This window comes from Helianthus annuus, chromosome 17, assembly GCF_002127325.2.
Source record: "Helianthus annuus cultivar XRQ/B chromosome 17, HanXRQr2.0-SUNRISE, whole genome shotgun sequence".
NCBI lineage: Eukaryota > Viridiplantae > Streptophyta > Magnoliopsida > Asterales > Asteraceae > Helianthus > Helianthus annuus.
Window position 1 is genome coordinate 166534168 of NC_035449.2, and position 121896 is coordinate 166656063.

The window sequence follows — 121896 nt, forward strand, 5'->3', positions numbered from 1 at the left end:
ATTAATAAAACTTTGGTTTGCACCAGAGTTAAATAATACTTTAGCAAAAATATCATTAACTAAAGACGTACCAGCAATCACATCCGGGATCATCTTGGCTTCTTCAGCAATCAGAACAAATGCTTTGGCATTCTTAGTAGTTTTGTTGTTTGTTGTTGGAGCTAATTTCTGACAGTTCGGTTTGATATGCCGAGTCTCTCCACAGTTGAAGCATATCTTATTACTGGGTTTCTTCCTGCAGTCTTCTTCCTTGTGTCCAGACATTTTGCAGAAGTTGTAGTATATTGAACATTTTCCTAAGTGCTTCTTCTTGCAGTACTTACAGTAAGGTGCAGAAGTAGAACTTGTACCTTTCCCACGGTTGGAATTATCGTGGCGAAATTCCTGGGTAAGTTTTTGGGCTAGGTTATTTCTCTGGTTCTCTTCTTGCGTACGTACCAATTCATCAGTCAAGGTATTGGCTAGTTCTACTGCTTCTTCTATGGTTTGTGGTCTAGCTACCTTGATTACATGTCTGATTTCACTAATTAATCCCCAGATGTAACAGGAGATTAATACTGGTTTTGGTGAGGCTAAGGTTGGTACTATTCTAGCATATTCAAAGAATATGGTAGTGTAACCCTTGTAGTCTGTTCCAGTCATTTTATGATTTAAGAACTTATTTGCGATTTGTTCTTTTTCATGAGGAGGACAAAATTTCCTTTCAACTATGTTCTTAAAGTCAGTCCATTCCATATTATAAATTTTATCACTTCCCTTAGACTGCAGAATAGTATTCCATCATTCTAAGGCTGCATTCTTAAAAAGATTAGAAGCAAACATAATCTTATCTTCCTCTACACATTTGCTTATTTTTAAGACAACTTCTGTCTTTTCTATCCAACGCAGAGCTGCAATGGCTCCTTCATTGCCAGAGAATTATATTGGTTTGCAAGATCAGAATTCTTTGTAAAAACAACCATATGACATGGTTCTTCTTCTTTTTGGAATAGGTAATTGGAGTAGCGGTCCATTATTCACGCTATGACTGGGTTCAGTAGTTGGTCGTTTACTTCCACTTTTAGTTTTATTGTTTTCTGCTTCTTTAACAGTCTTGATGATATATGGCATAGCATCTAGAATTCCTTGTGCTACTATATGTTGAATGGCACTGTTATCTATTTGGTTTCTATTATTATCATTATTCTGGTTTTTCTGATTTACTTCGTTGTCCATCTGGATTATAAACATTTATCAGGTATCACTATCACATAATAAGATTAAATGTAAACAATCACTCAAACAAATTGATCAAAAAACGTCGAGCATTGCGACTTTTACTCTTTTCATATATATATATATATATATATATATATATATATATATATATATATATATATATATATATATATATATATATATATATATATATATTACAATCGACAACAGAAATTGAAACACAGTATTAGTTATGCACCGCTAGATATTAAGTTATCTATTTTAGTTGATTTTTTTTCTTTTTTTTTTCAAACTACACACATTTGTATATATATATATATATAGATATTATTATTATTATTATTATTATTATTATTATTATTATTATTATTATTATTACTACTACTAGGGGTTGTTCATCTAGAATTGCATTTCTCATTCGTCGTATTTCCACATGAGCTTTTCTCCTATCTGCTTTATCCTCTCTCCTTCCTCCACTAATTCCTCACCATATGTGTGGAGTTCCTGCACATTCTCTTCACTCATGGATGGCAGTGGTGCGGGTATTGGGTTAGGGTATTGAGGTATAGGCTCTCCATATGGGTACGGGTTGCCTAACACACTCTGAAAATACGGGTCGTTATTCAAAAACGGATCTAATGGTTTAAGGTTGGTATACTGTGCTATGGGATTTGGCATCGGTTCTCCCTATGGATAGAGTTCCTGATATTCCCTATGGTCATCTTCCCATGGATCATACACTAGAGGATTAGGTGCTGGGATTCTAGGTATTTCGTTCTGGTCAAATGCTGGTATGGGTTATTGGTTTCATTGGTTAAGTTCTATCTCCATTGGTCGGGTTGGGAATAGTGGCAATGGTTGTGGTGCAATTATCTGGTCTAGGTTTGGATTTGCTGAAGTGGTGGCTAGTACATGAAAGTTTGCCAACCGTCTATTAACTATTTCTTGGGTTTGGGCATTTATTTCCCTATTGGCTACTGCTAACGCTCATTGCTATTGTAACTTTCTCATTCGCTTTCTCCTCTAATGTGCTCCCCGACTAAACCATACTCGCTTTTTCGAAGGGAATGGTTCCTCGGATTGCGCCTTAAAGATGAAGATTCCTTCTTCAGTGTCAGCAGAATACCCCGAAGGAGTAGGCTGTGAGGAAGTTCCTTCACTCTTGGGAGAACTAGCTAGGTGACGATATATGTCAGACATACCTTCCTCACTCATACTGTAAACTAACAGATTGTCAAATAACACAAAACAATAATATACATATAGACACATAATCACATAGATTATTTCCTAACACAACTCATAAAATCTTGGTGTCAGCTGAACATTTTTGTGGCTTAAACCAATGGCTGTAGCTCTGATACCACTTTCTGTCGCAACCCCCGTCCCCTACCCGGAAGCGGGCGCCGTGAGGGCAGGATCATTGGTATCGGTGTTTATTAATTTAGCAACGGAAGTTTACATCAGGACCGTAGTTAGGAAATAGTTTATCAGAGTTAAAACACCCTACTTTTATAAATAACAAATACATGGGAAAAACTCAAGTTTCCATTACAATACGTTTATAGGGATAAACCCTAATTTTTTTGAAATAAAACTTCGTTTGTGTTTAGGTAGCTTTTATAGCCGCTTTTCCAAGCCTTCAGTGCTCTCCAACTGGCTTCTATTTGGCTTCACATTTTGTTACCTGGAACGCGTTTTAAAAAGTTTTATCAGCAAGAAATACTGACGAGTGTATCCCAGTTTAATCAAAACAGGATTTTATATCTTTACAGTATTGAGAGCGATTACAATGTTTTTATCTACCCAATTACCACCCACGGTAATGTCAATCCTGACTTATGGTCATGCTACTACTCACAGTGTAGTAACAAGAAATGTATACAAAACCCCCAACATACTGACAGTAATTGTAGAATACATAGACTCAATCATTGTTAAATATACTTTAAAATAATTGAGGTTTTGTAAAAACAATTTATAAAAATAAGATGTACTAACAAATAGTGATAAAAAGTGAATGTACTTACATTGTTGTTTTAGATAATATTACTGCTTTCTGGTGACTTCGTGGTTATAATCTATTAAAATTAAACAATGCACACGTGTTCGTAAGATAACCCAATTTACATTAGCCATACCCCCAAGACAGAACTCCAACGACTGAGTTGGGCAGAGCCTTGACATGCATTACGGAGCCCTAGATCAATCGGGTATAGTAACTAATACGTAACCAGGGGTTTTAATACTTACAACGAGGCAGAGCTTCACTTTTTAGGGGGTATTATATCGAGCAACACTATTTCTATTATAGGGACAGAGGAAAGAAAAGAAATGAGCAACTGAAGACTGAGGCATAGGCCTCCTTATATAAGCTGAACATAGGGCAGCTCGCGCCCCGCGAGAGATACAGGGCTAGGCTTCGCGGCCCGCGAGGCCACTAGGGTAGGCCCTACCTTAGTCGAGTCAGAACACTAGCCTTCACACGCGTATGGCCACGAGGCGCAACCGGGTGCGGCTTGGTGTCCAGCTGTCGCGCCCCGCGACGGCCTGGCCGAACTGGGTTGCGCCCCACGAGCGGCCATAAATATTTGTTTTATTTGATTTTTATAAATATAAAGGTATATTGGGTCCGTTTTTCGTATACGGGTTGTATTTTAGGACGTGTAGGAGTATGTTAAGGGTTCTGGGAGAGTTGTTATACACAGGGATCTGCCTCCTCCCGTGCCAGGCTGCTTCGCTGCTCCTCTTGACATTCAGCTGTCTTCTGGAACACCTGCACATTCAACTAACTCAATCATTTGATTAATGAAACCCATGCCTGTTTGACCTTGGGTATTGTGACACAATATGAGTTGTTCAGCTTCGGAAAATCTTTGTCATTTTTAACAAAAACTTTTTTCGTTCTTCTTTTCGACCTTCTTGGTTGAATCGATTTTCCGTTTGTCATCCACAGTAGCATTTTGTTTCTGGATTACCCAAATTTGTCATGTTGAAACATTCCTTTTATAAAATCTTGAATTATCTTGAACGTTTTTTTTTTTGACAAATCATACTTAGGTTTCCAGATTTGTTTTGGTTCAAATTTGGAAGTTTATGGTTTCCAAGTTTGTTTTAATTTTGGTAAATCAACCTTTTGTTTCCGAAACTGTTTAGTCTCAAATTTGGGTATCTTTGGCTTTGGTTTCCAAATTTGTTTTGATTCAAACTTGGTTGACTTCTGTTTCACAGCCTCAACTTTTTTTTTCTCAACATCAACAGGCTTTAGATTTGGACATTTACGACCAACATGTCCACTTTGTTCACATTTACAGCATGTTATCACTGAAACATCTTTGGCCTGTTGTTGTTGTTGTTGTTTCTTTTGATCATAGAACTCCTCATTAGTCTGTCGACTAAATCGAAGCTCTTTCTCTTCTTCTAAACTTGTTCCGTAAACAAAGTTCATTTTCTTCTAAAAATTTGTCTTTTCAGCCCGTTTCCTTTGATTTTGTTTCTTTTTATAACCCAGCCCAACCTTTGTGTTTTTCTTTTTGTAACTAGGTTTGTTATAAAAAGTTTTCATGCTCGCTTTTCCGGCAAATTTTGCAATTTCAGACTTTTCGATTTCTACCAGTTTAAAAACTTTGTCGATCTTATCCACAATCACATTTTGAATCGGAACTTCAATATCTGAGAATAATTTGTCCGATCCAATCATGTAATATGCCAATTCTATTGAATCATCATTCGCATTTTTCTCGGCTTTTGGATTTTAAAGATAACTTTCATGAAAACTTTCCTTATTTTCATCCTGTGATTCAGACTTATCTGTTTTGGTATAACCCTCCTTCAAAACACTTTCAACGACCTTACCTACCACCTCTGAATCACTAATATCATCAGATTTGGAGTAAGTGACATCAATGTTATCTGGCAATTGATCAACCATGTCGAAAGCTTTTGCCACCTTCTCATTATCATAGAATGTAAACCTTTTCTCAAACGGTGGTAGAACCTGATGATATTCTGAACCAATTCCTTTCTTGTTTTTCTCAGAATCAAATTCGGTTTAATATTAAAATGCGTTCAAGAATGTATGAAGAAGCATGATAACTATGAAGTTTATTATTTTCTTGTTCTAAATCAGCCATTTTACGTTTAAGCTCGTCAACTTCAGCAATATATTGATTTATAACATGTCTTTTTATATCATATTTGTTTTTAAGCGTTTGTGACGTTTCTGAATATAGTTCAAGTCTGGCTTGAATATGTTTCATTTGACTTTTCACATCTTCATATGCATCTTTTGTAGTATGATATGAAATTTTCATTACATCATATTCCTTTTTCATTTCTTGAACAACATTTTCTTTTTGTAAACATTCTTCGCTACTTGCTAAACACTTTTGTTTCAAAATCTCATTTTCTGTTTCAAAAATCTTACATTTTCATCAGCTCTTCATCTTTTTATTTCAAAAAGTTTTCATTTTCTGTCATTTCTTTACATTTTTCTTTGAAAACTCTTTCGATTTTAGTAAATTCAGCATTTCGAATTCTTAACTTTCATGTTTTTCAGTACAGGTGTTGCATGTTTTCATCCATTTCCTGCACTGCTTATCAGTTTTATTATCAGATTGTTCATTGATTTTATCATTATTTGACAACTCAGAAGATTCAGTTTGGGTTTTTACCTCAGTTTGTTCTGGCACCTCAGCTTCTTCTGTTGTCTGCTTTTGTTTCTCATCAATCTTCTGTTGGTTTTCATCATCGGTTTCTCCTGCCGTTTTCTTCAGCTTCTCATCACTCTTCTATTGAATTTCATCCCTAACCTCTTCAGTTGTCTTCTTCAACTCATCAACCACTTTTTCAACCTTTTTTCTCAATCTTTTCTTCTTCTTCTTTCTTTTTCAAACTCGCCAGCATCACTTCTCTTATCCTTTTCTCCATGTTTGGAACATAATATTTATCCATAAATTTCTTCGAGTAAAATTCTCCAAAAGTAGGAATGACTTCAAGTAGATCTTTAAAAGCCCCATTCTTTGAATCTACTAATGGATTTCCTTGAGGATCAGTGTAACATTCTCTCTTCCCCATCTGCCTGCTATTCTAGCTTCATCGAAAGCTGCTTGTATTTCATCCAATCTGTTACATGCTATCATTCTTTCTCTCATAGTTTTCTCTTGAACAGGTTTCACCTTAGTAACCAACGCATTTTCATTTGGAATGTATTTATTCCAATTGAAACCTTTATCATCTTGAATCGTCACCAAAGCTTGTTTCTTTTCTTTCAATGAACCTTCACCAATCTGTTTTTGATTCGTCTTTGGTGGCTGCTCATTGTTGCAATGATAGATCGCTTTCTAGTAGTAATCGTCATGAAATGGATTGATATTTTCATTCACCTCTCGGTTTACGTACTCTCTCTTAAAGTGTCCTTTCTGCTTGCATCTGAAGCATGTAACCTTGGATTTATCAAATCCCAGCTTTGTGTTTTGACCTTCAAGAGACTGTCTCCCGGTAATTTCCATAAATCTCTGTGCTCTCCTGATAACACTAGCTATGCACCAACTTATATCAATAAGCTGCATCTCTTCTGGATCAATCTGGTCGTAGTCTTCTGTTGTCATTTCCCGATTTCCAATTCTACTCGCCACCAGACTTTCATACGATTCCAGAATTAATCCTAGAAAACTCATATGTTGCTTGGCTGCATCAGCATTCATTCTTGGAGAATTTTTCAGATTCAGGGCAATGTTGCATTGAATCACATCGGGATTTTCTTGCTTTGATGCAGAGGATGCATGATAACCTGGATCATAACTCGAAGATCCGCCTTTCGATGCTTCATCAGAGTTCTTTGTGCTAAAGGAGGTGCCAATCTTTGGTGCTTGATTGTTCATCAAGCTTCCACGATAGTATAGATTGACATTTTGCTGATAATTCGAGCTACTCAGTTTATTCTGCTTTTGAAGCTCCAGCTCATGTCCCTCAAGCTTCTCTATCAACGTGTCCAATGTGATTTTATCAAACTTAGCGTCATTTTTCATAATCATGACAAATGTTTGCCAATCATCTACACGCGGTAATGCCTCGATCAGTTTGTCGATGATTTCTTCTATGTTCTTTGTAATGCCGAATCTTTCAAGTTCAATTTTCAAATGACAGAATCTTTCAATCACTTGTCAGACATTGTCACCATTTAGACAGTCGAATAGATCGAATTCTTTCTTCAGCAATGATATTTTGTTTTTCTTGATTTGCTTTCCACCTTCAGCTTTTACTCTTAGTGCCTCCCACAAAGATTTTGATGATCCATCATGTTGAAGCAATGAAAAGATATCATCCCTAATTGACTGTTGTATTAAGGAAATCATTCTTTGTTCATCAGAAAATGTCTTTTTATCATCCTTATCTGAATTTGCAAGTGGAATTTCTTCATTTTTATTATTTAACGGTCGTTTATATCCAAATTCCAACAAGAACCAACATTCATAAGCATATGCTTTCACTTAATTAATAAATCTGTCCATTCACCAATTATAATCTTCTATATTCGTAAGTCTTGGTGGTTTTGTATTAGTTCCGAACAAACTATCATGTTTTAAACTTTCCGAAATAGCCTTGGAAATGTTTTTTGGTGTAGATGTTGTTTCGGATGTGAACGCGTAATAGAACTCACTGTAAATTCCTCTCCCATGATCTTAGAATGTTTGTAAATCACCTGCAAACAATCAATAAATGTATCAAACAACTTGAAAACACAAACAACTTTGAAAAACCTCTTGATTCGTGAATGTAGATTCACGCGGATCGACAAAACTAGTTTCGTGCGGACGGACCTTGTGTTGGTCCATGCGAACTTAGTCTGATTTTGTGTAACTTTTTTTAACTTAGTTCGTGCGGATCAAGATAGACCTTGATCCGTGATAATGTTCTAAACTTTAAATCAGGGTGGATCCGTGCGAATGAAGGATCTTGGATCCGTGCGTACACAACTGATAACATGTTTATCAAAATTTTGTTGCTTTTTCAAGAATTTTCAAGGTTTTAGGTTGAATTCAGATCTGAAACTTTGTAGGATTGTTTAAAAACGATTTTCACACAATATGTTTGAAAATCAGACGTTTTTGACTGTGGAAACGTCGTGAATCTGAGTTTGAAAGATGAAAAGTATGAGTAGAAGAAGAATATGAAGAAATGATGAAATCCAGAAGAAATCAGCTCTAATTTGCTTGAAATTGCTTAAATATTGTGTCTTCAATCCTTGCAATCAATCTCCTTCTCTAATACCACTTGTGAATTCGTGTTAGGATCGATTCTGTTACACCGTTGACTGCGTAGATCTCGTGTCTTGTGCGGAATCCAAGTACGAGAGTAGATTGAACACAAGCAAACTAAGAAATAATGATTTCTATTAATGATTGACAGTTACAGAACCGTGAAATCAAACGACAAGAGTTTCACCTCTCTGTCAACAAAATATTACAAATGAAATGAACAAGACTACTATTTATAGAGTATGTTCGTTTGCACTAATCATACGCACGTATGAACTCTAATCACGGATGCACTATAAGGGAGGATCAACCCCATATCTGCGGACCAAGTCATTAGTGCGGATGGACTTGTGAATCACGAATGCGCATTACAACCCAGTGGCGGAGCTAGTCCAAAAATTCAGGGGTATCCTAATTTTTTTTTTTTTTGGGGGGGGGGGGGGTGATTAGAGGTATCATTTGTATAAAAAAGATAAAAATTTTACACTACGTATACGAAGTTGAAGGGTATTTTTACACTACGAAAAGGGAGTTAAGGGGTAGCCCGGGCTACCCCTCCTTGTACATTGGTTCCGCCACTGTTACAAGCTAACTCTAATCCCACATATAACCTTCATTCGTGCGGATGGACTTGTGAGTCCATCCGTGCGGATCTACGCTTCACACATGAACTTTATATTTCCACACTTTGTAACCTTGTCTTGTCTTATTTTTCAGCTATGATACGTGATTGACGTAAACAATAGACATATGAACTCACAAAATGTAAGATGTGCAAGAACAATATGGAACAAATCAAAAATTTTCTTTGTAGTTTTTATTTAATTATATCCCAAAGGTATAATAGTAACAAGCAAGAATACATTAAATGATTCAACTTCACCTTTTAAGCGATAACTTAAATAATAACCCTTTCATTTTTCTTACAAAAAAAAAAAAAATACATTTCAAATAAGATTTTTATTGTAACCATAAATTAAAAAAATAAAAAAATTCATTAATTACATTAACAAATTAAAAATACATTTTGTATTGATGTAGATGGTCAACGATTCTATGAATGATTAACATTAGTCTTTTTATAGGCTTGGTTTGATTTTTTTTTTTTTTTTGAATAAAATAAGTTAGTGATAAGTACTTGATAACAAAACCATACGATCAATGCTTTTTTTTCCTTTCTGAATGAGATAAAGTATGGAGAGCTCTCAGTTGGATCACCAAGAAAACAATTAGCTTATTTTTCTAAATAGCTTCATATATGTCACACCATTAAAATAACTTAACTTTCATATGTGTGTTGTGCGGTGGGGGTGGGGGTGGGGCATAGGCCTATACGATGCATATTACTTTAACCCCATAAAACAGTGTCAGCCTTTGACTGATACAGAATTAATTACCAATTCAATACGCATCGTATAGACCTATACGATGCGTATTGAGGGTGTCGATTTAATAAGGCAAGATGTGCCAATAATACGACCCTTCATTTATATGTATGGTTGTAGATGGTCAACGTTTGTTTTTTTTTTTTTTTAATAAATAAGTTAGTGATATGTACTTGATAACAAAACCATACAGTCAATTTTTTTTTTTTTTTTTTTTTTTTCTGAAATGATATAAAGTATGGAGAGCTCTCAACTGGATCAACAAGAAAACAATTAACTTATTTTTCTAAACAAATTCATATATGTCACACCATTAAACTAAACTCAACTTTTATATAGCTAAAACCCGGCCAGGCTCCTCATTAGGTATTCTTAAAATGATTTTTAATTACAACTAAAATGATGAAAAATATACAATTAAGTTGCATAGTGACATTAATAAAAACGCGAATACCTATGTTTTGCTAAATTAAACTCGTATAGTTATAATTTAAAGTTAGATTATAGGATCTTAAACACCACTGAATCTAGGTCTTAAACACCACCACTGAATCTAGGTCAGTTACATCATAACGCAAGATGATTAGCAACAAGTCTACTATTTTACACCACATTAAAGCTTAAAATTAAAAAGGACTTGCTTAAGCAATCACAAGTGTTCCTTTAGAATTCCTCTTGGTGATCTCTTCTTTATTGGATCCTAAAATATAAAGTACAATTTTTTTTTCTTTACATTGCTCCAGTTTACTACATTCCCTATTTCCCTTCACAATCAACTCACTAAGATGTTCGAGGGTCAGTAATACCATGATATGCGTATAGAGATATTAGGCCATGGGGTATGGGGCTTGGGTTAGGGCGTGGGTTGGGGGAAAACACCCAAGCCACCATCCCCGGGGCTTGGTTTGGGCATGGCCCCCTTTGGCGTGAGTTTGAAGCCGGGCGTGGGGCGGGCTAGCAAGTTGACATGGCAGGCTCTCAATGGCCATGTGTCAACTCATGCCCCTAACCCAAGCCTCACCATACCCCATGAGCGTGGGTTTTTTTTCCCATTCCACGTATCAACCAATGCCCAACCCAAGCCCCAACCCAAGCCCCACCATGCCACACTTCTTATATTTACAAATACTTGTGAGAAAGCATTCAATATCTAATGTAATGGGCCATATGTAAATTTGTGTCGTGATGCCATTTGGGGACAATGAATTACCAAAAGACTAAAATATGTACGAGTTAAAAGGTATGGAATGCATACTCAATCAGATCATTATTATGATTTCAGGATCCATAAAACCTCGTTGATTTTAAGGGGCGAAGCCCCACCCCATGGAGGGTTTCAAGAGGAACTAATAAGAAAAAAAAAATCATGTTTTCAAACATGTTTTTTATGCAAATTTACATTTGTAAAAAAAGTCTCTAACTTCCTACTCAACAATAGATTTGAAAGTACATAATATCTCAAGCACATATTTACATTAACATAAATCTTCAATAAAATGTGAAAAAAATAAATAAACCCACTCGTTCTTCGTTTTTTTTGTTCGTTATCCTTATCTTTGAGCATAAAGCACCAACACCTACGAAAGCAAAAGAAAAACGAATTTCATAAAAAGTAACCGATGTGTGTAAAATGCAACATATAAATTACATCAATTGTGTCATAATTAGTACTAATATTGAAAAAGTGTACTTTTATCTTCTTTTTGTATTTTCAGAATTAAATGAGCTCAAATGAATAAAATGAGCAAAAAGACAGCTAAATCTAACATAAATACAAGAAAAGGAATAAACGTGGCATGCCCGACCCTTCGACAACATCCTCACAAACAAGAACAAGAGAACAGAAGGCTAAACAAGTCCCGTGCTCAATGAGCACGGGGGCGTGCCCAAGTGTCTGCAGAAAAGACAAAGCTGTAGAAGCTTCTCTCACCCACCACAAGGGGCGTGCCCAGCGGACACGGAGCCGTGGTCAACTCTAAAATTCGCAGAATCTAAGGAAATCTTGATAGTACATATACGCTTCTGCACACGGGGTCGTGCCTAGCGAAAACGGGGGCGTTGTCAACTAATGCAGACAAACTGCATTTAATGAAGAAAGAGAAGAGCGTGGACACGGGGCCGTGTCCGGGCTTCTGTGCAGGCTATAAATAGGGGTGCTTGGCTCACTTGCAAATCATCCCTTGGCAAACCACCTTTCTCACACTTCACCCGCACTCCACCACCACCACCACCACCACCACAACACCATCATCCACCACCATCATCCATCATCCATCATAGAGTGTGTATAGTAGTCTCGGGATCCAAGATTGATCGTAAGGGTACTTGACAATCAAAGGCCATGTTTGCCTAAGTCTCTTACATCACTTGGTGAAGACAAGCATTTAGTGTAATACGTTTTATTTTTAATCTTTTCGCACTTTTTTCTTTGGTTATGTATTACTGACTTTAATAACTAGTTTCTTATGTTGAAAGTGAGTCTTTCTTATCATTTGTCTGTGGTGTCTTGGCATTATTTTACTGTCTATATAAAAATAAAAATTTACACCATTCATATCTCCACGGTCTATATGGAGATATGTTGGCTAACTGGTCGGGGGTTAAGGGAATGGTTTGGTAAGAGTCATGCCTTGTTCAGTGTATAAATCTTGTAAGGACCTGGGTCAAATTTAGTAGGACCTTCTTTAATACCCAATGGTATTGTATGGCGGGGGTCCAAACTCTTTGATCCCCTCATATGTAAGCTACTATTAAAACTTTAACCTGGCTACTTAGGACTGTATCCTTGCTGACTCAGACTACTTAGCCGAGGGTAACGTCACCTTCAAAAGAGGGGCCTACCACATTACGCATTAATAACTTAATTAATTATTTTTCAATAATCCGACCCTTTAGGATTGTATCCTTGCTGACTCAAAGTACTGGGTTGAGGGTAACGTCACCTTCAAAAGAGGGGCCTACAGCGATAACTAAGATAATCTTTTAAAAAGTGCAAAAGTGTGGAAATAATCAAAGGTTACACTAAAGGAGTCGGATCCAAGTGATTAATCTTGTCTATCTGTTTTTATTTTTATTTTATTTTATTTTTATTTTTAGCATTTTAGTTTTTATTTTCTAGTTTAAAACCTTTTTCTAAATTTTTGATTTGATTAGACGTTGAGGATTGTCACACCCCAATTTTACCACGTGTCACCGGTGGGCCCGGTGGGGGATTCCGTGACGTAGTTGATATTATCATAGTCAACAATACAAAATATAAATGCATAGCGGAAGCAAAAGATAGATTTATTTCAACCGAAAATAATTGTAATGTCGAATATCACAAACAGTTGAAATAGGTCCACAGGCGGATTAAAAAAAAAGAGGAAACTTTTATTCAACAGACTTAATGCATCCTAAGCTTGCGAGACTTAAACTGATGCTAAGGAGTGGCCAGCCTATTACGCGTAGTACCTGCACTTAGCCTTTTTGCAAAATACGTCAGTTTACACTGGTAAATACAATTAAACTGACTCATTTTGAAAAGGTTTTAAAAATTGATTTGAATGCCCGCGGCACAAAACTTTTTATAACTTGGGATAAATATTCTCTTATAATCTTGTAAAAGAATTACATGTTTGTATGCGTTCAGTTTTCCAGGTCGTGCCGGGTTAAAGATTAATAGACACACCACATAGTATAGTTCCGCCGCGAGATTTCCTCTCGTACCGACTGTTATACTTTATTTATTTAATGCACTACAGGTGTACGCCTACACCCGTATGCTAAGGTCGTGGCCATTCTTTGAATGATGCCAAGGATATCCGGGACATGGTCATTAAGCCCCCAAAGGCGTTAAACAAATAAAACAACATTTTCAAACGGGTTATTTGACTACTCTTAACCATCGACCGGTTAAGGTCAATTACCCGACCAAGCGGTATTTTATATACCGTACCCCAAGCCCGTATAGGGAAAATAAGTTAAACGTATTTACCTGAGCAAGTATAATTCAATACAGCAAGTACACGTAGCTTATACTGGGCTCCTATATCTGGAAATGAAGGTTTTAATAACCTATTAGAATCTAACGGGTCTGTTAATTTGGCCTAAGCCTAGACCGGTTATTCTTAAATGAAGATTACGGTTTTAAACGCACGATACGGCGAAGACCGTTTTAGAATGTGGTTTTGACCTAACAAGCTTCCTAAGTTAATATGCCTAGTTACATAAGCCGATCCGAACGCGTAAAGTGCGTAACGAGCAACCATAAGAGTCATAAACAAATTTCCTAAGTTAATATGCCTTAAACATGTTGTGATATCATTAAGATACCTTCCATTATGCCCCAAATGGTTTTAATCCCAAACTATGCCTCATAAGGGCATTTTGGTCATTGTAAAGGGTGAAAAAGAGTTTAAGTGGCATTCTGAGTTACATGTCTGAATAAATCAGTAAACCTACTCATTTTACCAAGTTATAACAGTAGGGTATTAATCCTATGTGAAATTTATCAATCTTAATCATTCTAGACACCGGAGGGGCGTTTTGGTAATTTCACATATGCCTAAAAGGTCAAAACTGGAATTCTGATCTTAAGATATCCTCCTACTGATTAAATATAAAATTTTACTGAATACATCAGTAGGTTTCAACCCTATATGCTTAAAAAGGTTCTAGCACATACTTATACGTTAAAAACGCTTAAAAAGGCGATTTGGAGCAATTTACGGGTTTTATAAAGAAAGTTGATATTTTTAAAATTCCAGAAGGCTCAAAATAATTTATTTAATATATTAGATCAGTAGAAAAAGGTTTGGGGTCAATCGGATTTATAAAATGTTACACCCAGTTTGTAATATCAGATTTAACACATGCAAGCCTTACAATTTATGCCAAAAGTAGACTTTACAAAAACTTTCAAGATTTGAGAACCAACTAGATACGACATTCACAAGTTTAACCTACCAAACCATGTTCAAAGTAAAACTACAAGTGTTTATTTTAAAACAAAACAAAAGATCAAGTGCGGAAGCGTAGTATTGTGTGTTCGGTTCGACTCGATTGCTTGATCATCATCCTTTACCTGAGTACCTGAAAACTAATATTTTAAACAGGCGTTAGCATTATGATTCTAAAATTTCACGTAATTAACCAGATTCGAACGCGTATTCAAGAAATTAAAAACAGAATCGCATCAAACTGGGTTCCACCGTAACTTACGGTGACACCGTAAGTTACGGTGGCTTCTGGACAAAATGGAGCCTACCGTAAACCAGTAGGATCCCACCGTAACAGATTTGCAGGCCACCGTAAATTACGGTACCACCGTAATTTACGGTGAGCCCTGCACAAAACCCCCTTGTTTCAAATGCAGTTTTGCTGATTCTTTTATACGTCGAAACAGCTAAATTTTCACATAATTTGTTAAGCGACTGGTCTAATTTCTCCATACTTGTATTTTACTTATGATAATACTCAACTATTCTTATGCGGGCATGTCTACGGAATTAACTTACAAACCAAATTACAAGGCTTTTTAGTTAGTCGTTTGTACTATTGTCATGCATCAAATCTAAACCTTAACTCCTATATTAGGAGCAAAGTTTCTTAATTTGCTTATGGTGTTCGCTACACGGCTTACACATCATGAAATTCACGCATTATATAATAGTGTCTTGCTTCGTGCTTATTACCAAAACTTGTTTGACCCGTTTGGGTGCTAAATCTACACACCGTTAAGGATATGCAAGATTTCATGCTTTTCACTTGTTTTGACCCGTTTACTTGTTTAAGAGCACAATCACTATCGTGACACAATGTTCTATCCTATTTACCATGCTTTTCACTATAACATAAGAACGATAGTTAGCCTTAATGTAACGAAGCAATATTTTCATACCTTTAGAGCACACCTTTTTCCCGTGGATTCCTTTCGGCTTGTCCGCTTGACGATCCGGACTCTTTGCCTAAAAATTTCAGTTTACAACATGTTTAGAACTCTTTTTATGACCACAATCACATCATTATGGACCATTATCAAATCTGCGTTTTTATCCAAATTTTACATTTAAATCCTCACTTAGGCATTTCAACAAACACCTAACGGGGCAGATTTTCCTACAATAATTACCAAGTTCGTGACGTGAAATTTAACATCTAATTTCACTTTATTTTCATAAAAGTTTATATTATCTTGACATCAATATTTCTGAATTACTTCACTAATTCAGATTTTGCTAAATTAAGAGTCAAAATCTCTAGTATTCACCAAGTTTCTTTTAGTTCTTTGTTCCCCACATGTAAACCCCAACTCTTACAAACATGATGTAAGGTTTTGACAAGGAATCACCTAGTGTTTAACCATAGACATCAAATTACTTCAATATTCATTCATGCATTGCATATCTAGGCTAAATTTCAGTTTATCCTAGTTAACCCAAGATTCAAGATGGAGCAAAATATCAAGATTTTACATACCTTTATGATCCTCACTACGAGGGGATCACTAATTCGTGTTTAGGACTTGATTTGAGACAGATTTGGGGCTTCAATTTAAGGATTTTGGTGTGAAGCTAGGGTTTGGAGAACCCCTTGTCGCCCCTCCCCTCTTGATCGACCAGACACACCAATTTTGGTGTGTTTGGTTTGGTTTTGTTACTATTAGTAACCAATTTTTCTAATTTGTCAAGTTTAGTCCCCCAACTTTGTTTTGTTCTTAAGTTAATGTGTTTTAGCCAATTCATGCATTATTTCAAGACTTGAACTTAACTAGGTTATGTTCCTAGTTAGTAATTTCTTGTTTATTAATTCTTTAAAATTTCAAGGTAAGGGTTTTTATTTTCGGGGTGTTACAAGTCCACCCCACTTAAAAAGGGTTTCGTCCCCGAAACCGAATTACGTACCGAATAAAAAAGGGTATAGCCGTTGCATCTCCTCTTCGGATTCCCATGTGGTATCCGCTCCTTTCTTGTGTTCCCATTTGACCCTCACTTGGTTGATCTCTTTGTTCCTTAGGGTTTTCACCTTACGATCTAAAATCGCAATAGGTCTTACCACATAGTTGAGGTTGTTATCCACCTCGATATCATCGTAGTGGATATGAGCGGTCTCATCAGCCAAACACTTTCGAAGATGTGACACGTGGAATATCTTATGTATTCCACTCAACTCTTCGGGTAATTCAAGACGATATGCTACTTTACCGACCCGTTCAGTGACTCTAAATGGCCCAATAAATCTTGGGCTTAGTTTTCCCCTTTTTCTGAATCTAATAATACCCTTCCATGGGGAAACTTTTAGCATAACCATATCGCCAACCTGAAATTCAATTGGCCTATTTCTTTTATCTGCATATGCCTTTTGCCGGTCTTGAGCCGCTTTCAAGTGTGCCCGAACTATGTCGATTTTCGCATTTGTAGTTCGGATTATATCAGCAGGTGCTAGCCTTTGCGGACCCACTTCTCCCCAACATACCGGAGTCCGACATTTTCTGCCATATAATAGCTCATACGGAGCCATTTTAATACTCGTGTGATAGCTATTGTTATATGCAAATTCGACCAAAGGTAAATGGACGTCCCAACTACCTCCAAAGTCAATAATGCAAGCCCGTAGCATATCTCCCAACGTTTGTATTGTTCTTTCGCTCTGCCCATCAGTTTGTGGATGGTAAGCAGTGCTAAGGAACAATTTAGTTCCCATTTGTTCTTGGAATTCACGCCAGAATTTCGAAGTAAACCGAGTATCTCTGTCTGACACAATGGATATCGGTACCCCATGCCTTGCTATGTTTTCATTGGTGTATACTTCTGACATTTTCTCAGACGTATAAGTCTCACGAATCGGAATAAAGTGAGCACTTTTAGTTAGCCTATCCACGACTACCCATATAGCATCAAAACCACGACTTGTTCTAGGCAGTTTGGTCAATAGGTCCATTGTAATTTGCTCCCATTTCCAAACCGGGATTTCTAACGGTTGGAGTTTGCCATATGGTTTTTGGTGTTCCGCCTTAACTTGTAGGCAAGTTAAACACTTTTCCACGTATTTCACGGTGTCCCGCTTCATTCCGGGCCACCAATAGTTTTGCTTCAAGTCATTATACATCTTGGTCGCTCCTGGATGAATGGAATAACGGGATTTATGAGCTTCGTCAAGTAGAAGCTTCTTAACCTCACATGTGTTAGGGACCCAGATTCTATTAAAACGAGTCTTTAGGCCGTGACTGCCTATCTCTAGGTCTTTAACTTGGCCGATAATTCTTTCCTTTTTCCAGTTTTCCGTCTTTACAGCCTCATCCTGTGCTTCTCGAATTCGTTCTAGTAAGCTTGAAGTCACAACAAGTTGCATTGATCGTACCCGTATCGGGGTATAATCTGTTTTGCGACTCAGCGCATCGGCCACTACATTGGCCTTACCGGGGTGGTAATGTATTTCGCAATCGAAATCTTTGACTGTTTCCAACCATCGCCTTTGCCGCATGTTTAATTCCTTCTGATCGAAGAAATATTTCAAGCTTTTATGGTCGGTAAAGATTGTAAATTTTACCCCGTACAAGTAATGCCTCCATATCTTTAAGGCAAACACCACCGCCGCTAATTCTAAGTCGTGAACCGGATATTTATTTTCATGAATCTTCAATTGCCTCGAGGCATAGGCAATGACCTTACCTCGTTGCATTAACACACACCCGAGCCCCAATTGAGAAGCGTCCGAGTAAATCACCATGTCGTCAGTCCCTTCCGGTAATGCTAGCACCGGAGCGTGGGTCAACTTTTCCTTGAGCGTTTGGAAAGCTTCCTCTTGCTTAACGCCCCACACGAACTTTTTCTCCTTACGAGTTAATTTGGTCAATGGCAAGGCAATTTTGGAGAAATCCTGTATGAATCTCCGATAATATCCCGCAAGTCCTAAAAAGCTTCGGATTTCCGAGGGATTTCTTGGAGGGCTCCATTTCGACACAGCTTCTATCTTTGACGGATCTACTAGTACTCCATCAGCACTAATGAGATGCCCAAGAAACTGCACCTCTCGTAACCAGAAAGCACACTTCGTGAATTTTGCATACAGCTTTTCTCGTCTGAGCGTGTCTAATACTTCCCGCAAATGACACATGTGCTCGGCTTCACTTTTCGAATATACTAAAATGTCGTCGATAAACACAATTACCGACTTATCTAGCATGGATTTGCAAACCCGGTTCATGAGGTCCATGAAAGCCGCGGGTGCATTGGTCAATCCGAAGGGCATTACAAGGAATTCATAATGCCCGTACCTCGTACGAAAAGCCGTCTTTGGTACATCCTCCTCCTTGACTTTCCATTGGTGATAACCGGATCAGAGATCAATTTTGGAGAACCAACTTGCTCCTTGTAGTTGGTCAAACAAATCATCAATTCTTGGGAGCGGGTATCAATTCTTCACCGTGAGTTTGTTTAACTCTCGGTAATCGATACACATGCACATACTGCCATCCTTCTTCTTCACGAATAAGACTGGTGCGCCCCACGGTGACACACTCGGTCGGATAAACACCTTGTCAAGAAATTCCTGAATTTGAGACGTCAATTCTTGTAACTCCGACGGCGCAAGTCGGTATGGCGCCTTGGCCACGGGTTTCGCGCCCGGAATCAACTCGATTCCGAACTCTACCTCCCGTTCTGGCGGTATCCCCGGTAGTTCTTCCGGGAACACATCTTCATAATCTCGCACGACCGGTACATCCCCAGTTTTGAGGAGTTCTTTTTTCGTTTCGCTTGCATATACCATAAAGGCCTTGCATCCATGTTTCATGAGTTTATGAGCTTCTAGCATTGTGCATATCACCGGGTTACCTCCCTTTTCTCCATATATCGTAACTTGTTTTCCGCTAGGAGACGTTAGTTTTATTTCCTTTCGGAAACAAACCACTTTCGCGTGGTAACGGGATAGCCAATCCATTCCTACTACCACTTGAAATTCTCCCATCGACATCGGAATCAAGTCTATTGCGTATTCCTCGTCATCAATGTTCATTGTACAGTTTTCACATACATCACAAACAATAAAGCTTTTGTTATTACCTATCTCTACTTCTAAGGGCATAGGTAATTTTGTTAAAACAAATGAAGGGTGCCGAATAAAACCATATGAAACAAAGGATTTATTCGCACCAGTATCAAATAATACACGTGCGGGAATTGAGTTTACAATGAATATACCTGAGACCACGTCAGGTTCGACCTTTGCTTCAGCAGCGGTCAGTTGGAAAGATCTTGCTTTGGCTTTCGAGGCTTCACCTTTCGAGTCTTACCAACTTGTTACACCCAGTTTGTAATATCAGATTTAACACATGCAAGCCTTACAATTTATGCCAAAAGTAGACTTTACAAAAACTTTCAAGATTTGAGAACCAACTAGATACGACATTCACAAGTTTAACCTACCAAACCATGTTCAAAGTAAAACTACAAGTGTTTATTTTAAAACAAAACAAAAGATCAAGTACGGAAGCGTAGTATTGTGTGTTCGGTTCGACTCGATTGCTTGATCATCATCCTTTACCTGAGTACCTGAAAACTAATATTTTAAACAGGCGTTAGCATTATGATTCTAAAATTTCACGTAATTAACCAGATTCGAACGCGTATTCAAGAAATTAAAAACAGAATCGCATCAAACTGGGTTCCACCGTAACTTACGGTGATACCGTAAGTTACGGTGGCTTCTGGACAAAATGGAGCCTACCGTAAACCAGTAGGATCCCACCGTAACAGATTTGCAGGCCACCGTAAATTACGGTACCACCGTAATTTACGGTGAGCCCTGCACAAAACTCCCTTGTTTCAAATGCAGTTTTGCTGATTCATTTATACGTCGAAACAGCTAAATTTTCACATAATTTGTTAAGCGACTGGTCTAATTTATCCATACTTGTATTTTACTTATGATAATACTCAACTATTCTTATGCGGGCATGTCTACGGAATTAACTTACAAACCAAATTACAAGGCTTTTTAGTTAGTCGTTTGTACTATTGTCATGCATCAAATCTAAACCTTAACTCCTATATTAGGAGCAAAGTTTCTTAATTTGCTTATGGTGTTCGCTACACGGCTTACACATCATGAAATTCACGCATTATATAATAGTGTCTTGCTTCGTGCTTATTACCAAAACTTGTTTGACCCGTTTGGGTGCTAAATCTACACACCGTTAAGGATATGCAAGATTTCATGCTTTTCACTTGTTTTGACCCGTTTACTTGTTTAAGAGCACAATCACTATCATGACACAATGTTCTATCCTATTTACCATGCTTTTCACTATAACATAAGAACGATAGTTAGCCTTAATGTAACGAAGCAATAGTTTCATACCTTTAGAGCACACCTTTTTCCCGTGGATTCCTTTCGGCTTGTCCGCTTGACGATCCGGACTCTTTGCCTAAAAATTTCAGTTTACAACATGTTTAGAACTCTTTTTATGACCACAATCACATCATTATGGACCATTATCAAATCTGCGTTTTTATCCAAATTTTACATTTAAATCCTCACTTAGGCATTTCAACAAACACCTAACGGGGCAGATTTTCCTACAATAATTACCAAGTTCGTGACATGAAATTTAACATCTAATTTCACTTTATTTTCATAAAAGTTTATATTATCTTGACATCAATATTTCTGAATTACTTCACTAATTCAGATTTTGCTAAATTAAGAGTCAAAATCTCTAGTATTCACCAAGTTTCTTTTAGTTCTTTGTTCCCCACATGTAAACCCCAACTCTTACAAACATGATGTAAGGTTTTGACAAGGAATCACCTAGTGTTTAACCATAGACATCAAATTACTTCAATATTCATTCATGCATTGCATATCTAGGCTAAATTTCAGTTTATCCTAGTTAACCCAAGATTCAAGATGGAGCAAAATATCAAGATTTTACATACCTTTATGATCCTCACTACGAGGGGATCACTAATTCGTGTTTAGGACTTGATTTGAGACAGATTTGGGGCTTCAATTTAAGGATTTTGGTGTGAAGCTAGGGTTTGGAGAACCCCCTTGTCGCCCCTCCTCTCTTGATCGACCAGACACACCAATTTTGGTGTGTTTGGTTTGGTTTTGTTACTATTAGTAACCAATTTTTCTAATTTGTCAAGTTTAGTCCCCCAACTTTGTTTTGTTCTTAAGTTAATGTGTTTTAGCCAATTCATGCATTATTTCAAGACTTGAACTTAACTAGGTTATGTTCCTAGTTAGTAATTTCTTGTTTATTAATTCTTTAAATTTCAAGGTAAGGGTTTTTATTTTCGGGGTGTTACATAAAACTCATTTTATAGCTTAAAAGGGCAAAACCGACATTAGCCGAATTAAGCTTAGAACACTAAGTTATGCTCAGCCTAAAATTAAATAAAAATTTCTAAAAATCCCAAAATATTATTTTAATACAGTAGGTATAAAGTTTTGTATAAAAATTTGGGTTTAGATAGGCTATATGCAATTTACGCTATTTAATTACTAAAGAAGCTTCTAATTACGCTAATGAGCATAACTCTTAATCTACACCTCCAACTGATCTCAAATTTTAGGTGCAAGCTTATAAATCAGTAGCTAAGGTGTCTACCCTTTTACATTTCCAAAAATCATATTTTAAGGTCATTTGGGCATAATGGTCAACATATAGGCATTTAACGGAAACATGCATGTGAATAGGATATCTAATGAACCAAGTTGCATAAATCTCAGGGAGTTATACTAACATGAATATAGGTCCAAAAGAAGCTCTAAGGCAATCCTAAACTTGGCTTAAATGGGTCAGAACTAAAAGTCAAAGCAGAAGTCAAACTATGCGACTTTCGGTTCTGAACCAAGCCTAAACTGAAAATTGTCGAGTTGAACATGTTGGGACATGTTCTTACATTAGTTACCAAGTTATATTAATGATCAAACAGGTTGCATGTATCCTACATTGCTAATTTTGCATTAATTTGAAAATAAGCATTATGTTGACTTTTTAAAGTAAGCTTTGACTCGACAATTAACATAGTTAGAGTGGGAATCTGGAAATACCCTTTTAAGGGTTTGTTACCCACATAATTACCTACTTATAGGTATTTTTAATTCGATATATTACTGAGTAATTATTGACTAATCTCGAAGTCAAACCTTAATTACGACGGTTTGACTTTTAGCTAATTAACTAAGCTAAAACGAATTTAGAAGGTTAAGGACACTTACAAAGGTCCTAATTATGCTTAGGGGTCACGAGGAAGGTTGCTTGATGTCCAGGAAGCTCCAGAAAGCAAGTTGTAAACTTTGCAAAATGAATGCACCAAATGTTCACAACTTAGAGCCCCTTATATATTAATTTTAATCTCCTAACATGATGCCACCATGGTCTATAATTGTTACCCGATGAAGACAAGTGCCCCTACTGCATGAAAAACCATTGGAGAGGCCTCTGGTATAAGAAAACAAGAGTTTTAAGTCGGTTACAGACCTGAACTGGCAGCTGCAGGTTAATTCTGTCGCTGGCACTCTAACGCGGGCCACGTAAGCCCATATGGGGCTCTTACGCGGGCCGCCTGGCCTGTCAGAACCAGCCAAACAAGTTTTATTCTTTGCACTTTTGGTCCTTGGTCCTTGTAACGTGGTTTTAAGTCCCTAATTGCAGTTTCAGCCCTTGAACCTTATTTTTAAGGGTCTTGGGACTCTTACTAACTTAGTTAAGTCCTTGACCAACTTTGTAACCACTCATAAGGCCTTAAAATTCAACGTTGACGCTTTTACCCCCTCGTACACGAATTTGATCATAACTTTCTCATACGATAACGAAACTTTATGAAATTTTTACAACATATTCTAGTGAGTATAATTTATCGTTACAAAGCTTCGGGTCTGCCAAAAGGTCACTCAGAGGTATACTTCGCACATGTTGACACATTTAGCCCCTGTAGTTTGTAATTTCTCACTTTCTTTCATATTTAGCTTCGTATGATCCATGATTTATTCGTTTGAAGGTATAAACATCTTGTAGGACTATTTTTAAATATAATTATCCATCGATGCATAGTGACCACGTTAGGGTCCTCGCGTGCATCCCTTGCTCCAATCACAAATGCTCGAGCCTGGGCATTGTTTCTCTTCGAGCAGTCTTTCATGAAGTGTTCATTGCTTCCACAACCGAAGCATCGTTGGTTTCTCCCGGCTTCATTCCCAATCTAATCACCATTGCCATTACCATTCCCACCGTTGTTTTCCAGCACCAGTGCGGTTTCCATTTCCGTTTCGGTTTCCCTTAGCCCAACAGTCTTTAGTGCGGTGACCCAATTTTTCACACTTGTCGCACTTTGGAACGCGGCAAGCTCCTTCGTGATGACGCTTGCACCGATTGCATTTGGGCAGGGTGCCCAGGTATCCCTTAGCTGGAGCGTCATTGATGGCTGCAAGAGATTTCGCTCCTTGAGGTGGGTTAGTGTCACGCTTCTTGTTGGAACCTTTGTTGTTACGAGTTGCTTGATTCAGGTTCACATGCTTCCTTTTCTTGTCACTGGACGACTCAGCATGCGTCACGGTATCTTCTATTGGGTTTAGTGATAGCTTCTTCATACGAACACAATGTTCAGTAAGGCTGACAGCCAGAGTTACAGCCTCGGTGATTGTTTGGGGTTTGGCTGAAGTCACCATGCCGCGAAACTCTGGGGCTAGTCCCCAAATATAGCGTTCAACACGCTTAAATTCCGGAGTCACCATGTAGGGAATCACCCTAGACAAATCATGGAACCTTCGAGTATACCTAGTGATGTAAGCACCTACCATAGTCAAGTGCCAGAACTCCGTCTCCAGCCTTTGGAGTTCGGCACGAGAGCAGTACTTCTCTCTTATCTTCTCTTTCAGTTCATCCCAAGTCATGCCATACGCGGCATCATCACCCAGCGTTTGAACTTGCAAATTCCACCATGTCAGTGCTTCATCGACAAACAGCCTAGTAGCAAAGGTGACTTGCTGATCCGCGGTACACTTGCTCATGCAGATAGTGGCTTCAGTCTTTTCCGTCCAGCGTATAAACACCACTGCTCCTCCAGTGCCATCGTAGTTCAGTGGTTTGCAGTCGAGGAACTGCTTGAAGGTGCAGCCTGTAATTGACCCAACCAATTTACTTGTGAGCAATCGAAGAAATAATGAAACAAAGACCGATCATGAATTTCTCCATGCTTAGAAAGTTGTCTTAAGGTTACCTTGAGCCGCGTTCCCTCCAGACGAGTCTCCATGTCTGTTACGCCTAGCATTGCTTGGTCCTCCACTATCTTAAGTACAGTTCGCCTCATACTGGGCGATAGCAGCAGAGATCCTTTCTTCCAGTAGAGCGTTCAACTCTTCAGCAATGGGGGAGTAACACCCCAACCCGAGGCAGGTCGGAGCGTCACTATTACGAATACCATAACCAAAACACATCCACTTAATATAAGATAAGATTCAAGGTGACATACACGTCTAAAAATACCCTAAGTCTTAAGTTCATTTAAAAGTACATGATTTAACAAAATAAAGAGTCTTTAAATACTCTTGAACATCCATTAATCTCTCATTACTGATTCCCCATTTTATCCCTGATTACCTGTAAACAAGACAAGAAAAACACAGAAAAGAAAACTACGGCTGAGCCAAAGAATTGCTCAGTAACGGAAAGAACAATAGTACAAGTAAGGATGGACCAAAAGAAAGAAACACGAAACGATATTGAAATAACAAATCAATACGGGTATAGAAATTAAACTGAAGTAGATGTTGAACTAAATTAGAAATATGCGTCTAAAGTATAATTGGCACATGTAACACCTCGAATTTTTGTGTCCAATGATGTGTTAACACGTGTCATTTGTTTACACGTGGCATCTATAATAAATAAAGGACTAATTTTGACAAACCTTAAAAGTATATAAATTCGAGGGTTATAAATGTCAACAAGGGTAATATACTGTATAGTAACCCTAAATAAATGCTTGTACCTTCAAACGAATAAATCATAAAACGTACGGAAGCGAAACGCGGAAGAAAGTGAGAGATTACGAACTACAGGGGTTAACTGTGTCAACATGTTTAATATTACCTCTGAGTGACCCTTTAACGTTCCCAAGACTTCGTAACAGTATTATACGCTCACTAGAATATACTGTATAAATTCCGCGAAGTTCCGTCTTAAAACGAATAGAGTTATACTCAAATTCGTATAAGAAGGGTTAAAAGCGTCAATAATGAAAGTTAAGGCTTTCTGAACAATTAATAAAATAAACGGGGACTTAATAGCGCGGGTAAATAACACGAGGCCCCTATCGGTAAATAACCGAGGGCCAAACCGCAAAGTTACCCCTTCAAAACCGAAAGGTCAGGTAAATCATTACGAAAGATTTCGTTATTAATTACCAGATTCTGTAATCATGACAAAAGATTTAAAATTTCTGAATTATAAACCTCAGGCGGCCCGCGTGAGGTTTAGACTTAAGTTGAGGCGGGCCGCGAGCCACCTCAATTACGCGTCTGAGTTCTTAAACTCAGGCGGCCCGCATTATAATGGCATGGAACTCCCATGCGGGCCGCATTGGACGCCCAGATGCAGAAAATTGGTGTTTTCTTGACTTTTGAGCATTGTGAACGATCAACCTCCAATAAATGAGGCATGGGTGCCCCCTACTCGACCCATACACCTCTGGGACACCTACCCATCATCTCTGGACTATTGTGGTGGTTGTAATGATCATAGAGGCTTGGCATTTGCTATAAATAGCCACATTCTTGCACATAACATACACACAACTTAAACATACACCTCTGGTCATTCTAAGGAGCTCCCAAGCACTTTTCTCTGCTCCATAAGCAAGAACACAACTTCTGTAAGTGATCTACCCCTTTGTGGTTTCACATTTCCTTAATAAATGGCTAAGAACCAAACCGTCGTAACTACGGTTTGACTTTACGATAAATCAGTAATGGTTCAGTCTTATGACGAATCAAAAGTGGTTATGAGTTGGTATTTATGTGGGTAATAAACCTCTAAAATGGTTCCCCCTGATCACCACTCTAACTATGTCAAATGTCGAGTCAAACGTGCGGTTAAAAAGTCAACAGAAAGCTATTTTAGCGATTTATGCATAATCTGTAATGTATATGTTATGGAACATGTTTTGACAATCATAAAACATGATAATAAGTATATAAACCTGTTTGCGCTCGTTTGAATCGATCATTTACTATATTGAACCGGTTCGGAGCCGAAAGTCGCAAAAGTTTGACTTTTGCTTTGACTTCAGTTCTGACCCGTTTTAGTGAGGTATAAATATACCTTAGGACCCTCTTAGGACCAGGTCACATGTTGGAATAAACCTCTGTGATCGGTTCATGAGTTATCCAAGTCTTTTACGTATTTCCGTCATTCGCCTAAAAGTTGACCGTAACGGCCTTTTAAAAATTAAAACGAGTATTTCGGACACGTGAACGGACCAAAACCTTGCTTATTAAATTATAAGCATGTCCTTAAAATTTCACGTCAATCCGAGGTCTAGAAGGAGAGTTATGCTAAAAGGCGCACTTTTAAGAAAGTTTTGTAATTAACGGCGCAATTAGCATAACGCCTATCTAAACCAAGATTTCGTCACCAAATCTTTTACCCACTGTATTAAAATAATATTTTGGGAATTTTAAAGATTTTTAATAATTTTTACCTCGCTCATAACCTGCGGTTATGGCGACGGTTCGGTAAATACCGAATATGCCCTTTTTGGCCAAAACGGGAGTTCTACAAGGTCTTTTGACCCGATTCCAATTGCTACTGGTTTTAAATAATAAATAAAGTATTTTAAGCTTTATAAGCTGTTCGGGAGACTCAGATTTCCTGTAGAACTCGAAAAGCCCTTTTAAAGTCTTTAAAATGACCGAAAAGCCCCTACGGGGCATATTACTAACTTAAACTCGTTACGGGCATCACGGAAGGTATCCTACTGATACCACAACCCATTTAAGGCATATTGACTTAGGAAATAAGCGTACGACTCTCATGGTTAACCGTTTCGCCTATTGCGCGCACGGTTCGGCTTATGAAACTAGTTTTCATAATTTAGCCGATACGGGTCAAACATTATCATTTGAACCCCAAAGTCCAGAGTGTGAACCATTAACCCATATAAAACAAGTCTCTGAACTTGTTGGGTCAGAATCACACTCCATTCTCGGTTTTCGCCTTTTCGCGCGATTAAACCATATCTATATATATCGGAACCAACCGGTCTAGGCTACGGCCATTATAACGACTCGTTAGGATTCCAAGAGGTTAATTAAAACCTTCGTTCCAGATTAGGAGCCCCAGTAAAAGCTATCGGTGATTTAATCTAACTAAGGATTAATACTTGCAAAGGTAAATACTTTAACTTATTTCCCCTATATGGGCTTGGGTTACGGTATATTAATACCGCTTGATTGAGCATTATATAATTCCATCGCTTAGGTGGTTAATTGATTAAATATGATCGGCTCATTTAAACAGTTTTGTTGCTTATAAGCCTTTGGGGGGTTTAATGACCGTTGTCCCGGATATCCTTGGCATCATTTTACGAAATGGCCACGACCATCGACATCCCGGTGTAGGCGTACACCCGGTATAAAGTGTCGACATTAAATTTAAAAGACGTAGCCGTTGGTTTTTATACTACGGTTTTACGCAAACGTGGTGTGTCTATAAATCTTTAACCCGGCACGACCCGGGCTACTGAACGCATAAAAGAACATGTAAAACGTTCACAAGATTTTGTTATAATTTTCCCAAGTTATAAAAGAGTTTGTGCCTTGTGCATTCAAATCAATTTTAATAAACATTTTCAAATGTGTCAGTTGAATGTATTTACCAGTGTAAACTGACGTATTTTCCCCAAAAGATTAAGTGCAGGTACCTAAACGTAAATTGGCTGGTATTAGCTCCCTAGCGTCGTGATAAGTCTCGCAAGCTTGATTGCAGTATCTGATGGAACAATACTTATGTTTATTTACGATCCACTGTGGATATTCAACTTCTGTAATACATTGATATTATCACCAGAGGTTGAAATATATATTTATCTTATGCTTCCGCTGTGCATTATATAATTGTGTGGTTTGACTATATTGTTGCCAACATCGTCACGGTAATCCCCCACCGGGCCCACCGGTGAGACACGTGGAAATCGGGGTGTGACAGGTTGGTATCAGAGCCAACATTGAGTGAATTAAACACTATCCTATTGTGTTTAATCTCAATGACACAATTGCACATACTTGAGTCTAGACAAGAACTTAGGACAAATTCGGATTAATACTCCTTTTTGTCTTTATTTTCGATTCAATTTTTAATAAGTTTTGGAGCAGGAAAATGCCACCCGTTATATTCCGAGGAAGAGGAAGGGGAAGAAGAGGCCGAGGAGAAATCGTGACACATCACGATAAAGAAGCTGGACCATCTGGTACAAGACATCCTTCGATGACACGAAGCGAAGAGCCACAACGACGAAGAGATCTTTACGAACCCGCGAGGCATTCCACTTCGCACAGCTCGACGCCATCCTACCGGCACTCCTTTGGGCCAGACTCAGAAAATGATCCCAACAACCCACAACCTTCCTTCATACCTCTACAACGTTCAGTATCGACCCGGAATTATGACGACCCTACTCCATACTACATAGGTCAGTTTAATCCGGCTGACTACATACAGGAACCTTCAGGATTTGTTCCGCTTGGTCCACAAGACCACTTTTCTGAAGATACCATGGAGGAAGATGAGGATCCTACTGAACCAGCTCGTGGTACGCCCACGCATCCGATAGAAGTTTCTGATGGGTCATCCTTCCATGGAACGCCCTATCAAGGACCTGACAGTTTCCAAGCGATGTTTGACCGACATGAGTGGTACTACACGCCACCTCAACAGACATCTCAACAAACGAGACATCCACAGGATCCCTCTGAGGATTCACGCTTTGAGGCAGTTACGCCACCACCTCCGCCACCGGCACAACCAGTAATACCTGATCCGCCGAGGCGTAGGAGGACAAATGCTCGTATGTCTACACGAGGAGGAGGGGGTATCCACTTCAGCACTCCTCGACATTCTAGTAGTAGCCACTATCCGCCGCTACAAGAAGAAGGACCTTCAAGTCCTATACAGGAGGCGAACTCCGCACCAGCTGCACGAAATTCGCCACCATTTGGGTATGACCAACCCATACCTGCTTATACGGGTCCAACGGCTTACAACCCGTTCGAACCGTCACAAGCACAATACAACTATGGCTATGAGCGCGACCCATATGTGGTGTCGGCAAGATATAATGCGCGCTACCCTGACGGAGCACATGGAAACATGGGACCACCGGACTACTCAGCTCATGGGTATCCAATACCTCCCAGACCTCCAGTTCCGCATCAAGCGCCACAACCACGTTTCTCTCCTCCCGAACAGGAAGAAATACTCCATCGACTAGATCGTGTGGAGAGAGAGTTCGAGGAAGAGAAGAAAAGCCACCGAGGATTTCTCAAAGGCTTGGCGAATCTACTAAAGGGCAAAAAGAAGAAACGTGACCATTAGCCCTTAATAGTTGTACGAATGTAATTTCTACTTTAAAATAAGTCCCTGTGTGGACAACTTATCGTATTTCAGCCCCTACGTGGACTTATCTTTAGTCTTTGCATGGACACCTATCTTGTATTAGTCCCTGCGTGGACTTGTCACTTATTTTAAAACCTCTATGGAGGTATGTACTATTTGAAAGACCCGTTTAGGGCAATATGTAATTGTATTTGAGATTTTGGAATGTATGTTATGAGTTTTGTTTTAATATATATAAAATAAATCAAAACCAATCCTTTTAATTGATCTGCCTAAATAAAGAATCTTAAAAGGTGAAACCTAGCTTGGTGTCTTTTAAGATCCAGCCAAGATGGTACGACCTAATTGAAAAGATTCTGATTCCCTGTTAACCTCTGTACGCATGTTAACATTCATGGCAGATGTGATTCGTTAAAATCACGCACGTCATTCTTATACAATAATCCTTTAAGGATTTCAAACCCCACTGAATGAGTTATAAATCGTGGGTTAAATCACCAATGAAGGTGATCAATATTATAAAGACATCCATTAGTGATGCAATGCCTACGGGCCAACATATTAAAACATCCATTAGTGATGTAGTGCCTACGGGCCAGTATTATAAAGACATCCATTAGTGATGCATTGCCTACGGGCCAACATATTAAAACATCCATTAGTGATGTAGTGCCTACGGGCCAGTATTATAAAAACATCCATTAGTAATGTAGTGCCTACGGGCCAACCATATTAAAACATCCATTAGTGATGTAGTGCCTACGGGCCAACCTTATTAAAAACATCCATTTGAGATGTAGTGCCTACGGGCCAACCATATTAAAACATCCATTAGAGGTGTAGTGCCTATGGGCCATAATAATTGTCTTATAAAGACAAAAGACAGTGGTAGTCTATGACTCTCTATCAGAAAGAGATAAAGGAACTACGGTTCAATTCTCTATGCCTTTGATTCTACGAAATCTCGGCTAATATTATAAAACATCATCGTGATTAGGCTTTATGCCGCCAATACTATTTATATAGCCGAAATAGGATATATTCAAATCCTAATATTTAATGAAATAACAAGTTAACCAAATATGGTCTCTGTACCATGGTTGACAAATTGTCATAACAGACAATTATATAATAATCTCCTGAATAAAAATTTTGTTATCTTCTGTAACAGATTCAAGTTACAATGGCGGATCCCAATGGAGAGAACAGCCACACAAAGGAAGATGACTATGACAATGCGTCAGTGCATTTGACAGGCGCACAACTGAAGGCTCTGATTGACAATGCTGTTCAGGCAGCCATTGATCGTCAACATACTGAGTCCCAAGGCAGAACCGTGTCAAAGCCACCCTCTAAACCAAAGACACACTCCAAACCACCCTCTGACCCCAAGAAAGATGACGACAAACACTCGTCTACTGAGCACAGCGTTCATCGCGATAGAGAATATACTGATGCGTCGAGTGCTAAGGGTTGCACCTACAAATACTTTGTATCATGTAAGCCCCGTGAGTTTACAGGGGAGAAAGGTGCGGTTGACTGTATCACCTGGCTAGACGAGATGGACACGATGGTGGACATCAGCGGGTGCGCTGAGAGGGACGTGGTTAAGTTTGTGTCCCAGTCATTCAAGGGCGAGGCCCTGGCGTGGTGGAGAGCTCTGGTGCAGGCTTCAGGTAAGTCTGCCTTATACAAAATGTCATGGGGGGAGTTTATTGCCCTCATAAAAGAAAACTACTGCCCTCAGCACGAGGTTGAGAAGATCGAGGCGGATTTTGTCTCACTAGTGATGACAAACCTGGATTGTCAAGCATATCTGACAAGTTTTAACACTATGTCACGCCTGGTGCCATATCTTGTGACACCAGAACCTAGAAGGATTGCCCGTTTCATTGGGGGCTTAGAGCCGGCGATCAAGGCCAGTGTGAAGGCCTCTAGGCCAACGACCTTCAGGTCAGTTACTGACCTCTCCTTGTCTCTTACACTTGATGCTGTCCGTCTGAGGGCACAAAGGAGCAAGGAGGCTGAAAAGCGAAAACGTGAGGATGATACCTCACGAAAGTCTGGGAAAAAGCACCGTGGAAACGGTGAGGGCAAGAGAGGGTCGGAGGCAAAGAAGGAGGGGCAAGCTGATGGAAGACCTCACTGCAAGGTCTGCAAGAAACCTCACTCCGGGAAGTGTAGGTTTGCGTCTGGTTCACAGTCGCAACAAAAGACTTCATCCTGTGGGCTATGCAAGTCCAAGGATCATAAGACCGTGGAGTGCAAAAAGATAAAGGATGCAACCTGCTATGGTTGTAACGAAAAGGGGCACATAAAGAGTAATTGCCCTAAGTATGCCAAGAAGGCGGAGGAGACTAAGAAGTCAAATGCGAGAGTTTTTCGCTTGGATGCAAAGGAAGCGGTTAAGGACGACAATGTGCTTACAGGTACTTTTCTCGTAAATAATATATTTGCAAGAGTACTATTCGATTCTGGCGCTGATAAATCCTTTGTAGACCAGAAATTTTGCCAACTACTAAATATGCCAATCAAAATCCTTGACGTGAAATACGAAGTAGAATTAGCAGACAGCACGATAGAAACCGTCTCTACTGTTCTAGAAGGATGTGAAATGTCCATTAGGAACCATTCTTTTCCTTTATCTCTACTTCCTTTCAAACTTGCGGGTTTTGACATTGTGCTAGGCATGGACTGGTTATCCCGTAATCAGGCCCAAATCATTTGCGGCAAAAGGCAGATAGTTTTAAAAACTCCGAGTGGTGAATCTCTTACCATTCGAGGGGATACGCATTACGGATTGCCCGAAGACGTATCTATGCTGAAAGCTTCAAGGTGTTTGAACAGAGGCTGTGTAATTTACATGGCTCAGGTGATAATTGAAGAACCAAAGCCGAAGATCGGGGATCTTCCTGTCATTTCTGAATACCCCGAAGTTTTTCCTGAAGAACTACCTGGTTTGCCACCAGATAGACAAGTGGAGTTCAGAATCGACATCATTCCTGGAGCAGCTCCGATAGCAAGAGCACCTTACAGGTTAGCTCCGACGGAAATGAAAGAACTGAGGACCCAGTTGGATGAACTGTTGGCGAAAGGTTTTATCAGACCTAGTTCATCTCCCTGGGGAGCACCTGTCCTATTTGTAAAGAAGAAGGACGGATCGATGCGGTTGTGCATCGACTATAGAGAACTGAATAAAGTTACCATAAAGAATAGGTATCCTTTACCAAGGATCGATGATCTATTCGATCAGCTGCAAGGAGCAAGCTACTTCTCCAAAATCGACTTAAGGTCGGGTTATCATCAGCTAAGGGTCAGAGATGAAGATGTACATAAGACAGCATTTAGGACTCGCTATGGTCATTACGAGTTCCTAGTGATGCCTTTTGGGCTCACAAATGCACCGGCTGCGTTCATGGATCTCATGAATCGCGTTTGCAAGCCATGCTTGGACAAATTCGTCATAGTCTTCATCGACGATATCCTTATCTATTCCAAGAACCAAGCAGACCACGAGAAGCACCTCCGTTGCATTCTCGAATTACTACAGCGTGAGAAACTCTACGCCAAATTCTCGAAATGTGAATTCTGGCTACGAGAAGTTCAGTTTTTAGGACACGTTGTGAGCGAGCGTGGTATCCAAATGGATCCCGCTAAGGTAGAGGCAGTCATGAACTGGCAAGAGCCAAAGACGCCTACCGAAATCCGTAGCTTCCTGGGGTTAGCAGGATACTACCGGAGATTTATTGAAAATTTTTCGAGGATTGCTGCGCCCTTGACTTCCTTGACCAAGAAGAAAGAAAAGTACATTTGGGGCCCAAAGCAGCAAGAGTCCTTTGAAATACTGAAGCAGAAGCTAAGTAACGCACCTGTGTTGACCTTACCTGAGGGTACAGATGAATTCGTAGTTTACTGCGATGCATCACACACAGGCATGGGGTGTGTGCTTGTGCAGAAGGGCAAGGTGATTGCCTATGCTTCAAGGCAATTAAAGGTGCATGAAAAGAATTACACCACCCATGATTTGGAGTTGGGTGCCGTTGTATTTGCACTTAAGTTGTGGAGGCACTATCTTTATGGTATTAAATTTGTGATTTATTCAGATCACAAAAGCCTCCAGCACCTGTTCAACCAGAAGGAGTTGAACATGAGACAGCGCCGTTGGATGGAAACCCTGAATGATTATGACTGTGAAATCAGGTACCATCCCGGCAAGGCGAATGTGTTCGCCGATGCCTTGAGCAGGAAGGAAAGGGTAAAACCCATTCGAATCAATGCCAAGAGCATTGAGGTTAAGAATAATTTGATGGAAAGGATATTAGCTGCGCAGCGTGAGGCTGTGTTGGAAGCTAATTATCCTAATGAAAAGCTGGGAGTAACTGAGGAGCAGTTGAGTCTTAGCAAGGATGGAATTCTTAGGCTGAACGGACGCATATGGGTTCCGATTTATGGAGGACTACGAGATGTTGTTCTCCAGGAAGCCCATAGTTCCAAATACTCAGTCCATCCTGGTGCTGACAAAATGTACCAAGACTTAAAGGCAAATTATTGGTGGATAGGCTTGAAAAAGTCTGTAGCCGCCCATATAGCAAAGTGCTTGACTTGTGCTCAAGTCAAGGCCGAGCACCAAAAGCCGTCTGGCTTACTACAACAGCCTGAGCTTCCCGAGTGGAAGTGGGAATGTGTAACTATGGACTTCATAACCAAGTTACCCAAAACCAGGAAAGGAAACGATACAATATGGGTTATAGTCGATAGGCTGACCAAATCAGCTCATTTTCTACCCATCAAGGAGACGTATAGCTCCGATATGTTAGCCCAACTTTATGTTGATAAGATTGTAGCCTTACACGGCATACCTGTGTCTATTATCTCCGACAGGGATACTAGATACACATCTCATTTCTGGAAAAGTTTCCAGCAATCTTTGGGCACGCGTTTAAACTTTAGTACGGCTTACCATCCACAGACGGACGGTCAAAGCGAGCGTACAATCCAAACGCTAGAAGACATGCTTCGTGCATGTGCGATCGATTTAGGTGGTAACTGGGATAAAAACCTACCCCTGATCGAATTCTCCTACAATAATAGCTACCACACCAGCATAAAGGCTGCGCCTTTTGAGGCATTATATGGTAGGAAATGTAGATCGCCTGTTTGTTGGGCGGAAGTAGGAGAGGTCCAATTATCGGGACCAGAGATTGTTTTCCAGACGACGGACAAGATTGTCCAGATCAGGGAACGTCTCAAGGCTGCCCGCGATAGGCAGAAGAGCTACGCTGATCCAAAGCGTAAGGATTTTCACTTCGAAGTGGGTGAAAAGGTATTACTTAAGGTATCACCCTGGAAGGGGGTGATGCGTTTCGGCAAGAAAGGCAAACTGAGTCCGAGGTACATAGGACCTTTTGAGGTCATTGAACGGGTCGGATCAGTTGCCTATAAGTTGAACTTGCCTGAAGAGCTCAATGGAATTCACAATGTGTTCCACATCTGCAATCTCAAAAAGTGCTTCGCCGACGAATCGTTGGTGATTCCACACACAGATGTGCATATAGATGAGAGCTTAAAGTTCATAGAAAAACCTTTGTCGATTGAAGATCGACAGGTGAAGAAGCTTCGCAGAAAGCACGTACCGATTGTAAAAGTCAAATGGGATGCTCGTAGAGGTCCTGAATATACGTGGGAAGTCGAAGCTACAATGAAAGAAAAGTACCCCTATTTATTTGAGTAAATCTCGGGTCGAGATTTATTTTAAGGGGGTGAGGATGTAACACCTCGAATTTTTGTGTCCAATGATGTGTTAACACGTGTCATTTGTTTACACGTGGCATCTATAATAAATAAAGGACTAATTTTGACAAACCTTAAAAGTATATAAATTCGAGGGTTATAAATGTCAACAAGGGTAATATACTGTATAGTAACCCTAAATAAATGCTTGTACCTTCAAACGAATAAATCATAAAACGTACGGAAGCGAAACGCGGAAGAAAGTGAGAGATTACGAACTACAGGGGTTAACTGTGTCAACATGTTTAATATTACCTCTGAGTGACCCTTTAACGTTCCCAAGACTTCGTAACAGTATTATACGCTCACTAGAATATACTGTATAAATTCCGCGAAGTTCCGTCTTAAAACGAATAGAGTTATACTCAAATTCGTATAAGAAGGGTTAAAAGCGTCAATAATGAAAGTTAAGGCTTTCTGAACAATTAATAAAATAAACGGGGACTTAATAGCGCGGGTAAATAACACGAGGCCCCTATCGGTAAATAACCGAGGGCCAAACCGCAAAGTTACCCCTTCAAAACCGAAAGGTCAGGTAAATCATTACGAAAGATTTCGTTATTAATTACCAGATTCTGTAATCATGACAAAAGATTTAAAATTTCTGAATTATAAACCTCAGGCGGCCCGCGTGAGGTTTAGACTTAAGTTGAGGCGGGCCGCGAGCCACCTCAATTACGCGTCTGAGTTCTTAAACTCAGGCGGCCCGCATTATAATGGCATGGAACTCCCATGCGGGCCGCATTGGACGCCCAGATGCAGAAAATTGGTGTTTTCTTGACTTTTGAGCATTGTGAACGATCAACCTCCAATAAATGAGGCATGGGTGCCCCCTACTCGACCCATACACCTCTGGGACACCTACCCATCATCTCTGGACTATTGTGGTGGTTGTAATGATCATAGAGGCTTGGCATTTGCTATAAATAGCCACATTCTTGCACATAACATACACACAACTTAAACATACACCTCTGGTCATTCTAAGGAGCTCCCAAGCACTTTTCTCTGCTCCATAAGCAAGAACACAACTTCTGTAAGTGATCTAACCCTTTGTGGTTTCACATTTCCTTAATAAATGGCTAAGAACCAAACCGTCGTAACTACGGTTTGACTTTACGATAAATCAGTAATGGTTCAGTCTTATGACGAATCAAAAGTGGTTATGAGTTGGTATTTATGTGGGTAATAAACCTCTAAAATGGTTCCCCCTGATCACCACTCTAACTATGTCAAATGTCGAGTCAAACGTGCGGTTAAAAAGTCAACAGAAAGCTATTTTAGCGATTTATGCATAATCTGTAATGTATATGTTATGGAACATGTTTTGACAATCATAAAACATGATAATAAGTATATAAACCTGTTTGCGCTCGTTTGAATCGATCATTTACTATATTGAACCGGTTCGGAGCCGAAAGTCGCAAAAGTTTGACTTTTGCTTTGACTTCAGTTCTGACCCGTTTTAGTGAGGTATAAATATACCTTAGGACCCTCTTAGGACCAGGTCACATGTTGGAATAAACCTCTGTGATCGGTTCATGAGTTATCCAAGTCTTTTACGTATTTCCGTCATTCGCCTAAAAGTTGACCGTAACGGCCTTTTAAAAATTAAAACGAGTATTTCGGACACGTGAACGGACCAAAACCTTGCTTATTAAATTATAAGCATGTCCTTAAAATTTCACGTCAATCCGAGGTCTAGAAGGAGAGTTATGCTAAAAGGCGCACTTTTAAGAAAGTTTTGTAATTAACGGCGCAATTAGCATAACGCCTATCTAAACCAAGATTTCGTCACCAAATCTTTTACCCACTGTATTAAAATAATATTTTGGGAATTTTAAAGATTTTTAATAATTTTTACCTCGCTCATAACCTGCGGTTATGGCGACGGTTCGGTAAATACCGAATATGCCCTTTTTGGCCAAAACGGGAGTTCTACAAGGTCTTTTGACCCGATTCCAATTGCTACTGGTTTTAAATAATAAATAAAGTATTTTAAGCTTTATAAGCTGTTCGGGAGACTCAGATTTCCTGTAGAACTCGAAAAGCCCTTTTAAAGTCTTTAAAATGACCGAAAAGCCCCTACGGGGCATATTACTAACTTAAACTCGTTACGGGCATCACGGAAGGTATCCTACTGATACCACAACCCATTTAAGGCATATTGACTTAGGAAATAAGCGTACGACTCTCATGGTTAACCGTTTCGCCTATTGCGCGCACGGTTCGGCTTATGAAACTAGTTTTCATAATTTAGCCGATACGGGTCAAACATTATCATTTGAACCCCAAAGTCCAGAGTGTGAACCATTAACCCATATAAAACAAGTCTCTGAACTTGTTGGGTCAGAATCACACTCCATTCTCGGTTTTCGCCTTTTCGCGCGATTAAACCATATCTATATATATCGGAACCAACCGGTCTAGGCTACGGCCATTATAACGACTCGTTAGGATTCCAAGAGGTTAATTAAAACCTTCGTTCCAGATTAGGAGCCCCAGTAAAAGCTATCGGTGATTTAATCTAACTAAGGATTAATACTTGCAAAGGTAAATACTTTAACTTATTTCCCCTATATGGGCTTGGGTTACGGTATATTAATACCGCTTGATTGAGCATTATATAATTCCATCGCTTAGGTGGTTAATTGATTAAATATGATCGGCTCATTTAAACAGTTTTGTTGCTTATAAGCCTTTGGGGGGTTTAATGACCGTTGTCCCGGATATCCTTGGCATCATTTTACGAAATGGCCACGACCATCGACATCCCGGTGTAGGCGTACACCCGGTATAAAGTGTCGACATTAAATTTAAAAGACGTAGCCGTTGGTTTTTATACTACGGTTTTACGCAAACGTGGTGTGTCTATAAATCTTTAACCCGGCACGACCCGGGCTACTGAACGCATAAAAGAACATGTAAAACGTTCACAAGATTTTGTTATAATTTTCCCAAGTTATAAAAGAGTTTGTGCCTTGTGCATTCAAATCAATTTTAATAAACATTTTCAAATGTGTCAGTTGAATGTATTTACCAGTGTAAACTGACGTATTTTCCCCAAAAGATTAAGTGCAGGTACCTAAACGTAAATTGGCTGGTATTAGCTCCCTAGCGTCGTGATAAGTCTCGCAAGCTTGATTGCAGTATCTGATGGAACAATACTTATGTTTATTTACGATCCACTGTGGATATTCAACTTCTGTAATACATTGATATTATCACCAGAGGTTGAAATATATATTTATCTTATGCTTCCGCTGTGCATTATATAATTGTGTGGTTTGACTATATTGTTGCCAACATCGTCACGGTAATCCCCCACCGGGCCCACCGGTGAGACACGTGGAAATCGGGGTGTGACAGCACAGTAGCGGACGGATCATATCATATCACAAACGTATCAAATGCATATACTAATTAGGTGACCTTGAATGTCACAACAATAAGTCATGTAATAACGAAGCACCCAGAGCCAAAAACAGACTGGTACACAGCTAGCTAGTCCATGTACCTATGAGATGGTGAGTGTGGCGTTCACTCATTATTCCATCTCCACACAACAAACTCAAAATCGGAACTAAGATCGATCTATACGCCTCTAGGGGCCAAGGCGCTACACGAGCACAAACTAGAGACGCCGTGAACTTTTATTACGCACTGTCACGATAAGTGCCATGCCGTTGACGCCCAAACGGCAAGCCAGACGCACGGGTGACTGGTTCGCATCACATATCAAACGGCTAACAGGAACACACAAAAATCCGTACTACAAAGTGACGGATAGGATAAAAATACTATGATGTCAGAAATGGGAATACGTACCTTAGCTCAGCGAAGCAAGACTAACAAATCGAGTCGTCCTCAAAAATTATGTAAACCTAAATCCCGTATATTCGACTTTAGTTTTATTATACGTTAAATAAAAACTGTTCTTTAGGTTTTTCCCGGCAACCGCGAACTAATATATCCGTGAAAAAATAACCAATTACACTCCCGAATTAACACACACGAAGGAATTAATAGCCTTAATTTGTATATAAAAAAATAAAGATATTTAAAGTCTGAGTTGTTTTGGCTTTTGTTTTGGCTTTTGTGATATGAGTTTATGAATGAAGATGTTTATATTCTTAATTTTTTTTTTATAAATACCAAGTATTTAAAGTCCCACTAATCATTATTTGGTAAGTATAGTTTTAGTGTTAAAACTAAGAAGTGTACCACTTACATAATTTGACATTATTATGTGTTATTAAAAAAAATGACACGAAAATAATTAAACTATTAAGATTCATATATGGTTCTAAACAACCCCCATGTTTAGTTTAACTAGCCTATATTTAAAATCCACACACCCAACAAATTTACACATACCAGTGTTATCAAAATAAATAATATGTGATATCAATAAATAAAAATAATAAACAATTTGCTTAAATGTTTCTAGATAACCCTGCACATTTATTCTCCTTTTTCCTTCCCAGATTCTTTTTGTTACACAACAAACACACACACAACGCACACTTCACACACACAAATGCACACACTTTATATATTCAAACACCACAATACACACACTTAATGTATTCATCACAAGCTCCTCTCTCACTCTCTTGTCGACCCTGGCCGACAAAACTGTTCGGAAAGGACGACCCGTCTTGGGTCGTCGGAAAATACCAACCGAGACGCAAGCCTAAAGTTGCCGGAAAACAACCCACCCTAACCCGACTCGGAGTTTTAGCCGTAAGAGCTAAACAAAAAGGATCAGTTGATACCTCACAAATCGGATTGAGATCGGGAGTGGTGCTGAAAGAAAGTGGCGGCAACGGCGGAGGTGGATACGACCGGAGGCAATGGCTAGGAGTGGCGGTAGTTCATGGTGGTGGTTGTTCAAGGTGAGTTATGATCTTAGAGGTGGGTATAGAGTATATGGAGGTTGTGTATGGATATATATTCTAATTCTTAATAACCCATGTTATTCATGATTTCTAACCATACCTGTTTGTGATATTTTGGCAAGAAAGTCAAAAGTTTAGTATTGAAAAGAAAGTCATAATCTTCCCTTGAATTTTCGTATGACAGGAGGCATAAAAGTATGGCTTCTTTGGTTGTTTATTATTATTGTTGTTTTTTTTAACTTAAAGATTTGGTTGCAAGTACACACTTGGTTTTGTATCTAAACATTTTTTTTAACTAGCAAACTATACATATATATAATTTACAAGGTTTTAAATACCAACCATATTTGTATTTAGGCACAATGTGTATACACATATATTCACGTTAAGGTTATTATTATTATTATTATTATTATTATTATTATTATTATTATTATTATTATTATTATTATTATTATTATTATTATTATTATTAATGTTGTTGTTGTTGTTGTTTTCGCACAAACTTGGTTTTAGAAAAAAAAATATCGAAAATAATTGAATCGACGCTTCATTCTATTAACCAATTAAAATATACCCGACTGACTTCAACGAAAAGAAAAAAAATTTATTAGTATCACGATTAGAAAATTTTCGAGCGTTACAACTCTTCCCCTCTAAAAAAAAATTTCGTCCTCGAAATTGCAAGGTGTGGATAACAAATACGGACATAATTTAGATCAATTATAAGCATAAGCGAAACATTACACATTAGCGCAAACACTGAGTTACAAAAAGGGCGGTAAACGGAGACTGAAACAAATCTAAAGTCATACATGATTAAAACATATCGAAGTTCGGGATACTAAGGCAAAAACAAATTTGGATAATGAGAGCGGATCGTGTCTTCTAATTCCCATGTAGCTTCACGTTCAGACTGGTTCTTCCAAAGGACTTTAACAAAAGGAATAGTCTTCCTACGCATAACTCGTTCTTGGCGGTCGATAATAGTTTCGGGTTCCTCTTCGAAAGATAAGTCCTCATGAATAAGATGATAAGGATAGTTCACAACGTGTAACGGATGATAGTTATATCCCCTAAGAAGGGATATATGAAAGACATTATGCACGTGCGATAGTTGAGGTGGCAATGCCAAACGGTAAGAAACTTCACCAACTCTTTCAAGAATCTCGAATGGACCGATGAATATAGGGCTAAGCTTTCCTTTGATTCCAAAACGACGAACGCCTTTGCAAGGCGAAACTCGTAAGAAAACACGCTCACCAACATTAAATTCCAAAGCTCGACGATGTCGGTCTGCATAGCTTTTCTGTCAACTTTTCCCTAGCGATAGCAACTTTCTCATTGGTAATTTGCACTAGTTCGGGTCCTTCAATTATTTTCTCACCGACCTCCTCCCAACAGATAGGTGCTCTACACTTCCGTCTGTAAAGAAGTTCGAATGGTGCCATACCAATGCTAGCTTGCCAACTATTATTGTAGGCAAACTCGACAAGAAAAAGATATTCATCCCAATTTCCTGTCCACTCCAGAGCACAAGCTCGAAGCATATCCTCGAGTGTCTGAATAGTACGCTCTGACTGACCGTCTGTCTGAGGATGAAATGCCGTGCTGAATCTCAATTTGGTGCCCCAAGCGGCTTGAAATCCCTTCCAAAAGCGTGAAGTGAACCGCGGGTCTCGATCAGACACGATAGAGACTGGGGTACCATGAAGTCTAATGATTTCTTGAGTAAAGACTTCAGATAATCTACTGACTGAGAATCCCTGCTGAATCGGAAGAAAGTGAGCTGACTTTGACAACCAGTCGACTACAACCCAGATAGTGTCATTCTTCTTGAATGTCCTCGGTAAACCAGTTACAAAATCCATTGAAATGTCATCCCACTTCCATTTTGGAATATCTAGTGGTTGAAGCAAACCACCGGCTCTCTGATGTTCTACCTTCACTTGTTGACAAGTAAGACATCTGCTAACATATCTGGCTACATCTTCTTTCATAGCGTTCCACCAAAAGTGCTGACGAAGATCTCGATACATCTTTGTAGATCCAGGGTGGATAGAGAATGGTGAACTATGAGCTTCAGCTAATAATGATTCGCGTAGGGTGGAATCATTAGGAACACATAACCGTTTTCCACACCAAACTACTCCATTTTCATCAATTCGAAACTCTGATTGCTTACCAACCTCCAAATTCTGTATAATAGCCCAAAGTTCTCCGTCATCTTGTTGAGCACTCTTGATACGTGAGATCAAGTCAGGCTCAATCTGAAATCTGGCTAGATAACCGTCAGCATCACCAAGATGGATACCAATACCTAGCTTTTCAAGATCAGTTAGAATATGAGGTTGCAATTGGAGAGATGAAATTGCCCCAAAGTTCTTTCGGCTAAGAGCATCGGCCACAACATTAGCCTTTCCCGGATGATACTGGATGTTTGCATCGTAATCTTTCAAAAGCTCTAACCAACGTCGCTGTCTCATGTTCAACTCCTTTTGTGTAAAGATGTACTTCAAGCTCTTATGATCAGTGAAAATATCACAAGTCTCTCCGTACAAATAATGTCGCCAAATCTTTAGAGCAAAGATAACGGCGGCAAGCTCAAGGTCATGTGTCGGATAATTAACCTCATACGGCTTCAACTGGCGTGAGGCATAAACAGTAACCTTATTGTGTTGCATCAAAACACATCCGAGTCCCTTCTTTGAAGCATCGCTATAAATCTGAAATCCACCTGTACCTGATGGAAGTGTGAGAATCGGGGCAGACACTAACCTTTTCTTCAACTCCTGAAAACTTTTCTCTCTATCATCGTTCCAAGCGTACTTAACCCCTTTTCTTAGAAGTTGGGTTAGAGGTAAGGCAATGGTTGAAAATCCTTCGACAAATCTGCGATAATATCCGGTGAGGCCAAGAAAACTGCGAACCTCGGTGACTGAGGTAGGTGTAGGCCATTTAGTGATTGCTTCCACCTTAGTAGGATCCATTGAAATACCTTCAGCGGAAACCACATGACCAAGAAAAGCTACTTGGTCTAACCAGAACTCGCACTTCGAAAATTTTGCATAAAGCTTCTTCTGTCGCAAAATTTCAAGTACGGTACGAAGATGGTACTCATGTTCTTCCTTGCTCTTAGAATAGACCAAAATATCATCGATGAAGACTATGACGAATTTATCGAGAAACTCGTGAAAGACTCGATTCATTAGGTCCATGAAAACAGCTGGAGCATTGGTTAACCCGAATGGCATAACCAAAAACTCATAATGACCATACCGAGTGCGGAAAGCTGATTTAGGAATTTCTGAATCTTTGATCTTCAGCTGGTGATACCCAGACCTTAGATCGATCTTAGAAAAACATTTAGCACCCTGAAGTTGATCAAACAGATCATCTATGCGAGGTAGCGGATATCGATTCCGAATGGTGATTTTGTTCAACTCTCGATAGTCAATACAAAGTCCCATAGAACCATCCTTCTTTTTCACGAACAAGACCGGTGCGCCCCAAGGCGAGACACTAGGTCTAATAAAACCAAGTTCCAACAACTCTTGTAACTGCTCTTTGAGCTCCTTGAGCTCTAGAGGCTCCATGCGGTACGGTGCTTTAGAAAGTGGTTCAGCACCAGGAATCAGATCAATAGTGAACTCCACTTCGCGATCTGGTGGGAGTCCATGCAGCTTTTCAGGAAATACATCCAGAAACTCATGGACAATTGGATAATCGAAGATGTTGGGCTCATTCGACGACGTAGCTTTTATCGAAGCCAAGAATGCTACACACCCGTGTGAAAGAAACTTTTGGGCCTTAAATGCAGAGATTATTTTCAATGGCTTACGAGGTTGAGTCCCTTGATAAATGAATTTCAGACGTTGAGGATTTCCAAAAAGAATGCGGCGAGTCTGACATTCAATCGAGACGTTATGCCGAGAGAGCCAGTCCATGCCAAGAATAACATCGAAGTCATTATCTGAATGGGATACAAATTTGCGGGACGAAAAATGGACGCGATTTGGATCGGACAATCTCGATAAACATGAGAGATGATAGTAGAATTTCTTAAGGGAGTAGATATCACTAAAGGATACTCTAGAGTAGTAGGCCTAGTCATCAAGTGCATAGCAAATAAGAGAGATACCACAGAATGTGTTGCACCAGTATCAAACAAGGCATAGATATCACGTTCACCAATGCGTAAATAACCAGAAACCGTACCTGGGGCATTTGCTACGTCATCAGCTGTCAGCACGAACACACGTCCTCCCACAGCAGGTCTAGCATTACCCCCGGTATTGGCTTTAGGGGCAAGCTGAGGGAAAGCTTTAATCATGTGTCCTGCATCTCCACATTTGAAACTAAGGCCTTCAGCTCGGCGACAAATACCTTTTGAGGTTTCCCGCAAGTGGCGCAAGGAGGATCACGATTCGGTTGTGGGTTTTGTTGATTCAGTGGTTGTGCTCTAATGGGGGCCTGATTCTGTTGTGTCTGGTTCTGTGCAGGCTTATGATTTTGATTTCGATTCCCCCCATTTCGTGAATGATTGTTGAAATTCTTATCAGAACAATGTTTACGGTCTCGGGGTGCTAAGGACTGATCGTTTCCAGCGCGAAAAGAAGAGTGATCCTGATTATTTTCCCTTGGGCGTTTGCGGTTATCATCAAACGCCTTCTGACGATGCTTCTTATCGTTATCCAAGTTCTTAACCGCGTCAACAATCTCATTAATGTCATTGAAACGAAGATTCAGGATAAACTTCCTATCCCGGTCACATATAGCCCACTTGAAAGAGTTTGTCTGCAGCTCTATCGTGCCAGCGGCGGGGCCTAGAAAACTAACCAAGCGACAGAAACGGTTCTTAAATTCCATGATAGGCTCATCATTTCTCTGCATGATGGATAAATACTCTCTCAGATATTCACTACGATCAGCATCAGTGAAATACTGCTGATAAAACAATGAGCAAAACTCATCCCATGAGAGTGTAGCTGCGTAATTATCTCCTCCATGAGAACTTTTCAAAATCTTCCACCACCTATGAGCATCATCCTCCAATTTGTAAGTAGCAAGCCTGACTTTGAACACATCATCAACGCCCAACACTTCAAACAATTTCTCGATATGAGCGATCCAGTTTTCCGCCTCAACTGGTGTAGTAGCAGTACTAAATTATTTTGGCTTTTGTTTTTGGAAGTGTGCAAGCCATTGAGGGATGCTAACAGGAGGGTTAACATTATTTCCGAGAGGTGGCCTGTCGTGGTTACCTCCTGGTGGTGGTCCGTTATGGTTACCTCCTGGTGGTGGTCCATTGTGGTTACCTCCTGGTGGTGGTCCATTATGGTTACCTCCATGATTCATTTGTTGTAACTGCTGTAATAAGTTAGGAACTAAACCCGCAATAGCTGTATTGACGGCGTTAGCAACAAGAGCCTCGAGAGGAGTGTCATCTGAGGTATTAGTCCCACTATGACGAGTATTCACACGTCTTTTAGGAGCCATCTGAAAAGAAGACCTTCAGATGAGCATTGAGATTTTACATTAAGCGGAAAAATGGCAAAGAGGAATCCTAACCCGATGTCTACCCATTACCTCACGTGTTTTGTTATTAAGGTTTAAGTTTTCTACAGGAAAGAGCCTTGGCTCTGATACCATAACTGTAACACCCCAACCCGAGGCAGGTCGGAGCGTCACTATTACGAATACCATAACCAAAACACATCCACTTAATATAAGACAGGATTCAAGGTGACATACACGTCTCAAAATACCCTAAGTCTTAAGTTCATTTAAAAGTACATGATTTAACAAAATAAAGAGTCTTTAAATACTCTTGAACATCCATTAATCTCTCATTACTGATTCCCCATTTTATCCCTGATTACCTGTAAACAAGACAAGAAAAACACAGAAAAGAAAACTACGGCTGAGCCAAAGAATTGCTCAGTAACGGAAAGAACAATAGTACAAGTAAGGATGGACCAAAAGAAAGAAACACGAAATGATACTGAAATAACAAATCAATACGGGTACAGAAATTAAACTGAAGTAGATGTTGAACCAAATTAGAAATATGCGTCTAAATTATAATTGGCACAGTAGCGGACGTATCATATCATATCACAAACGTATCAAATGCATATACTAATTAGGTGACCTTGAATGTCACAACAATAAGTCATGTAATAACGAAGCACCCAGAGCCAAAAACAGACTGGTACACAGCTAGCTAGTCCATGTACGTATGAGATGGTGAGTGTGGCGTTCACTCATTATTCCATCTCCACACAACAAACTCAAACTCGGAACTAAGATCGATCTATACGCCTCTAGGGGCCAAGGCGCTACACGAGCACAAACTAGAGACGCCGTGAACTTTTATTACGCACTGTCACGATAAGTGCCATGCCGTTGACGCCCAAACGGCAAGCCAGATGCTCGGGTGACAGAGTACAAAAACTAAGGCCATGTAAATAGTTTACAATCAACTGAAAATGATACTAATAGGAACATGCGACCATGAGTACAAGTCTAAGGTATGGCATGCTACATCACCCTATAATCATACAAACAATACCAGACTGGTTCGCATCACATATCAAACGGCTAACAGGAACACACAAAAATCTGTACTGCAAAGTGACGGATAGGATAAAAATACTATGATGTCAGAAATGGGAATCCGTACCTTAGCTCAGCGAAGCAAGACCAACAAATCGAGTCGTCCTCAAAAATTATGTAAACCTAAATCCCGTATATTCGAGTTTAGTTTTATTATACGTTAAATAAAAATTGTTCTTTAGGTTTTTCCCGGCAACCGCGAACTAATATATCCGTGAAAAAAATAACCAATTACACTCCCGAATTAACACACACGAAGGAATTAATAGCCTTAATTTGTATATAAAAAAATAAAGATATTTAAAGTCTGAGTTGTTTTGGCTTTTGTTTTGGCTTTTGTGATATGAGTTTATGAATGAAGATGTTTATATTCTTAATTTCTTTTTTTTTTTTTATAAATACCAAGTATTTAAAGTCCCACTAATCATTATTTGGTAAGTATAGTTTTAGTGTTAAAACTAAGAAGTGTACCACTTACATAATTTGACATTATTATGTGTTATTAAAAAAATGACACGAAAATAATTAAACTATTAAGATTCATGTATGGTTCTAAACAACCCCCATGTTTAGTTTAACTAGCCTATATTTAAAATCCACACACCCAACAAATTTACACATACCAGTGTTATCAAAATAAATAATATGTGATATCAATAAATAAAAGTAATAAACAATTTGCTTAAATGTTTCTAGATAACCCTGCACATTTATTCTCCTTTTTCCTTTCCAGATTCTTTTTGTTACACAACAAACACACACACAACGCACACTTCACACACACAAATGCACACACTTTATATATTCAAACACCACAATACACACACTTAATGTATTCATCACAAGCTCCTCTCTCACTCTCTTGTCGACCCTGGCCGACAAAACTGTTCGGAAAGGACGACCCGTCTTGGGTCGTCGGAAAATACCAACCGAGACGCAAGCCTAAAGTTGCCGGAAAACAACCCACCCTAACCCGACTCGGAGTTTTAGCCGTAAGAGCTAAACAAAAAGGACCAGTTGATACCTCACAAATCGGATTGAGATCGGGAGTGGTGCTCAAAGAAAGAGGCGGCAACGGCGGAGGTGGATACGACCGGAGGCAATGGCTAGGAGTGGCGGTAGTTCATGGTGGTGGTTGTTCAAGGTGAGTTATGATCTTAGAGGTGGGTATAGAGTATATGGAGGTTGTGTATGGATATATATTCTAATTCTTAATAACCCATGTTATTCATGATTTCTAACCATACCTGTTTGTGATATTTTGGCAAGAAAGTCAAAAGTTCAGTATTGAAAAGAAAGTCATAATCTTCCCTTGAATTTTCGTATGACAGGAGGCATAAAAGTATGGCTTCTTTGGTTGTTTATTATTATTGTTGTTTTTTTTTTAACTTAAAGATTTGGTTGCAAGTACACACTTGGTTTTGTATCTAAAAAACTAGCAAACTATACATATATATAATTTACAAGGTTTTAAATACCAACCATATTTGTATTTAGGCACAATGTGTATACACATATATTCACGTTAAGGTTATTATTATTATTATTATTATTATTATTATTATTATTATTATTATTATTATAATTATTATTATTATTATTATTATTATTATTATTATTATTATTATTATTATTGTTATTGTTGTTCTTGTTGTTGTTGTTTTCGTACAAACTTGGTTTTAGAAAAAAAAAAGAGTTAATTGTCATTTTCGTCCCTGAGGTTTGGGCACTTTTGCCATTTTCGTCCAAAATGACAGTTTGGTATTATTTAGCCCCCCACGTTTGGCCATTTTTGCCATTTTCATCCAAATCGCTAACTGAGTTTGTTTTTTCTGTTCAGTTGAGGATATTTGGATGAAAATGGCAAATATAAAACCACATGGACGATTTTGGCAATGTACTCAAACTCTTTTTAATTTCTTTTATTTAATTAATTAATTTTGTTACATATATAATAAAAAAGAATATATATGCAATTTTTATATAAAAAAATAATAGCTTTGTCGTATAATTTTTATAAATTTTCATCCAACCACTAACTAAGTTAATTTTTCAATTAAGGCGAAGGGTGTTTTAAAATTTATAAACTAAGACATAAATTAATTTCTAATTTTTTATATAGATCAGTTTTATAAAAATAAAATCTACTTAAACCTCTAAATTTTAAAATTTATAAACTCAAACTCTTTTTAATTTCTTTTATTTAATTAATTAGATTTTATTTGGCAATGTACTCAAATTTAGAGGTTCGTGTTCGTTCGGTTCGTTTGAAGCCCTACCGATGAATGCTTAGTTTAGTAAATTTCAAACCGAAATGTATTTCTAAAATAACACATATCTACATGATAAAAATAAATAAATTACTAATTCTGTGTATATTAATCATAGAAAACAAGAATACTAGATAGGTAAAACTCTAAACTATTAAGTGATAAACAAATAAAGTAAAAGGCTTAATAATATAACATAAAGTTTATACTAATACAAATAAAATTAACTTACTATATATATAACTCTTATAAAGTTCTTAAAATTTCCAATGGTTTGGTTAAATCGTTTCCATACAATACGAATGAATGAGTTTACCGTATGGTGATTACTCCTCTGCAAATGCCAAAACTGCAAAGATGTCACCAGTACCACTTGATTAAATGCTATATACCTTTAAACCTCATGAGGTGTTCAAATGTTTAAGTGTTGGTCCAAATTGAGTTTAAAATTTAGAGATTTAAGTAGATTTTATTTTTGTAAAACTGATCTATATAAAAAATTAGAAATTAATTTATGTCTTAGATTATAAATTTTAAAACATCCTTTGCCTTAATTGAAAAATTAACTTAGTTAGTGGTTGGATGAAAAATTATAAAAATTATGCGACAAAGCTATTATTTTTTTATATAAAAATTGCACGTATATTCTTTTTTATTATATATGTAACAAAATTAATTAATTAAATAAAAGAAATTAAAAAGAGTTTGAGTACATTGCCAAAATCGTCCCTGTGGTTTTATATTTGCCAGTTTCATCCAAATATCCTCAACTTAACAGAAAAAATAAACTCAGTTAGCGATTTGGATGAAAATGGTAAAAATGGCCAAACGTGAGGGGCTAAATAATACCAAACTGTCATTTTGGACGAAAATGGCAAAAGTGCCCAAACCTCAGGGACGAAAATGGCAATTAACTCAAAAAAAATATCGAAAATAATTGAATCGACGCTTCATTCTATTAACCAATTAAAATATACCCGACTGACTTCAACGAAATGAAAAAAAAATTATTAGTATCACGATTAGAAAATTTTCGAGCGTTACAGGGGGAGGAGGAGGTTGATCTTGAGCGTTCATAGCTCTGCTTGGTGCCATGTTCTAACAGAACATAACACAATAGGGTTAGACATTTGTTTGATATCGTCATACGAGACAGTAGCAGTATATATATATATGCAGGCATATACCACATAAGTGACATCAAACAATCCGCGCAATGCATAAATCAATTCATACAGCAACAAGCATGTATAATTAGGTAGACACCTTATTTCACATTGGCGGTTCTCGTCTTTATACCCTAAGTCGTTACTCCAAAGAGTATACGTTTGACCCTCTTCTTGTACTGAGGGAATCTATACGTGACAAGACTTGCTGTGGTTTCTGTGCACTGAATTCCATAATTATGTATGCATCCATAATTACGTAACTCCTTGCACAGTCTACACAGTTCGTTTTGTCCTCGTATCACTTCCTTCAGATAGGCCATTGTTTTCAGGTAAAGTTATGTATACTAGTGGTATTCTACATCTAGTACATGTACGTGCTAATTACCACACATAATTGCAAGTAATTTCTCAGTTAAAGGCAAGTGCTACTCCTGTGCACCCTAAGTCTCGTAGTGTCTTTTCTAGACTCATGTAAACAGTTTCAGGCAGTGGATGTCGCGGGAAGTTTTATGCAATGAAAACTCTTTGAAAAATCATTTTCGTGAAAGGATCCTAGAGATTGTAGACTAGACTCGAGAAGGAATCCTGGTTCACTACAATCGCAGCTCTGATACCAATCTGTCACACCCCTTTCTTCGGCGGAAGCACGAGGTGTGATCATGAAAGGTTCTCATTGCATACGAAAGTTAAACATACTACATGCTCGTAAAAATAACTTCAAATACCAAACATTTCGTAGTTTGAAAGCATAGTTTAGCGTTTACATCGCGAAATAGCATGAAACATTGTCTAAAAAGTTTACAACTTTATTTAAACATAAACATAGACGACATCCACCAGCATGAGTAAGACCACGCGCACATCCACTTCTAGTTACCTGAAATACATGTGAGTTTTGGAAAAACGTCAACATAATGTTGGTGTGAATTCATGCAGTTTATGTATTGAACGTTTGTATACTTTGTATGAAAAACATGGTATGTATTTTGTTTCAAATCACGTATTCATGTATGAGTCAAGTATCTCTATATGTAAAAGTGTTAATGGGTTGCAAAGCCATTAACATGTGACACGACATAGGAAGTCACCAAACCATAGGCATTTTTCTGTAGTCGATTCACGACTGAGACACAGAAACACTGCTTGGTTCTAGTTGTCACCAAGAGTGGGGCTGCCCTGGAACCCATTAGATCTAACCTTTTGTTCTGCGGTCTTAGTATGTACACGATTAATGGTGCTTATGGTACCCTATTCGTGACACGATTTCTCGTATCAATTCTTGGCACTAGTTTTCGCCAAGAGTACTTCTCGTTTTTGTACACAACATACCAATTTGTAACTATTGAAGTATTTGTAACATGTATTTCACCCCCGAGTTATAAAACTGAAAACAGTTAAAAGAAAAGGGGGAGCATGAAATCACAACTTTGCGTTCCTTGCGTCGTAAACTTCAACGGATTTGCTTAATTAACGTCGTGACCTATACGTGTTTCCTTAACGTTAGTCACTAGACTTGTATCGTACAAGTACAAGTCACTGTCTTTTATGTATATGTTTTCTTGTGTTAAAAATAATTCGTATTTTTAACTAAGTGTCTTACTTATATTATTTTCTCAAAAATAAATATAAGTTCCTTGTATTTTGCACTTTGCACCCGAGTTATGTATCTTGTATGTTGTATGTGTGTTTTTGTTACAAAAATTATGGCGAGGTTTATATTCGAAAAGCATAGTTTAGAACACACTAGCAACATTTTTCTAGAAAATATTTACTAAGTGTTAGGATTTTTAGGAAATTTCGCCATAGTCTCCTTTGTAAATGGAGGTGTCCATGCTAAGTAGCACATCATTTTCTTTAGCATATAACACTTTAGATCGTTCTCAAATAATCAACCCGACATCCTGACATGCAAGATACTACTTTTGTCGTTTCGGTTTTAATATATAAAACTGGACTGTTTTCAGACATTTTAATAAAATGGTTATCTTATTCCGATAATTCCCAAATTTTTACAGAATGTCTTATACGAATCAAATATTATTGTGTAAAAATTTCGGGGTCCAGTTCATCATCAATATTTTATAGAAAATCATTTACCGAACTGTGATCAGATTTGTTATTTTCTGACCGCAGCCTACGGAATAATTTGTTTAAAATTCATCATCAGTCCGTTTTACGAAATTCCAGTTGGGGGGTCACACTGATATCAGTGACCATCTACTGTATATATTTCAGGGACTGGTTCTACTCAGGTTTCAAGTTATGATGAAAAATATAACACATATTTTCAGCAGAAAAATGCAGCTTGAGCTGCAGTTACGAAACGACCCTTTAAAAATAGTAAACGACTTCAAAAAATTACGATTCCAGTGCTATTTGATCTGTTTTTCAAGAATACATAATTTAGGCTTCAGAATTCTGTTTTTCGATTTATTATGGTCGGTTTACAGCCCTTTTGAAGTTGGTTGAAAATGTAGTCCAGCATGTTTCTTTAGCGTTTCAACGCTACTAGATCGTATCAACCAATGTCCGAATAACGGGTTAATCAAGAAACCAACGATCAAATATCATGTATGATTTAGCCCAACCCTCATCCAACGAGATTTCATCTTCAAGTAAACTTTTATGTTCAGGTTTCATGTAAAGTTTTATATTTATTATCTTAATGTTCTTGTTCTTGTGATTTAATTATGAACATCAAACTACAATTTTTGATCACCAAAAACAAGACAAGATGAACAAGGGTGGACAAGTAACTTACTACTAGCACAAGGCTAGGGTAGGATCTAGTGATGAAGGTGATGAGAAAAAGATGAAGAATAAGCAAGAAACAAAGCTCCTTTGAAAGCCCTTCAAGATGCAACCTCCATGGATCAACTTTGAAGCTTGAATGGAGTTTGTTATTGAAGAAGATGAAGATGTAAAGTGGTGGTGGTTGGTTCGGTTTGGGGGTGACCGAAATGAGAGAGAGAGAGAGAGTGAGGTGAGAGAGGTGAAATGATGAAGTGATGGTTGTGATCTTTGGTTCATACTTTATAGATCTTTCCATCATATTTTGTCTAGATTGGGAAGCAACAAATCAACTATAATCTAACCAAAATATATAAAGCATGGTGTAGACATATGGTGGGGTCCATGGGGGCTAATTTTCGGTGGGGGGGGGGGGGGGCTTGTTTGTAAAATTTGCAACTAATATGTAAATGGTAGTTACACCTCAACTGTGAATCATATATACTAGTTTGTTGGTTTTTAATGGGTGTTATGATAAACGGGGATCAAGACTAGCCAAGAAATAAATAACAATGTGTTTGGCAAAAATTTGGTGTCCCGGGTAATGTCCGGTTGTTCGGTTAAATACCGGTTCGTTAAAGTATTTAATTATTCCGCAAAGTGTCCTTTCGTACCCCTTTTAATTCCCAACACTTAAGGAAATATTCTGGACGATAAAACGTAAATTTGGCATAATATTTATACGTTTAAAAGCTGGTTATAGCTGAATTTAGAAAATTTTTGCACTTAAAGTACGTTTCGGGTGCTTTTTAGTGCGTATTTTAGCTTTCGGAGCGTCTATATGTTAACCCTTGTATGTACTCTTGGATTTTAATGCATTCTTGTCGTTGGACCTACACCTAGGTCTCAATTCTAATGTCTGGCTGCTTTCTGCAGTTCTGTTGACACAATGTGTCTTACCGGTGAGTTTACTAGTATTTCTGACACAACGCTCTTGTCAATGCATAAAGCAATATTTTGTAGTATAAAACGTGCATGAATTCACTTGTATAGTATGAAATCAGATAATGTTGACATTAAAGCACATGATTGCAGTCATTAAGTAATAATTAAAGTGTACGGAAGTTACCGGTTTCGTGCCACTTGTCACAACTACGGTAACATTTGATGTTCAGCACTTTCAGATCATTGAACTGATCAAAATAAATTCCACCGGTATCAGAGTTTCGATGATGATTGTAATTAAAGTAGTCATCACACAAAACCTTATACTGCCTAATAGTGGGATTCCAAAGAATCAACTGACAGCAAATCCCTTCATTGGAAACTAACAACAACCCATTAAATGAAGATAGAATACGTAAGAAGCTAGAGTGGACATTGTTAGGAAAACTTAAGGTTTTACTACTAACAACATCCAACTTACCACCAACTACGTCGTCAATGACAATTGACGTGTCTTTAAAGGATAATAGTTTCTTTTCTACTGAATCTCCACTTCGGAGAGCATACATCATCTGGAATGCATGACTTGACAATTCCGTATAAAAATTCTTGGAAAGACATTTGAAACGGCACTGCAGAGAGCCTTGAGAAAACCTCGTCAACAATCACTTGAAACCCAAATTTTTCCATCCTGCAGAGAGCCTTGTGAAAATCTCGTCAACAAAATTTTTGAAGATGATTTAGTAGATAGATGAAAATAGTAATGATCAAAACCTCTGCCAAATGTATTTTATCTACCCAATGAAGAAGGCTATGACTAAATACATCGTCAGATGAAAGAATATCATGCGACACTCATTAGGCTTTTAATGCATTTACATGGGAAAAATATAAAATTAAACACGTTATTATAATTACAATTAACCTATTCATTTACCTATAACACGCCTTTAGCATAAGACAGAAGTGATTGCTTAACGTGCATTAATTGCAAAGTATATATCCCAAGGAATTTTGAATTTGAAATTACCGGCAATTTCAAAACCACTGCTATGGTATATGTTTGCCAAAGGAAATATCTGCTAAGTTATACTTTCTTGGCTATGGGCAGTAGTTTGCTGATCTAATTTGAAAGCAATTATCATGATGAGTTTTCTAATAGCATTAATTATTGATTTAATTTGCAACAAATAGTCATCAAGAATTTTTTTTTTATTTTGTAATCTAACTTTAAATTTTATCATTAAAACGGTGTTTTAAATTAAATACTGTTAAACATCTAATCTGGACATAAACAAATGTTTGAACTTAAATAAACATTTGACCTCAAACATCTGTTTGAACATAAACAGATGTTTGAAATTAAATACTGTTAACATAAACAGAGATATAATATCTACAGTTTGGACATATAAATACTGTTAACAAAAACAAAGATAGAATATCTACTGTTGATGATGAACCACTTTTGTTGTTGGGCAGTGGTTCATCTTTGAGTTTGTATAGGTTTGTCTCGGGAGATAAAGTATAGAGAACCACTGCTACACTTAACACTGTTACATAAGAAGGACTGATACATAAATACTAAAGTTGAATCCGCTGTAGAAGCTGTTATAACTACACCATAAGTGCTAGTCTTTAATAGGACTTTGCCTTCAACAGTGCATAGGCCTCATGAGACAATAAGCCCATCAGTCTTTATATGAAACAGGAGTTAATTATAACAGTCCTTAGCATGATCAGCTGTTATAACCACACTATAACCCTTTGAGAGGTTGACCATTAAACAAATCCTTGACACTATTAATCCTCTGTTGACTTACCAAACAGACCTTCAGACACAAATCAACATCAACATAATCTAAATATTACTGAAACAATAAATAATAAATAAAAATAAAGCACAACAAAGATTCATAAAATTAAATTTATTCAGGACCTTAAAACTAAAAGTCCAATAATTACATGACATACTGAACAATATTAAAGTTCAAATCTAAGAATACATCAAGAATTAATAAACTTTAGTTTCCACTACATCGATTGCTGAACCTCTTGATGTATGTCCTTCAGCATCGCCATAAACTGCACGTCTCTATCACCACACTCCATATTACTGACAACACAAATAAGAATAAGAAACTAACCTAAAATGCAAACGTCTCTTTTTCATTTTTATTGCACATCTGAGTTTTCACGATATTGGACGAATCTATACTTTCTTTAAAAGAAGAAAATCTTCCTGGCGCAAGAAAAGGTGACTTTGGATTTAACGGAAAGCAAAAAAAAAATGGCACATGTAACTTTAAAGTTGCATCTCTGCCATCAAAAAAGGTAACACATGCAACTTTTCACGATGTTGCAACAATGATACTGCAACATCGATATTGAAAGGTTGATGTGGGATGCGAATTTACATTGAAACAACGATGTTGGAACAATGATACAGGAACGATAACATGTAAACATTATCAACAAACATTCAAACAAAGAAGTGTAATGGGAAATTAGCTGCTAAATCACAAGAAAGATGCATTTGAGAGAGAAAGATACGCTCACATATATGAGCGAGCGAGATTTGAATGTGAAATCAGATAATTGTATCTTATTTATAGGATAAAAATATATATGGTTTGAAATTTGAATTTCAAAAATACTGATATTAATTAGTAATTACTGATTTGATTTGAAAGCAATTGTGATGATGTTTTTTTGGGAACTGATATGCAAAGTAGGAAAAAAAAAAGAGAACGTCAATTTTAAATTACCATCTTACATATTTTTTATTTCAAAATTTCACAATTACTGATATTATCAGTAATCTGATTTGAAAGCAATTGTCATGATGACTTTTCTAATTTTTATTTTAACTTTAACTATTAACTAAGAGATAATAACCGTCAGTTTGAAATTCATATTTTGCATATTTTAAAGTCCAAAGCTCAAAAAATTACCATTAATTATTGATTAGATTTGCAACAAATAGTCAAAAAGTATCTTTTTTATTTTTTAATTTAACATTAAATTTCATCACGAAAATAATGTTGGAGGAACTCTTATCACATTGCAATATAACAATTAGGTAAAATGGTAATTTCATTTTAATTCTAGGAAAACCGTTGATGGTCAACATCAATGGATGTCAACACTAAAAAAGTGACCAGTGGCTATTTTATCCTATCAGTGGATACCGAACAGTTTTTTAAACACTGACATTTGGTAAGTCAGTGGTCAACACGAAGATTGAAGAAACAGAGGTTATATTTCATCAGTAGATAAGTTTTAACAATCAACTGTTTCAACCAAAACAGCGGTTGTAACAGGCTTTTAAACAGATGTTGTTGCTTAAACAGATGTTTCGCCTTATATATCAGTTGTCTGGACTCAAAACAAAACTTTGAACTTAAACAGATGATTGGCAATAAACAGAAATTAGGCCATAAACAGATTTTTGACCTTAAACAAAGCTTCGAGCTAAAACAAATGTTTGCCCATAAACATCTGTTTGCAAAAAAAAAGACCAATTTCAAGAATACTATACCCAAACAATCAAAATGAGGAGCTTAATAATCATACAAGTATACTTTATTTTTATATATTAGTATAAAAATGAAACAACTGTTCAGTTTATATTAAAGATCAAATCAATGAAGGGATTTGATAAATACTGTTACATATAAAGACTGTTGAAAGAGAAAAATACACTCACATATATGAGCGAGCGAGATTTGAATGTGAAACCAGATAATTATATCTTATTTATAGGATAAAAATATATATGGTTTAAATTTTGAATTTGAAAATTACTGATATTATTAGTAATTACTGATTTGATTTGAAAGCAATTGTGATGATGTTTATTGGGAACTGAAAGGTAAGTAGTGTATATCTTTATATCCCTCCTTATTAAAGTAAATAAATATTAGTAATGATATGCAAAGTAGGAAAAAAAAGAGAACGTCAATTCTAAATTACCATCTTGCATAATTTTAATTTCAAAATTACTGATATTATCAGTGATCTGATTTGAAAGCAATTGTGATGATGACTTTTCTAATTTTTATTTTAACTTTAATTAAGAGATAATAACCGTCAGTTTGAAATTCATATTTTGCGTATTTTAAAAGTCCAAAGCTCAAGAAATTACCATTAATTAGTGATTTGATTTGCAACAAATAGTCATCAAGTATTTTTTTTATTTTTTAATTTAACATAAAATTTCATCAGGAAAACAATATTGGAGGAACTCTTATCTCATTGCAATGTAAAGATTGGGTAAAATGGTAATTTCATTTTAATTCTAGTTTTTATTTGATAATTTCAATATATCACTAATTAACACCATCAAGGCATCAATTATAAAAATGTGAGCAGTGGCTGTTTTTTAGGAATACCGTTGACGGTCAATATCAATGGATGTCAAGAATAAAAAAGTGACCATTGGCTATTTTTTCCTATCAGTAGATACCGAACAATTTTTTAAACGTCTGATATTTGGTAAGTCAGTGGTCAACACGAAGATTAAAGAAACCGAGGTTGTATTTCAGCAGTGGATAAGAATTAACAATCAACTGTTTCAACCAACACAGCGGTTGTAACAGGCTTTTAAACACTTGTTGGGGCTAAAACAGATGTTTCACCTTATATATCAGTTGTATGGACTTAAACAAAAGTGTGAACTTAAACAGATGATTGCCAATAAACAGAAATTTAGCCATAAACAGATTTTTGGCCTTAAACAAATCTTCGAGCATAAACAAATGTTTGCACATAAACATCGGTTTGCAAAAAAAAGTCCAAATTCAAGAATAGTATACCTAAACAATCAAAATCGGGAGCTTAATAATCATCCAAGTATACTTTAATTTTATTTATTAGTATAAAAATGAAACAACTGTTCAGTTTATATTACAAATCAAATCAATGTAGGGATTTGATATATACTGTTACATATAAACACTGTTGGGATATACACTGTTACATATAAACATTGTTGTGACTAAATTGTTACATATAAAACACTGAGGTGATAACATTTATCAACCAAACAGACTATAAAACTCTAATGTGAAAAACACTGTTACATATAAACAGACATATAAACCAACTGGGGTAGCCCAGTTGGCCTGTCCCACCTTTTCTCTTCCAAGAGACTCGGGTTCGACTCCAGTGATGGTCACAAGCCACACACCTCTTCCCAGAGGAAACGGAATCAACTCAGGGCCAAGGGTATTCACCGCCAGGCAGTATTGGGATGGTACTAGCTTGTGGAGTGGAATCACTCCAGCGGCCGGGAGGTCCGTGCAATACCCCCTGTTAACATAAACAAAGGTCTGAGCATAAACAGATGATTGCTCATAAACAGAAGTTTGGCCATAAACAGATGTTTGCCCATAAACAGATGTTAAAGGCCAAACATCTGTTTAACACTTAAAAGATGTTTAACTTAAAAACAGTGTTCAACCTAACATGGGTTTCCATTATCTATTGACCAAAATGCAAACAGATGTTAAACCACTGTTTGTTATTGTACTTTACAAAATTACATACAATTTAAAATATAAGAACAACACCAATAAATTTAGGAACCTAACAGCAAAAATTTAATGCTTTTAGCTTTAAACTCCATCAAAGTATATCTTCGACAATCGCCATGAACTCCGTGGAAGTATTCAATGCATTTCCAGCAAGATTTATAGAAACCTGATCTCTCGTGAACAAACCAACATGCAATATACGAAAACACTTCTTCAGCTGTGGAAGAGTAGCCCTGTCCTCATATACTTGATACTTAACTTTGTTCATAAAAAGCTGCGATAAAACAAACTTTATGATTTTTTAAATACAAAGAAGGCAGGAAAGACCAAATACTTTAGAAGGAAGTACTGCAGCTTCTACATCATCATCATCATTATCATCATTTGCAGCAGATCATTCACAATCATCATTTAGTCACAACTCATATAACAAAACTTTAGTAAAAAAAAAAAAAAAAAAAAAAAAAAAAAAACACATACCATTATCAAAGGAAACCACAACTCTCCCATCAAAAAAGGTAGCACATACAACCTTTAACGATGTTGCACCAATTATATTGCAACGTCGATATTGAAAGATTGATGTGTGATGGGAAGCTTGATTGAAACAACGATGTTGGAACAATGATACTGGAACGATGATTATATAAGGAGTAGTGATTAGTTATAACAGTCCTTAGCACATGGAACTTTAACAGAGATTTATCTACATCAGTGGATAGGCCTCATCAGTATTTAAGTCCATCAGTCTTTATAAGGAGCAGTGGTTAATTATAACAGTCCTTAGCATGATCAGCTGTTATAACCATCAGTCTTTATAATTGTATTACATCCTGTTGAAAAATAGAATTGATAAATTTAGGGAAAGTGAGGTTGAAAGATGACAACCCAACGGTGGAGCATCTCATTCTACAGGTTTGATAAATTAAAGGTATTCTCATATAATGGTTCATGGCTGCTTCCAAAGAATCCGCACTTTGGAAATCTGTTGTTCTTCAAACATCTATTATCTAAGAAGTTTGAAGTTTGAAGACAAAAGATGTCCAAAGTGCCACTTCATTGGATCAATCGAGGAAGAATTATATGAGAATACCCTTAATTTATCGAACCTGTAGAATGAAATGCTCCATTGTTGGGTTATCATCTTTCAACCACACTTTCCCTAAATTTATCAATTCTATTTTTCAACAGGATGTAATACAATTATTACCTTAATTAAGATATCTTCAACTGCATCTTCTGATAAATCAACATTGATTTCACTCAAATGATCCCTTCAACTGCATCAAAAAATACCAAAAATAAAACTAATAAAACCATCCAATATTCCCGAGTACTCACCAATAATGTGATGATCAATATAAAATCAAACCGTAATAGCATACAAATCATAAGGAAATACGAAAGAAACAAACCAAAAAAACTTATTGCGCGATTAAAATTAAAAGGATATCATACACAATATTCAGGTAATTAGAATGGCCATTTTTACCTTACTTGACAACAATAGCAAACAACATCAAACAATAATAGCAAACAACATCAAACAATAATGGCAAACAACATCAAACAATAATAACAAACACCTGATGTTGAATCCACTATAGATGCTGAACCACTGCTATTACAAACAGATAATACCTCGAGAACTGGAAATGAAACCCTAATTTCAGAAAGAATAATCGCTGAACATACTCAAACATCAATAATCAACAGATGTTATACTCATATCATCACCATTAAGAAAAAAACGCTTATTTCTGAACATATTCAAACATACCAGCTTATGGCAGAAATCTATCCGCAGCTAAGCTGATTTCAACTTTGATGACAATCGATGACAACAACCCTGGAAGCATATGATTAGATTACGAGTAGAAATTAGGATTATTCTAAATAAGAGGAAATGATGAAAGTATTTCAACTAAAAAAAGAAGAACAAACCTTTTGATGAAGTAATCGATGAACAAAAGAAGATTTTATGGTGGCGTCTGCAAGAAGATTAAGGTTTGCAGGGTTTGTGAAATTTGAATTTGAATCGCCGGAATATAGAGAGAGAAGGAACCCTGGGCATTTATAAAGAAAGAGGAGAAGTGAGAAGAGAGATTATATAAGGAAAAGGGCAGTGGTACTGTTGGGTGGGAAAAGAGAACTGAGGATACCCTAATTAAATGACATGTAGCCCAAATAACTTTCATTTATTATATATAATAGACTAGTTGATGCCTCGCCCGCATTGCAGGGCGATGGCCGAATAATTCTCAATCAATTAAAAAAACACTACTATAATTTTGCTAGGAAAAAAAACTAAAACGATGATAAGAACATAATTTTGGGCTCAGGGAAAAACTGTAATTTTTCAGGACCAATGAGCGAGTGTTAGGCAGCTCCTTGACACGCAAAAAAAAATTAAATCGAGTCAACCAATTAAAACAAAAACTTTTATAGTTTTGCTAAAAAACTAAAACGATGGAGAAAACGTTATTTTGAACTGGGGGCAAAATCATAATTCTAATTCAGGGATAAAATCGTAAATTAAATGGACCAATGAGCGAGTGCCAGGCAGCTGCCGGCATGACTGCATTTTTACACTGGGGGCAAAATTGTAGTTTAACCGGGGAAACAAACAAAAACGATGGAGAAAATGTAAATTTAAGTTGAGGGCAAAATCGTAACTTGGCTGTGAGAAAAAAAACTAATGGCAAAACTGTACATTTAAACGGGGCAAAATCGTAATTTTGAACCGCGGGCAAAATAGAAATTTTTAGCTGAGAAAAAAAGTGTAAATGTATTTGAGCTAATGGCAAAATCGTAATTTTAAGGAAAAAAAACTAGCGGCAAAATTGTAAATTTAAACCGGGTAAAATCGTAATTTTGAATGGAGGGCAGAATTGAAATATTTAGCTTTGAGGAAAAGCGTAAATTTAATTTTAAGTGGGGGTAAAAACATAATTTTGAACTATTCCAGGAAAACAAATAAAAACGATGTAGTGGCCAGCGGTGTTCAAATGTGACGATGTTGTTTATAACAGATACTTTATTGTTGTGTCGGGCACTCTTGTTCAATCACAGTCACAAATTAATTTTGTCAATGTGTATGCGCCTAATGAAGCGGCTAGTAGGAGGTCGGTTTGGTTGGAGTTACTGGGGGTTAGGAACTCCCTACAAGGGTTGTGGGTCATGATGGGTGATTTTAATGATGTACGGTATGCACACGAACGATTGAATTCTGATTTTGTAGGAGCAAATGCTGACGCTTTTAATCAGTTCATCCTTTCGGCTGGTTTAACAGAGTACAACATGGGTGGTGGGAATTACACTTATATATCAGATAATGGTAAAAAACTAAGCAAATTGGATCGATTTCTGGTGTGCCTAGGCTTTATGGAGAGGTGGCCAAACGCTTCGGTGACTGCTGTCGACAGAGTAGTGTCCGATCAGCGACCTATTGTTTTATCCACTGTCCAGTCTGATTTCGGACATATTTCGTTCAGATTTTTTAATTCATGGTTCGAGTACCCTGGTTTCCTTGATTATTTACTACAAATTTGCGGTACGTTTTCTTTTAATGGCCCAGAGGATCTTGCCTTAGCTATTAAATTCCGGTGGTTGAAAAATTGAATAAAGTCTTGGATTAAGGTGGAAAAGGTTAACAAGGAAGGTATCTATGGCGGGAAAAAGAGTAGGTTGGCTTTTATTGAAAACCTGGCTGAGGAAAGATTCCTTTCGGATGACGAATTGGCCGAAAGAGCGGACTGCAGGAATTTTATGGCTGAGTTTGATCGATTGAAGCAATTGGACTTGCGTCAAAACTCCAGAGCCAGGTGGGCATTAGAAGGGGATGAAAACTCTTCTTTCTTTCATCTTATTATCAACTCTATCATCAGTACGAATAAACTTAATGGGTTGATGATTGATGGGGTGTGGGTTACTAATCCGTTGTCAATTAAGGAATCTCTGTTTAATTTCTTTAGGCATCAGTTTACTGAGCCTATGCCTAGCAGACCTATGTTAGCATGCCCGAATCTTGCTTCACTTTCTGAGGATGAAGCTCACATGTTAGTAAATCAGTTTTCTGTGGAGGAAATTAAAGCAGCCATTTGGGAATGTGATGGTGATCATGCTACGGGACCGGATGGGTTCAATTTTAAGTTCATAAAAAATGTTGGTCGGGTCTTTGGGATGATATCATTAAGCTCTTCAATCGGTTTTATGAGGAGGGCTCGCTTAATAAGTGTTGTTCCTCTTCTTTCATCGCTTTGATTCCAAAGGTTAAGGATCCAGTTTGTCCAACGGATTTCAGGGCAATCAGTCTTATCGGAGTAATAAATAAAGTAATATCCAAGGTGTTCGTTAATAGGTTGAAGGGGTATTAGGGAGCTTAATTTCTGAACAGCAATCGGCGTTTTTGGCGGGAAGAAACATTATGGATGGGCCCCTTGTGCTGAATGAAGTACTGAGCTGGCTAAAAGAGTTTAAGCGATGCGGTATGTTTTTTAAAGTTGACATCAATAAGGCATATGACTCGGTCAATTGGGCGTTTCTTGACTCGATGATGATGCAAATGAATTTCCCTTTTCGGTGGCGAGCGTGGGTTATGGCTACACTACGTTCTGCTAAAGCCTTTGTTTTAGATAATGGTTCACCAACCAGGGAGTTTGAATGTTCTCGCGGGCTTCACCAGGGAGATGCACTGTCTCCTTTTCTATTTGTCATGGCCATGGAGGCCTTGTCTGGTATTATGAAGAAGCTGAACTTACTGGCTTATTCAAAGGGATAAAAGTCACTACTGACGGGCCTTATTTGTCTCACTTAATGTATGTGGATGATGTGATGTTTGTTGGTGAGTGGTCTTCGACGAATATCATCAATCTTCGTCGATTTCTAAGATGTTTTTACTTAGCTTCAGGATTAAAAGTAAACCTTGCTAAGTGTAGCATTTTTGGGGTTGGGGTAAGTGAGCACGTAGTTGAAGAAATGGCGAATCGGTTGAGGTATAAGCAAGGTACGTTCCCGTTTAAACATCTCGGTCTTTTAGTTGGGGCTAATATGAATTTAGTTCGAAATTGGAAATCGGTAATAGACATATTCAAGAATAGACTATTGATCTGGAAGGCCAAAACACTTTCTTATGGTGGTAGAATAACCTTAATAAAATCGGTATCGAATTCACTTCCGACATATTATTTCTCACTGTTTAAAGCTCCGATTAAAGTCCTTGAATCATTGGATAGAATTAGAAGAGTATTTTTTTGGGGAGGCTCGGAGGAAAAGGCAAGGATGAATTGCGTTGCGTGGGAAAAAACAATTGCACCCATAGAATTCGGGGGACTGGGTTTCGGGTCTCTCAGGGATGCAAATCTGGCAATGTTGGCTAAATGGTGGTGGAGGTTTAAAACGGAAAAGTATGCTTTGTGGAGGAGGGTGATTTGGGCTATTCGTCACAACTCAATGGCGTGGAATGATATCCCGGTTAAAAAATCAGTTGCTGGCCCGTGGAAGAATATTTGTAGTATTCGGCATATTCTTCTCAACGCTAATATTGATCTGAAAATAGCCTCCTCAGCGGTGTTGGCAAATGGCAGGAGTATCCTATTTTGGCTGGACAGTTAGGCCAATCAAGTCCCTTTCTATATCACCTTCCTTGATTTATTCAAGGCAGAGTCTAATAAAGTTTGCTTGGTTGCCGATCGGTTGGGTTCAGGAGAGAATGGACCTACTTTTAATTGGTCCTGGATGCGACCGGCTTTGGAAGCGGCGGAAGTAAATCAGCTACAAGAGTTAATGGGCTTAATCAGTGATATGGGCCTCTCTGTGGGTAATGATAAATGGGTCTGGAAGTTCGACAACAGCGGTATGTTTAGTGTGGCAGACATTAAAAAGACACTCGGTTCGTTTAACCGGCACCGTCCGGACAGAGTTTTCGAGTGGAACAACTGGGTCCCGAAGAAGGTTGGTTTCGTCGCATGGAGAGCTGACATGAATCGACTGCCGACTAGAGCTGCGCTGTTGGATCGAAATATACCGGTACAAAATCCGTTGTGTGTTTTGTGTGGTGATTATGTAGAATCGAGTGAGCATGTGTTTGTTTCATGCCAATTCTCGCAATCGGTGTGGTAGAATCTAGCTTGTTGGTGCACGATTCCTCCTATTTTTGCATTTGGTATAAATGACTTGTTGTCGCTGCATGAGTTCGAGGTCAACGCGAGCATGAGCTAGAAAAGGAAAGCGCTTCATACAGTGATACTTGTTGCGTTTTGGAGTATTTGGAAGCATAGGAATGAGGTGATGTTTAGGCAGGCAATTCCGAATAGCACGAGGATTTTAGATGAGATAAAGTAAATGGCGTACCTTTGGGTAAAGAATCGGTCAAAAATGGCGGCAATAACTTGGGAGGATTGGTGTCGGTTCAGTATTGCTGGTTAGTAGTTTGTATTTAGTAATGAGGTGGTGCTAAAGTGGTTGTATGTATGTACGTTTGGTGGGTAGCGTCTTACTACTATGAATAAAATGATTTTTTGTTGGGCGTTAAAAAAAAATTATTTATGGTGTTAGTACGTGGTTGGTAGGTGAGGAGTGGGTGGAATATGATGTTATACAAATAGAATCATTATTTTTTATTTTTTGAACAGCAAACATTATTTTTAATTGATTTAAATTTAAATATTAATCTATAGGTTATGCAGTTTTCAACGTAGATGACTATCAGGTTCCGTATATAAATTCATGTCTAGCTTTTATCAACACACGGGGAATACCTTGTTGGCGAACGAACTTCTCTTACGTCTTCAGGTATTTTTAAACTGTATGATCATGAAGCTATTTGTTATGAAGAGGCTTTAAAGGGGAAAAAGTATTGTCATGTGATGTATGTAGGCAACACATATAAGTACTTTTTTCTACCCCTACAGGCTTTAAGTAGTGTTGTGGAGCTTTGAGTTTTATATGAAATATAGTATTAGGTCGAGATGGATAGATATGATTGGATAAAAAAAACCTTCAAATTCCCCTCCACACCCTCAAGCCCACTGAATCTACCCGATGCCTCCCTTCTGCGCCCCATTGTCGTGGGTTAAAGGCCACCGTCGGCCATCCCCATGTCTACGTGGCTTGGGCATTAGGCTTTAGCCCTTCCAAGCCTCACAACCGGTAGAATGATGATATAATATCAATTTAGTTATTCATGACATAATTGTACGTGCAGGATACGATAAGCATCAAGATGATGAGTACAAATCAGCAACCACCAAAACTTCCTCTTCGGGATCTACTTGATAGTAAGTTGTATTATTTTGGCGAATCTTGTACACTTTATTTAAGTGAAAACTTCTTTTTAACAGTTCAGCATCTTTTTTTTTTCTTTTTTTAACCATGGTGATGCCCCTCCTCAAAACTAGATAAACATTTTCTTTGTCCTTGAAAATAATACTTAAAAAACGCACACAAACACACATATAAAGGGTAAATTACTCAATTAAAACGATAACACATGTATTTTGTGAGAATTGCAAAAACTTGATAAAAAATAAGTCAAATTTATATTTTCTTTTTATACTTATCTTTATTATTAAAATAAAACATCAAAAAAAATTTACTGGTTAAATACAAATATTAAATGAAACATTTTTATTAGTTGAAATTTTTTTTTCTTATAAAGAATTTCTTTTTATTTGAATCCTCCACGCTATATATATATGGAGAGAGAGTGTGTGCGTGCGGTTCTAATACACAAGTGTTGATAAGTAACAAAATAGTGCCAATATGTAACTACACACATGTTACATGTTACCACTTTGTTGTTTAGAAGTTTAATAAATAATTAATTAGTAATCAATTATATTTAATTGCTCAGTAATCTTTGATAGTTGTTTTCTCGCGATTTTCAGTTACTGTTTTATATATGACCTCTCCAAAAAAGTGTAGTAAACAAAACTTTTATTATTGACCAATTATTTTGATGGATACAGTTAATTTGGTGGCAACTTTTTTAAACACTAGTTCTACCAATTTCTGTTGATACTTACCTGATTTGCTAACGAATACAATTACCGAATTCGTTAAATGAACCGAAACTTGAAGAGATCATCTTAGCCAAATACACTTGGATTCCTTTTGGAATCGTGATACACTTTCGGATCAAACTATTTGTGGCTACACACAAATGTTTAACCGGATAAGACCAACAGGTTTTACAAGAACGAACTTATTTTTTGTATGAGAATTAAACCATACCCCTTGACTGTGTTCGATCAGACTTGACGTCTACCAAGAAAATCATACATCTGTTCGTTGTGTTACTATGCGAACCATCAAACAATTAGTTTCTGGTTTTGAAAACAATCACACCCATAACCTATGTTGGATCCATTAATAAGGCCCAATAATTATCAAAAGGCTTAATAAGTGTAAACACCTAACTTAACCATTAAGCCCAATTGATTTAACCATCAAGCCCAATTCAGATTAAGCTATTGATAAGGCTCATCAAATTATATATTAAATTTGATAAAAACAAAACCAATACCCGATCTTATTAAATTAAATCAAGTCTGCATTCTCGCATCTCCTAACTCGTTTAATTTTAATAAGATCGACTTAGTCAATAAGCTAATCCAATACCACCAAAATATGTCGACAACACTAAAATTACCAACAATGTTTTATATTGTATGCTAGTTCCTTCAATTTTCTAAAATCATACAACTTTAGTATTAAGATGACTTTTCTAAAGTATAGTATATTACGTAAATAACTTTGTTGTTATACCATTAAACAAAGGTTTTTTTTTTTTTTTTTTATTAAGATGACTTTTTAGGAACACATTTTTTTGTGCCATAACAGCACACTATGAAAAAATATGATATTAACATTCTACTTTTCATAATCAAAAGATTGTTTCAGACATGAACATATAACAATATTTTGTAAAATAATTTAATTTCATAGTTATTCAGGGAATGTTATACACTTAAAAAGGTCACTTTTTATAAAAGAAATATATGGACACTATTCACATACTAAAATAAAAAAATGTTTAGTTTTATGGTATACTTAAGAAACAAAGTGAAGTATATAAGAGTTATTTAAATTTGAAAAATAGTAAATGGATACAAATACTTTTTCCAATAAAACTCTCACATTGTCACCTCATTCCTTCCTTTCTAGCTTAATTATATTTGTACAAGAACACACGTATGTACAAATATAAAAACCGTGTTAACTAATATAAAAACCGCAAGAACTTATTCAAAAACAATTCGAAATTCAAATTTCTTTTTACACTTATCATTATTATTCGAATACAATGTTAGAAATTTAATTTACACGTTTAAATTAAAATGAATTCGTAAATAAAGAAAATTTACACATATGTAAGTTTGCCATTTACACATCTGTAAATTTGTTATATTTACACATGTGTAAAAATCTTATGAGAGTGATTTTGAGAGGGGAAACGAATTATTTGATGTTGTAAATTCTTTTTTTGATGTTGTATTTTAATTACAACGAGGTTTGTATTTAAAAAAAAAATGGTTTTGATTGTTTTTTCATTCGTTTTCACAGTTCTCGCAATATTTAGTGTTCTCAAGATAATCCTCCCCTATATAGGTATATATATGAGTGCTCATGTGATGTGATGAAGAACATACGCACTTGTAATTACGTAACATGTTAATTCTTCTAAAACTAAAAAAAATATAGGAGTATTATACTTAAATTAAGTAAAATAAAAGGTGTATTATTGTTTGAGAATTTAAAATTCGTGTGGTAGTTGGGAGACTTCATTTGTCACTGGAATTAGCATGCATGTCTAAGAATTCAGTTGGTACATTTGTAGAACAATAGAGAGATACTAAAAATGTTGAAGTACTAGGACTAATAATTTGTCTTTGACCTAAATGTAGAACATGTGATTAAGAATTTACATTGCTTTGAAATTTTGTAGGTAGTGAAGACTACAACAATATATGTATTCCTCTTTATATTGCTTTAATTAAGGGAAATTGGAAATCTGCAAATGTAATCCTAAGTAAACAAGAAAAGCTGGTTAGGTGTAGCATCACGGAAAATTGGGAAACTGCACTTCATATTGCGGTTTCAGTCCAGAACATCAGTTGTGTGGAAGAACTTTTGAATATAATGAAGGAGGAGGACCTAGAGCTGCAAAATAAAGATGGTAACACAGTCCTAAGTTTCGCAGCATCAGCTGGGAACAGGACATTGACTGAGATGTTGGTGAATGCGAACGAAAACTTGCTAAATATCCCAAACGGAAGGAACATGATGCCACTCCACATGGCTACTATATTTCGTAAGCATGACACCATGGAATATTTGTATGCTAATTCTCCAAAAATGGCTGACGAAGACGGTTGGACAGATGTGACTCGACGTTGGTTCCTAACAGAATGCATCGACGCTGATTTTTGCCGTAAGTATATTTGTTGGTGGTTGCTTTATATTCTTCTCTTTTTTTTCTCACCAATTCTTTAGTGTGTTACATATCTTTAATCTCAAATATTTCGGTTTGCGAAACTAAAGACATTTTAATTATACATTTTATAAGGCGTCGAATTAAAATATAACTAGGATTTTGCGCCGTTGTGGCAGGGTAGCATGTGACAGTTAGTAGAATTCGTAGTCAAGGTCTGAAATGTTTATATCTTCACTCCTGAAGTAGAATCTATTTAGCCTTGATTTAGAACTTTTTTGAACACATCTGTTGACTTTTGATTGTTCGATTCATATATCTCCATCCAGAACCAGCCGTGAGTAAATCTAAAGTGCCAATTATTGATAACTTAAACCTAATCTTTTATCATATCAACTTTAGGCCAAAGTCAATGTGATGTTGACTATTATTGAGTTTTCCCAACATAAGCTACCATTCTTTCAATTAATTGCAAAACAAACCATCGTGGGCGTCAATGAAGAAACAACAAACTAATCTGGCGAGTAAATTGTGGTTTGTGCCTCGACAAAATAAGGTCAATCTTCTTTCGTTCTCGTCAAAACAGCCAAGATGATCCTGCAAAACAATCAACACACCGTAAGCTCGTTACAAGGAGGAGAATAGGGGGTATCTCCTTGTAACCACCTTCCGGCGTATGAATAAGTATCGGTTTTGGGGATAATAGTGTGTGCATTAAGTGAGAGAGCAAGGGAACGATCCTTAAACCTAGAGGTGAAGTTCTCTATTTATAACCGAGGTAGTTTGTGAAGGAGATTGGCTGATGGGCCTTGGGCCTGAGGACGACAGCAAGGAATATCCATTCTGCTCCCTCTGTCACGACCGTTAGTGATTCCAGGGGAGAGGGTAGTTGGCACATGCTAAATGGATCCACGTGTCCTGAAGATTGTCCTTGTTGTCTGGTTTGTCATCAGCAGCTAAGTGGAGATCGTGGAGCAGTGATCGGCGCACACTGATTGGTGCCACGTGTACGTCCTCGTGTACCTTTTATCTCCTGTACGATTGTTTATCGTGCAGTATGATCGGATACAGCTTGTTGAACGCCCATTGGCCCATTGCTTTGCCGTTTATACCTTTTGTACTTGTCCAATATTTACCTGCGCTTCTTCCCTCCGCACGACTCGGGTACATCCGTGCAGTCGGCGCAAGGTCAAGGAAGGCAGGCAAACCTTTTGTCAAAGGAACCAAGTGTTAGATATGGTTCTGTCTTGGTCCTGACCTCGCGCGCGACTGGGAGCACACCCTTGTAGTCGGCGCAAGGTCGAGGAAGCCGAGGCTTTGGCTTACTTTGGGTAATGGTCTCGCTCGCGACAAAAGACTAGCTCATTTGGTCGGCGCAGGATTTAGGACCATACCCCTTCAAGACCATTGCACATAGTTGCATCAACACTAATTTCATTTTGACCCATCTTTAAGGCTTCTGTATCCGATTATAACATTGCCTTCTTGTACCACGAACAAACTTCTTTTATCATGTGTAACCTGATGCAGCAATAGCATAAACTTTTTCCAATTAGACAATTGACCATCAAATTGACTCTGGCTCATATGTTTTTTATTACTGATCCATTTTTCTTTAACAGCATCAATTGGATTATACTATACTAACCATTTTGTTGACCTTCCAATCAACAACTTTAATTAGCATTAGATATTTACTAAGACTTTGACTTTCATCGTTGCATTGACTTCCTGAGTTACCCATCCTTTTAACAGCTTTATAGTTTAGCAGCATACCATCAAAACCTTTTTTTTCAATTTTAATCCATTTGCTAGTATTAATCAATAGCACAATACCATCACAAGATTGGTTATACTTGTTGATCTTCCGGTTAGCTAAACCGCATAGCATTCAGCCATTTACTTTTTTTACTCAAAAGACACAATTATGCAAAAGAAAATATTTGACTCAAAAAATGATAACAGGCTTCTGTGGTATAAAATGGGTAGTAAATTCAACAACTTTTGGGTGGTAAAAAATATCAAAAACCTTGCACCACAACCCAACCAAAACTCTTACGAGCAAGTGTTAATCTCTAACACAAAGAAATACTAAAAGATCCCAACAATCTGCAGAAATAATCAAGATGGTCAAAGCTAGACCAAATCATTTGCTTATTAAAAAGTTAAAAAGAAAAAAAAAAGATGTTCCCTAAAGAAGTTTTTATTACAGAAGGAATGAGACATAAATATAAAATATGTACCACAAAACTCAAGAATGGAATATATAAAGGCTTTTTCCAAATGTAACCCACCTCCCCTCCCCACCTCTCTTACTAGTTACACCCCCTTAGCCGCTCCGCTTAGTGGAGTTGGCATGGCAATGAATGCCACATGGGGGGTTTTGTCCAACCTGCGTTACGCCATACAGTTTCGACTCTTGTGGTGACGCAACTGGTATTAGGGGTTATGGTTCCTCTGAGAACGCGGCTTGGGCCGGTTAAGCAGGTGGTATGACTCTATGGAGAAACTCTGTGTGTTCTCGAACCAGGGTCGGTCTCGCAAGCCGACCTGCGGCCACCCAGTTCAATGTGAAATTCGCCGTTCTAACAAAAAGTTATACCCGCTTTGTGAGAGAAAGTGACTGGCTCCACCCGTAACTATGTGAGAGGAGGGGTACATTTAATAGCATCCATAATAAAATAGAGTACTACCCCACTCCACCTTATCTCTCCGATTAATCCCAGAATTCCGCAAACCTAGTCAATCAAAGTTCGTTTCCTCTGCTGTTGGTGATTTAATCCTTTAGATATCAAAATCAAATCACAAAATAACAACAAAAAAAAAACAACGAAAAAATGAATCAGACCAATATTAAGGTTTACCTCTAACCAAAAAAAAAACACATATGAAAAATGAAAAAAAAAACACATATGAAGAATGGAACTGTAAGCCGAGATTTGTGAATGATCGGCGAAGAAAAACAAAGGAAGAAAACCTTCGTTTCTTTCCTTCTACTTCTTTTAATACCAAAACAAAACCACTCTTAAACACCATTTTTTTACTTCCTTCCAAATCATTTCTCTTACTCATTCAATGAAACTTGAGAAGTAGATAGTATAATTTGAAAAGGAAGAAAAATGCAAAATGGGTCCTCTCCAAAATCCACCTTAGGGTGTCATGAGCATAGGATCTATTAAGTCTTATAAATTTGAAGATTCCAGATCTTTTAAGACCATAGCTAGAATAACAATAGTATTGATTACTTGCATCAAGTCATTCAGAAACCCAAGTAACTAGCTAGATGGGTAGGGTAAGTAAGTAAGGTGTTGTATCATCTGACTTCTGTTACACCAAAACGAATGCGAATCAAATGCATATGACTGGACCCATTCAAGTGCTTAAACATAAAATTATTATTTAAGTAGGATTGCAACTTGTTAAAGAGATATTTGATATAAGTATTCAATTGGTTACATAGACATAAGACTGACCAACTATAGACATGAATCATATCAAATCGTGTCAAAACAACAGGTATCAAAAAAGAACAACACTGACCGGATACCCAAACTTTAGGTAGCGTTTGATACGCATGAATGAGAGGTGGAATGGAATGGATCATTGTGGGGATGAAGAAAAGAGTGTTTGGTTGGTCGATGGAATAGAATCGTCCATTCCAAAATGCATTCCATTCCCTCAAAATCATTCCATCCGTCCCCCCCTGTTTTTTTTTTTCCATTCCATTCTCTCTTCACCCTTCATTAACAACACTACAACCCACCACCGTTGCTTTCACACACCACCACCACCACCACCGTCATCCGCCGCCTCACCCACCTTCGCCGCCACCCGCCACCGCCGCTGCCACCACCGACCGCCGCCACCCACATTCGTTCTCGCCACCGCCGTCGCCACTGCCACCTCAGATCATCGCCACCATCCACCTTCGATCATCGCCGCCATCCTTGCCACTGCCACCTCCGATCACAGCCGCCACCACCGCCGCCACCGCTATCAACCGCCACCACCCACCGCCACCTCCGACCACCGTCGCCGCTGCTACCACCTCTGACCACCCCTGCCACCACCGCCACCTACCTCCACCGTCATCCACCACCACCACCGTTGTCACCATCTGCCGCTGTCTCCACCCACCACCGCCAACCGCCACCGCTACAACTGACACCTAGCACCACGCCCCATCATCGCCCATCACTGACCACCGCCATCTGATTTTATTCCTTCGTCTTTTTCGCATACCAAACAAAAAAAGTAATTATTCATTCCATTCACACATGGTAACCAAACAAGACATGGAATAGTAATGATCAATTTCATTATCTCATCCATTCCATTATCTCGTCCATTCCATTACCTCGTCCATTCCATTCCCCCGTCCATTCGATTACCCCATACCAAACAGACCCTTGGTGTTATTTACCCAGAAATAGAACTCAACAATTACAACGAAATGATTCAGACTCTGTTATACTCACAACTCTCACTACAAGATTCTCAATTATATGATCTCACTACAACACAAGGATCTAAACACACAATTCTCTGATACAGGATGAATCAGAGGTAACAAACCCTAATTGTTTAGAGAGAGAAACACTACGGTGGTGTTTGTTTTTGTCAGAAAGCATTTCAGAACCTTTTTTGTCTGCCCCACGCAGACAACGCGCAGATGTTGGAACCTGCAGCCTGTTTGTTTTTTAAAAGAGAATACATTAAAAAATGTCTGCTGAAGCACTTCCTCGGGCATACATGGCCTTATCTCTTTAAAACTCTTCAAAACACATTCTTCAAACCCTAGCTTCCTTCTCCAGCAAACCTCCACCTTCTCCAGCCGCATCTCCACCTCCGCCGCCGCCCAAGTCGAGCTCCACCTCCTCCACCGGCCCCCACGTCGACCTCCACCTCCGTCGCCCCCTCGTTCACCGTCGAAGAGACCGTACAACCGCCGAAGGCAACGTACCACCGTCGAAGCCAGCGTATCTCCGTCGAACCCACCGGACCACCGTCGAACCACCACATCGATCTCCATCTCCACCTCTGTTCACATAGTTGTGCTCAGTTAAAACCCTAACCATCCCAGCTCCACCTCTGTTCAGGTTTTTGCTCTTTCTGCTCAACTCTCTGTCCCCTTTCCATTGGACTCCATTTCACAGCATAATCATCTTCGGTTGTTCTTGTCGAAAGTTAGGGTTTCAGGTTAGTGATTGAATTATGTTTTGTGGATTTGATTGTTGAATTTCTCGAGTAGGTTCTTGTTTTTGAGAGTTTTGTTATGATTGATTGAAAAATTGATCTGTTGTATTGTTGAGAAGATGTATGTATGTTCACATGAGAAGGCGGGATTTTTTTGACCTATAATTTAGGTTCATAAGTTTGTTAAACTGTGAGAATTGTTCGGAAAGTGATCATGTTAAACTGTGATAATTGTTCGGAATTTTCAGCAGATCTTTGCTTTGTTAAGTTAAAAAACAAACAGTCTTCTTCTTGCAGACTGCAGAGGTTTGGTCCACCTCTTCAGCTGCAGATGTCTGCAGATGTGGTCCGCAGACTGCAGACGTTTTACCTCTGAAAAACAAACAGCACCTAAACAAATATCTTCGTGAATGAACGAGTTAGGTGTCACAGTACCCGGGTACACATATTTATAGTGACCCGGGTCTTTAACTATTATTCGGTAAACCCGGATGGATGGTTATAACAACTAACAACCAACCAGGCCTTCTGTCTTCTATCTTCTATATTCTATCTTCAGTCATGTAAGCCCAATAATGCAGCAGCCCAATAGTCCACAAATAAGTCCAATTGTGCTCCAGCATGTCCAGTAACATTAGAAAATTGAGAACAAGTAGTAGGTATTAACTTGTAACAATAGAATTGTAACATGTAGATGCATATTTTAACAAATCGCCAAAACAAGCCATCTACTGCACTTTTAGGGTCTCTCAAGGGTGGAATCGCAATCATGACCAAACAATATAACAAAAATAAATTTGAACCCAATTGTCAAATTCATAAGAATTTATGAGTTGAATACAAATATCATGCATCAATATCGAACAGAGATAACCAAATTATTGATGGGTTTCAAAGCAATACCTAGAAGCAAACAACATACACGCACAAACGGTTATCTCATAGAAACAAATAAACTAAAAGTGATTATGGTATATTGATTTCCTTGAATTACATCTGCTGAGATAATACAACATATATATATATATATATATATATATATATATATATATATATATATATATATATATATATATATATATATAGTGTGTGAGGTTCATTGGAGAACACTAAAAAAGTGGGGAACAGGGGAACACTCTTAAAAATTTAACTTAACATGTTAAAATAATTTTTTTTAAAAATCTTTTTCGACGCTTCTCCTTATATATACTTGTAGAAGTATTTTTAACAAAAAAAAATCAAAAACTAAAAATATTAAAAAAAACAATTAAAAAAAGGCTAAAAAATGTTTTTTTAGAAAAAATAATTTTTTTTGCTAGACTAGTTTCTCCTCTTTTTTATAAAGAAAAGCGCTGAAAAATTTAAAAAAAAAATATTTTTAACATGTTAAGTTAATTCTATAAGATATAACTGTTTTTTAAACATTTTTTTATATTTTTAGTTTTTGATTTTTTTATCAAAAATGTTTCTACTTGTATTTATAAGAAAAAGCGCTGAAAAAAGTTAGAAAAACATTTTTTTTAACATACTAAGTATAATTTTTAAGAGTGTTCCCCCGTTCCCCACTTTTTTAGTGTTCCCCAATGAACTCTCCCCTATATATATATATATATATATATATATATATATATATAGAGTAAGGTTAACATACAAAAAGCCTTATCATGCATCACGTAGGAGACAATGGTAACCGTTGGATCAGATGTATAATCACGCATGGGACCACATAATCACGCATGGGACCACATAATCACGCATGGGACTATAATCACGCACATTCTATGATAATAACGCACGTTATATTTTTTGTCATGTATGTTATTGTAGGTTAAGCCTTGAAGTACATTATACTTTCTCTACATATATATATATATATATATATAGGTAGAGGTTCCTGTAAAAAAAAAGGTTTTTTTTTTGTGAGAAAGGTAACAAAGAATCTACACCATTAGATCTTTGATCTAATGGTTGAGATCATAATGGCAAAATTGTAAATAATATTTACTATTAAACATATTAATTTTCAAGATTAAGGGTATATAAGTAAATTTAACATTTTTAAATTAAGAAACTAACATTAATGCACATGTAACTTCCCCCGTCTTTTTTAAATGTCAATAACTTTTTATACGTAACTTTTTTTAAAGAAAAAATTACACCATAATAACGAGGGTTTTTTTATCTTTAATATGAGTACCATATTGCTATACTTATATAGAGAAAAAAAATATGTTTCGATCAGATGTTTAGTCCATGAATGGTGTTATATACTTACTGAATGGTGTTATATACTTGCTGAATGGTGTTATATACTTGCTGAATGGTGTTATATACTTGCTGAATGATGTTATATACTTACTGAATGGTGTTATATACTTGCTGAATGGTGTTATATACTTGCTGAATGGTGTTTATATAGATTTTTTTTAAAAAAAAAATCCAGTTCCTATAATTATGGTGGCGGTTATGGGAAGTTTTTAATTAATTGAATTAATGATAAGGGTGGGAGTTGGCTACAAAGTCCATTTTTCCTACAAATGGTAAAAAGTAATAAAACATCATAATATCAACCATAAAACACACTCAAAACCCACAAATGACATAGTGGAAATTACTAAAACACTATATTTGTAGGTTTTGTGTTATATTTTAGATGATTAGGCTTTGATTATCGAATGACTAACATTGGTGTGTTTTATGTTGATTATCATATTGTGTTTTATATTCATAGTCCTACGATGATGTGTTTGAAGTTTTTAAGGACTCTTAGGGTTTGTATATTGTGTTTTAGTGATCTTCAATATGTTATTTGTGGGTCTGAGTGTGTTTTATGGCTAAAATTGTGGTGTTTTATGACTTTGTACACTTTGTAGAAAAATTAGACTTTGTAGCTGAACCTCACCCTTAATGATAAAATTACTTGTTTACCCTTTTGAATTAATTTAGATTTAGGACACATGTCATCTCCACAATATTTCTCACCTTTCTCACACTTTTAACCTTTTTTACAATAACCTTACCCTATATATATATATATATATATGTATATATACACACACAGAATGTCTATGCTAACAACTCTCCTAACAATATGGAAACATAATCTTTTCCTAATACAATAATATATCTCTAAAACTCCCCCTCAATTTGAGCGGGGAGATGGATGCATGTTCAAATTGGCGCGAAAGTTGTGGAACAATTGTCTTGAGAGCCCTTTTGTGAAGATGTTGGCGTATTGATAGGAGGCAGGTACATGGAGAACACGGATGTGACCCAAGCGAACTTTTTCACGGACGAAGTGTATATCGAGCTCCACATGTTTGGTCCTTTGAAGTTGAACTGGATTTTCAGTCAAATAAACGGCGGAAAATTTGTCGCAATACACAATAGTTGCACGTTGTATAGGAACATGTAACTCAAGCAGCAAGTTACGAAGCCATCTAGTTTCGGCAACGGCATTGGCCGCCCCGCAGTATTCAGTTGCGGCACTGGAACGAGACACTGTGGGTTGTCTTTTAGAGGACTAAGATATAAGATTTTGAGCCAAATAAACACAATAACCAGATGTGGAGCAACGCGAGTCCGGACAACCCCCAAGTCAGCATCAGAATATGTAGTGAGTGTGTGATTGAGAGAAGTTGTCAAGTGTAAACCATAATCAATAGTACCCTGAATATAACGTACAATCCGCTTCATAAAGGCAAATGTGGTTCCCTAGGTGCATGCATAAACAAACATACCTGTTGTACATTATAAGCAATATCTGGGCGAGGGAAAGTTAGATATTGTAATGCCCTTGCAAGACTTCAGTAAACTGAACCGTCTGGTAATGGCGCACCATCCGTGGCGCTGAGTTTAGAGAAGGTGTCCACTGGCGTGTTACACGGTTTACATGAAGTCATGTTTGCCCGATGTAATATATCTTTAGCATACTAAGACTGCGAGAGGAATACCCTGTTTTGTTTGTGTTGCACTGTAATCCCAAGAAAGTGATGTAAAGTGCCCATATCAGTCATGGCAAATTCATTCGAAAGTAATTGAATAATATGGTTAAGAAATTATGTAGATGACGCTATCAAAATAATGTCACCAACGTATAAAAGTAAGTAGGCCATATGATTACCATTGCGATATACAAATAAAGAGGTGTCACAAAGGCTCCCTTTGAACCCATGAGAACAGATAAAATTATAAAACCGATTAAACCATGCCCGAGGTGCTTGTTTAAGTCCATATAAAGACCGACGTAACCGAAAAACAAAGTTGGGTCTAGATGTATCCACAAAACCTGGTGGCTGGTGCATAAAAACAGTCTCCCGTAGCTCCCCATGTAAAAACGCGTTTTTAACATCCAATTGATGGATTGATGGATGGGCCAACCCTTAGATAACGCAAGTGATAAAACTGTCCGAATAGTTGTAGGTTTAACCACGGGGCTAAATGTATCCATACAATCAAGAACAATAGTTTGAGACTTACCATTTACCACAAGTTGAGCCTTGTAACGATCGAGTTGCCCATCTAGTTTAAATTTATGTCTAAATAACCACATGCAACGGATAACCGGATGAGATTCCGGATGGGGAACCAATTCCCAAGTACCATTATCTAATAATGCTTTATATTCAGCTAATATAGCCTTTTGCCAATGCGGGTCAGTAAGGGCTATATGATAGGAGGTAGGGATCAGTGAGATGGTAGTGGAGGTGGTAGCGTGTAGGTTGTACTTAGGATTTGGTTTGGTAATACCATCCTTTTTCCTTGTGGTTATTTGGTGGGTATTGGTGGGTTGGGAGGTGGCAGTTGGTTGGAAAGATGGATCGATAGGAGGGGTAGGTGGGTTCGGTTGATTTGGAGGTGGGGAGAGAGGGACGGTCGTTTGCGGGATAAAGAGTGTTGGAGGTGGTGAAGTTGAAACGGAAGGCTGGGTGGTGGCGATAGGGTGTGTAGCGATGGCATGGTGGGTAGTGGCTACAGGGTTGACGGGTATGGTGATAGTAAGGGATGTTGGAATTGGAATGTGGTGGGGTAGATAAAGTCATCGGCTAGAAATTGGTAGGTGTTGTCGGGTAAAGGCTCGGTGAAGGGGAAGGAGTTTTCATCAAAATCCACATGACGCGAGATGTGGACTCGGCTGGTTAAAGGGTCTAGACAACGATAGCCTCTAAAGTTTTCCGGGTAACCAAGGAATATGCACTGGGTGGACCTCAGATGGAGTTTGTGAGGTTGGGTGGTTGACATATTCGAGTAACAGGCACATCCAAAAACACGGAGATTATCATAGGTTGGATAACATCGGTAAAGGGCAAAGGTTGGGGTATTAAGGTTAAGCCTTTTTGTGGGAAGTATATTATGTAGATAAGTAGTAGTGTGAAGTGCTTCCACACAAAAAGTAGGTGGTAAGTGAGCATGAACCAAAATAGCACGTAAGATGTCATTTGGTCTTCGAATCATACGCTCTGAGCGTCCATTTTGGGATGAGGTTTGAGGACACGAAAAATGGAACACAAGGCCATTAGAGGTTGCAAAATTTTGGAAAGCATGATTATCAAATTCTCCCCCTAGGTTGCATTGAAATGTTTTTATGTATTTTTGAAATTGTGTAAGAACAAATTTATGGAATTTAACGAAGGTGGGGAATGCCTCTGACTTGAATTTCAATGGATATACTCATACGTAGTGAGAGTAATTGTCAATTAGCACCATGTAATATTTGTAAGACGATTTGCTTAAAACAGGTGATGTCCAAAGGTGATAATGAATAATATAAGTAAATGAATTAGAGGCAACAAATGGAATTCTTTTACTATTAGATAAATGGCACGGATTACATAAATGAAACGAATCTTATTGTGATTTATTAAATGACGACTTGAAAGGGAATGTAAAACTCGTGAACCAGGGTGGCCTAGACGATCATGCCACTTATTTGATGAAGATGCAAGTAAAGCTTGAACGAGTGAGGTGAACGGATTGAGGTCCCTAGTGCTATCATGGTGTGAAATTGGTTGTCCAATCTTGAGGTCCTTCAAAGTAAAAACATGAGGATCAAATTTAATAGAGACAAGGTTATCAAGAGTAAATTTTCTAACTAACATAAGGTTTTTAACAACGTTAGGTGCATATAGAATATGGTTTAGGTGAAAGGTTTTATTTGGCACTATATGAATACCGTTACTGGTACCCGCAATTGGCAAAGTTTGACCATTGCCAACAAAAAATATGCATTAAAAGACGTAGATAAATGAGTATTGATTTTATTTGAGTCCGAGGTAATGTGAGAGGACGCACCTGAGTCCATATACCACTGTGGTTCATATTGATTGAGATTCAAAGTGCTAAGAGCAGCTCCAAGATCAGTAGGGGTGAGCGGGTCAACTGGTGGATTCTGTGTTAGAGGAAATATATGCTGAGGCGATAGGGCTGATGGCCCGAACATGGGATAGGCTTGCTGTGGTGGGGCTGCTTGTGCAGGGGGCTGGTTTGAGTTGTTGGGCCTGGCCTAGTTGGCGGCCTAAGGTGATTGATGAGGGTGAGGACATGGAGGTGGGGAGGCCCACCAGCCATACCCATTTGTGTTTTGGGCTGTAACCATTTGATGGTGGGTATTCAGTGGAGTTTGGGTTTGTCCAAGGCTGGTGAGGGGCCTGTTGTTGTGAATTATAAAATTGGTTATAGCGCCCCTACCATGTCCTCCTCGGTACCCACGGCCACGTCCACATTGGTATTAGCGTTGTTGATACTAGTCATAATGTTGAGTTGGATGGTTAGATGGAGGTGGGGTAGGGTTTGGGTTGGATACCTGGTACGAGTTGGAGCCATTAGGCGTCGGGTTGTTGGTTCAAGGAGTGACAAAAGTCGATTGAGAAGTTTGTGTTCTAGCTAGTTGCCTGTGTTGCACATGATCAATCATGTCGATAGCCTCATCCCAAGTCGTGTTGGACTGTGTAATGAAGGCAGCTGTGGAATCATATTCGGGTGGAAGCCCGGAAACCATTTGCAGTACCAATCGTGACTCCGTAACTGGTTGATCCACATCGCTTAACTTTTCTGCAATATCTTTCAATTTCTGAAAATATTCATTCATGTTAGCATAAGAGGCTAGGGTAGTGGTAGTGAACGCATGAAGAAGATTAGATGTTGTAGAGTTTTTGGTGTTAATATGGCTTGAATCTGATTCCAAGCCTGCTGGGTAGTCGACTCGGCTTCTAATACTCGGACCAACAAATCATCACATAGTGTGCCATAGATCCATTGAAGGACTACGACATTGATCTTCCTCTAGGACTCATAATCATCGGAAGTTTCGGACGAGGGATCGGTTCCATCGATATGTTTTAATACTTCGTATCCGCGGGCATGAAGTTTGAATAGTTTCACCCATGTCGTGTAGGTAACTTTGACACCATCCAGGATTCGAACTTTATGTTGTATGTTAGAGACAGAGTACACCAGATGCAGGGTTTTGGTTTCGGTCGTAACCGATGAAGAACTTGATGAAGAAACACGTTTATCACCCCTTGCTTAGAACGACAGAAGGAAGGAAAAAAATGGTGGTGGGGGCAATATTGGGGTTTTCAGAACGGTGGCTCTGATACGATAAAAGTGATTATGGTATATTGATTTCCTTGAATTACATCTGAGATAATACAATATATATAGAATGTCTAAGCTAACAACTCTCCTAACAATGAAAAATATTTTTTTCCTAATACATCTCTAATATAAAAAACACAAAGGAATAACGTGGTTCAGTTTCAATGTCAAACATACGTGCACGGCTACACCTAGGCATTCTCTTTATTCAGGTACTCAAAGCTTACAAGTACAAGCATTGTTTACATAGAGACAAAACGAAGGTTAACAACAATGGAAACAAGAAACCTTAATTAAGGTAACTTTTATTTAGGAAAACATGCATTAGGCGGCTTGCCTAATCCATCTTTTTTTCTTCCTAAACAAGTTAACCGTCATATACCAACCTACCAAAGATACCACTTAAATTAGGGGTTTTTTAACTTAGCTATTAAGAAAACCAGAATGGGCCCTCTTCAAAGAAACCAGTTCGAAACCATGTTCTCCTTGTCACCAACTTGAGCCCAAGCCCCAAGCCTTCACATGCCCAATAATCTCCACTTGAAGGCTTTTCATAATCCACAAAATGCCATCCAACCCTCATCAATACTTCAGTAATCTTCATTAAACACGTCCTCCAATCCCAAATGTTATCCTAACAGATAATAACCTTGCCAGTTTTGATTTAAGATTGTCAATGTGAGTTGTCACTAAGCCTCTTTTTTTCATTCTTGTGTTAACTAGCTCCCGAATCAAGAACATCTTATTTATTTCCAAAGGCTTTGCATACACATTTGATAGAACCTATCGTATCACCAGCCTTGGTCTCCTTCATGATGTTTAACAAAACAATGCTCTTCATCAAATCCAGTGTAATAACCACCTTAGCTTTCTTATCTTTCGATTCCCAATCAGCTAGTTCTGGTTTCTTAGATCTTACCCCATTAGTACCACATTTAAATCCTTTTGAACCAGCAATCCTTCTACTTACATCTTCCACCAATAATCTGTCGATTGAAATTTTCCCGTCTTCTACCATGATAAACAACAAGAAGTCTAAACCAAAAGCCTTTTTACCTTTCTCACAAAATAATTAATTATTACAGAAATAATAACCAAAACAATAGAACCTAATTAAACTGATCTGTTTCTTAGTCTCTTTTTCTCTTATTAACAAACGGTTACCAGAAACTACTCACTGGTCAAACTTTGGTTAAAGTCAGATTTCAGAATCAAAACAACCTAACTCGGCACAAAACCACTTTTTATAATATACAAGAACCCACTCATATAAAAATACAGAATGGGATGTGAATGCTCTTACAACACCATCTGCTCTCCAAAAGAGTCAATCTCCTCTATTTCCTCTCTGAATCTCTGATCCCTTAACTTACAAAGCCTGAATTGGATTTTTTTTTTGCACATAATCACCAACACACGCTCTCTTCTACAAATCCAATCATCTTTTCTCCACATCACATCCTCTCTCCTCAAAATACTCTAAAGAACGTCTATTGTAGAAGCTCTTAGGATCTTGTTGATTGTAAGAAACTAATTAGCTACCTTAATTATAGCTGAAGAAATATAAACACTCAATCATTGAGTGACTTTGGTTCAACCAATGTTACCATAAGTAAACCTAAGCGCTTTTATTATGTAAAGATTCAAGTTGCACCATTTGATCGTTATTTATACATGGCCCACAACGATTTCAGAATCTGGCCTTGTCATTTGGTGTATGTATCTTAAGAACAATTAAAATGTATTTTTAGAGATGTCAAAACGAATGCGTAATTTATGTTGGTTTAAGGAGACATTTTTGGTAAATCTTTACGGTGTAAAAAGGTTTTAGGAATCATGAGCAGTTCTACTGTATCAGCATGTATAGAGATAAAATGATGTTTTTGATTACTGAGTTCATACTTGAATACACATACATATGCCTAATTTATAGAAAACCGAAAACAAGAATAAAAGGAAAGTCAATAAATGGCTGAGCTAGAGTCTTGGCTGTAAAACAGCTGTGATTGGGCTGGAAATCCTCCTAAAAAATCTTCACACATTCTCTTCTTTCCGACACTCCCCCTCAAGTTGAGTAGTGGGGTCACCAATACTTAACTTGCTCAAGCAGCTACTAAAAGCGTTTCCGTTGACGGCTTTTGTAAGAATATCTGCGAGTTGATCTTTTGACGATACATGTGGGAGCTCTATGATTCTTTCTTCTAGTTTCTCTTTGATGAAATGTCGGTCTACCTCCACGTGTTTTGTTCGATCATGTTGTACCGGGTTTTCTGAGATTTGTATTGCAGCCGTATTGTCACACATAACTTTACTGGGTTCCTTTTGAGAAAAACCAATGTCTTCTAGTAGCTTCCTGATCCAAAGAACTTCGCTTATCCCTCGAGCTATACCTCTAAATTCCGCTTCAGCACTCAACAGAGCAACCACCTTTTGTTTCTTACTTCTCCAAGTAACAAGGTTTCCACCGACCAAGGAGAAGTACCCTGATGTTGACCTTCGATTTCCCTTATCTCCTGCCCAGTCTGTGTCAGTGTAGAGCTCAACATTCAGATGTCCATTTGTTTTGAACAACACTCCATGGCCTACGGTCCCCTTGAGATACCTTAAAATTCTCTGAGCAGCTTCCATGTGGGCAACTTGTGGTTGGTGCATGAACTGACTTACTATTCCAACCGCATACGCTATATCAGGATGGGTGTGAGAGAGATAAATTAGCTTGCCCACGAGCCGTTGATACCTTCCTTTGTCCGCAAGCTCCCCATTAAGTTCCATGTGAAGGTTGTGGTTCACTGCCATTGGAGTATCTGCGGGTTTACAATCAATCAACCCGGTTTCCGCCAGAAGATCAAGGACATACTTTCTTTGGCAAATGAAGATCCCCCGTTTAGACCTGAGAACTTCAATCCCGAGAAAATACTTGAGATTCCCTAGATCTTTCATTTCAAATTTTGAAAACAGATTCTCTTTTAGCTGTGCTATTTCTTCTACATCATTCCCGGTAATAATCATGTCGTCTACATATATGATTAACATTACTTGGGTGATACCTGTATTCTTTCATGGCCAGAGTGAACTTTCCAAACCATGCCCGAGGAGATTGTTTTAGCCCGTATAATGACTTTTTCAACCGACATACTTCCCTTTCTTTAAAACCCCCTGAGAAACCTGGAGGTGCTTCCATGTAGACCTCTTTTGTTAGGTCTCCATGGAGAAATGCATTTGTAACATCAAACTGGTAGAGAGGCCACTCCTTATTGGCTGCCACGGAGAAGAGGACTCTGATGGTGTCCATTTTTGCAACCGGAGAGAATGTCTCAGAGTAATCGATCCCATACGTCTGAGTGTAACCCTTGGCTACGAGCCGAGCTTTGTATCTTCCAATGGAACCATCTAGTTTATATTTGATTGAATACACCCACCGACATCCAACAGTTTTCTTTCCTTTAGGAAGAACGCACTTCTCCCACGTGTTGTTTTTCATAAGAGCACGCATCTCCGTTTCCATTGCTTCCTTCCAGTTCTTCTTACCCTGGGCTTCCTTTACGAAACTCGGTATTTGTTCGAAGTATAGTGAGGTAACAAATGCTTTCGCACTGTTAGATAATTTCCCGTTAACCATATTGGCTGTAGGATACCTTGAATTTCTGGTTTCCCTTTCTGGGGAGTACCGTTTTGCAGGAACCCCTCTATTGGCTCTAGGAGGTAAAACGTATGTTCCCGCTGTTGTTCCAGAACTCCCATCATGTTGTTCATTAGATTCGACTTCTCCTTGGACTGTGTTGTTTTGCTCAGCAATCTCCACCTGTTCTATTGTCTCGGGACTTTCCTGATTGTTAGTGGTATCTTGATCATATTCAGACACATTTCCAAGGTTTGGAGAGTCACTTACCTTGAACACCAGTCTGGATGATTCTTGGATGAGACTTTCGACAGGCTTAGTATGTGTGGATGTATGAGATGACTCATTTTCGCTTGCAGATGGAATCCACTTCAACCAGCTCAGTGAGTCTTCATGTTCTATCTCCTCCTGACCACTGAGATGGGACTGATAGTAATATTATGTTTCAAGAAAATCACAGTGGACATTCGTAATCACACGACGTCGTGATGGGTTATAACATCGATATCCTTTCTGATTCACCCCATAACCCACAAAGACACATTTTTCGGCACATGGATCAAGTTTGGATCGTTCGATTTTAGGTATATGGGGAAAAACGGTACACCCAAAGACACGAGGTGGTAATGTAAGAGGTGGGGGTAGTTTGGTGAATGTGGATAAGGTATCTAGGGGAGTTTTTAGGTTAAGGGCTTTGGTTGGTAAACGATTAAGAAGATACACAGCTGTGTTTATAGCTTCGGGCCAAAAAGATTTAGGGACTTTGGATTCAAGCATAAGGGCTCGGGCCATTTCTACCAAAATGCCATTTTTCGCTCAACTACACCATTCTGTTCTGGGTGTTTTGGGCAAGTGGTTTGGTGAATTATTCCCTTCTCTTGAATAAATTGTTTCATGGAGGTATTAACGTACTCCCCTCCATTATCAGATCGTAAGATCTGAATGTTGGTTTTGAATTGAGTTTGGACCATGGTGTAAAACATTCTAAATTTGTTAAAGACTTCAGATTTGTGTTTTAAAAAATATACCCATGTCATCCGGGTACAGTCATCAACAAATAATAGGAAGAAACGAAGATTTTGACCTCCATTCGTTTCAGCTGGACCCCAAACAACGGAATGTATTAGTGAAAAGGGTTCACTGACCCTAGTGTTACTTGGTTTGAAAGGTTTTTTATGGCTTTTGGCTAAGGCACATGTTTCACAGTCTAAAGTACTGTTTGACGGAAAAAGTTTAGGGAGTAAAAGATGTAGATACCCGGCGGAAGGATGCCCTAATCTCCTATGCCAAAGCCATGCTTCTCTACTCTTTGTTCCGTGAGCAAGCATCGCAGTCCCTGACTAAGTCACCTCATCCACATAGTATAAGCCCTGTCGTTCAGTGCCACGCCCAATTATCTTTCCAGTTCTGATGTCCCGTAAGATACAAAAATGAGGATGCATTAGAACTATGCAATTGAGTTCCTTTGTAACATGACTTATTGATAATAATTTGTGTGTTAACGAAGGAACATATAAACAATTTGACAATCTCAGATTGGGAGATATTTCGACAGTTCCTCCTCCTTTACTGAAGCACTTTCGCCATTTGCCGTCTTGATATGAGTTCTGTTTGGTTTCTTTGTAGACACGAAGTCTGATGGCTCGTACGTCATCGTATCAGTGGCTCCACAATCAAAAATCCAAGAACTGACTTGATCACCGCTTTTCTGTGTTGTTAAATAGGCTTCCCCACTTGTTGATGGATAGTCCTTCAACAACTCATACTTCCTGTGACTAATCATTTGCAAAATCTTTTTTTTAAATGTTGTCTTAAATAAAAAAAAGATTCCAAAAAAGGTGATAATCCCAATCCCCTTTTTCCTTACTTCACGTGCTTTCTATCCCCACCACACCTTTTATTTTCCTTTCTTCTTCACATAGAAAAAAAACACAGAACCAAAAAAAAAAAAAAAAAAAACCTAGCCCCCCAGACTTTCTACTCTATATAAACCTTCTGCACTTTTAGAGAGAGAGGGAGGAGAATCAGAGAGACGGAGGTGTACTGTGGAGGTTGACGTCGGAGATAAGAGGCCGGCGAGTGTTCCGTGGCGGTCGGAGAACGATGTGACGGTTACAATGTCTGGCTCTCCGTCGGTTCAGAGAGAAGTGTGGATAGTTATGACGTGGCTGGTGGTTTGTGGTGTTTGGTGACCGGCGGTGACGGCAAGAAGAAGATGAACAGGTAGGTTTTTGAAATTTTTTTGGAGTTTGATTTTGATTTTGAGTTTTGGGAGAGAGGTTTTCTGAATCGGTTTTTGTTTTGTGGTTTGAAGGAGATGGGTTTTCACTGAATGACTTTGTTTTGTGGTTTGAGCGGATTGATCTCAAGATCGTATGCACTGCTTTGATACCATATCAGCACGTATAGAGATAAAATGATGTTTTTGATTACTGAGTTCATACTTGAATACACATACATATGCCCAATTTATAGAAATTCGAAAACAAGAATAAAAGGAAAGTCAATAAATGGCTGAGCTGGAGTCTTGGCTGTAAAACAGCTGTGATTGGGCTGGAAATCCTCCTAAAAAATCTTCACACATTCTCTTCTTTCCGACATACTGATGGTAGTGTAACATGATGTTTTGATGACGCATTTTGCACTTCAGACATTTGCATTGCCAGATCATCCCTAAGAATTCGAGGGCCTTGTGCAAGAGTAGAAAAAAATAGGCCCCTAAATTTTTAAGTTATTGCATGTTAACCTCAATAACAAACAATAATAATTAACATAAACAAACAATTAAACAATATAATATAAGCACAAAATTAAGTTAAACAAACATTTTAATATAAGCAAAACAATTAAAAGTACGGTAACCAAATGAACTGAAAAAGAAACTTACAAATGAATACATACATATACTGTTTGCGGTAAGGTCCGATTCAATTAAAAAAAATTTGGGCCAATTTACTAAACACTAGGTTACAAACTCAAATCTTTTAAACATTTGTCTTCACTCTGTTTGGGCTTTATAGCCACAAGCTTGAATAAAATGAAACAAAAAATTCAGAGGGGACATGTTGGTGCCAAGTTTCGAACCGGAACTTCATGTATAAACATGGGATCAGGCAACCATTATATCAAAATGATTCACTTTAAATACCCAAACAAATCATGAAAAATCAAAGACTAGCTACTAAGATATTAAAATAAAATTTGTACTAATATACAAATAATAAGCATTACTCATCCTAATCAGTCATCACCAACTTAGTCTTATAAAATTTGTACTAATATACAAACAGTATTCATGTGCAAATTTGGTTCAAGTGGCTTCGAACTGAATGCACAGTAAAACACAACATAAAGAAAAATCATACATTATAAACTATTTAACCATAAATCAACTGAAAACATTATCAAAAGTAGACCAACACAAAACATTTTCAATTTATTTTTTGTAAATGATTTTTTCCTCGCAAAATACAATGCTTTCATTTCATGTAAACATACTTGTCAAGTTACATCAAAATAGAAGGTAGGTGGGCAACAAGTTGCGCCGCCGCCCCTTTCTGAATTATTGATATATTTTCAAAAATTAGAATATTTTTTCTTTTGCTTCGTTGATGAATGGATATGTGGTTTTATGATAACTAGTAGAATTCTTCCGTGCTTCGCGACGGGAGTTCGATCGGTGTTGTTTTGTTTCTTTAAGTTATTGGCACTCGCTATCATAATTGAAAGAAAAAACTATGTCTAGAGTTTTTAGATCAAAAGAATACAAAAGAAACAAATAAATAAAAAAACACATTCTTATTACTTAATATAAAAACTTTTCTAATAATTTATAAAGATTTAAATAGAGAAAATAAGGTAACTATTTAAAATTTTTATACAAATTTAATAAATCAAAATTAATTTATATTCTAAGTACATCACTTAACTTTGATAAATATGATTGGTGGATCAAAAAAGAGTTTTTCAACACAAAAAAGATGGATGGCAAAAATGTAATTAGTATGCTATAGTTGCCCAATTAATATACTATTCATAAGGAGTTTCAACAATTGTTATATTATAGAATACAATTCGTTTGGTAATTTTGTTTATGGGCATTCTTGGGCTGAATATATTGGAGCAGATGAGGGCTGTTTAACAGCTCTTAAAAAGGCATAGATCATTTGCCAAATGTAGAAAACAACTTGAAAAAAGAATAGGATATTACAAATGCAAAAGGCCCATTGTCTCAAACCGGCGACCTTGACATTGTTTTGACTTTGAGACAGTTTATCCAACCACCCTAACACATTTTTGATGTACAAGGAAAGGATGTATAAACTAAATGTATTATTTTGAAAATATATAAAAAAAAATACAGGCCCTCGAGAAAAGGGGTCTCGGCCGGGGTGCGGCTAGCCCACCCCCGAGGCCGGCCCTGTGCATTGCCATTTGAGAGATACCTTATACATTGGACTCTTGATACATGGCATGCTTCACAACAATCCAGTTTGATTGCATGTTGAGGACTAGTACGGATTTTTTAAGTTCACAACCAGGGGCGTAGCTTAGTTGATACCTGCCCCCCCCCCCCCCTCAATGTTTCGTTAGAAGTATAAAATTTCTGAATTTCGTCCAAAAATTTTAAAATTATAATGGATCCCCCACCCCCCAATTATTTTGCCTAAATATTTATATAGTATATAAATTGTGTCCATTTTTTTCCGCCCCCGAAACTTTTGGTTAAGCTCCGCCACTGCTCACAACAGTTGGGTGGCGGTTTGGAGTTTATGGTTAGGTTAGGTAAATGGACGCGACAATTTGGATTTTGTCACATTAAAGTTCATTAATCTTAGTTCGTTTGAGATGTTAAAGGGATCCAAAGTTCCCCGTTTGTTTTCTTAGTGTTCATATAACTTCAATGAGAGATTTTTGTTTTTTTTTTTTATTTTGAATTATTTGAAGGTTGACATCACACATTTTATTTTCATCATATTCAATATATTAAATTTTTATGTTTCATTTTTCAAGAATCCCTGGATCGTTTATTTAACATATATGTCGCACTAAAATTTTATAGTATTCTTCTTAGATGTCGCACTAAAAGTATTGAATGATCACCCCGAACTTGGCCTAAACGAGAAAGTACTTGAAGCTTTGGCTAGAAGACCTAAAGCATATGATGACAGAGATTCACAATTTTCCTGGAGAAAGTCGTGTAAGTATCCACAGTTGTTAATCAATATATACTATACAACTTGTATTATAAATCTATGCAATACTAGCAAGTTTTAGGTTTCTTACATTTTCTTACACTACTAAAAAACTTGTCACCATTTTTAGGAAATGTGTAGAAAATATCTTTTTTCGATAATTTTTCAAAAACCTTTGTAGGAAAAAGTTTTAAAAAAAAACTTCCGGTTGGAATGTTCCAACACATTTCTGCCACTCCTTTATTTTATTGTTTTCCAAGAAAACACAGTAATAAAAGGTTGGGTAAGAATTCGGTTGGAAATTTCCTATGCATTTTTGCGGATTTCTTTTCACAATGTCGTTGCTAAATTTGTGCTTTCAATTAGACTTGGTACTTGGTAGTATTCACCACACATATAACTTTGGTATTGAAGGAAATATAACAACTTCGATTAAATTAATATGGAGAGATTATTTTTCTTCTTCTCCATGAGTATATTCTTCAATACCCCCTCAAGCGAACGGGTGGCGGATAAACCCATAATTTATCACAAAACAATTCGAATAGAGGTCTTGTTAAGGGTTTTCTGAAAATACGGGCCACCTAAAGCTTGGTGGGAAAAAAGTCTGTGCAACTTACCGGAAGGCACAACTTCACGAATAAAGTGGTAGTCAATGTCCATGTGTGTTTGCCTCTCAGTGACCAAATTTTGGCTAAGCAAAAGAGCACTCAAGTTATCACCTAATAATGTTGGACGAGCGGATGGTAGAGCAATTAGGTCACAGCCGAGACACTGTTGGTTGCTTTTAACGCTCAAAGAGACTAGATTTCCACCCAAGAAGATAGAGTAGCCATAGTTGGAACATTGGGTTTCAGTGCATCGGGCACCAGTCCGCGTCTAAGTATCCTACTAAAGTGGTTTAACTAGGATATGAGAAGGTTAATCCATACCCGATCGTACCTTTAACATATCTGATTAGCTTAACGTGTTGGAAATGATGAATCGTTGGCGAATGAAGAAATTGACTTGTGTGGTTTACTGCATATGATAAATATGGTAGTGTTATGGTGAGATATAGAAGGGCACCCACGAGTAATCAATCTAATGTGGTATCGTGGATGGTTTGGCCTTGACTAGTGAACGCATCATTGGTGACAAGTGGAGTGCCAACTGGTTTGACATCAAGTAAAGCGACACAAGTGAGGATGTAGTGAGCATACTTGGTTTGACTAAGAAGTAAGCCTTCTGTAGTGTATGAAACTTGAAGATCAAGAAAGTAATTTAAACTCCCTAGATCCTTGATGGGAAATTCGCTTTTTAAATGGGTAACAAACCGTTGAATAAATGGCTTATCGGATCCAGTGAGAATGATGTCATTAACATATACTAACGAGTATAAAAGACATGATCCATGATGGAATACGAAAAGTGAGTTGTCCGCTTGGCTACAAATAAATCCTTGAGAAATTAAGAAATTTAGTTATTGAAACGATGCCCATTGGGCTTATTTTAGACCATAGGGAGCCTTATTGAGACGACACACATGGTTTTGTTTGTTCTTGTCAACAAAACACAGTGGTTGCTCCATGTAGCGGTTTAGTTGATGTAGAGTCCATCGATTTGGCATTACAAAAGAAAGGACGATACGAATGATGGTAGCAATGGGACTAAAAGTATGTGAGAAATCAAAACCGGGAATTTGTGTGAATCCCTAACCTACAAGATGTGCTTTATACCAGTCAATAGATCCATATGGCCGACATTTCGTGCAAAACACCCATTTTGATCCAACAACATTTGTATTCGAGGGTCGTGGTACAAGTTTCGATGTTTGATTTTGGTGCAACGCCATGAGTTCTTCGATCACAACCACTATTTATTTATGTTTGGAGGCGGTTTTGAAACCTTTTGGTTCATAAGTTGATAGCAAGGCATAATGAAGGGGTGTAAGAGCGATAACAATTATGTCTAGGATAGATTTTGGTTTCGTAATTCCAGCCTTGCTCCTAGTAACCATGGGATAAAATGATGAAGGTAACAATTGCATAGGAATTGGTGATGTATCAGGTGTAGGTGGAGAATCCGGTGTGGGAACTAGCAAAGGTGGAGATTGATTTGGTGAAGGTGGATTAGGTGAGTGCAATGGAGGGTTGATTTGTTCATTTAGAACCGTTGACAAAGACTACAGGTATAAGTTGTTGTTGTGAGAATAGGAAGGACAATGGGCTTATGAAGTGGGTCGATGGTTAGGCTTGGGCTTGGGCGGAAGGGCAGTGGGTGAGTGAGGGTGGAGTTGGGGTTTTTATTGGAAGGGGACAGAGAAGGTGTAATGGGCGGCGTAGGATCATTGTCGGAGCTTAGGAATAGGTAGGCTATGAAGACTGTTTTATTTGTGATGGAAAAGGGAAACGAGTCTTCATTAAACGTTGAATGGCGGGTTATATATGTTGGAGAAATTAGTGGGACAAAACACATGTACGCTTTGTATTGAATGCAATAAACGATGAAGATACACCCGATGCTTCGGGGTGCGAGTTTATGTGGAGTATATGGTCGTAAGTACAGGAATACTCGACATCCAAACACTTTGAAGTTTGTGTAATTTAGCACCAAATGAAATAGATTATTGATGATGTGTGTAACGTAAGAGAATGAGTCAACCCAAAAGGTAGCGAGTGTGTTAGCACAAAAAAGCATGGCTAGTCCGGTTTCGGTAAGGTGACGATGTTTGTGTTTGGTTCAACCGTTTTGTAGAGATGTATATGGGTAAGACATCCGATGATGAGTACAGTTGTTATAAATAAATGCCAAACTTTATTATTCAAGAATTTAGTTACCCTGTCATTTTGAAATACTTTAATTTTGCAGAAGAATTGTGTTTGAGCAAAAGTCATAAAATTGTTGAGTACTTCAAAATAATCTGATTTCACCTTCAAAGGATAAAACCATGTTAACCTTGAAAAGCCATCAATAAACACATCAGAGTATCCATAACCATCTTTTGAAATAATGGGTGGGGGTCCCCATAAATCACAATGTACTAAATCGAGAACATATTGTAGTGGTATCTTATCATTCAATAAAAAAGGTAACCGATTATGCTTCCAAAGTTCATAAGAAGAACAAAGATTTGGTTTAGGCTAATCGGATGTAAGATTTAAAATCCATGTTTATTTAAAATCTAAACGACATCAAAGGCAACATGCCCAAGACGTTTATACCATAACTCAAATGATGCTTTTGAAGAAGAAAAAACTGTAGCCTAAAGTGCTTGGTGACCAAATCATGAATAGTAAAGTAAGATCAAGAAATTACAAAATTAACTAGGTAATCGTTAGTAAGTTCGTGGACGGAAAGCAATTTCTTCTTAATATTAGGAACAGTTAGAACATCTTTTAATTTTCTAACTCAGATTAACCGAATGAGTACCAATGCGAGAGTTAAGAGAATATTAACATTTCAAAAAGCCACTGTCATGACCATGATAAGTAGCCAAGGAGTGAACATGAGTTGCTGACGGTGCCATGTAGACCGTTGCACCGGAGTCAGCACACCAATCTGGTATTGAGTCGGTTATATTGCAATCCGTGTGAAAAGCTTGGGCTAAGTTTGCAGCAAAAAAATAGACGATTGCAGAGCAAAAATTCAGGCAAGCATTTGCAAAATGACCATTATTGTGACATAGCTGGCAATGAGGAGGTCTTCAATCTCTACTACCGAAGTTCATAGTACCGGACTAATTACCTCAGCTAATACGTCCTCTGCCTCGAGACAGTAGCCGAGATGAAGCCTTATAGGCGATGAAAGCAACGGGAGCCAGATCTAGTCCAGGAAGAGACTAGACAAAAATATCATGTCATTTGACTCGTTCAAGAATAGTACGGAAGAGAGGAAGATGGTGAATAAACCCTCTGTGCTATTGAAAAAGTCTCAAATGTGGGTCAAACCGCAAAGAAACCAATGACTTAATTATCTTTTAGGCACAGACTCACTGATGGCATCAATATTATCACATATGGTCTTGAATTTGCGGCCATAATCAGCAACGATGTTGGCGGAAGCAATTGTTATCATCATCATCATGTTGGGATTCAAGAGGTTTTGCAGAGGAATTAGGAGAGTAAAACTGATTAACAGCCATGATTAACAAAACTGTGAAGTAACAGTAAGATGAATGGAGTGAAATCACGGGTATGAATGGACAAACGGAATTGTATTTCTGAATGTCTTAGTGCCGGAACATGATGCCGGACATATCATATTTATACACGAGATTTTTGGCGGTTGTTTGTGGCGGGAATAACTGCCATAAGCAGTTTGAATAAGCCACCCGCTTATCTCGTCGTTTATAAGTTCTAGCACATATCGAATATAAGTTACATGAAATATACTAACATAATTAAGTTTATATATATATATATATATATATATATCTAACACAACCCCCTAAACTTGATTATGCTTAGAAGCATACATCAGGACACTCCAATTAGCTTCATCCACGGCTTTCTTTGCTTGCTTGAACTCAAATCTACGGTGTTTCTTCTGCATCTTCATTGCACCTTCCCAGTCATTTCCGGCGAATAAGGCATAGTGTTGAATGACTTCTTCATCTTGAACATCTCCATCACTCCTCCTCCTTTCATGGCAGACTTCCGAAGGACCTGGGTTGTGTTCAACCACCTCTTTATCAATCACCCTTCCTTATACCGCCTTGAACTTGTGATAGTAGACTAGAACATCGAGATACATTGCATATATAATCCTCATGAATTCACCATCGTGATATTCATAGCCCATATCTTTCGCAACAATAGCCCATAGATTGTTATCGGTCACATTCTGGTACCCTCCATCACGTTTAACCACCATATATAAACCGAGCAAATCCACTTTCCTGTTATCAGACGCGTATTGTGGAATGGGTCGTGTAGTAATTCCCAGTCTAACATTAATAAACCATGTTAACATTTCTTCGAATTTTCCCTCCAATTCATGTTTATACTTGAACACGAATTCACCATCCTCCATCATTTCCAACAGTGACTTGCAGTCGGAAAAATCATGGAATTCCATATTACGAATAATCATTTGACTCCAATCGGGTTCTTGAGTGGATAAATTCAGATCTTCGAAATAAGAATTGAGATAAATTTCCTTATATTCATCGTTCACTGCACTTGAATCAATTACCCTCTGTTTTTCCTTTAAACTGAGTTCTTCTTCTTTGGTTAAACCATTCACGTTGTTCACAGAATTCATGACCGATGCAGAGAACATCGGAAATATTTTACAAGTGTCACCAGATTTTTTAACCGTGTACCCTTGTAGAGTTAATTGATCCAGACTTAATACGTTTCGATCTATCTCTGGTGCATGGAATACACTTTGTATTCGTAAAGTTTCATTACCAAATCTGATCTCTACAGCCCCGATACCCCGAGTAAATAGGAAATTACTTTCCCCTATTTTTGTTTCTACCCCAACTAAGTGTTTAATTCACTTAAACACGTTCAAATTACCAGTGAAATGATGAGGAAACGTAGAACTTACATACCATATATCTCCCCACTGACCACCCTCCGTTCCGGTAACAATCATCTCATCACGGCAGACAACTTCATCCTCTTGTCTCTGAATTCCAGCGTTTATTGCTTGATTGATTAATTGAGTGGTTTCGTCATGTTCCTTCGCTTTGCACGAGTAAATCAGATGGCCGGGTTGATGACAGTAATAACATAGCCTTACCCGAGGGAATTTCTTCTCTTTTTCGTGTTTTTCATCAAGGCAATGTTGGCAGGGCATCGTTGTCGCCGTGGGTTGAATTTCTGCCTTCTTTGAATCCATGGCTCTGATATCACTATGTTGGCAGAAGCAATTGCTATCATCATCATGTTGGGATTTAAGAGGTTTTGCAGAGGAATTAGGAGAGTAAAACTGATTAACAGCTATGATTAACGAAACTGTGCAGTTACAGTAAGATGAATGGAGTGAAATCACGAGTATGAATGGACAAACGGAATTGTATTTCTGAATGTCTTAGTGCCGGAACATGATGCCGGACATATCATATTTATACACGAGATTTTTGGCGGTTGTTTGTGGCGTGAATAACTGCCATAAGCAGTTTGAATAAGCCACCCGCTTATCTCATCGTTTGTAAGTTCAAGCACATATCAAATATAAGTTTCATGAAATATACTAACATAATTAAGTTTATATATATATATATATATATATCTAACAAACAAAGAGCGACCTTTCATAAGTTATCGAAGATAATCTTTAAGATTTTGAGATCTTTCCATAGAATCGTGACTACACGTAGATTCTAGGGATTGCCAAATGTCATGTGAAGAATAGAAACCTAGGACTTCAGCCATAGCATCTTAGGTTAGAGAAGACTTGAGGAGGAGAAGGAAGACCCTTTGGTCTGTTTCAAACCATGATGTAGATTCAACATTTGGGATGAATTTACCTTCTAGGGTTACGGTTTTTGTTGGTGCCGGATATGAACCATCGACAAAATGAAACCAATCTTGGTGATAATTTGAGGAGGACAACTTGATTGTTAACATATGCAGAAGGGTGTTCATGGGAAGAGAGGTGTCTCTAGAAGAAGATGACATGGACAAGAGATCGAGATGAAAAAAAGGAAAGGGTGGTAAGTCTAAGAAAGGTGATAAGGATTGATGTTTAGGATGATACCATATTAGGCTGAAGGTGTTGGGTAATCTTGATGTTGCGGGTTATATACGGGTCAAGTTCGGATCGAGTACGGATCAAGTCGGTTATCGGGTTTATCTAAATGGGTTAGCAAGTTATCGGGTCACATGTGATGGGTCTTGGAGTCAATTTAGCAAGCCAGATAATGAGTAACAAAGTGGTCAGATTTGACCGAGTTCTATGACAACGTGGTGACCAAGTATATCAGAAATGACGTTGGAATCATTGCTATAAATCAGGAAGGAGTGGACTGAGTTATTTTGCATGTGTTAGTATTTCCTTATTATAAATAATAGAGTAGTAGAAGTTCTGTATACCCACTTTTCGTATTAATAAAAAGCAAGAGTTAGAAAGCTTATTATTTCTTTGTGTTGTGATCTTGGGTCTGAAACCTACAGAAGGGTGTGGGGGCCATGGGTTGGTTTATCCATTGCCACGTAGGACCATTAATGAATTGGTACACTATCCCCTTGATTCATCTACCATGGTTGGTATGGATTAAATCATGGCAACCATGGCCTCGTTTCCTTTTTCAACATTTTTTTTCCTTTTCACAATAATAAATTAAAATAAGAGAATAGTGGTTTGGGTCATGACCACACCCTTAGAGTAGTGATTTTGGATGCTGGATTAGAAGTGGATAACATGACGTTAATGTGGAGGGTCATGGTGACCATAAAGATCATGACCACACCCTAATATTCACCACATGATACCATATTAGACTAGGTAATATTCACCACACATATAACTATGGTATTGAAGGAAGTATATAGTACAAAGTTTAAATGTTGTATACCAATTTCGATAGAATTAATACGGAGTAAATTCTCCTACACTTTGAGTGGGTACAAAATGTGTCGCAAATTTTAGAAATTTCCAGCGAATAATCTTTAACCATAAAATTTGTAGGAAATATTACCAAACTTCTAGTAGTGTGATATGTATACTTGGTAATTATGAATCCATGGGTTTTTTTTTTTTTTTTTCACATGCTACTTTGTTTCTCTTATTATTTGTTTATAGTTTCTGGAGAATATGCGAAACAAAAGAAAAAGGATAGTGATGCCATGGAGTTACTTAGAAAAATCTGGAAAGAGATAACGAAAATGCCTAGGGAGCACATACTCAAGGGCAAGGAAGGAAAATACTCTCCTCAGGTGCTATTTGATGCTGCAGAAATGGGCAACACTGAGTTTTTGGTGGAGATCATTAGTCAGTGTCCTGATCTCATGTGGACGGTGAATGCTAACAAGCAAACCATATTTCACGTAGCTGTCTCTCATCGTCATGAGAGAATCTACAATCTATTACATGAGATAGGGTCTATGAAGGACATGATAGCTGTCCATGTAGACACGGAAGGAAATAACATCTTGCATTTAGCTGGGATGGAGCCAAAGAACTATAATGGACTTCATCATATAAGAGGAGATGTCTTTAAAATGCAATGGGAGTTGCTATGGTTCAAGGTAATTAATTAAATCTCTCACTTCCATCTCCTCCCTCTTCGATCCGTGGATATATATATATACAGCGACAAATAACATGAGTTGACGGTTTTACGCAGGGGCGTAGGATTTAAGGGGCGGGAGGGGGCGCCCGACCCCCCGAACTTTTCGGCCAGTAGTGCTATATATGTACGTTTCGTATAGGATTTTGTAGGTATATACGTTTTCGACCCCCCGGTTTTATAAAAAAAAATTAGGTATATACATTTTCGACCCCCGAACTTTTTTTTCAAGCTTCGCCACTGGTTTTACGTATTTGAAAATGGTTTTGTATTGTAATGTAGGAAGTAGAGGCTATGGTCCCTTTTTCGTACAGACAACAGATGAACAATGATGGCGAAACACCACATGAATTATTCACCAAGAATCATAAAAAACTAGCTTCTACCGTCGAAATTTGGATGAAACAAACTGCCACACAATGCATCGTGGTTGCTGCTCTCATAGCAACCATAGTATTTGGAGTAGCTTTTACGATTCCAGGTGGGTATGATCAAACTAGTGGTTTTCCTACGTTTATGGGAAAAGAAATCTTCATTGCCTTTGTCATATCAGATGCTATATCTTTGATCTTCTCCGCAGTTTCAATCCTTGTGTTTTTATCTGTCTTAACATCTGGTTATGATGAACAAGATTTCCTTAAATCATTATCCCAAAAACTTGTGTTAGGTTTAGCAACACTTTTCCTCTCTGTATTGACAATGTTGGCCGCTTTTAGCTTGAGCTTCTTTGTGCTTTATCACAGCAAGTTGATCTGGGTACCAATCGTTATCAGTATAGTGGCTGTTGTACCTGTAGTTTTATATACTATATTTTACGGTTCTCTTATGGACGTGTATCACCTGTATCACTCATCATATGGTTACAAGTATATCTTTGAGTCAAAGCAACAGTTGCTTTATCAGAACCCAAAGTACTAACTGGTGTCTTTGGGTTGTGTACGTTACTTTTAAGATCATGTATTCTGTTGAAGCTACGATAATATGTTGTAAGATATTTTAAGGATCATGTATTCTGTTGAAGCTACAATAATATGTTGTATGATTGTTTGCATATCCTTTGTAATGTGAACACATAATGTCCTTTTGTCACCGATGTTGAGATTCTTTTCCTTTCACTGTTTAGTTTAATGACTTCAATTCAGTTTTTCACCTTAAGGCTTCACAAAAAAAATTATTATTTTTCTCTAAAAGCTTATAAACATCGATTTACATTTCATCAATTGTTTCATTTTTATCCACACCTTATTCATTTCCCCGTTAAGTTTAATTCACGTGTCTCCATCACATGTAGGAGTTTGAATTTCTGACATAACACGAACCAAACACGGAATTTGCTAGTTAAGGTTTTAATCTGAATGTGTTCGAGCCAGTTTCAGCTTAAACTCACGATCCTGTTTAGCTAAATGAGTCGGGTTTTATGTCAACCCAACGGGTCGGAGTTTATGCAATGGTTATAACTTAAAAGAGAAATTGAGATAAGATGTTATAATTAAAATCTAATTGTTTTACATACTTTTGTTGTAAAATTTTCATTTTAATCTTTATTAATATGTGGAAAAATAAAAAATAAAAAAAATCCGCTTAAACGTATCGTGTTCGGAATCATATATTTTTTAACAAACGAACATGAACAAGGCTTTGTTCGTATTCATTTGGAGTCCTAATGGAAATTATATTGAGATACTATCACATTTGTTGTAACCAAAATCTTAAAAAAATGTTGAATTTGATGTGTGAGAAGGTCGCATTCGAGTGTAACAAAGGTTGCATTTGAGGTAGCAAAGGGTTCCATTTAATTGTTAGAAAAGTTGCATCTAAAATAATAAAAGTTACATTAGCATGTAAAAGGGTTGCATCTGAGCAACAAATGCGGCCCTTTTATAAAAAGTTTGCATTATCTAACAAAAATGTTCCATTAGGCCTATTGGAAACTTTTCTATAAATATGGTTCTTTCGTATGAGTAATGCAAGTTTGAGAGAGATGCCACACTTGACATCTGGTTTGTAACGATGTAATCTCTTCGGTAATACAATCTATGATGATTATCTAAACATGTTATGCTTCCCAGTTGTATACTGATTGCAGTAATTATCTCAGATTTCGGTCTTATAACCAAATCGACCACTGTTATGGATCTGATTCGTGTTTTTATAGTGTTTTAAATTAGTCATGTCAAAAAAGTTTGGTTACAAGATTAATGATCAGATGATGAACGTATGCTTGAGTTCTTGGGTTATCTAGAATTCTAAACAATATCAGCAAATGAGCTTGTTTATATAAGCAATGCCATTCGCAAGAAGGCTTCAAGTGAATGGCCACATTTGCATCTCACATTCGCTCAACACCGCTAGCGAATGGGGCTCATTCACTAAACCCTTTGTAACATGTGTAACACCTTATATAACCAAACTCTATAAAAGACACAACTCGATACAAACAAGACTCAATACTGATAACATTGTCTAAACAAGATCTCAGTTGTTGACACTATTCATGCACCAACAGATACGCATGTAACATATGCAACACATACTAACAATTTAAACACCAAACAAACTTAACAGAATCATTACACCACAACTCGATCTAGACAAACTCTCAGCTATTGTCACACAAACAAAATGTACCAACACTAAGAGTGGATTTTTAATGTTAAAACTGCCCTTTTTGCCTGATTATATAAATTTTCTTGTTATAGTTGCCCTTACAAACGTTGTTTTTGAGTCAAAACAGGAGTTTAAAAAAATCTGATTGTGTTGATGTTTCAGCTTATCTGGTTGAGAAGCTTTAATGAACATAGTTTCAGGTTTTGAGCAAGATCCTTCTTTATATCTTTAGTTTCAGGGTCTAGGGTCTGCACATAAATGGGTTCCAATTTGATGGGAGTTTCCAGTTGTGGGGAGTAAAAAGAGTTCCAAGGTCGTGAACAATGAACGGTAATAGATGGTGAGACCACCGGGTATGGGGCTCGTCTCCCCCCATCCCTGGCATTCCGGATCGTCCCACACCTCCCCCGGCGGTCCGTCGGCGTCCCTCACGTCGCCCCCAAGACGGCAGCGACAAACACCCAACAGGTGTCTACAATTGTCATTAAAACTGGTTACTTCTTTTATGTGTTTAGAATTTAGATACACTAAAAGCCTGTTTTAACGGTCATTGAGATATTCAGAACTGTCCGACTATTTACTAGTGAAATAACTCAATAAGCAGTCTGAAGGTGATTGTTCCAAACATGCTATTTCAAAAGCTAATATGCAAATAAACATATCTTAATACACAATCCAAAACAGAGCACAAACAACTCGCGAATCATTGATCGATAGGGGACCTTACAAGTAGAGGGGTAAATTTCAAAACTTATTCACAAGAAAGGCAGTTTGAGTTTAATATTACTGAATGATTTTACATTATACCCACATCTACACACTCACTGCTATGTTTCATACCTGTAAATATTCACCTTTTTAAACATTTCATATATTTTTATTACATACATAAAGTTAAACATACCCGACACCAAACATCAGTCGAATAACCAAATGCAGCAATCTTCTTCTCTCTCTCACTTCAGGCAAGTAACATTTGCACCATCAAAGCTCATCTATATAACATACATAACAAAATTGTGTGTTTCCATTGCCTTCAAGAATCTTCAACTCCAACATCCATCATAAAAGTGAACGCCTTTATGTCGCCATGAAAACTGTAAGGCAATAATAAAGAATGTAAAAATGAGAACAGTAACAATAAAGTTAAAAGGTCTTGCAGATAAGCAAATTTAAAGGCGTTAACGTCTTAAGATCAACATATATTGTAACACCCTACGCAAAACACAATGCTAAACACTATAAACTGATCATCATTTCTTCATTAACATGAGAATTAATTACATGGTTAGTCCCTGTGGTTTACCTATTTCATACTTATTTTTTTAAAATTACATCATTAGTACCAACTTTTACAAATTGTTTCACCATTAGTACCCGTGGTTGTAGAATTAATCACATGGTTAGTACCTGTGATGTACCAATGGGGTAATTTTCAAAAAATAAGTATGAAAATCCAAAATAGGTAAACCATAGGTACTAACCATGTAATTAATTTTTAGCAGTATATACCTCAAAAGGAATTCATCTCAAGGCAATAAGTTCTCCGTTTAACCAACATCCTAGCAGCAGTTCCATAAGGCTCCTCAAACGCAGACGAAACCCACGACCCATCTGAAACATCCTTCTGACCCGCTTGCTCACTCGGCCTAATCGCCACCAATGTAGCCCCTTTCAACACACTTCCGTTCGGCAACTCCAAATACGGCGCATACCAAAGCTTCATATTCAACGCAGGCACCAACGTCCTCTTCGAAGCCGAAGAAGCCGACAACGGCTTCACCCTCAACTCCTCCAACTGCTCTTTATTCATACACAACACCCCTTGTCTCTCCACATCCGTCAAAACCAAACTGTCCAACGTCTTATGCTCCGAAATTATCGGTTGCAGCAAGTAATGCCGCGCTGAAGCTGCTATCAACGAGCTTATCGTCCACACCACGCGCAACTTCAACCCACCGTTGGTGTAAAACGACTCTGGTATACTCCCGTTATCATCTCCACCATCATTCATGACGTTACCGGATGCAACAATTTGGGGATGGATCACTGAAGATGCACCAAGAATCACACACTTATCAAGTGTAGATCCGAAATCCGCCCTCCATTTCAACAACACGTCATCTTCTATACCTAATTCACCACTCGGAAGCTCGATTTTGAGAAACTTTATCTCGTCAAAGTTTTTGAGCACTTGTGTTGGTGAATGATGAGTAACTCCATCTGTATTAGACACAATGCATATATAGTTAGTTCATTATATGTATATTTTGTATATACATAGTGGATATGAAATAAAAGGGTGATGAAACTAGCCTACTAAACATACAAATAACTAGTGTAATTACACTACAAAAAATTATGTAAAGTAACAATAATTACTCTAGTTTAATTACATCTATTTGCAATTGATCTAATTCTATACAAGTTTTTCATAACAATTACCTGAATGTTGTTCATCATCACCACTAGTGTTGTTATTATTAACAGATAAGGCTGAAGACGGTGAGGGTGCCAAAATGGTGGATCTCTTAGGACCTAAAAGCTGTCCAATCGCTTGAATGGGTTTAACAATTCCACCAACAAGAAGGCGGAGAAGAGAGGAAAAGGGTCCTCCTCCTCGGGACTTATCGGAGGCGGAGGAGGAGGAGGAGGTGGAGTCATCATCAGAGATGACGCAGTCGACGCGAACGAGGACGTTTTGGACCTGAGGGACTAGGGAATGAAAGCGTTTGGAAAGAAGGGAGCAGCGGCCTAGGGTTTTGACATCGGCGATGTTGTTGAGGATTAAGAGGAGGATGGAGTCGGGGATGAGGTCGAAGAGGTCGAGTGGTTCAGGGTGGATTTGGAATTTGCAGGTAGACATGGTGAAGGTGAAGGTGAAGGTGGAAGGGGATCGATCTGGGAAGGAACACTGAAATCAAGGAGGGGAAATGGTGGGAGGAGATGAGGAGAGAGAAACAAAGATTGTGCGTCTTGGGATAAACATGTAGAGAGAGAGAGGAATCAATATATTGTTGTTGAAGCAAAATGTTATGATTGTTGAAGTGTCACTCCTAATTCTTCTTTTTTTATTTTTAATTAAATAATTTTTTTTATGATAAACGAAATAAAAGCCCGGCTATTCGAGGACCCTATACGCCTGCGAACGCAGACAGCGCTGGGTAGCTTAAGTCCACTATCTCCAGTTCCGGATTCAAGTTGTAGTAAAACCTGATTGGAATCGGATTCAAATTTACAACCTATGACCTCAAACCTAAATCTTCACTTTCCTTGTCAATTAAATATGAATTAATAGATATTAACGAGAGCTACATTGATGGTTTAAGGGTAAGCGGGGTGTTCTCGGGGAGTTCCTTCGGGGACCCCTTTTACCGAAATGGGGGGTGCTGCCAACCATTCGGGGAGGGAAATCGGGGCCAAAATTGGGTGGTTGTTCACCGCGAGCGGGGAGGAAGATAGATGGTGGGGCCCATTTTTCCAACCAATCAAACAATTTTTTTTTTTTTTTGAATAAAAAAACAAGGGTAGTTAAGAGGGGAGTGGCGCCATCAAATTGGGGTGTTAGGGGAGTTTAAGAGGGGAGTTGACGTGGCACACGAGGATTGGTTTGGCGTAAGAGAGGGACTCACCTATTAGGTGAGCACCCCTTACACCCTAATGCATTGATAGATAAGGGTAGGAAATTTCATCTTTTAACTGTCCGTACTTTTCATTCATCACAAATATGTGTGATTTTTTTACTAGGTTTGTCAAGTTTATATAGGTAATGTAACAACAAACTGAAGCGTGAACAATATATTGGGCCATTTTTATATATTAATAGCATTGTTGATTTAAATATCAAATTAATTTAATTAATTGTAATTTTATTTCCAGTTTTCCACCAACTTTTTTCTTTTTTTTTTTTCATTTGCATTACTGATTTAAGTATCAAATTAAGTTAATTAATTATAATTTTATTTACAGTTTTCCGCCAACTTTCTTTCTTTTTTTCATTTGCTTTTTCTAATTTTTTTCTTTTCCACATATTTTTCGATTTCTTTTTTTTTCTTGTGTTTATTTTATAAATCCCGTTGTATCAAACATTAAACATAAATTACGACACTGCGAGGTTAATTACTAGTTTATTACACAATAAAACAACTTTAAGTAAAAAATATTTCTATATGGTGCTTGATGAATATAATGGGGAATAAGATAGCGCTAAGCAGTTACATATACCACAATTAAAAATAAAATAAAATAATATTTATGAGGTTCTATAAACTTACTTTAAATAAAAAATATTTTTATTGGTTTTGTAAATCAATGTATATACTTATATCCCTTTATATTTCTTCAATTACCAATTTTCCTAGTGAGTTAAAGTTGATGGATCCCACCAACCAATATCAAATATATCTTATTCGGTAAATAAATCAATAAACAAGTTACACATAGGTGTAGGGTATGATAGTGTTCGATCCATGTCTGGTTTTATTTCATAGATTAAATGTGCACGAGCTCCCCACCTATATTTATACATTTTTATAATAACAATGATTTAAGAAATATGTATTTTACAGTATGTATTATTTTGAATTTGTGGTCTCCAATGTGCCATCGACTTAACATAAATAAAAGGCTTGAACGAAGGAGGAGAGAAAGAACTTGATCGCACCACAATTTAATATATGCACTAATGTGATATGTGGGAGTGAAGCATCCGTGGTTATTTGAGAGAAGGAAGATGTGTCATCGACTGCCATGAGTAGAGTAGAGATTTCGGGCAACAATGATTAGGTATGTGATCGTTGATACCATATAAAATTTTATAAAAATCAACCCCTAGCTAATACGTTAGTCTTAACATGTTAACACATCATCAAATATATTTTTCTTTTTAGAACTTTTAAAGCATGTTTGTAACAATATTTGTATTAATGAGACTATGTAATTCAAGATAGCCTTAAATCCTTAATGTAAAGAGTTGATGTCTACCTCATATACATCATCTCCAATAGTAACATGATAACAAAAAAAAAAGAATTATAGTATTTAAAATTTAAAAAAACTCAGTTAAAAACTTAAAATATTAAGTTAAATGGAAAAAAGTTTATATCAACTTGTAAGTTGGTTATGCTTGTAACCACTGTCCTTCTAGTTACTACAAATTATTATCTTAAATTTTCACACCAATTAACATCTATTAGATTATATCTTTTTATGTAATTAATATTTTTCTTTAAAATACAAATATACGTATTGATTTAAGGATAGAAATATTTTGTCATAAATTAAAACAAAGATAATTTATAAAATAACAAAAAAAAAAACAAGTATAATTATAAGGAAACAGCTAAGGTTTTGGTGATTTAAATTATGAGAACATAAAATACAAAAACCAGCTAAGAGTGGAATAAATAATGGAATTAAAAAAGGATCCACAGCTACTTCTGCATCATTCTAGTTGTTTTAAATATTTAATAAATTAAAATAAACCAATATAAATGAAAGGTATCAATAATTTCAACATCTTCCATTTAAAAAAAAAATATATATTTAATCTCATTTTATTTAATGTAATTAGTTGTTGTCTTAATCAGATTTGAAGCACACATGAAGACATTTTTAAATACCTAGTCTTATCAAGTTTTTGGATTATGAGTAATCATATAATTTCATATGGTTTATGTTGTCATATTCTTTATTTTTGTCTTTTACATCTACTAAAATTTTGTACTATATACTATAGTTCATAGTGTTGTGTAGTAAACGTCTACAATCTATGTGAGGCATAGGTGTCACATATTTCAAGTTTATTAAATATCAGAAATCTTCTTATTACATCATCAAGTCACAAACGCTTCAGAACATATCCTAGCTTAAAAAAATCACATATCATGGGAAAAAAATAAGGTCATGAAGGTGACCTGGCTTTAAGGTGATATATAATTAACCACCAAAAGTTAAAATATTATTGTGTCTCATTCTTGTCTCCCAGGATAATATAATATAATTATGGATCCCTTAAGTTGGATTTCTTGTGCCCTCTTTTGTGTTCCTTCCTTTAACAAAAAGCAAAAGTAAAATAAGAATATGTCTAGCATCTTTTTATAGAATAACTTATCATACTTACAAGTAAAATTTTTTTAAGTTTGTGTTCAATTTCTAAATTCTGTTTTGATCATACAAATTTTCATAAAAAAAGGAGTAAATTGTCATTTTAGTCCCTGAGTTTTGTCCAAATTTGCCATTTTAGTCCAAATAGTTTTTTTTTTTTTTTTTTTTTGCCTCTGGGTCCCTGACTTTTACATTTTGTTGCCATTTTGATCATTTTGTTTAACTCCATCCAAAAACCCAGTTTGTAACATGGGTATTTTGGGGATTTCCTTAAAAAATGTTTTCAGTTGCCATTTTGATCTAATTCCAAAAAATCAAAAAAATTTCAAAAAATTCAAAAAAAATCAAAAAAATCTAAAAATCAAAAAAATTCTAAAAAATCATAAAAATTCTAAAAAATTCAAAAAAATCTAAAAATAAAAAAAAAATTCTAAAAAATCATAAAATTCTAAAAAATCCAAAAATCATTAAATGTTTCGGCACGAACCGTTTCGACCCGTACCGTTTCGAACCCGAACCGTTTCGAGCCGAACCGTTTCGACGCGAAGCGTTTCTACCCGTACCGTTTCGACGCGAACCGTTTCGAACCGAACCGTTTCGACCCGTACCGTATCGAATCGAACCGTTTCGAGCCCGTACCGTATCGAAACGGTTCGCTTCGAAACGGTTCGGTTCGATACGGTACGGGTCGAAACGGTTCGGTTCGAAACGGTTCGCGTCGAAACGGTACGGGTCGAAACGGTACGCTTCGAAACGCTACGGTTCGAAACGCTACGGGTCGAAACGGGACGGTTCGAAACGCTTCGCGTCGAAACGGTTCGGGTCGAAACGGTTCGCGTCGAAACGGTTCGGTTCGATACGGTACGGGTCGAAACGGTACGGTTCGAAACGGTTCGGTTCGATACGGTACGGGTCGAAACGGTTCGCGTCGAAACGGTTCGGTTCGAAACGGTACGGGTCGAAACGGTTCGGTTCGATACGGTACGGGTTGAAACGGTTCGGTTCGATACGGTACGGGTCAAAAAGGTTCGTGCCGAAACATTTAATGATTTTTGGATTTTTTAGAATTTTTTTGATTTTTTGGAATTTTTATGATTTTTTAGAATTTTTTTTTGTTTTTAGATATTTTTGAATTTTTTAGAATTTTTATGATTTTTTAGATTTTTTGCTTTATTTTTATTTTTTTATTATTTTTTTGATTTTTTGGATTTTTTTTGTTTTTTTTTTTTTTTGAATTGGATCAAAATGGCAACTGAAAACATTTTTTAAGGAAATCCCCAAAATACCCCTGTTACAAACTGGGTTTTTGGATAGAGTTAGACAAAATGATCAAAATGGCAACAAAATGTAAAAGTCAGGGACCCAGAGGCAAAAAAAAAACTATTTGGACTAAAATGGCAAATTTAGACAAAACTCAGGGACTAAAATGGCAATTTACTCTAAAAAAGAGGGTGCCCAATTCACCCTTCAACATGTACTTATGTGAATGGTATAGACCGCCATATAATATAATTTATGATGATTATTGGTTAATAGGGTATTAATGGGTCCTATGAATGTTTCGATTTCGGCTTTAGCGTCTTTAGCAAAGGTCTCAGGGTTCCAACTTTCACTAGTTTTCTATCTTTAACTGTGTTTTATTTGATCCCAATAGTTAGCAGGGTATTAACCAGATCCCTATTAATTGATTGAATTTTCCAATTTCGAAGCGGGTTCAGCAGGTGGTAAGCAGTAACACCGCGAATGTTAAGGGGCGGAATTTTGTGTTTAGCAGGGTAGGGTTTGCTATTCAGAAGGGGGTAGCGGCGCAACTTGTTGCTCGTCTACCTGCCATTAGTCTGTAATCATCTTTATTTTGTAGTCATCTATGAATGGACAAAGTTGTCAATATTATAAAAAGAAATCAATCTTTTAAACAAGCACTTCTTATGATTATTTGCGGAAGGTGGGTTAACCCAACTAGACAAACCATCCAGCATGCAAAATAGTAGGTGCCCACAAAACCATCAGTGTATATGACACTGAACTCCGAACACTTTATGGTAGCAAGTTGGGTAATGAGTCTTGTTAGGTTTGTTTCCTCACTTTTAATACTTTATGCAAACAACAACAAATCTATTGTGATTGCAAGTATATACTACTAATATTATAATTTAATGTTATTTAACAATGATAAGAGGTAATAAACATTTACTCGTTTTGACTAACTTCCGGACTAGTGTTAATAATCCCGCAAACTATGTGCTATTCATTAGATAGGGTATGAAGCATATGTATTAAGATTAAAGAGAAAATGAGTTTATTTAAGAGGTAAAAACTATAACACATTTGAAGGAATGGTTAAAATAACCTAGCATTGAGATGTATCAACCATACAACTCACGTCCACACCGGTCACATGTATCTCGAGCTTTTGGGGATGCAGGCTTAGGCTTCTCCTTCAACAGTTTGGGGAGGTCGTGTTCCAAAACATCATGAAACGCTTTAGCTCCTTCTCGAATCTCATCCAAACTATAAAGACATTATGTTGATTTGTCGTTTAATCACTGGTATAAAAATTAAAAAGTAACACCTTTGATGCCTAACTTCTAGGAGTTATGTGTTGGAGATTTGTAGTTGATTTTTTTTCTTTTTATTTTTTTGAACTAAAAGTTTAAAAATGTCATTTTGAAAAATTTAACAGAACTTTTTATGGAAGTAAGTTTTAGACCCCGAAAATGTTACAAAATGACAATTAAAGATCTTAAACATGCAACTTTTTTAAAGATAGATCCTAAAGGTCTTACAAACTATAAAATTACGTCTTAGCTCATTTTCAACTTCGTTGATCCAACCCAAACGACCCATAAAAGGGTCGAAATTAATACATCTGCTAAACAACTATTTTTTTTTTTTGAGTTAAATGCCATTTTAGTCCCTATGGTTTGGGCCATTTTGTCAGTTTAGTCCAAAGGTTCCATTTTTCGCCTGTGGGTCCAAAAAGGTTTCATCGTTGCCATTTTAGTCCACTGGGTTAACTTCATCCATTTTTTCTGTTAACGAGAAGGGCAATTCGGTCATTTTATATGTAATTCTGTGAGCTACAAGGGCAATTCGGCCATATAAAATGACCAAATTGCCTTTCTCGTTAACAGAATTAATGGATGAAGTTAACCCAGTGGACTAAAATGGCAACGGTGAAACCTTTTTGGACCCACAGGCGAAAAATGAAACCTTTGGACTAAACTGGCAAAATGGCCCAAACCACAGGGACTAAAATGGCATTTAACTCCTTTTTTTTTTTGCATTTTCACCGGAAAATATTAAACCCTTATTATCATGCAGATAATGACTAATTAGAAAGTCATCATATGTACCTGATGGAAAGGGGAGGAGTCAACCGAATAGTAGCATTATGAGTCGGTTTCGCAAGAATCCCTCTTTCTTTCAGTTTGATACAAAGATCGTATGCAGTTGCAGGGAACAAAGACTTGCTAGTTAGCTCTACCGCATTAAATAATCCTTTCCCTCTAATTTCCATTACAATTTCAGGAAACCGTTGCTGAGTTTTTGTTAATAACCGCCTCAACTCCTCTCCCATTTCAGCAGACCTGGATTGCAATTACAAGCGCGTGGTTGATTGATTATAAAGGATCCGAATATTTGTATGTGATATTGGATAATTAAAATTTATTACCTCTCGGCAAGTTTCTCATCTTGTATCACCTGCAATGATGCGATGCCAACCGCACTAGCCAATGGATTTCCTCCAAATGTACTAAAAATCAATAAAACGTAAGCATGTTATTTGTTGGTTATTAACTATCATGAAATTACGAAAACAAGAAATCACTATTTGTTACAGGATAAATATTAGTCGATGAATACTGTATACATATAACATACCTCCCATGCTCACCAGGTTGTATGCAAAGCATAACATCTTTGTCTGCAAGAACCGCACTCACTGGTATCACGCCACCACCTAACGCTTTTCCTAATATCTGAAATAAAACAAATATAAAACGAGAATGATCATTAGATAAAAATGGCGAAAATCCATAGAAATAACAGAATAGATGAAAAAAAGAGTAAAGTACACGGATGGTCCCTGCGGTTTATCAAAATTTTGGATTTAGTCCCTAGGTTTCCACAAGTACATGGATGGTCCCCGTGGTTTGCACTTTGTAACACATTTAGTCCCCAGCCAAAGTGCAAACCACATGGACCATCCATGTGGTTTTGGAAAGATCTGGGGACTAAATGCGTTACAAAGTGCAAACCACAGGGACCACCCGTGTACTTTTTGAAAGCTAAGGACCAAATCCAAAAGTTTGGTAAACCACAGGGACCATCCGTGTACTTTACTCAAAAAAAAAAAAAAAAAAAAAAAAACTTACGACGACATCAGGGCGTACGCCTTCCCAGTCACATGCCAACATTCTTCCTGATCGTGCTATTCCACTTTGTATTTCATCTGCAATCATTAATATATTATGCTTTGAGCAAAGTTCTCTCACAGCCTTAAGGTAACCATCTGGAGGAATTATAACCTGAAAAAAACCATTAACTTATGTAAGCCAAAATGCATATAAGAACTTGAAAGACAGAATAAAGGAGTGAAATTACATACGTACCCCTGCCTCCCCTTGTATCGGCTCAAATAGAAAACCAGCTATATGTTCTCCTTTTTCTGCATGCATTAAAGAAGGAGATTGAAGGCTCATATATAAATTGATCAGACAAATAGCTAAAAAGACCCATTTCAAACCGAACCCGTTTTGACTTTGACCCACTACCAAACCCGCCCATCTTGCAACATCTATTATTTGGAGAAAAAAAAACATTGATAAACCTTCAAAAACTTTTTTCAGAGCAGCTTCATCTCCAAAGTCAACTTTAAGTTGACCAGGTAACAACGGCCAAAATCCACGAGTGGCATCATTATCACAGCTCATAGAAATAGCACCCATTGTACGACCATGAAAACATCCACAACATGACACAATGATAGCCTGAATCGAAAAGGATGTAACGAAATTTACCGATTTGTAAAAGCTTCAAAAGTACATATGAGTTAAAAAAAAATGTTGATACCTGATCTTTGGGAATTCTTTTTTTCTCGTAACCCCATTTTCTTGCCAACTTTAAAGCAGTTTCTACTCCTTCAGCACCGGTGTTCATTGGCAGAACCATATCGTATCCAAATAATTTGGTTAGATACTCTGCAAAGACCGGAAATTTGTCGTTGTAGAAGGCTCTAGAACTGAGAGTTAGGGTTTGTGCCTGCTCAATTAATGCTTTCATGATCGTCGGATGACAATGTCCCTGTATCAAAAACCAATTTAATGTCCTTTTTGATCCAAAAACAAAATAAAAGAAAAATCATAATCAATGTGTAACAACTTCAAGTTCAAATTCAACTTCCACTGGTTTTCAGCCTTTAACCCCCCCTTGAAGCGCAAGCTGCGCTTTATCAGGCCCAATTTGTTCGGTGGGGGTCCATGAGTTTACCAGTAACGTGTTCTCATGGTCACCAAGAGAAAACTAAGTGTGTTTTACCTGATTAACTGCAGAGTAAGCTGCAAGGAAGTCGAGATATTTATTGCCTTCTGGATCCCAAATAGTTGACCCCTTTCCATGAGAAAATACTACAGGGACCGGATGATAACTGGAAAAGACCAAATAAGTATACAAACAAATCAACAATTTAATTTGTTCTTAAATCCTGATAACTGATAAGCATTTGAACATGTTGAAGAAATACGACAACCTGCCAGCAAACGGCATGATGGGCTAACCCTGATATATTAAAGACTGTATATTACAAAGTAACATTCAGGTACTAGCGTTCGACTAAATATAGATGGAAGAAACCATACCGTAAATAATTATCATTACGAAACTAGTTATATATTCAATATTTGTAACTGTAATTATCATAGTCTCCAAGGTATCTAGGTCTAATATCAATCTTTATATATAAAACCCCTATGTATTACAAGGTATCTAGCCAAGCTGATACAAACCCTAACTCTAGCAGCCACTTCCGATAAAATTGTCGCCACTACAGCCGGATTTAGCACCCAAAATACCACCATCAAGTTGGTACTATTTTTTGAACAACAATTTCTAGGATAAATACACTAATACTTGCACTATGCAGGATTTCAACTCCCAAGCATAGTTGTTAATAGTGAATAGCGACAAGGGACCTATATGCTACATAGCGACAAATAGTGACCACCATTTTATATATAGCGATACACTATGAATTTTGAATATTTTTATATGTATATTATATCAAAATACTCTGGTATATATGCTATTTTACATGTATATTTAACAAAAACCTATAATCCAGCTATTTTATAGCTATATTTAATTGCTATTTATATATAAAAAAATTATTTGTCGCTACTCTCGCTATCAGTCACTATAACCCCAATAGCGACGCTACATTGCTTCGCTACGTAGTGCGCTATAGTCGCTATTGACAACTATGCTCCCAAGCTTTTTGTTGTGGAGCACACCACTTAACCACCAAGAAATCCGCTTGGGGACCATCAAGTTCGTACTTGACAGACATTCTTCCGACCCGAACACTCCCCAAAGACAGACGTCCACACGCCCTCATCTACTTTAGCCGGAAAATTCAAATTCTGGCCAAATTTCCTACTCATAAGTTCACAACTACGTATCCATATCTCATACACACATGCAGAGCCTATGATCATTCAATAGAATACATCACTTAAATATTATTTTAACTTATGACCTGCAGTTAATAATCACATAGGCCAATCAAATACAGTAAAATTTTAAAAAGCAAACCAATTCCAGATTCACATCTACACAGGGGCCGGGGGACCCGAACTTTTCGCTCAGTAGTGTTATCTATGTAGTTTTCGTATTGAAATTTCTAGGTATATAAGTTATATACGTTTTCGACCCCCGGTTTCTATATAAATTTTTGGGTATATACGTTTTCGACCCCATCATTGGGTCAAGCTTCGCCACTGCATCAACAGTTAGTTATATCAAAGCTATAATCAAATTCAAAAAAAATTAATAAAAACAACTCATAGTTACGCAATAAGAATGCAATCAGGACAACATATTAATATAAAGCAATGAAAAAAAGATGAAATTTGATTAAGAAGGGAAATAGGGCATACTTATGGGCGCTGTAATCATGTTCTAAACCAATCAGGTGACGAGAAGATGCGGTAGAAGATGCGATTCCTTCGGTTACAGTCCCAAAACATCGAACGCTCTTGATTCTGTTCAATACAAGTTGCAGAGGTACTCTGCTCGCCATATTTTACAAAAGTAGGTTGTGTTTGAGCGTATATTTTGGATCGAAATATGATGAATCGCCCCAGAGTAGCAGGATTTGGAGATCCCAATTTAGAAGATGAAGATGAAAGTGGAGTGTGTTTACGAAACACTGTATCCAAAAAGATAACTATGATTGATGAAAATACGTGTGTTCAATTCAGACATAATGAATAGAATAAGGTAAGACCGTGGGGTGGCGCATTAGTTAGACATGTCGCTTGGGTGGTAGATATGGGCTAAACTCACATTGGGTGTGGGTTTGGTGGGTTTTGCTGGACTGACCCGCTGGACTATTTGAATACTATTATTTAAAACAACAAATTTAATTTTTTTAATATTTTTAAATAAAGAAAATTACAAAAAAAAATTCCTAACTTTTATATTTGTTTTTTTATCTTTTCTCTTAACGCCAAAACTAGTTGTAACTCGTCACCCTGTAGGTGATCAATGGGCTGGGATAGAAATTTTAAATCATCCCGTTTTTGTTTCTGGGCATCTCTAGCGACATCTCTAGCTTCTTTGCTCCTTCGTATTCCGGCCCTTTGTTGTTGGAATACGCTAAATGTATCCAACTTGCATGAAATGTCATCCAACTGCTCGCTGTATATTCCCCTACGCGAGCCAGAACTCCCAGCTGAAGGCGATGCCATACCAGATCTTGATTTTTTAGCACGCCTTCTTGAGACATTTCTTCCATACTCAGGCCGGTTTGGGCTTGGCGAATCATCCAAAAGGTCCTCAAACTCTTGATCTCGTGCATCAGATTGCGCTTGGGACGAGGCCCATGACCTTTTGGAAGACGAGTTAGTTTCGCTGCCAATGGGGATATTCGCCCACTTTGGATGGAACTTACAAATCTCCCAACAATGCATGAAACAGAAGTCGGTCCCTACATTTGATTTGAATGTGACCACTGCATTTGTCAAAATGTCGGCTTCGGTTTCACCACTTTTTGGGTTTCGCTTCGCTTTATTTAAAAAACCACTAAATTTTGTAAGTTGGGTGCTTATCTCGCTCCACTTTGAGGATAAGCTATCATTTTCACGATAAGCCTCCCTTCCCATTTCTTCATGGAATACTCTACTAACCGATTCCCACAGGGCGGTTCGTTGTTGCGAATTTCCTATTTTAATAAAAACAAAATTTAATATATTACAAAGTTGGGTGCTTATCTCCAAGCCCTCGCCAATGCAACTTCTTCAGCAACGACCCATTTTTGTTGTTTTCGTTTAGCGATTTCAACTACTTTATCCGCCTCGTTTTTTTTTCTTATGACTTCTCTTTTTTATGGGTTTCGATGCGGAAGGACCATCATTGGGTGGTTGAGTTTCGGGAACGGTTTCGTTTTCGTTTTGTGAAAGGTCGATGGAGGTTGGTGAAAGGTCGATGGGCGATTGTGTAAACGGGGTAGGTATCGAATCGTCGGTGTGTGGGAAGTTAGTAAACACACGATTCCCGATATACGATGCATAACTCGCTTCAACGGGCATAGAAGAGTGTATGAAAAATGGACGAGCCATTGGACGAGTGGGTGGTGGGCTAGGATTATTCTTGGAATGTATACGGGTTGTTCGGGTCAAAAGGGCGGTTGTAAGGATGCATTTTTTCGTTTTGTAGAAGGAGAATTGAAGATGTATAGAAGATGTGGTTGAATGTGGTAAAAAATGGAAGAAAAATGTGAGTTTTATAGTGAAAAATTAAATTTTTTTTAATATAGCCATTGGCCAACGGCTATTTTGTTTTTGCCATACACAGCCCGCCATGTCAGCTCGCTTCCCCCCCACGCCCAGCTTGAAACCCAAGCCCCAAGGGTCACGCCCCAACCCAAGCCCACCCGGGGTGGTGCCTTGGGCGTTTTCCCCCAACCCACGCCCCAACCCAAGCCCCATACCCCGCCGTTAAATAAACACTAACTGGGTTAGTTTTATTGTCCTACGTGGCTAATTTTAGATGATGTGACGTTTTTTTAATGAGGTGCCATGCTGATGAAAACTTATATATATATATATATATATATATATATATATATATATATATATATATATATATATATATATATATATATATATATATATATATATATATATATATAAACCAGTTTATATTCACCCCTCTCTCTCTCACTTAACACCACCACTTCTACCTAGGGTTTCATCATCCCCACTCCATCTCATCTCACCGTTAGGGTTTCTGCCACCTAATCGGAACCACCACTGGCCGTTTTTTCGATCTCCGATGGACGCGGCCGCTAGTGTTGCTCCGATGTCGGTGCCGTCGTCTCAATCTCAGTCCTCTCGGAAAGAATGGTGTGTTGTTTCCGATCATCATGAGGTAATTTGTTTAGATTAACAGTTAAACACTCGTTGTTCACTATTCTAGAGCTATTTCGGGGGGGTGGTGTGATGTTGAGGATGGGAACAGTGGTGCCGTCGCCGGTGAAATCCGCCGTTTCACATCCACTTGCAGTGTGAAATCGCTGTTGAAAGATGAAAATGAGAAGGCGATGATGATAATGATTTGTGTACGGATTCATATCCGAGCATCGTAATCAGTCATGGGGTCAACATTGACCCGTATCTTGGCGGGGCAACCCGGATGGTATGTGAGAGCTCCAACAAGGGCTTTTTATTTGCTCTTACGGTGCAACCGGTGTTGCAGCCATGGCTGTGATCGTCCCTCTTGTCTGATCTTCATGTTAGAGATCTGAGCCACTTTCTCTTTGCTTCATGTTACAGATCTTAATCAGGTTTACATTACACGTTATACATGCCACGTCCGATTAATATGACACGTACGCTAATTTTCCTAACCCAGTTAGTGTTCATTTAACGACGGGGTGCCATGACAAACAATGTGTTAAGTTGGGAGTGGTGGGAGCCAAAGTCAAAGTTAAGAGTGCCATCAGCCAAATGGCCATAGTTTGGGGTGTTTAAATCCATTAACCCTAAAATATAATATCTAAATAGTATTGACATAATTTATTTAATAAAAGCTTCCATGTTATACGGGTGATCTTACAATAAAATATAATATCTAAACATTATTGACATAATTATTTTAATAAAAGAAATGTTCAATTACTAACGTAAATATTAAATTACACTGAATTGAAAGAAATTACTCAATCTCTAGATTTTACTCTTGATAAAACGACGTACAATGACCATGATTGAAAACAGGTTGTTTCAAGTACAAACCAACCCTAGATAGTGATTATCCTTGACTTTTGTTGACTGTCATCGCGAAACATATAGCTAATGGAAATTGCCTCATTTGAAATGCGAAAGGAATCTTTTTATCCGAATGTATCAAGTTATTTCTAGGTATAAGTAATTACATAATAACCAATATACTGACTTCATAGACGATTTCAAAACAAATTGTTTGTACAATTAATCTTGCGTAAATGATGTTTCTTTATACCTTGTGAAGCCACGTGGATAATAACCAATTTATTAATTAAACATAGACAAAAAAAGGTATTCAAATAAGCAAAATACCAAACTCTTGAGGAGCATCATATTTGAAAAAGTAGTACACTTGGTTAGCCACAAATGAACAATCAATCATAGAAATGTCAATATAATTATAATCAAACCTAATTGCTTAATTGTATGTTAATTATAAAGTTGTAGTATATACTATCGTAAAGACATGTATGAACAAACATCATTTTATTTTTTAGGAAGCAATATATAACATTTAGCCCGCCAAGCGGTTTCGAATGAATTGTCAGGTCGAACATTTCCGGATTCTGCTAAAGCAATAGTTACCGATTGATCAACTAAAGCAACCAATAATACAATTTAAGTGTGACCCCAGGCGGAGCAGATGTCCGGTATGCTTCAAATAATGGCTAGAAGGTGACAACCCGAGATTTTGAGGTAGAAGCCGCTTGTTTCGCGTTTATAAAATCAAATCATATGCTTATTTTGTTTGATAAATTAATTATATGCCTATCCAATTTATATTATATAAACGGGTATTCGAACCAAATCCATATCGTGTTGCACCAACCCGGACCGTGTGAACCAAAGCATATGTCGCGTGTCAATTCAACCCACTCGCGTAGCTCGGAACTTATGAGTCCCGAACCATAGCATGATCATTATATTTTATTATTAGTTGGTTTATTAAATTTTTATTATTAGTTGATTGTTAATGAAAAAAAGAAAACAAATATATAAACTAAAGTTCCTACAACAATCGAAATTGCCATATTTTCTCCATTCTGGTTTGTGTGTGTGCGGCCCAAGAAACAACCCACACCCACCCCACTATTCGGCCTAATGCCTTGCGGCCCACATCAACCCGAACCGCCCAAACACCCCTACTCCTTATGTTGTACATGTGATCCCCCCTAAACCCATAACCCTATTGCGAACTTCTGCCCTCCCTCTCTTTCCCTACTGATCGATGAGAACAGGAGCAAGAGGACTTCAATTATTTCGGGTTTTAGGTCCCAATCGAGCTCCATATCACTAGGTACCGTACCTTGGTCCTTGTTTATAGTTTTAAGCACTCTTGCATGATCTTCGGCTGCTATTATTATGTAATCATGGTTGCGTTTTTTGTGTGACTTGAGTTCTTGATGTGTATAATGCTGATTGTAGTTTAAGGTTGCTAGGAATCATGTTAGTTTTGGTGATTTGATCGTTTAATTAGATGTTGGTATAAATTACTAGGGTTTCAATTTTGGCATGATCTTGGTTTGAATCTTTGTGGTTTTGATTAATGTATGATGAATTAGTTGATGTATAGCCTGATGTATGATGATAACCTGCTGTAAATGATGAATACATGTCGATCTTGATTGCTAAGAATGTGATTAAACTCATAAAAGTCGTTTTAGGAAATCGGATAGCGAGAACAGAATCCGTCTGACAGTTACAACCAACTTTAATCGGCTATAACTGGGTCATAACTTAACAAAAACTGGATTTTCCTAAGTCTATAATGTGCTATTTCAAAATACACTTCTAATGGCGTTGGAATCATGATTTTTCGATGTCGTTTTTGTCTCAGCAATTAAAGCTGCGTTTTTCTGCAGATTTTACGTGTTATGTTTTAAGTCATAACTTGATGAATACTTAGATTTACACCATCAAATTTATACTGTAGATGGTCTTAGGTGTCTTGCAAACCTCCAACTGGAATTTCGTCAATCGGATAATCGAGGAA

General features: G+C 37.5%; 4 protein-coding genes and 1 long non-coding RNA gene across 7 annotated transcripts; 1 reads left to right on the forward strand and 4 right to left on the reverse strand.

Annotated features, from left to right (window-relative positions):
• Positions 1-45484: 45484 nt before the first annotated feature.
• On the reverse strand, positions 45485-46654 carry LOC110932577. Its single transcript, XM_022175904.1, has 2 exons — positions 46420-46654; positions 45485-46302 (listed from the first exon to the last, which is right to left on the reverse strand). The coding sequence occupies exons 1-2, from the start codon at positions 46652-46654 to the stop codon at positions 45485-45487; spliced, it is 1053 nt and encodes a 350-aa protein (XP_022031596.1).
• Positions 46655-61070: 14416 nt separating this feature from the next.
• LOC118489228 lies at positions 61071-62271 on the reverse strand. The gene is made up of 3 exons (XR_004886820.1): positions 62205-62271; positions 61635-61704; positions 61071-61257 (listed from the first exon to the last, which is right to left on the reverse strand). It is a non-coding gene; the product is annotated as an uncharacterized LOC118489228 (long non-coding RNA).
• A 5012-nt stretch (positions 62272-67283) lies between these two features.
• On the forward strand, positions 67284-101772 carry LOC110930772. Of its 2 annotated transcripts, none has more exons than XM_022174146.2 (5): positions 67284-67701; positions 70371-70856; positions 92342-92467; positions 100197-100642; positions 100966-101772. In XM_022174146.2, the coding sequence occupies exons 1-5, from the start codon at positions 67647-67649 to the stop codon at positions 101599-101601; spliced, it is 1749 nt and encodes a 582-aa protein (XP_022029838.2). In that variant the 5' UTR covers positions 67284-67646; the 3' UTR covers positions 101602-101772. The 2 variants fall into 2 exon arrangements, with proteins under 2 accessions (XP_022029838.2, XP_035842824.1); XM_035986931.1 differs by lacking the exon at positions 100966-101772 and adding an exon at positions 100741-100798 and having other exon boundaries at positions 67285-67701.
• A 2201-nt stretch (positions 101773-103973) lies between these two features.
• On the reverse strand, positions 103974-106292 carry LOC110930771 (F-box protein At5g46170). The gene is made up of 3 exons (XM_022174144.2): positions 105736-106292; positions 104803-105513; positions 103974-104387 (listed from the first exon to the last, which is right to left on the reverse strand). The coding sequence occupies exons 1-2, from the start codon at positions 106154-106156 to the stop codon at positions 104804-104806; spliced, it is 1131 nt and encodes a 376-aa protein (XP_022029836.1). The 5' UTR covers positions 106157-106292; the 3' UTR covers positions 103974-104387; position 104803.
• Positions 106293-111616: 5324 nt separating this feature from the next.
• LOC110930770 (ornithine aminotransferase, mitochondrial) lies at positions 111617-116864 on the reverse strand. 2 transcript variants are annotated; one of them, XM_022174143.2, is made up of 10 exons: positions 116553-116864; positions 114937-115045; positions 114472-114702; positions 114230-114389; positions 114012-114067; positions 113775-113927; positions 113281-113378; positions 113072-113152; positions 112752-112985; positions 111617-111906 (listed from the first exon to the last, which is right to left on the reverse strand). In XM_022174143.2, exons 1-10 carry the CDS (start codon positions 116693-116695, stop codon positions 111762-111764), a joined length of 1410 nt encoding a protein of 469 aa, XP_022029835.1. In that variant the 5' UTR covers positions 116696-116864; the 3' UTR covers positions 111617-111761. The 2 variants fall into 2 exon arrangements, with proteins under 2 accessions (XP_022029835.1, XP_035842825.1); XM_035986932.1 differs by lacking the exon at positions 116553-116864 and adding an exon at positions 115470-115584 and having other exon boundaries at positions 114937-115056.
• Between the last annotated feature and the right edge of the window lie 5032 nt (positions 116865-121896).

What these genes read in the sequence shown, in the direction of transcription:
- LOC110932577 (XM_022175904.1), bottom strand. Translation starts at nt 46,654, where the DNA reads ATGGCTCCTAAAAGACGTGTGAATACTCGTCATAGTGGGACTAATACC. An exon ending in TAACGGACCACCACCAGGAG is followed by an intron (nt 46,303 to 46,419) that starts GTAACCACGACA and finishes CTACTACACCAG; the next exon opens with TTGAGGCGGAAAACTGGATC.
- LOC110930772 (XM_022174146.2), top strand. Translation starts at nt 67,647, where the DNA reads ATGATGAGTACAAATCAGCAACCACCAAAACTTCCTCTTCGGGATCTA. An exon ending in CATCGACGCTGATTTTTGCC is followed by an intron (nt 70,857 to 92,341) that starts GTAAGTATATTT and finishes TATTCTTCTTAG; the next exon opens with ATGTCGCACTAAAAGTATTG. An exon ending in GGGAGTTGCTATGGTTCAAG is followed by an intron (nt 100,643 to 100,965) that starts GTAATTAATTAA and finishes ATTGTAATGTAG; the next exon opens with GAAGTAGAGGCTATGGTCCC.
- LOC110930771 (XM_022174144.2), bottom strand. Translation starts at nt 106,156, where the DNA reads ATGTCTACCTGCAAATTCCAAATCCACCCTGAACCACTCGACCTCTTC. An exon ending in TGATGATGAACAACATTCAG is followed by an intron (nt 105,514 to 105,735) that starts GTAATTGTTATG and finishes TGTCTAATACAG; the next exon opens with ATGGAGTTACTCATCATTCA.
- LOC110930770 (XM_022174143.2), bottom strand. Translation starts at nt 116,695, where the DNA reads ATGGCGAGCAGAGTACCTCTGCAACTTGTATTGAACAGAATCAAGAGC. An exon ending in CTTACTCTGCAGTTAATCAG is followed by an intron (nt 114,703 to 114,936) that starts GTAAAACACACT and finishes TTTTTGATACAG; the next exon opens with GGACATTGTCATCCGACGAT. An exon ending in ACTCCTCCCCTTTCCATCAG is followed by an intron (nt 111,907 to 112,751) that starts GTACATATGATG and finishes ATGTCTTTATAG; the next exon opens with TTTGGATGAGATTCGAGAAG.